At 47.0% G+C, this 144,179-nt stretch overlaps 1 protein-coding gene across 2 annotated transcripts; it reads right to left on the bottom strand.

Moving 5' to 3' along the window:
- Nucleotides 1–28,509: 28,509 nt before the first annotated feature.
- Nucleotides 28,510–117,054, bottom strand: SS18L2 (SS18 like 2). Of its 2 annotated transcripts, none has more exons than XM_085637879.1 (5): nt 116,835–117,054; nt 92,857–93,019; nt 63,055–63,131; nt 55,993–56,106; nt 28,510–28,644 (listed from the first exon to the last, which is right to left on the bottom strand). In XM_085637879.1, exons 2-4 carry the CDS (start codon nt 92,923–92,925, stop codon nt 56,013–56,015), a joined length of 240 nt encoding a protein of 79 aa, XP_085494005.1. In that variant the 5' UTR covers nt 92,926–93,019; nt 116,835–117,054; the 3' UTR covers nt 28,510–28,644; nt 55,993–56,012. The 2 variants fall into 2 exon arrangements, with proteins under 2 accessions (XP_085494005.1, XP_085494006.1); XM_085637880.1 differs by having other exon boundaries at nt 116,589–116,935.
- Between the last annotated feature and the right edge of the window lie 27,125 nt (nt 117,055–144,179).

The following is a 144,179-nucleotide window of genomic DNA, read 5'->3' as shown; positions in this document are numbered from 1 at the left end:
GGTATTGGTGGTGCGGGTAGTGGTGGTAGTGGTGGTGGTGGTACTGGTGGCAGTGGTGGTACTAATGGTACTGTAGTGGTACTGGTGGTGGCAGTGATACTGGTAGTGGTACTGGTAGTGGTAGTGGTGGTGGTGGTGATGCTACTGGTTGTACTGGTGGTAGTATTGGTGGTGGTATTTCTGGGACTGGGACTGGTGGTGGTAATGCTGGTACTGGAGGTGGTGGTACTGGTGGTGATAATGGAGGTGGTGGTGGTACTGGTGGTGGAATTGGGGGGTGGTACTGGTCGTGGTCATGGTTGTGCTGGTGGTAGTGGTGGTACTGGTGGTGGTGGCACTGCTGGTGGTAATGGCACTGGTGGTGCTGTTGGTGGTGGTACTGGTGATGGTACTGGTGATATTGGTTGTACTGGTGGTAGCAGTGGTGATAGTTGTGGTACTGGTGGTGGGACTAGTGAGACTTTTGGTGAAGGTACTAGTGGTGGTATTGGTGGTACGGGTAGTGGTGGTAATGGTGGTGGTATTGGGGGTGGTGGTACTGGTAGTGGTGGTACTGTTGGTAGTTGTGGTGGTACTGTGGTATTGGTGGTGATGGTACTGGTGGTGGTGATACTGGTGGTGGTACTGGTGGTGGTGGTATGTGGTACTGTTAGTACTGGTGATGGTACTGGTGGTGGTACTGGTGATACTCGTACTGGTGGTGGTAGTGGTGATGGTGGTGGTACTGGTGATGGGACTAGTTGGACTGGTGGTGGAGCTACTGGTGGTGGTATTGGTGCGGGTAGTGGTGGTACTGTGGCAGTGGTGGTATTAGAGGTGGTTGTACTGGTGGTGGTATGGTGTCAGTGGTGGTACTGGTAGTAGTAGTGGTGGTACTGGTAGAGGTGGTGGTACTGTGGTATTGGTGGTCGTGGTACAGGTGGTAGTGGTACTGGTGGTGGTGGTATGAGTGGTGGTGGTACTGGTGGAGGTGATACTGGTGGTGGTGGTGGTACTGGTGGTGGTTGTGGTACTGGTTATACTGGTGGTATTGGTGATGGAGGTACTGGTAGTGGTACTGGTGGTGGTAATGGTGGTGGTAGTGGTTGTACTTCTGGTGGTGGTGGTACTGGTGGTGGTGGTTTAGGTGGTGGTACTGGTGGTATGCGTGGTGGAGGTACTGGTGGTGGTGGTACTGGTGGTGGTTTGGGTGGTGGTAGTGGTGTTGGTGGTGCTACTGGTACTGGTGGTGGTGGTGGTACTGGTACTGATGGTGGTACTGGTAGTGGTGATGGTACTGGTGGTACTGCTGGTGGTACTGGTGGTGGTGGCAGTGGTACTGGTGGTGGTAATGGTGTTGGTATTGGTGGTGATACTGGAGGTGGTGGTGGTACTGGTGGTGGTATTGGGGGGGTGGTACTGGTCGTGGTCATGGTTGTACTGGTGGTGGTGGCACTGCTGGAGGTAATGGTACTGGTGGTGCTGTTGGTGGTGGTACTGGTGATACTGGTTGTACTGGTGGTGGTAGTGGTGATGGTTGTGGTACTGGTGGTGGGACTAGTGGGACTGGTGGTGAAGGTACTAGTGGTGGTATTGGTGGTACGGGTAGTGGTGGTAATGGTAGTGGCACTGGGGGTGGTGGTACTGGTACTGGTGGTAGTGGTAGTTGTGGTGGTACTGTGGTATTGGTGGTGATGGTGGTGGTGATACTGGTTGTCAGGGTTTGAGGGCCAGGGCGCCTACATTGTTCCGAGTATCTTTTTCCGGCGGAACTACAAGTCCCAGCAACGCCAGATGAGGGGAGGGGCTAATGACTTTACAGACACGAACAACACGTCAGGGCGTGGTTCGTGATTCTGGAACCAGGAAGCAGCAGAGGACTTTCGAGCTGCTGCGGCTCAACTATTTAATCCTCCAGCGAAGGAGGAGAGTTTCGTGAAACCATTTAGGAACCAGCCGTGGGTTATCGGCAGGGGTTCCCAGGACTCTTCAACGGAGCAATTCAGGTTAACGGCGTGATTCGCTGCAAGGCGCCTTTGATGCTCAACAGACGGGGAGTTTCTCCCTCTCTCTCCGCTTCTCCGGAGCACGCCAGGAAGCCAGCACACAGTGTCAGGTAAGCCGTGGATTAGCGCACGGCGGACAAAACCGTTGCTGGAGCCAAGACGACCGTTTTGGATGGAGTTCCTTGTTATAGCTGTATTCTTTGTTAGGGGCCATCTGGCAGCCATGTGGGTGGAGCCGGCCCATCGCTTTCTTTTGTTTGACTGATATTCGGAGCCTGCAGTAAAACCACGGAGTGGGAGCTGGGTTCGATTTTGAAGGATTCGAGACCTATTGGTGGGAGAGAGAAGCCCTGACTAAAAGGGTTCTTGAAGCCGCTGTTCTGTTATCATTTCTTCGGTTCCTAAGCACCAGGAGTGTGGGGAGGGGTTGTTTGGTACGTATGAGGACGAAGGAGTGTGGAAGGGGTAGAGGAACGAATCGTCAGGGATTCCTGTGTTAAAGTGTTTGTCTTTTTTTTGTTTTGCAGTATATATAATTACCCTGCCATTTCTGAGAGAAGACTGGTACTCAGGGAGATACATTGGCAGGTATGAGAATTCACTAGTGAGACCTTATGAGAGTAGGGAACTGTGAGTAGATATTAATCACATGTTCTTTGTTTTGCAGGTGTCCCTTCCCACGCAGATCCTACCCTATCCTTTCCCTCGCCTGATCGCCTCAACACTCTGGAGCATTTTTCAATCAGAGTTTGGGGATGTCTGGAGGTGGAACCCTTTAAGCATCGCCCAGATCCTGAGGAGACTTGGGGAGCCGTGACACTGGTGGTGGTACTGGTGGTGGTATGTGGTACTGTTAGTACTGGTGATGGTATGGGTGGTGGTACTGGTGATACTCGTACTGGTGGTGGTAGTGGTGATGGTGGTGGTACTGGTGGTGGGACTAGTTGGACTGGTGGTGGAGCTACTGGTGGTGGTATTGGTGGTGCGGGTAGTGGTGATAGTGGTGGTGGTGGTACTGGTGGCACTACTGGTAGTGGTACTGGTGGTGGCAGTGGTATTGGTGGTGGTGGTGCTACTGGTGGTGGAACTGGCTATACTGGTGGTACTGGTGGTGGTGGTAATGGTGGTAGTGGTAGTTGTGGTGGTACTGTGGTATTGGTGGTGATGATGGTGGTGATACTGGTGGTGGTATGTGGTACTGTTAGTACTGGTGATGGTATGGGTGGTGGTACTGGTAATACTCGTACTGGTGGTGGTAGTGGTGATGGTGGTGGTACTGGTGGTGGGACTAGTTCGACTGCTGGTGGAGCTACTGGTGGTGGTATTGGTGGTACGGGTAGTGGTGGTAATGGTAGTGGCACTGGGGGTGGTGGTACTGGTAGTGGTGGCACTGGTGGTAGTGGTAGTTGTGGTGGTACTGTGGTATTGGTGGTGATACTGGTGGTGGTACTGGTGGTGGTATGTGGTACTGTTAGTACTGGTGATGGTATGGGTGGTGGTACTGGTGATACTCGTACTGGTGGTGTTAGTGGAGATGGTGGTGGTACTAGTGGTGGGACTAGTTGGACTGGTGGTGGAGCTACTGGTGGTGGTATTGGTGGTGCGGGTAGTGGTGATAGTGGTGGTGGTGGTGGTACTGGTGGCAGTGGTGGTACTACTGGTACTGGTGGTGGTACTGGTACTGGTAGTGGTGGTGCTACTGGTTGTGGAACTGGCTATACTGGTGGTGGTGGTACTGGTGGTGGTGTGTATGGTGTTGGTGGTGGTGGTAGTACTGCTGGTGGTGGTATTGGTACTGGTGGTGCTGGTACTGCTACTGGTGGTACTGGTGGTGGTGGTGATGCTACTGGTTGTACTGGTGGTAGTACTGGTGGTGGTACTTCTGGGACTGGTACTGGTGGTGGTAATGCTGGTACTGGAGGTGGTGGTGGTACTGGTGGTGATACTGGAGGTGGTGGTGGTGGTACTGGTGGTGGAATTGGGGGTGGTACTGGTCGTGGTCATGGTTTTGGTGGTACTGGTGGTGGTGGTACTGCTGGTGGTAATGGTACTGGTGGTGGTGCTGTTGGTGGTGGTGGTACTGGTGATTGTACTAGTGGTACTGGTGATACTGGTTGTACTGGTGGTGATGGTTGTGGTACTGGTGGTGGGACTAGTGGGACTGGTGATGAAGGTTCTAGTGGTGGTATTGGTGGTATGGGTAGTGGTGGTAATGGTGGTGGTACTGGGGTGGTGGTACTGGTAGTGGTGGTACTGGTGGTAGTGGTGGTGATGGTACTGGTGGTGGTGATACTGGTGGTGGTACTGGTATGTGGTACTGTTAGTACTGGTGATGGTACTGATGATACTCGTACTGGTGGTGGTACTGGTGAGGGGACTAGTTGGACTAGTGGTGGAGCTACTGGTGGTGGTATTGGTGTTGCGGGTAGTGGTTGTGGTACTGGTTATACTGGTGGTATTGGTGATGGAGGTACTGGTAGTGGGACTGGTGGTGGTAATGGCGTGGTAGTGGTGGTACTGCTGGTGGCGGTTTAGGTGGTGGTACTGGTGGTATGGGTGGTGGAGGTACTGGTGGTGGTGGTACTGGTGGTGGTGGTAGTGGTGTTGGTGGTGCTACTGGTACTGGTGGTGGTGGTACTGGTACTGATGGTGGTACTGCTGGTGGTACTGGTGGTGGTGGTACTGGTGGTGGTAATGGTGTTGGTGGTATTGGTGATACTGGAGGTGGAGGTGGTGATATTGGGGGGTGGTACTGGTCGTGGTCATGGTTGTACTGGTGGTGGTGGCACTGCTGGTGGTAATGGTACTGGTGGTGCTGGTGGGGGTGGTACTGGTTATACTGGTGGTGGTGGTGATGCTACTGGTTGTACTGGTGGTGGTATTGGTGGTGGTATTTCTGGGACTGGGACTGGTGGTGGTAATGCTGGTACTGGAGGTGGTGGTGGTACTGGTGGTGGTGGTGGTACTGGTGGTGGTGGTGGTACTGGTGGTGGAATTGGGGGGTGGTACTGGTCGTGGTCATGGTTGTGCTGGTGGTGGTGGTACTGGTGGTGGTGGCACTGCTGGTGGTAATGGCACTGGTGGTGCTGTTGGTGGTGGTACTGGTGATGGTACTGGTGATACTGGTTGTACTGGTGGTGGTAGTGGTGATAGTTGTGGTACTGGTGGTGGAACTAGTGGGACTTTTGGTGAAGGTACTAGTGGTGGTATTGGTGGTACGGGTAGTGGTGGTAATGGTGGTGGTACTGGGGGTGGTGGTACTGGTAGTGGTAGTACTGTTGGTAGTTGTGGTGGTACTGTGGTATTGGTGGTGATGGTACTGGTGGTGGTGATACTGGTGGGTGTACTGGTGGTGGTGGTGGTGATACTCGTACTGGTGGTGGTAGTGGTGATCGTGGTGGTACTGGTGATGGGACTAGTTGGACTGGTGGTGGAGCTACTGGTGGTGGTATTGGTGCGGGTAGTGGTGGTGGTGGTACTGGTGGCAGTGGTGGTTGTACTGGTGGTGGTATGGTGTTGGTGGTGGTACTGGTGGTAGTAGTGGTGGTACTGGTAGTGGTGGTGGTACTGTGGTATTGGTGGTCGTGGTACTGGTGGTGGTGGTATGAGTGGTGGTGGTGGTACTGGTTATACTGGTGGTATTGGTGATGGAGGTACTGGTAGTGGTACTGGTGGTGGTAATGGTGGTGGTAGTACTGCTGGTGGTGGTGGTACTGGTGGTGGTTGTGGTACTTGTTATACTGGTGGTATTGGTGATGGAGGTACTGGTAGTGGTACTGGTGGTGGTAATGGTGGTGGTAGTACTGCTGGTGGTGGTGGTACTGGTGGGGGTGGTTTAAGTGGTGGTACTGGTGGTATGCGTGGTGGAGGTACTGGTGGTGGTGGTACTGGTGGTGGTTTGGGTGGTGGTAGTGGTGTTGGTGGTGCTACTGGTACTGGTGGTGGTGGTACTGGTACTGATGGTGGTACTGGTAGTGGTGGTGGTACTGCTGGTGGTGGTGGCAGTGGTACTGGTGGTGGTAATGGTGTTGGTGGTGGTGGTATTGGTGGTGATACTGGAGGTGGTGGTACTGGTGGTGGTATTGGGGGTGGTACTGGTCGTGGTCATGGTTGTACTGGTGGTGGTGGCACTGCTGGAGGTAATGGTACTGGTGGTGCTGTTGGTGGTGGTACTGGTGGTAGTGGTAGTTGTGGTGGTACTGTGATATTGGTGGTGATGGTACTGCTGGTGGTGATACTGGTGGTGGTGGTGGTGGTATGTGGTACTGTTAGTACTGGTGATGGTATGGGTGGTGGTACTGGTGATACTCGTACTGGTGGCGGTAGTGGTGATGGTGGTGGTACTGATGGTGGGACTAGTTGGACTGGTGGTGGAGCTACTGGTGGTGGTATTGGTGGTGCGGGTAGTGGTGGTAGTGGTACTGGTGGCAGTGGTGGTACTACTGGTACTGTAGTGGTACTGGTAGTGGTAGTGGTGGTGGTGGCGGCGATGCTACTGGTTGTACTGGTGGTAGTACTGGTGGTGGTATTGGTGGTGGTATTTCTGGGACTGGGACTGGTGGTGGTAATGCTGGTACTGGAGGTGGTGGTACTGGTGGTGATAATGGAGGTGGTGGTGGAATTGGGGGGTGGTACTGGTCGTGGTCATGGTTGTGCTGGTGGTAGTGGTGGCACTGCTGGTGGTAATGGCACTGGTGGTGGTACTGGTGATACTGGTTGTACTGGTGGTGGTAGTGGTGATAGTTGTGGTACTGGTGGTGGGACTAGTGGGACTTTTGGTGAAGGTACTAGTGGTGGAATTGGTGGTACGGGTAGTGGTGGTAATGGTGGTGGTACTGGGGGTGGTGGTACTGGTAGTGGTGGTACTGTTGGTAGTTGTGGTGGTACTGTGGTATTGGTGGTGATGGTACTGGTGGTGGTGATACTGGTGGTGGTACTGGTGGTGGTGGTATGTGGTACTGTTAGTACTGGTGATGGTACTGGTGGTGGTACTGGTGATACTCGTACTGGTGGTGGTACTGGTGATACTCGTACTGGTGGTGGTAGTGGTGATGGTGGTGGTACTGGTGATGGGACTAGTTGGACTGGTGGTGGAGCTACTGGTGGTGGTATTGGTGCGGGTAGTGGTGGTACTGTGGCAGTGGTGGTACTAGAGGTGGTTGTACTGGTGGTGGTATGGTGTCGGTGGTGGTACTGGTACTGGTGGTGGTGGTACTGGTACTGATGGTGGTACTGGTAGTGGTGATGGTACTGGTGGTACTGCTGGTGGTAGTGGTACTGGTGGTGGTAATGGTGTTGGTGGTGGTGGTATTGGTGGTGATACTGGAGGTGGTGGTGGTACTGGTGGTGGTATTGGGGGGGTGGTACTGGTCGTGGTCATGGTTGTACTGGTGGTGGTGGCACTGCTGGAGGTAATGGTACTGGTGGTGCTGTTGGTGGTGGTACTGGTTGTACTGGTGGTGGTAGTGGTGATGGTGGTGGTACTGGTGATGGGACTAGTTGGACTGGTGGTGGAGCTACTGGTGGTGGTATTGGTGCGGGTAGTGGTGGTACTGTGGCAGTGGTGGTACTAGAGGTGGTTGTACTGGTGGTGGTATGGTGTCGGTGGTGGTACTGGTACTGGTGGTGGTGGTGGTACTGGTACTGATGGTGGTACTGGTAGTGGTGATGGTACTGGTGGTACTGCTGGTGGTAGTGGTACTGGTGGTGGTAATGGTGTTGGTGGTGGTGGTATTGGTGGTGATACTGGAGGTGGTGGTGGTACTGGTGGTGGTATTGGGGGGTGGTACTGGTCGTGGTCATGGTTGTACTGGTGGTGGTGGCACTGCTGGAGGTAATGGTACTGGTGGTGCTGTTGGTGGTGGTACTGGTTGTACTGGTGGTGGTAGTGGTGATGGTTGTGGTACTGGTGGTGGGACTAGTGGGACTGGTGGTGAAGGTACTAGTGGTGGTATTGGTGGTACGGGTAGTGGTGGTAATGGTAGTGGCACTGGGGGTGGTGGTACTGGTACTGGTGGTAGTGGTAGTGGTACTGTGGTATTGGTGGTGATGGTGATACTGGTGGTGGTACTGGTGGTGGTATGTGGTACTGTTAGTACTGGTGATGGTATGGGTGGTGGTACTGGTGATACTCGTAGTGGTAGTGGTGATGGTGGTGGTACTGGTGGTGGGACTAGTTGGACTGGTGGTGGAGCTACTGGTGGTGGTATTGGTGGTGCGGGTAGTGGTGATAGTGGTGGTGGTGGTACTGGTGGCAGTGGTGGTACTACTGGTACTGGTGGTGGTACTGGTGGTGGCAGTGGTAGTGGTGGTGGTGGTGGTGGTGGAACTGGCTATACTGGTGGTACTGGTGGTGGTGGTACTGGTGGTGGTGGCACTGGTGGTGGTACTGGTGGTAGTGGTACTGTGGTATTGGTGGTGATGGTGGTGGTGATACTGGTGGTGGTATGTGGTACTGTTAGTACTGGTGATGGTATGGGTGGTGGTACTGGTAATACTCGTACTGGTGGTGGTAGTGGTGATGGTGGTGGTACTGGTGGTGGGACTAATTGGACTGCTGGTGGAGCTACTGGTGGTGGTATTGGTGGTACGGGTAGTGGTGGTAATGGTAGTGGCACTGGGGGTGGTGGTACTGGTAGTGGTGGCACTGGTGGTGGTACTGGTGGTAGTGGTAGTTGTGGTGGTACTGTGGTATTGGTGGTGATACTGGTGGTGGTATGTGGTACTGTTAGTACTGGTGATGGTATGGGTGGTGGTACTGGTGATACTCGTACTGGTGGTGTTAGTGGAGATGGTGGTGGTACTAGTGGTGGGACTAGTTGGACTGGTGGTGGAGCTACTGGTGGTGGTATTGGTGGTGCGGGTAGTGGTGATAGTGGTGGTGGTGGTACTGGTGGCAGTGGTGGCACTACTGGTAGTGGTACTGGTGGTGGCAGTGATACTGGTAGTGGTACTGGTAGTGGTGGTGCTACTGGTTGTGGAACTGGCTATACTGGTGGTACTGGTGGTGGTGGTACTGGTGGTGGTGTGTATGGTGTTGGTGGTACTGGTGGTAGTACTGGTGGTGGTGGTATTGGCACTGGTGGTGGTGGTACTGGTAGTGGTACTGGTGGTGATGCTACTGGTTGTACTGGTGGTAGTACTGGTGGTGGTATTGGTGGTGGTACTTCTGGGACTGGTACTGGTGGTGGTAATGCTGGTACTGGAGGTGGTGGTGGTACTGGAGGTGGTGGTGGTACTGGTGGTGGAATTGGGGGTGGTACTGGTCGTGGTCATGGTTTTGGTGGTGGTGGTGGCACTGCTGGTGGTAATGGTACTGGTGGTGGTGTTGGTGGTGGTACTGGTGATTGTACTAGTGGTACTGGTGATACTGGTTGTACTGGTGGTGATGGTTGTGGTACTGGTGGTGGGACTAGTGGGACTGGTGATGAAGGTACTATTGGTGGTATGGGTAGTGGTGGTAATGGTGGTGGTACTGGTAGTGGTGGTACTGGTGGTAGTGGTGGTGATACTGGTGGTGGTACTGGTATGTGGTACTGTTAGTACTGGTGATGGTACTGGTGGTGGTACTGATGATACTGGTACTGGTGGTGGTACTGGTGAGGGGACTAGTTGGACTGGTGGTGGAGCTACTGGTGGTGGTATTGGTGTTGCGGGTAGTGGTTGTGGTACTGGTTATACTGGTGGTATTGGTGATGGAGGTACTGGTAGTGGTACTGGTGGTGGTAATGGTGTGGTAGTGGTGGTACTGCTGGTGGTGGTGGTACTGGTGGTGGTGGTTTAGGTGGTGGTACTGGTGGTATGGGTGGTGGAGGTACTGGTGGTGGTGGTACTGGTGGTGGTTTTGGTGGTGGTAGTGGTGGTGGTAGTGGTGTTGGTGGTGCTACTGGTGGTACTGGTACTGATGGTGGTACTGGTAGTGGTGATGGTACTGGTAGTGGTGGTACTGCTGGTGGTACTGGTGGTGGTGGCGGTGGTACTAGTGGTGGTATTGGTGTTGGTGGTATTGGTGGTGGTACTGGTGGTGATATTGGGGGTGGTACTGGTCGTGGTCATGGTTGTACTGGTGGTGGTGGCACTGCTGGTGGTAATGGTACTGGTGGTGCTGTTGGTGGTGGTACTAGTGGTACTGGTGATACTGGTTGTACTGGTGGTGGTAGTGGTGATGGTTGTGGTACTGGTGGTGGGACTAGTGGGACTTGAGATGAAGGTACTAGTGGTGGTACGGGTAGTGGTGGTACTGGGGGTGGTGGTATTGGTAGTGGTGGTACTGGTGGTAGTGGTGGTAGTGGTAGATGTGGTGGTATTGGTGGTGTTGGTACTGGTGGTGGTGATACTGGTGGTGGTACTGGTGGTGGTATGTGGCACTGTTAGTACTGGTGATGGTATGGGTGGTGGTACTGGTGATACTCGTACTGGTGGTGGTACTGGTGATACTCGTACTGGTGGTGGTAGTGGTGATGGTGGTGGGACTGGTGGTGGGACTAGTTGGACTGGTGGTGGAGCTACTGGTGGTGGTATTGGTGCGGGTAGTGCTGGTGGTGGTACTGGTGGCAGTGGTGGTATTACTGGTACTGGTGGTGGCAGTGATACTGGTAGTTGTACTGGTAGTGGTGGTGCTACTGGTGGTGGAACAGGCTATACTGGTGGTACTGGTGGTGGTATGTGTGGTGTTGGTGGTACTGGTGGTGGTGGTAGTACTGCTGGTACTGGTGGTGGTACTGGTGGTGGAACTGGCGGTGCTGGTGGTACTGCTACTGGTGGTGGTGGTACTGGTTATACTGGTGGTGGTACTGGTGGTGATGCTACTGGTTTTACTGGTGGTAGTACTGGTGGTGGTATTGGTGGTGGTACTTCTGGGACTGTTACTGGTGGTGGTAATGCTGGTACTGGAGGTGGTGGTGGTACTGGTACTGGTGGTGATACTGGAGGTGGTGGTGGTACTGGTGGTGGAATTGGGGGTGGTACTGGTCGTAGTCATGGTTGTACTGGTGGTGGTGGTGGTACTGGCACTGCTGGTGGTAATGGTACTGGTGGTGCAGTTGGTGGCAGTACTGGTGATGGTACTAGTGGTACTGGTGATACTGGTTGTACTGGTGGTGGTAGTGGTGATGGTACTGGAGATACTGGTTGTACTGGTGGTGGTAGTGATACTGGTAGTGGTACTGGTAGTGGTGGTGGTGGTGGTATGTGTGGTGTTGGTGGTGGTGGTGGTACTGGTGGTGGTGGTAATACTGGTGGTGGTACTGGTGGTACCAGTGGTGGTGGTACTGGTAGTGGTACTGGTGGTGCTGCTGCTACTGGTGGTGGTGGTACTGGTTATACTGGTGGTGGTGGTGATGCTACTGGTTGTACTGGTGGTGGTATTTCTGGGACTGGGACTGGTGGTGGTAATGCTGGTACTGGAGGTGGTGGTGGTACTGGTGGTGGTGGTGATACTGGAGGTGGTGGTGGTACTGGTGGTGGAATTGGGGGGTGGTACTGGTCGTGGTCATGGTTGTGCTGGTGGTGGTGGTGGTACTGGTGGTGGTGGCACTGCTGGTGGTAATGGCACTGGTGGTGCTGTTGGTGGTGATACTGGTGATGGTACTGGTGATACTGGTTGTACTGGTGGTGGTAGTGGTGATAGTTGTGGTACTGGTGGTGGGACTAGTATGACATTTGGTGAAGGTACTAGTGGTGGTATTGGTGGTACGGGTAGTGGTGGTAATGGTGGTGGTACTGGGGGTGGTGGTACTGGTAGTGGTAGTACTGTTGGTAGTTGTGGTGGTACTGTGGTATTGGTGGTGATGGTACTGGTGGTGGTGATACTGGTGGGTGTACTGGTGGTGGTGGTGGTGGTGGTATGTGGTACTGTTAGTACTGGTGATGGTACTGGTGGTGGTACTGGCGATACTCGTACTGGTGGTGGTAGTGGTGATGGTGGTGGTACTGGTGATGGGACTAGTTGGACTGGTGGTGGAGCTACTGGTGGTGGTATTGGTGCGGGTGGTGGTGGTGGTACTGGTGGCAGTGGTGGTTGTACTGGTAGTGGTACTGTGGTATTGGTGGTCGTGGTACTGGTGGTGGTATGAGTGGTGGTGGTGGTGGTGGTACTGGTGGAGGTGATACTGGTGGTGGTACTGGTGGTGGTTGTGGTACTGGTTATACTGGTGGTATTGGTGATGGAGGTACTGGTAGTGGTACTGGTGGTGGTAATGGTGGTGGTAGTGGTTGTACTGCTGGTGGTGGTGGTACTGGTGGTGGTGGTTTAGGTGGTGGTACTGGTGGTATGCGTGGTGGAGGTGGTGGTTTGGGTGGTGGTAGTGGTGGTACTGGTGGTGGTGGTACTGGTACTGATGGTGGTACTGGTAGTGGTGATGGTACTGGTGGTACTGCTGGTGGTACTGGTGGTGGTGGTGGCAGCGGTACTGGTGGTGGTAATGGTGTTGGTGGTGGTGGTATTGGTGGTGATACTGGAGGTGGTGGTGGTGGGTGGTACTGGTCGTGGTCATGGTTGTACTGGTGGTGGTGGCGGCACTGCTGGAGGTAATGGTACTGGTGGTGCTGTTGGTGGTGGTACTGGTGGTAGTGGTAGTTGTGGTAGTACTGTGGTATTGGTGGTGATGGTACTGCTGGTGGTGATACTGGTGGTGGTATGTGGTACTGTTAGTACTGGTGATGGTATGGGTGGTGGTATTGGTGGTGTCACTGGTGGTGGTGGCACTGGTGGTAATAGTGTTAGTGGTAGTACTGGTGGTGGTTCTGGTAGTGGAGGTGGTACTGGTAGTGGAGGTGGTAGTGGTACTGGTGGTGGTGGTACTGGTGGTTGTACGGGTGGTATTGGTACTGGTGGTGGTGGTACTGGCAGTGGTACTGGTGGGGGTGGTGGTACTGGTGATGGTGGTAGTACTACTGGTACTGGTGGTGGTACTGGTGGTGGCAGTGGTACTGGTAGTGGTGGTGGTGGTGCTACTAGTGGTGGAACTGGCTATACTGGTGGTGGTGGTACTGGTTGTGGTATGTGTGGTGTTGGTGGTAGTACTGCTGGTACTGGTGGTACCGGTGGTGGTGGTATTGGTGGTACTGGTGGCAGTAGTGGTGGTACTGGTGGTAATGGTGGTGGTACTGGTGGCAGTAGTGGTGGTACTGGTGGTGATACTGGTGGTTTTACTGGTGGTGGTACCGGTGGGGGTGGTATGTGTGGTGGTGTTGGTGGTGGTACTGCTGGTACTACTGGTGGTGGTTCTGGTGGAGGTGATTGTGGTGGGGTACTAGTGGTGGAGGTGGTGGTACTGGTGGTACTTGTGGTGGTAATGGTACTGGTGGTGGTGGTACTGGTGGTGGTAGTGGTATTGATGGTGGGGGTGGTACTGATACTAGTGGTGGTACTGCTGGTGGTGTACAGGCAGTGGTGGCACTGGTGGTGGTGTTGGTATGTGTGGTGTTGGTGGTAGTACTGCTGGTACTAGTGGTGGTACTGGTGGTAGTACTGGTGATGGTACTGGTGTTACGACTGGTGATACTGGTGGTGGTAGTATTACTGGTGGTGGTACTGGTTGAACTGGTGGTGGTACAGGTGGTGGTACTGGTAGTGGTGGTGCTACTGGTGGTAGAACTGGCTATACCGGTGGTGGTGGTACTGGTGGTGGTATGTGTGGTGGTGGTGGTACTGGTGGTAGTACTGGTGGTGGTACTGGTGGTGGTAATGCTGGTACTGGAGGTGGTGGTGGTACTGGTGGTGGTGGTACTGGAGGTAGTGGTGGAATTGGGGGGTGGTACTGGTCGTAGTCATGGTTGTACTGGTGGTGGTGGTACTGGTGGTGCTGGCACTGCTGGTGGTAATGGTACTGGTGGTGTTCTTGGTGGTGGTACTGGTGATGGTACTAGTGGTACTGATGATACTGGTGGTGGTAGTGGTGATGGTTGTGGTACTGGTGGTGGGACTAGTGGGACTGGTGATGAAGGTACTAGTGGTGGTACGGGTAGTGGTGGTAATGGTGGTGGTACTGGTGGTAGTGGTAGTTGTGGTGGTACTGTGGTATTGGTGGTGATGGTACTGGTGGTGGTGATACTGGTGGTGGTAGTGGTGGTATGTGGTACTGTTAGTACTGGTGATGGTACTGGTGGTGGTAGTGGTGATGGTGGTGGTACTGGTGATGGGACTAGTTGGACTGGTGGTGGAGCTACTGGTGGTGGTATTGGTGGTGCGGGTAGTGGTGGTAGTGGTGGTGGTGGTACTAGTGGCAGTGGTGGTACTAGGGGTGGTTGTACTGGTGGTGGTATGGTGGTGGTGGTACTGGTACTGGTGGTAGTAGTGGTGGTACTGGTAGTGGTGTTGGTACTGTGGTATTGGTGGTCGTGGTACTGGTGGTAGTGGTACTGGTGGTGGTGGTGGTATGAGTGGTGGTGGTGGTACTGGTGGAGGTGGTGGTGGTACTGGTTATACTGGGGGTACTGGTGGTATTGGTGATGGAGGTACTGGTAGTGGTAATGGTGGTGGTGGTACTGGTGGCAGTGGTGGTTGTACTGGTGGTGGTATGGTGTTGGTACTGGTGGTGGTACTGTGGTATTGGTGATCGTGGTACTGGTGGTAGTGGTACTGGTGATGGTGGTGGTATGAGTGGTGGTGGTGGTATGAGTGGTGGTACTGGTTATACTGGTGGTATTGGTGATGGAGGTACTGGTAGTGGTACTGGTGGTGGTAATGGTGGTGGTAGTGGTGGTACTGCTAGTGGTGGTGGTACTGGTGGTGGTGGTGGTACTGGTAATGATGGTGGTACTGGTGATGGTACTGGTGGTGGTGGTACTGCTGGTGGTGGTACTGGTAGTGGTGGTACTGGTGGTCGTTCTGGTGGTGGTGGTAGTACTGGTGGTGGTGGCATTGGTGGTACTGGTGGCGGTGGTAGTACGGGTGGTGGTACTGGTGGTGGTAATGGGGGTTTTTTTTTTTTTTTTTTGAAACCTTTATTACAGAATTCAAACGATATACAAAGATGGGCCTACAACCTTCGGGACGGCCGCTAGTAAACAGTATGAACATAGAATACAGTCAGTAAACAGTCGCTGCAGCGTGAGAGAGGTCACAGGAGTTGAAAGAAGCGTTGGCGGCCACACCGTCCGGACCCCCCACATGGCGGTTCCATTTTTATATAAGAAACGACAAACAAATCCACAAGGCAGCCAAAAGTCAAAGCAACAGTATGAGCTCCCCTGGGGAGGACCCTACCGATCCACAGGAATAGCGGGGGGGATAGGAGACAAAGTGGACTCAAAGCCCAGAACCAAGGCGACAAGCAGACTAAGGAGACGGGGCCAGTGCCAGATCAGGCGTCAGCGGCGGGGTACAAATTCCGCCACGGTAGGTGTTCCAGGGGTAATGGGGGTGTTAATGGTCTTGGTGGTGGTGGTATTGGTGGTGGTACTGGTGGGGGTGGTATGTGTGGTGGTGTTGGTTCTGTTGGTGGTGGTACTGCTGGTACTACTGGTGGTGGTTCTGGTGGAGGTGATAGTGGTGGTGGTACTAGTGGTGGAGGTGGTGATGGTGCTATTGGTGGTACTGGTGGTGGTGGTACTGGTGGTGGTAGTGGTACTGATGGTGGTTGTGGTACTGATACTAGTGGTGGTACTGCTGGTGGTGTACAGGCAGTGGTGTTGGTGGTAGCACTGCTGGTACTAGTGGTGGTACTGGTGGTAGTACTGGTGTTACGACTGGTGATACTGGTTGTACTGGTGGTGGTAGTGGTACCGGTGGTGGTACTGGTGGTGGTGGTACTGGTTGTACTGGTGGTGGTACAGGTGGTGCTACTGGTAGTGATGGTGCTACTGGTGGTGGAACTGGCTATACTGGTGGTGGTGGTACTGGTGGTGGTATGTGTGGTGTTGGTGGTACTGGTGGTGGTACTGGTGGTACTTGTGGTACCAGTGGTGGTATTGGTACTGGTGGTACTGGTAGTGGCACTGGTGGTGCAGGTGGTGGCACTGGTGGTGATACTGCTACTGGTGGTGGTACTGGTTATACTGGTGGTGGTGGTGGTACTGGTGGTGGTGCTACTGGTGGTGGCATTGGTGGTGGTACTGCTGGGGGTAATGCTGGTACTGGTGGTGGTGGTACTGGAGGTGGTGGTGGTGGTACTGGGGATGGTGGTGGTGGTGGTACTGGTGGTGGTGGCACTGCTGGTGGTAGTGGTACTGGTGGTGATGGTACTGGTGGTACTGGTTCTACTGGTGGTGGTAGTGGTAATGGTACTGGTGGTGGGACTAGTGGGACTGGTGAAGGTACTAGTAGTGGTATTGGTGGTGGCACTGGTGGTATGTGTGGTGGTACTGGTGGTGGTGCTACTGGTGGTGTTGGTATGTGATACTGTTAGTACTGGTGATGGTACTGGTGGTGGTACTGGTGATACTCGTACTGGTGGTCGTGGTGAAGGTGGTGGTACTGGTGGTGGGACTAGTTGGACTGGTGGTGGAGCAACTGGTGGTGGTATTGGTGGTGCGGGTAGTGGTGGTGGTGGTGGTACTGGTGGCAGTGGTGGTACTAGGGGTGGTTGTACTGGTGGCGGTACTGGTGATGGTACTAGTGGTACTGGTGATACTGGTTGTACTGGTGGTGGTAGTGGTGATGGTATTGGAGATACTGGTTGTACTGGTGGTGGTGGTGGTGGTACTGGTGGTGGTATGTGTGGTGGTGGTGGTGGTGGTGGTGGTGGTAGTACTGGTGGTGGTACTGGTGGTACCGGTGGTGGTACTGGTAGTGGTGCTGGTGGTGGTACTGGTGGTGGTGGTGATGCTACTGGTTGTACTGGTGGTGGTATTGGTGGTGGTATTTCTGGGACTGGTGGTGGTGATGCTGGTACTGGAGGTGGTGGTGGTGGTACTGGTGGTGATACTGGAGGTGGTGGAATTGGGGGGTGGTACTGGTCGTGGTCATGGTTGTGCTGGTGGTGGTGGTACTGGTGGTGGTGGCACTGCTGGTGGTAATGGCACTGGTGGTGCTGTTGGTGGTGGTACTGGTGATGGTACTGGTGATACTGGTTGTACTGGTGGTGGTAGTGGTGATGGTACTAGTGGTACTGGTTGTACTGGTGGTGGTAGTGGTGATGGTACTGGAGATACTGGTTGTACTGGTGGTGGTAGTGGTGGTGGTGGTACTGGTGGTGGTATGTGTGGTGTTGGTGGTGGTGGTGGTGGGACTAGTGGGACTTTTGGTGAAGGTACTAGTGGTGGTATTGGTGGTACGGGTAGTGGTGGTAATGGTGGTGGTACTGGGGGTGGTGGTACTGGTAGTGGTAGTACTGTTGGTAGTTGTGGTGGTACTGTGGTATTGGTGGTGATGGTACTGGTGGTGGTGATACTGGTGGGTGTACTGGTGGTGGTACTGTTAGTACTGGTGATGGTACTGGTGGTGGTACTGGTGATACTCATACTGGTGGTGGTAGTGGTGATGGGACTAGTTGGACTGGTGGTGGAGCTACTGGTGGTGGTATTGGTGCGGGTAGTGGTGGTGGTGGTACTGGTGGCAGTGGTGGTTGTACTGGTGGTGGTATGGTGTTGGTGGTGGTACTGGTGGTAGTAGTGGTGGTAGTGGTAGTGGTGGTGGTACTGTGGTATTGGTGGTCGTGGTACTGGTGGTAGTGGTACTGGTGGTGGTGGTGGTATGAGTGGTGGTGGTGGTACTGGTGGAGGTGATACTGGTGGTGGTGGTACTGGTGGTGGTTGTGGTACTGGTTATACTGGTGGTATTGGTGATGGAGGTACTGGTAGTGGTACTGGTGGTGGTAATGGTTTTACTGCTGGTGGTGGTGGTACTGGTGGCGGTGGTTTAGGTGGTGGTACTGGTGGTATGCGTGGTGGAGGTACTGGTGGTGGTGGTACTGGTGGTGGTTTGGGTGGTGGTAGTGGTGTTGGTGGTGCTACTGGTACTGGTGGTACTGGTACTGATGGTGGTACTGCTGGTGGTACTGGTGGTGGCAGCGGTACTTGTGGTGGTAATGGTGTTGGTGGTGGTGGTATTGGTGGTGATACTGGAGGTGGTGGTGGTACTGGTAGTGGTATTGGGGGTGGTACTGGTCATGGTCATGGTTGTACTGGTGGTGGTGGCACTGCTGGAGATAATGGTACTGGTGGTGCTGTTGGTGGTGGTACTGGTAATTGTGGTGGTACTGTGGTATTGGTGGTGGTGATACTGGTGGGTGTACTGGTGGTGGTGGTGGGACTAGTGGTGGAGCTACTGGTGGTGGTATTGGTGGTGCGGATAGTGGTGGTGGTGATAGTGGTGGTGGTGGTACTGGTGGCAGTGGTGGTACTAGGTGTGGTTGTACTGGTGGTGGTAATGGTGGTGGTACTGTGGTATTGGTGGTAGTACTGGGCGTAGTGGTACTGGTGGTGGTACTGGTGGAGGTGATACTGGTGGTGGTGGTATTGGTGGTGGAGGTACTGATAGTGGTACTGGTGGTGGTAGTGGTGGTACTGCTGGTGGTGGTGGTGGTACTGGTGGTGGTAGTGGTAGTGCTACTTGTGGTGGAAATGGCTATACTGGTGGCACTGGTATGTGTGGTGTTGGTACTGGTGGTGGTTGTGGTACTGGTGTTACCGGTGGTGGTGGTATTGGTACTGGTGGTGGTGGTAGTGGTACTGGTGGTGGTGGTGGTAGTGGTAGTGGTACTGGTGGTGGTGGTGGTGGTACTGGTTATACTGTTGGTGGTGGTACTACTGGTTGTATTGGTGGTAGTACTGGTGGTGGTATTGGTGGTGGTACTGCTGGGACTGGTACTGGTGGTGGTAATGCTGGTACTGGTGGTGGTGGTACTGGAGGAGGTGGTGGTACTGGTGATGGTACTGGTGATACTGGTTGTACTGGTGATGGTTGTGGTACTGGTGGTGGGACTACTGGGACTGATGGTGAAGGTACTAGTGTTGGTCTTGGTGGTACAGGTAGTGGTGGTAATGGTGGTGGTACTGGGGTGGTGGTAGTGGTGGTACCGGTGGTGGTAGTGGTAGTTGTGGTGGTACTGGTGGTGATGGTACTGCTGGTGGTGGTGGTATGTGGTACTGTTAGTACTGGTGATGGTATGGGTAGTGGTGGTGTCACTGGTGGTGGTGGCACTGGTGATAATAGTGTTGGTGGTAGTACTGGTGGTGGTACTGGTAGTGGAGGTGGTAGTGGTGGTGGTACTGGTGGTGGTATGTGTGGTGGTGGTACTGGTGGTTGTACGGGTGGTATTGGTACTGGTGGTATGTGTTGTGGTGGTGGTACTGGTGATGGTGGTAGTACTACTGGTACTGGTGGTGGTACTGGTGGTGGCAGTGGTACTGGTAGTGGTGGTGCTACTAGTGGTGGAACTGGCTATACTGGTGGTGGTGGTACTGATTGTGGTATGTGTGGTGTTGGTGGTACTGGTGTTGGTGGTAGTACTGCTGGTACCGGTGGTGGTGGTATTGTTGGTGGTGGTACTGGTGGTGGTACTGGTGGTGGTACTGCTACTGGTGGTACTGGTTATACTGGTGGTGCTGCTACTGGTTGTACTGGTGGTAGTACTGGTGGTGGTAGTACTGCTGGGACTGGTACTGGTGGTGGTAATGTTGGTACTGGAGGTGGTGGTGGTACTGGTGGTGGTGGTACTGGTGGTGGTGGTGGTACTGGTGGTGGTATTGGGGGGTGGTACTGGTCGTGGTCATGGTTGTACTGGTGGTGGTGGCACTGCTGGTGGTAATGGTACTGGTGGTGCTGTTGGTGGTACTGGTGATACTGGTTGTACTGGTGGTGGAAGTGGTGATGGTTGTGGTACTGGTGGTGGGTCTAGTGGGACTGGTGGTGAAGGTACTAGTGGTGGTATTGGTGGTACGAGTAGTGGTGGTACTGGTGGTAGTGTGGTATTGGTGGTGATGGTACTGGTGGTGGTGATATAGGTGGTGGTATGTGGTACTGTTAGTACTGGTGATGGTATGGGTTGTGGTACTGGCGATACTCTTACTGGTGGTGATGGTGGTGGTGGTACTGGTGGAGAGACTAGTTGGACTGGTGGAGCCATTGGTGGTGGTATTGGTGGTGTGGGTAGTGGTGGTGGTGGTGGTACTGGTGGCAGTGGTGGTACTACTGGTACTGGTGGTGGAACTGGCTATACTGGTGGTGGTATGTGTGGTGTTGGTGGTACTGGTGGTGGTGGTAGTACTGCTGGTACTGGTGGTGGTACCGGTGGTGGTGGCATTGGTACTGGTGGTGGTGGTGGTACTGGTAGTGGTACTGGTGGTAGTGGTACTGGTGGTGGTGGTACTGGTGGTGATGCTACTGGTTGTACTGATGGTGGTATTGGTGGTGGTAATGCTGGTACTGGAGGTGGTGGTGGTACTGGTGGTGGTATTGGGTCGTGGTACTGGTCGTGGTCATGGTTGTACTGGTGGTGGTGCTACTGGTGGTGTTGGTATGTGATACTGTTAGTACTGGTGATGGTACTGGTGGTGGTACTGGTGATACTCGTACTGGTGGTCATGGTGAAGGTGGTGGTACTGGTGGTGGGACTAGTTGGACTGGTGGTGGAGTTACTGGTGGTGGTATTGGTGGTGCGGGTGGTGGTGGTACTGGTGGCAGTGGTGGTACTAGGGGTGGTTGTACTGGTGGTGGTAGTGGTACTGGTGGTAGTAGTGGTGGTACTGTGGTATTGGTGGTAGTGGTACTGGTGTTGGTACTGGTGGAGGTGATACTGGTGGTGGTGGTATTGGTGGTGGAGGTACTGATAGTGGTACTGGTGGTGGTAGTGGTGGTACTGCTGGTGGTGGTGGTGGTACTACTGGTACTGGTGGTGCTACTGGTGGTGGAAATGGCTATACTGGTGGCACTGGTGGTGGTGGTATGTGTGGTATTGGTACTGGTGGTGGTGGTAGTACTGCTGGTACTGGTGTTACCGGTGGTGGTGGTATTGGTACTGGTGGTGGTGCTGCTACTGGTGGTGGTGGTACTGGTTATACTGGTGGTGGTGGTACTACTGGTTGTACTGGTGGTAGTACTGGTGGTGGTGGTACTGCTGGGACTGGTACTGGTGGTGGTAATGCTGGTACTGGTGGTGGTGGTACTGGAGGAGGTGGTGGTACTGGTGATGGTACTGGTGATGGTTGTGGTACTCGTGGTGGGACTACTGGGACTGATGGTGAAGGTACTAGTGTTGGTATTGGTGGTACAGGTAGTGGTGGTAATGGTGGTGGTACTGGGGGTGGTGGTAGTGGTGGTACCGGTGGTGGTACTGGTGGTAGTACTGTGGTATTGGTGGTGATTGTACTGCTGGTGGTGGTGGTATGTGGTACTGTTAGTACTGGTGATGGTATGGGTGGTGGTATTGGTGGTGGTGTCACTGGTGGTGGTGGCACTGGTGATAATAGTGTTGGTGGTAGTACTGGTGGTGGTACTGGTAGTGGTGGTGGTACTGGTGGTGGTATGTGTGGTGGTGGTACTGGTACTGGCAGTGGTACTGGTGGGGGTGGTATGTGTTGTGGTGGTGGTGGTACTGGTGATGGTGGTAGTACTACTGGTACCGGTGGTGGTACTGGTGGTGGCAGTGGTACTGGTAGTGGTGGTGCTACTAGTGGTGGAACTGGCTATACTGGTGATGGTGGTACTGGTTATACTGGTGGTGGTGGCGGCACTGGTGGTGGTGGTGCTGCTACTGGTTGTACTGGTGGTAGTACTGCTGGGACTGGTACTGGTGGTGGTAATGTTGGTACTGGAGGTGGTGGTGGTACTGGTGGTGGTGGTGGTGATACTGGAGGTGGTGGTGGTACTGGTGGTGGTATTAGGGGGTGGTACTGGTCGTGGTCATGGTTGTACTGGTGGTGGTGGCACTGCTGGTGGTAATGGTACTGGTGGTGCTGTTGGTGGTACTGGTGATGGTACTGGTGATACTGGTTGTACTGGTGGTGGAAGTGGTGATGGTTGTGGTACTGGTGGTGGGTCTAGTGGGACTGGTGGTGAAGGTACTAGTGGAGGTATTGGTGGTACGAGTAGTGGTGGTAATGGTGATGGTACTGGTGGTGGTGATATTGGTGGTGGTATGTGGTACTGTTAGTACTGGTGATGGTATGGGTGGTGGTACTGGTGATACTCTTACTGGTGGTGATGGTGGTACTGGTGGAGGGACTAGTTGGACTGGTGGAGCTATTGGTGGTATTGGTGGTGTGGGTAGTGGTGGTAGTGGTGGTGGCAGTGGTACTGGTAGTGGTGATGCTACTGGTGGTGGAACTGGCTATACTGGTGGTACTGGTCGTGTTGGTACTGGTGGTGGTATGTGTGGTGTTGGTGGTAGTACTGCTGGTACTGATGGTACCGGTGGTGGTGGTATTGGTACTGGTAGTGGTACTGGTGGTGGTAGTACTGGTTATACTGGTGGTGGTACTGGGTGATGCTACTGGTTGTACTGGTGGTGGTATTGGTGGTGGTAATGCTGGTACTGGAGGTGGTGGTGGTACTGGTGGTGGTGGTGGTACTGGTGGTGATACTGGAGGTGGTGGTGGTACTGGTGGTGGTATTGGGGCGTGGTACTGGTCGTGGTTGTACTGGTGGTGCACTGCTGGTGGTGATGGTACTGGTGGGGCTGTTGGTGATGGTACTGGTTGTACTGGTGGTGGTAGTGGTGATGGTTGTGGTACTGGGACTAGTGGGACTGATGGTGAAGGCACTAGTGGTGATATTGGTGGTACGGGTAGTGGTGGTAAAGGTGGTGGTACTGGGGTGGTGGTATTGGTAGTGGTGGTGGTGGTATGTGGTACTGTTAGTACTGGTGAAGGTACTGGTGATACTCGTACTGGTGGTGGTAGTGGTGATGGTGGTACTGGTAATGGGACTAGTTGGACTGGTGGTGGTATTGGTGGTGCAGGTAGTGGTGGTAGTGGTACTGGTGGCAGTGGTGGTACTAGGGGTGGTTGTACTGGTGGTGGTAATGGTGTTGGTGGTGGTACTGGTGGTAGTAGTGGTGGTACTGGTACTGTGGTATTGGTGGTCGTGGTACTGGTGGTAGTGGTACTGGTGGTGGTTGTACTGGTGATGGAGGTACTGGTAGTGGTACTGCTGGTGGTACTGCTGGTGGTATGGGTGGTGGAGGTACTGGTGGTGGTGGTACTGGTGGTGGTTTTGGTAATGGTGTTGGTGGTGGTACTGATGGTGGTACTGGTAGTGGTGATGGTACTAGGGGAGGTGGTACTGCTGGTGGCGGTAATACTGGTGGCGGTAATGGTATTGGTGGTGGTCGCACTGGTGGTGGTACTGGCAGTGGTGATACTGGTAGTTGTGGGGGTACTGGCAGTGGTGATACGGGTGGTGGTACTGGTAGTCGTTCTGGTGGTGGTGGTAGTACTGGTGGTGGTGGCATTGGTGGTACTGGTGGCGGTTGTAGTACGGGTGGTGGTGGTAATGGGGGTGGTAATGGTCTTGGTGGTGGTATTGGTGGTACTGGTGGTACGGGTAGTGTTGGTATTGCTGTTGGTGGTACTGGTAGTGGTGGTACTGGTGGCAGTAGTGGTGGTACTGGTAGTGGTACTGGTGGTGCTACTGGTGGTGGAACTGGCTATACTGGTGGTGGTGGTATGTGTGGTGTTGGTGGTACTGGTGGTGGTGGTAGTACTGCTGGTACTGGTGGTACCGGTGGTGGTATTGGTACTGGTGGTGGTGGTACTGGTGGTGGTACTGCTACTGGTGGTGGTAGTACTGATTATACTGGTGGTGGTACTGGTGGTGATGCTACTGGTTGTACTGGTGGTAGTACTGGTGGTGGTATTGGTGGTGGTAATGCTGGTACTGGAAGTGGTGGTGGTACTGGTGGTGGTGGTACTGGTGGTGATACTGGAGGTGGTGGTGGTGGTATTGGGGGGTGGTACTGGTCGTGGTCATGGTTGTACTGGTGGTGGTGCACTGCTGGTGGTAATGGTACTGGTGGTGCTGTTGGTGGTGGTACTGGTTGTACTGGTGATGGTAGTGATGATGGTTGTGGTACTGGTGGTGGACTGATGGTGAAGGCACTAGTGGTGGTATTGGTGGTACGGGTAGTGGTGGTAAAGGTGGTGGTACTGGGGTGGTGGTAGTGGTGGTAATGGTGGTAGTAGTGGTGGTACTGTGGTATTGGTGGTCGTGGTACTGGTGGTGGTGGTGGTACTGGTTATACTGGTGGTATTGGTGATGGAGGTACTGGTAGTGGTACTGGTGGTACTGCTGGAGGTGGTGGTACTGGTGGTGGTACTGGTACTGATGGTGGTACTGGTAGTGGTGATGGTACTAGGGGAGGTGGTACTGCTGGTGGCGGCAATACTGGTGGCGGTAATGGTATTGATGGTGGTGATGGTCGCACTGGTGGTGGTACTGGCAGTGGTGATACGGGTGGTGGTGGTGGTAGTGGTGGTACTGGTAGTTGTGGGGGAACTGGCAGTGGTGATACGGGTGGTGGTAGTGGTGGTACTGGTAGTCGTTCTGGTGGTGGTGGTAGTACTGGTGGTGGTGGCATTGGTGGTACTGGTGGCGGTTGTAGTACGGGTGGTGGTGGTACTGGTGATACTCGTACTGGTGGTGGTAGTGGTGATGGTGGTACTGGTAATGGGACTAGTTGGACTGGTGGTGGAGCTACTGGTGGTGGTATTGGTGGTGCGGGTAGTGGTGGTGGTGGTCAATATATGTACATAGAGGGCACCTTATAGGTGTCCCCTGAAAACCTACCAGCCTCTGATGTCCTTGCTGACTGGTTTCAGCCAGCCTGCCACCCGGGACACTGTTCTGAACTCCTAGGGCGAGACCTACTGATAAGCCTCCCTGGGCCAGCAAGCTTCAATCAGCTGCTGACTCGAGAACCTTGGGAGGACTGCCTGCCTTCGATTAAGAGTCCAAGACCTCCCAAAGGACAGTGGAACGGTTCCCTGCGTCCTGCAGGAACTCCAAAAGCAAAGTCTGAGGCCTCAGGAACTGCCGAAACCCAACACCTGAAGCCACAACTGCACCGGTTGCCTCCCACTGGAGTTGAAGTGGGCCGCCAGTGTCAAAGAGGTCTGCCAGCCCTCCAGAACTAGAGTCTATCATGCTCTCACCCCTCGTGGACTCCCAAACGTTACCTGCAGCCCCTGAATGCAAGCCCCATTGACCACAACTGCTCCTGCTAAGAAACCCCAATGCCTAAAGACACCTCTGCATCCACCCCCCCCCCCAGGCCATGGAGAAGAGGACCCTAGGTGTCCCCATGTCCCCGAGCATCGCAAGCCTTGAACCCCCATGTTGGTTCACCTTGACTGGCCTTACAGCCAGAGCCTGCAGCCTCTTTCCACAGTGATCAATGTCCATAGAAACCTATTGAGCTAACAATGCTGTTTTGCACCCTGCAGCCCTCGTGCCGCTGGTGGTGTTCTGTTGGTGCTACCTTGCACCTTGCCCAACACTCACCTTAACTGTTGGAAATTGGTCCTGTAAGTCTCTGTACTATACCGGTTTGCAGAACTTGTTCTTCCTTCCATAGGATAACAATGCGGAACTCAGAAATTGCACTGTGTCCACTTTTTAAAGTGAAAATAATTTATATTTAAATACTTACTTACCTGAATGATTTTTCTCTGATGCCTAAACATATATAAAGATACTAGCTATTTATTTTAATTGGTGTGGATCTCCTTCTTGACTCGTTTATCCTTTAGTGATCATTGTGTGTATTTGTAAATGTATGGCACTCCTCTGTGTTAAGCCTAAGGCTTCTCGACCACATTACCCCCAATAGAGCACTTTGGGATTGCATAGCAAGCCCCTGTCCACTCATAAGGGGATCCCTGGTCTCTTTACACTGTATATTAGGTTCTTGATACATCACATAGAGACAGCTTCCTACAATTATAATACAGGCATGTACAGCCAATGGGCCTCTTGGTCTCAAGGGCAATTTCAATAAAACCTTTGTCTAACTTGGCCCCTTGGCTAGGATAACTTATATAATTATCTGGCAGAGAGGGGTACAGGGTAGAGGGACAGGAGCACAGTTTCCTTATACTCAAACTGAGGAAGAATACAAAACTGTATTGATTATACAAACCTATTGCTCTGATGAAAGCAGATGCAAAAAAAATCTCCACAAAAATATTAGTAACCAGATTACAAGTACTTGTACCTCAACTGGTCTACCCTAACAATCGGGCTTTTTTGTGGGGAGACTGGTGAGGATCAAGTCAAAAAAGTGCAAAGGAAATCTATCCTCTGCATTTTGATATCCTGTGACACATAAAATGCCTTCAACTCGGTTGACCAGCACTTCCACTCAATTATAGATAGAATTAGCCTGGAACTGAAGTTAATATTGATGGCTATTATAATCCCCCTTCCAGGATAAGACTGAATGGCCATGTATCTGAAGTTAATATTGATGGCTATTATAATCCCCCTTCCAGGATAAGACTGAATGGCCATGTATCCGTTTTTTTAGTCACAGTGGAAAGAGAAAGGGGTGCCTTCTCTCGCCACTTCCATTTGTATCAAGCCATTAGCTATTTGTAAGAAAGCAGGCAGAAATCAGAGGGATCCCTTTTGGCCTAGATCCACAATTAACTTTTGAACAGTTCCTTGTTGTTAACGTTGCTTCCCACTTTGATGACCCATCTTACGCTATATGAGAAAGTGGGCATCTAAAAAAAGTCAATCTCAAACTGAATTTTTTAAATCTGAGGATACAACAGGCCTCACATTTCAAACATCTCTTTCTGCAAGCAAATCTGTATTCTTAGATAAAAAGTTACCTTAATCAGGATCTCATAGGCTTAGTCATTCTCCAAATATCACAACCTGGCATTAAATTCCACACTCCATCCAGAATGACTGACTTTTGAAAAAGAGAATGGCCTAGTACCAATTATTTGGCAACAATCCTTTGGAGTTCTGTACATCCCAAAACCACTTCTTCCTCTATCAACAGAATGCCGCAAGAGTGCTGATCATATCTCAGGGCCTGCTCTGGCCATCAAAGGGAACAGATTTCAAAGTCTGTGAAATGAGGAGAATGCAGAGAGCCGCGAAGGTGACCAGAACTGACCTCCCTTCATCCCTAACAGATGAGTCTGTCTGACTCTTTTACTTAAACGCCCAAGAAAAGCAAATGGCCATGGACTGCAAATTTTACCCACCGGCCCAGATTATTAGAGACAGAAGCGCGTCAGAAAGCAGCAAGTATCCAGAGAGATGTTGGAGTTTTAATGTGAATGTGGGACAGTGGTGGATAGAGTGTGAGGGCTGTGGCAACTGTTGTAGGATTGGAAAGGAGAGCCATGGCTTTAAAGCTTTTGATTGCACATGCCAGAATGTAGCAATGTTGACTTATTTTAACTAATACTATACATATGCTATTCTGCCTAATGTACACTTGTAGTTTTCTAGTTTGTTTAGGATCCTATTAGTCCACAATTCTAAATCCACAAATAGTGTGAGAGTAGGCCAGGAAATTCAGGAAAAGCTAGTAAGTTTGATGTAGAACAACTATACATCAGAAGGTCAAAGAAATATGCTTCTCCATACGGCCCCTCAAATACAATAGGTAGACTAACATAGTAACCAGTGCTTGGTTTGTATAAAAAAAAAAAAATAAATAAAAAAAAAAAAAAGAAGAGCCAATGCCCTTGCCAGGAGGCCACTGCCACTTGCACTGCCAATGTCGCTGTCAGCACTGCCAATTACAGTATCAACACTCCTACAAGTGTGACAATTCTGACTATTCCAGGCCCCCAAATATATAAGAATGGCTTTGGCAGCAGCTATTAGTATTTTTGTAATGTATATTTAATTATCAAACAACTGTTGTGCTCCTCAATAAATTGGACAAAAAGCCCCACGTGGCAGATTGTCGTGAGTGCCGGCGTTGACAAATGAGTGACGCGCTGAGCACCGGAAACCATTGGCTTAATTAAGCACTGATGGTAACCCAGAACCTGAAATGTTACAGACCTGCGACAGTTAAGACAAAAACTCTTGTCCATTTTAGTTCTGTAAATTTTATATATAATACATCGCATATATTTTCTGCTTAACGGATATTAAAAGGAAGATGTTAAATTATTGATTCACACTTTATATAAAATAAAGAAAAGACTGTAACCTAAGTGTCTTACATAAATGAGACACAGAACAGAAAATCAACTGTTGACATCAGGATATGGCTACTGAAAAAACTTCAGCAATGTGATTTGCCATCAGTCATGGTTGTCTTAAGGTTGTAGCCTCCTTCCAGGTTCATAAAAAGCTGAAAGACAAGCGGTGAGGGCTCCAAGTCTGAAGATGCTACACAGTTGTTTGTCCTGTCCGAGGTCCAAGTTGGTATACACTGACTGTACCTAAATTTATGAGTAAAAAAGTCTAGCAAAGAGGGAGCTCCTCAAACTACCATCTTAATGCCTTTTCCTTAAGCTGCCCCAGGCAACAGATCGGTTTTGACTGTGGGAATTCAACCAAATGGGCTTTAAGAATGGTTAAATAATGAAAGATTAGGTCATAGTTATAGGTGTTATAACAAACAAAAAAGGTTACAGAAATAAACTGAAATAACGCGTAAATGCGAAGTGAAAACTGAAAAAAATATTTTTATTGTCATTTACAAATATTCATCCACATTGGTTCGAAGAGAGATTTCAGAGTATTTTGAGCATATGAATTTTGCGTTCTGCCATATTAGTTCCCAACTGTTTTTTCAGGACCCTGCAAGAGATGAAAATAAAATAGGATGAAAGATAAAAAGTATAACGTATAAGACAGTGATATTCTAAATCTATTTGCTTCCTATACCTAGGAAAAAATGATCAATGGTGACCATTTAATGCAGTCCTTCCAGTGCGCAATACTACAGTGATATTTTAGTTTCTTTTACATGCATGATTTCGGGCATAAAGCAGGTTGCTTCAATCACCCATTTCATGAAATACAAAGATGCTTATCTCCCTTGTTCATGTCCACTTCACCTCAATGTGGCTTAATTTGTTTCTTCACTGTTTAAGTTCTGTCTCATATACCTTTCCCATAAAGTGATGTTAAGCTCTTGCTTTGCATTTTATTATCTGGACTAAGTACACACTAACTTCATAGAAGAAAGCTATATTTCGGTTGCAACAGTTTAGTTCAAGACCACATAGTAGAGTTAAGAAGTGTGAACATTTGCAACTATTAAATATTGACAAAATATGCTTTGCAGGTACAAGTCTTAAGTTTGCAATGAAAAGTAAAATAACATGACTTGATCTGCTCATTTGGGGTGTAAGAAATTTCCACAGAAACCCAGGATCTCTCTGGTGCGCGAGAATTACTTTTAGGGGTGTGATTTCCTTGAAAGAATTTTGATACACCTTTTTTGTAGATACTTTCTGGAATATATGTGCGTAGTTAAGGATGAATTGCTTCATAGCAAACTACCAGTGTAATTGAAAACTAAAAAAATAAAAAAAATCGCAGGATGAGGGTCATGTGGTTGGAGAATCTGGTGCCAGAGGGAATTTATCAGTCCATATAACAGGGCTTTCCCAGAAACAATGTCTGCAGTACAAATGTACTACAGTACCATTAGAGATAAATATCAATGAATTGGTTATGCAAGTCGGTTAATATTAGATTTTATGGTACTTCTATTTGAGCGGAGACAGGTAGTTACAAGCAGAGAGTAAAGTCAAGAGATGATCAACGGGGGAAGTGAGGATTGTTGTTTAAGGACAAGTGGTAAGCGGGACAGATGTAGGCAGGAATATTGTAGTTCTTAGTTCAACAAAAAAGCATATCTTACACCAGTGGCACAGAAACACCAGTTATGTTAAGTTAAAAGGACATAGAGGAATCATTCTCTATCCCATCCCAGGTACATGTGCAATTCACCCACTAGACTTTGTAGTTGTTTGGAAGAATAACGGAACATTTCACAAAGCAAGCAGGTAGTGGGCAGTAGAGGCATTTTATATAGATGGTTGCTGTTTCTGTGAGAGAGACCCAATAATGACCAAGTAATCATCAGGTTTTGGCGAGTTTAAGTATATGCTTTTTTCTGTTAAAACGTTTCAGTGCGTGTACTACTAGTTTGTGAGTATCAGGGTAAAGATCACTGGGCTAGAATTTATCAGATGATAAAGAGCCATAGTATACAAAGTTAGTTATATAACAATTTTACCACGGTTGAGAGGATAACATTACTTGAGTAGCTGGTTGCCTTAAATGATTTCTGAAAATTCATAGAAACAAGCTAAAAAGTAAGTATTACGTTACTCTCATGTACAGTGCTACCAGTACGGATTTATTTTATTTAAAGAAGCTATTTAGGTTCATTTCTACTTTCAGTGAAGGACTAATACGTGAAAGAGAAACCTAAAGATTGATGGTCTGACAGAATGCTACAAAGAGACTTTAAGGGATTATTTGCTTGGTTAATTTGAGATGAGCTTGGGTGGTTTGCAGTGGATGACAGGTGAGGATATGTGATCTGTAAGATGTAGGTCTCCATTTTATCAATAGGCATAGGATCTATATATACTGGTTTGTACAATGGAGTTGACCAACAATACAGGGATGCTTTCAGTGAATTAAATATCTTACATAAACTACCTAAGGCCCTACCTTTTGTAGTCTTTTCTAGCTGACACGTTTCTAGCTGTGCATGCCGGCAATGTTACAGTCAAAGATATTCAAATGTGTGCATGCAAGCTTTTCAGGTGCACGAGGTTGTTCTTGCACAAGAAGTAGGAGACTAAGAACCAAAATTGGAAAATCCCTCAATAAAAACGTACTTTTTTTTTTTTTTTTTAAATACAAAAATAGAAAAGGCAAGTACATCGAGTTAACTGGCTGGGTAAAGTGAGAAGACCCTGGATGGGGACTGTAATTATAAATTAACAGGCCGCACAGGGGAGGAAGGATATTAGTCTCCATCAAGCGCCCCCGTTTAAATGGCCTCAGTATTTTTATTCTGGCACTACCATGGGCTTTTTCTACAAATTATCGGTTGATATTTCCAAGCAGGATCAATGGCAAATTCCGAGCCGGCATGCTCCGACTGGGGCCGGTCTGATCTTGGACCCTCCAGAACTGGCTTTTTCTAACAGATTTGCAAGTTTATCTTCATTGGATGCATGCGATTGACTGGGGAGCCACAGCTGAACACTCAACAGGCGGAAGTGGGGAGGGTCCCCTTTCCCCAGCTAAACAAAGGCGTGATAGTTCGCAGTAATGGGAAAGACTAAAGAGTTGTTTCAGGCGAATACCCTGAAATGTAACTCAAAATTCTGGGGTATTATTAATTGTCCTCTTTTTGGCTCAGAGAAGGCTGCGTCCCTAGAGGCCCATATTACTGAAGAATAATGGGTGGCCTACTTTGATGATATCTAGAATGCAGTCCCTAACGAATCTAGATAAGGGGAGGGAGAGCTGGAAGGAATCTCCTCTCTAACGTTTGATTGCGAAGAAGTGGAAGAAATATGTTACTTACCCTGTAAGCATCTGTTCTTGGAATGTAGTGCTTTAGATTCACATGCTTTGCATAAGTCAGCCATCTAGTGTTGGGCTCGGATGATTACAAGTTGTTTTTGTTCGAAGAAGTTTGAGTCACAAGGCTGTGTGATACTGCGCATGGTCCACTGTTAGACTGTTTTGATGCAGGCGGGTGAGAATGGAGTGAGTATTAGTAATGTGATGTCCATGCTAATAATGTGATGTAAGGTAAAATAAAACAGTAAACTGCGACCTACACAGGCATCCAGGAAGGAGGGTGGGAACATGTGAATCTACAGCACTACATTCCAAGAGCAGATGCTTACAGGGAAACAATCTGTTCAAGGCATGTGTGGCTGTAGATACACATGCTTTGCATACACTGTAAAGCAGTCCCTCTCCCAAAGCAGTGGTTAGCCTGTGGGGGTTGCAGTTTATAAAAAAAAAAAAAAAAAAAAAAGTACAAAGTATTGCTTGTACAACATTAGTTTGTTGGTGTGCTCAGACATCCACACGGTAATATTTTGTGAAGGTGTGGACCATGTTACTGCTTTTTAAATGGAAGCAATTGGAATGTTCCCCAAGAATGCCAGAGGCTCCTATTTTGCCAGTTGAGTCTGCCCTAGGGGGAACTGGTAAAAGTCTTTTAGCTTCAGCATAACAAGTTTGAATATCCACCTGGAAATTAATTTTTGGGGAAATTGGGTTTCCAGCATGAGGAAGTGAGAAAGCAACAAATGATTGCTTAATCTTCCTAAATGTTTTTGTTCTGGCAATATAATAAATTAAGAGGTCTTTTAAATTCAGAAGTATGGAGAGCTCTTTTCGCAACCGATCAGGTTGCAGAAAGAAAACCGGTAATTTGATTGATAGATTAATATGGAAAGGAGAGATTACTTTGGGGAAAAAACTTGGGGTTTGTTCTGAGCACTACCTTGTCTCGGTGGAGTTGGAAGAATTGCTCTTCTACGGTTAGTGCCTGGAGCTCACTGACAAATCTGAGTGAAGTGATGGCTATTAAAAATGCTACCTTCCATGATAGGTATTTAAGTTGGCAGGAATGCAGTGGCTCAAATGGAGGCCCCATGAGACTTGTTAGTACAGTGTTGAAATTCCAGGCTGGCATTGGTGGAAGTGTAGGGGGAATTACCATTCTAAGTCCCTCCATGAATGCTTTAATGACTGGTATCTTAAATAAAGATATATGTTACCTATTTTGGACATAGACTGCAACGGTAGGCGTGTTGAAGCGTATGCTAAACCCGAAGTTTGAAGATGCAGCAGGTAGCAAATGATTGTACTTGTGCATCTAAGGGGGTTTCATTTTTGATACTGGCAGTATAGCACAAATCGTTTCCATTTGACAGCGTAACATTTACGAGTTGTAGGCATAAGTGCTTCTTTAAGAATATCCATACATTGTTGTGGTAGGTTTAGGTATCCATATTCTATGACTTCAGGAGCCATATGGCAAGGTTCATGTGATTCGGATGTCGGATTTCGCCATGGCTCTGTTCGGTAAGGTCCAGGTTAAGGGGGAAGTTTCTCCTGGGGAACTTGTGAGAGTTCCAGTAGTGTGGTGACCCATGGCTGTTGAGCCCAAGCAGGAGCTATGAGAATTAGGGTGAGGGAGGTCTGCCTCAGCTTTTTGACCACAGATGGAAGTAGTGAGAGAGGGAGAAAAGCGTAGGCAAATATCCCTGACCAGTTTATCCAGAGAGTATTGCCTTGGATAATGGGTGTGGGAACCTGGATGCAAAGTTTGGGCATTTTGCATTTTCTGGATTTGGGAACAGGTATATTGAATATGCTACTTACCAGTATGCATCTGTTCTTGGCATGTAGGGCTGCTGACATTCATATCTGTGCATAGATCGCCGCCTAGTGTTGGGTCCGGATGTTTGCACGTTGTTGTCCTGGAAGAGTCTTCGAAGTATCCTGAGATAGGTGACTCCTCACCTGGACCACAGTGCGCATGGGCATCCTCTCCATCCTCAGATTGTTTTTCGCCATTGTGGCCGTGATGGAGTAGATACAGAAAGTGATGACCATGCTATACAGTAATTCTGAGAGCTGCAGCTGCTACAGGCGCCGGGGAGGAGGGTGGGCGATATGAATTTCAGCAGCCCTACATGCCAAGAACAGATGCATACTGGTAAGTAGCATATTCAGTTCGAGGCATGTGGGCTGCTGAATTCATATCTGTGCATAGAATACATAGCAGTACCTCCTATTAGCGGCGGCTACCAGTGCCAGCTGCAGCGGTCTGAAAAAGAGTTTTGAGAACAGCCTGTCCTACAGCTGCCTGCTGTTTTGAGTGTACATCTACACAGTAGTGTTTGGTAAATGTATGTATAGTGGACCATGTGGCTGCTCTACATATATCTTGTAAAGGAATGTTTCCCAGGAAAGCCATGGATGCCCCTAACTTACGTGTTGAGTGGGCTCGTGGGGGAATCGTTAATGTGCGTTTAGCCTTTTGATAGCAAATTTGAATACATTTAACGATCCATCTGGCTATACCTGCTTTGGAGATGGCGTTGCCTTTGTGTTGTGGAGAAAAGGCAACGAAAAGTTGTTTTGTCTTCCTAAAGTGTTTAGTTCTGTCTATATAGTACATGAGGGCTCTTTTGACATCTAGTGTATGGAGCATTCTTTCAGCGACATTTTGTGGATTCTGAAAGAAAACAGGCAGTTCAATAGTTTGATTTATGTGGAACTGCGATATAACTTTAGGCATGAATTTGGGGTTGGTACGTAGTACGACCCTGTTTGCGTGAACCTGTATGAATGGCTCTTGAATGGTTAGTGCCTGGAGTTCACCAACTCTTCTTAACGAAGTGATTGCCACTAGGAAGGCTACTTTCCAGGTGAGGAATTGAATCTCACATGAGTGTAGAGGTTCGAAGGGTGGGCCCATTAGTCGGGTGAGGACCAAGTTGAGGTTCCACACCGGTGCTGGCGGGTGTCTTGGGGGAATTACTCGTTTAAGTCCCTCCAAGAAAGCTTTGATGGCAGGCACTCTGAATAAAGAGAGGTGCTGCCTGTTCTGGAGATAGGCTGCTATTGCGGTCAAATGGATACGTATTGAGGTGTATGCCAGATTGCATCGGTAGAGGTGTAAGAGGTAACAGATTATATTTTGAATGGATGTGTCTAGCGGGTTAATGTCGTTGTTGTTGCAGTAAATGACAAACCTCTTCCATTTAGCTGCATAGCAAGCTCTGGTAGTGGGTCTCCTGGCTTCTTTAATGATCTCCATACAGTCAGGTGGCAGGTTCAGGTAGCCAAACTCAGACTTCAGGAGCCAGATTGCCAGGTTCAGCTGTTGCGGATCTGGGTGCTGAATTTCTCCATGGTTCTGCGTCAGAAGCACGGGTTTGATCCGCAGCCTTTGATGCGGCACCACGGAAAGTTCCAGAAAGGTGGTGTACCATGGCTGGCGCGCCCATGTGGGAGCAACTAGGATGAGTGTCAGTGAGTGCTGTCGCAGTTTGCGTGCTACCAGCGGTATCAATGGCGCTGGTGGAAAAGCGTACGCAAATCTGCCGGACCAGTTCATCCATATCGCATTGCCCTGCGACTGTGGATGTGGGAACCTGGCGGCAAAGCTTTGGCATTTTGCGTTTTCGTTTGTGGCGAATAGGTCTATCTCTGGATGACCCCACTGTTGGAAGTACGGCTGGAGTACTGATGGATGTAGCTCCCACTCGTGCATCTGGTGGCTGTGTCTGCTGAGCAGATCCGCCATCTGGTTGTCCTTGCCCGGGAGGTGTTCTGCCATGAGGAATATGTTCCTCTGAATGGCCCACTTCCACATGCTCTGAGCCAGATGAGACAACTGTGGAGAGTGTGTTCCTCCCTGCTTCTGTATGTAGTACATGGCCGTCATGTTGTCCGTCCGGATCAACACGACCTTGTTGCACAGGTGTATTTTGAATGCTTTCATTGCCAGGAAGATTGCCATCAGTTCTAGAAGGTTGATGTGCATCTTCTTTTGCTGTATTGTCCATAGTCCCTGCACTGTGTAATTGAGTACATGAGCTCCCCATCCTTGGAGAGACGCGTCCGCCGTCAGTATTATTTGTGGAACAGGCTCTTGGAACGGTCGGCCCTTGCAAAGGTTTTGTGGATTCCACCAATGCAGAGAGTTGTATGCCCGACCGCTCACCAACACTAGGTCTTTTAGTTGCCCGTGAGCCTGATTCCATTGACGTGCTAAGCACTCCTGAAGCGGGCGCATATGTAGTCTCGCGTGCGGGACTATGAAAATGCAGGAGGCCATCATGCCTATCAACTGCATGAACACTCGCGCAGGAAGGGAGTGTTGAGGTTTGAACTTTGAGATCAGCAGTTGCATGCTATTGATCCTTACTAAATTTGGCTGAGCTGTGGCTGCCAGAGTGTCTATGGTCGCACCTAGGTACTGTTGTACGTGTGCGGGTTGGAGATGTGATTTTGGGTAATTTAGTGAGAATCCCAGACTGTGAAGAAGGTGGATGGTGAGGGACATGTGGCTGGCACATTGTTGGGCTGACTTTGCTTGAACAAGCCAGTCGTCCAGGTAAGGGTAGACGTGGATGTGTTGTTTCCGTAGATGTGCAGCTACTGTAGCTAGGCACTTGGTGAAAACTCTGGGTGCTGTTGTCACACCGAAGGGGAGGACTTTGAATTGGTAGTGCTGCCCCTGAATAGTGAACCTGAGATATTTTCGGTGGGACGGGTGTATGGGTATGTGGAAATACGCATCTTTGAGGTCTAGTGTGGCTAGGAAGTCTCCCTGTTTGAGCAGTGGGAGAACCTGCTGTAGGGTGAGCATATGGAAATGCTCTGAGAGAATGTAGTGGTTGAGGGGTCTCAGGTCTAGTATAGGTCTGAGTGACCCGTCCTTCTTTGGTATTGAGAAGTACAGAGAGTACACCCCTGTCCCTTGTTGGTGGACGGGCACGACCTCTATTGCGCTTTTTTGCAGCATACTTAGCACTTCCTGCTGTAATAATGCTAAGTGCTCTGAGGACATAGGACGGTGCCTTGGCGGTATTGTGGGTGGAGTGGAGGTTAATTCGAGGCAGTAACCGTGTTGGATAACATCTCTGACCCACCTGTCCGTGGTGATGGTATTCCACGTGGACAGGAACCGCTGGAGTCTTCCCCCGACAGGTGTTATGTGGTCGGGGGGAAGGGAGAGGGCGTCACTGTTTGTTCTTGGGTGAGGTCCTGGTGTTGCCGTAACCGCGTCCTCTGCCCTTGGTGCTGGAGCCACGATATCCACCTCGGGTGTTTTTATCGTAGGTACTTTGTGTGCCCCCTTTATTGTAGGTTTGCTGTGACCCCTGTCCTCTAGCCGCTCCCCTATTTCCGGTGCGACGAAAGGAGCCACTACGAAATGTCTGCGTTTGCAGAGCCCCCATTGACTTTGCAGTGTCTGAGTCTTTTTTGATCTTTTCTAGGGTGGTGTCAACTTCTGGTCCGAATAAGTAGTCGGGGTTGACAGGCTGATTGAGGATGTTATTTTGAATCTCAGGTTTGAATCCGGAGATTCGTAACCAGGCGTGTCGTCGTAGCATGACGCTGGTGTTTATTGCCCTCGCAGCTGTGTCGGCGGCATCCAGTGCACACTTAATGGATGCGTTTGTGAGAAGTTGTCCCTCCCTGATGAGGAGCTCCGCCGCCTCTTTGTACTCGTCAGGTAGATGTTGGAGTAGGGTCTCTAACGTGTCATAGTGTGAGCGATCGTAGCGAGCTAGGAGCGCCTGTGTATTGGCAATGCGGCATATGTTTGCCGCCTGGGCTGCAATCCTTTTGCCGGAGGTCTCGAGCACCTTGGACTCTTTGTCCGGGGGAGGAGCATCACCAGTTGTCTGCGAGTGTGCCCGTTTGCGAGCATTAGCCACTACGATGGAGTCCAGAGGCAACTGGCCTCTAATGTACGTAGGGTCCCCAGGTGCTGGCTTGTATTTTTTCCTCGATCCTGGGGTTTATTACCTGTGCCCTGGTGGTTTCTTTGAAAATGTCCCTTGCTGGCTTGAGGACACCTTTCAACATGGGTAGAGTCTTTACAGTCCTCTGAGGATGCGAAAGTGTCCACCAAGAAATCGTCCTCGATTGTGTCTGAGTGGAGTTGCACTCCAGGATTGGCTGCGGCACGTTCAATGAGGGCGTTGAATGCAGCAGTGTCCTCTGTGGGAGACGTTTTTGCGCCATAAAGCTGCGTGTCCTGTGTATCCATAGCGGCACTTGGGTCTACAGGGTCATCCCAAGCGTGATCAGGGTCCTGCGGGCCTTCGGGGTCCATATCCCTGGGGTAGGTGGTGTCGTCACCCATGTAGTCCTTTATTGCGTCCGTGTCGGAGTGCGTCGGAGAGAAGGACTGTGGATCTGGGTAAGAGGTGTGGAGGCGTTCATAAAGAACTGGTTCCGATTCCGCCGGCAGTTTTTGCTTTAGCGGGATCCTGTAAGAGTCTAAAGCCTGCTCGGAAGTGATCTTCCGCTTTCGGAGCATGAGCCTGCCGGTGTCGGCGTCGATGAAGTGGGACGGTGATGTGTGCAGTAGATGGGGACCTTGTCTGGGTGACACGTGTTCTGATCTCGAATAGTTTCGGCGCCGTGGATGGCGGCAAACCAAAGGTGATGTTGGTTGGTGCCGAAGGTGCCTTTTGAGCCTTTTTCGGCTCGGAGCCCAACGTGGCCTGGAGGGCTGTCTTTTCTCTGATGCGTTGCAAGGACGCTGCAACTTGTCGCACCTGGAACGCTGATGGTTCTTTGGCGCCGAGGGGTTCTGTAGAGGCAGGTGTGGACTTCTTTGGAGCCACAGGGTCATCTAGTCGAGGAGAGGTAGTAGCTGTCGACGGCGTCGATGATTGGACCGTAGTCGCTGCTTTCGAGGTGGATTGCGATGCAGCGGCCATTTTAACCTTGGTGGTCGGTGCCGATGGTGTCGGTGCCGGGGGCCGAGGCACTTTGGCGGTACCGATGGCCTTTCTCTTTGGGTCGGAGCCGACATCGGCTGCGAGTTCAGCACCGAAGTCCCTTTTGGTGCGGTCGGAGCCGACGGTTTTGGCTGGCGTCGAAGGCGTGGTGGTCTTCGATCCGACAAGGGTTAGTTTCACTTTTGGTTTCTGTTGAACCGGTGCGACGATTGGTTTCGGTTTCGTGGAAGGGAAACCAGTCTTTTTAGGTAATAACGGCTCTCGCTGGATGTCCGAGGCCAGGCCAGAGGGCGGGGCCGAAGAACTGCGGGATTGATCTTGGGTAAGGCCCGAAGGCGATCCCTCGACCAGAGCCGTAGACTGACGCACTGGGATATCCTCTGTTTGGACGGGTAGGCCCTGCTCGTCACCAGAGCTACCTTCTTCGGCCCCTAAGGCCTCATCGTAGTCTCCTACCTCATCGTCGGCTTCTTCCCTGTGAAAAAGCTCTTCATCTACGTCTTCCGATCTGGAACCGTGTTCGGAAGCGGGGCTGGAGGGTACATTTTCCACGCTTTCAACATCTTCATCCTCAGTGCTGAAGATGTTGGTCGGGGCCGGTGCCGCTTGCTGCGCTTCAAGTCTCGCGGCACGACGATTCCGGAGAGTCTTCTTGGATCGGAATCGGGCACAGGCCATACATTTCGATTCGTCGTGATCCGGTGAGAGGCATTTGTTGCACACCGGGTGGACGTCGATATGTGGATATTTCGCGTGGCAAACAGGACACCGCTTGAATGGGGTTCTCGATTCCATCGTCGATGTAGGGTCGATGGTCGGATATAATGGATCCGAAAAAGTTGTTAAAGTCGCTAAACTAGCAAGTAAACTGTCGATACCGATCGGGAACAGTACCGACGAAAACTAAAGGCCTTTTGGCCTGAAACTAAATTTTCCTAACTTGAGTCAAGATAAGCACATCCGAACCCAATGGCGGAAAAAAACAATCTGAGGATGGAGAGGATGCCCATGCGCACTGTGGTCCAGGGGAGGAGTCACCTATCTCAGGATACTTCGAAGACTCTTCCAGGACAACAACGTGCAAACATCCGGACCCAACACTAGGCGGCGATCTATGCACAGATATGAATTCAGCAGCCCACATGCCTCGAACATGTAGAAATCCCCACGTATGAATGTATGGTAGGAGGACTCTGGGGTGGAGTTCCCATTTGTGAACTTGTTGCTGCGTCTTGCTGAGAAGGTCCGCAACTTGATTGCTTGTCCCTGGGACATGTTCTGCTAGGAGATGAACGTTGAGATGTATTGCTAAGCGCCATATGATCTGAGCTACGCGCATTAATTGTAGAGAGTGAGCCCCCCCCCTATATCGGTTGATAGTACATGGTTGCCATATTGTCTGTCCAGATTATGACAACCTTGTTTTTCAAGTGAGGTAGGAACTCTTTCAATGACAGATGAACAGTATAAAGCTCTAGCTAATTTATATGGAAACCCTGGTATTTGAAATCTCATATAACTTCATTGTTAGATGTTGAAGGTAAACTCCCCATCCTTTCAGAAAATCAACCAAGGTAAGAATGGCTTGGGGAACTGGGTTTTGAAACGGCTGCCCCTTGGATAGGTTTTGTGAGTTCCACCATTTCAGAGAGTGATGTGTCTACTAACACTAGATCATGTTGTTGACCCTGTGACTGTCAATTGACGTGAGAGACATTCTTGCAGCAGTCTCATATGTAAACATGCATGAGGGACTATTGTGATGCAAGATGCCATCATGCCTAAAAGGTGCCTTAGTGTTCTGATTGTAACCAGAAGGCCAATTTAAAACTGTTGGACTAGAGGTAGAATGTTTTGTATTCTGGCAGTTTCTGGGTAAGCTAACCCCAACTGTGCATGGAGTATTGTCCCTAAATACGGCTGTATTTGGAATGGTGGTGGGTAGGATTTGTGAGGGTTGATGGCGAGCCCTAGTTGATATAATAGGGTGAGGGTTTTCTGGATATATTGGCTGCAAAGGTGAGAGCTGTTTGCATGTATAAGGCAATTGATGAGTTAAGGAAATACATGAATGTTTTGTCTGCGCAGATGTGCTGCCCCTACTGCTAACCATTTTGTGAATACCCGTAGAGCGTTGGGGATTCCGAATGGAAGAACTTTGAATTGATAGTGCCTGCCTTGGAAGACAAACCACAGGTACTTGAGGTGCGAGGGATGGATGGGTATATGAAAGTAGGCGTCTTTTAGGTCTAATGCAGACATGAAGTCTCCCCTCTGCAGCAATGATATCACTTCTTGAAGGGTCACCAAGTGGAAATGTTCTGATAGGATGTAGTGATTTAGAGGCCTGATGTCAAGAATGGGTCTTAGTGACCAGTGTTTTTTGGGAATGAGAAAGTATAGTGAATATACTCCTATTCCCTGATGCTGAAGTTGGACTGGCATTATGGCTCCTTTGAGTAAGAGGGCTGAAACCTAGTTTTAGGAGAGCTTGGTATGGACATTTTGTGCTTGCGATGTGGTATATTTGGAGGTGTGGTAATGAGCTCCAGACAATAACCACTTTGGATAATATCCAACACCAATTGATCTGTTGAAATGTTTGTCCATTTTGTGTAAAGGTTTTGAAGACTTCACGCAACATGTATTTGATGGTTGGGGGAAAGGATGAGCAAGTCACTGTTTAGTGTTTGTATTTGTGATACTGGTAGCATTTCCACAATTGCGGCCTCTGTAATTGTAGCCTCTATATGAACCCCTGTAGTAGGTTTTAGAGGTGAATGACTGTCCTTGGTTTTTGTGGGAGGACCACGTGGTGTCTGTAGATGCAGATCTGGCACCCTATTTGAATGTTTGTTGACGTAAGGTACCGCTAAATGCAGGAGTTTGCAGGGCCCCTAGAGATTGCTACCTCTTTCTTTTTTCATTTTTGCAAGGGCCGTGTCTATTTGTGGGCCAAACAAGGTCTTCCTTGACAAAGGGAAGGTTCAGTATTGCTTGCAGTGTGCTAAACCTCAGGTTTAAAATCTGAGACATGCAGCCAAGCATGTCTACGGAGGAGAAGGCTGGTAGTAATGCCTCTTGCTGCAGTGTCTGCAGAATCTAGTGATTAACTTCCCCACTTTGACTATTTCATAGCCCCTTTTATTGTACTGCTCTGGAAGGTGTTGGAGAAGTTCCTCCATTTTATCCCAGTGGGCCCTGTCATGCCGAAATGGCTTGGCTGTTGGCGGGGAGGAACGAACCATTCCATTTGCTGCGGTACGTAATTTCAATGTTTAATGGCACAAAGAGACATTTCGACCGCTCTCGGGGTATTGGAGAGATTATATATATATATATGTTTTAATTCGTAATTTAACAGCGTCTTTAAAAACGTTGTCAGCATGACGCAACACCCCTTTGAGCATTGGCAAGTACTGAGATCCTCGCCGAGCAGTAGTGAGGGTCTCAAAGAGGAAGTCATACTCTATAGGGCCCCTATGTAGGGGCACACAGTGGTATGCTGCTGCCCTGGCTATTAAATCCTGATAAGCAGAAGCTTCATCTGCAGGGGATGGGCATGCAGGATAGAGGTCTGGATCTGTATCCCTTGGTGCACCTGTCTCATAAGCGTCCCAGGGGACCCCAGGCTGTGTGTCCTCTCCTGTATTATCATCAATTATGGGTGAATGTGGTGATAAACCGCCTTCATCAGATTGGTGTGGTGAAGGTGTTGGAGTGGGGACTGTTGGTGGAATTGGAGAGCCAGGAGTAGGAATGTGTAAAGGGCTTGTGGCAATGTCTGTTTTCTTCTTTTTGGGAGGTGGTTGTGGAGCATCAATAGCCTCTTCGAAAGACAGCCTTCTTTGTTCCAGGTTGTATTTGCAAAGTCTTTTGTTTCAGGTCGAGCCGTTGGTGCATGGTTTCGAGAATCGGCTACGGTGGAGTTTTTGGACTGAAGGTGTAGCATTTCGGTGCCAGAAGAGATTTTGGTTTTGGTGCTGGAATGGTCCGAGCTGAAGCGCTGTGTCTCTTGTCCTTCAGTACTGAACTGAATGTCTTATGCATCGGTGCAGATCTGATTCGGTGGATGCCCCTGCTGTAGGATGAGGTTTCTGCACTGAGCCCGAGGGCGGAGCATCAGTGATCTGTTATTCTGTGCGTGCCATGGCGGTTTGGAATGTGGCAGCCCACAAGCAGTTTTATCAAATCAGTGCTGATTTTTGGGGCTCTGGATCGGGGGCAGGTGTGCTTAGGGTCCGACACTTCTCTGAATGCTCCAGAATGACTGAATCTTGCACAACCATCTGACTAAGAATCTGTTTTGTGGATGAAGAAGGATTCCTCTTGAGCTGATGAGGCTTCCTCTTTTTCCTCTTCCCGTCGACCAAATAGGTTAGGTGTGTTGTCCAATTGTCTGCGCTGCATCTCTAGCCGCCTTGTGCGTCAGTCCCAAAGTGTTTTCTTACATCGGAATGATCTGCAGGTCTCACAGGTATCTACTCGATCGGGCAAGAGACATAAATTACAGACTGAATGCTGGTCAGTGTGCGGGTATTTGGAATAACATTTCAGGCAAACAGAACGGAATGTGTTCCATCAACATTTTCCAGTTACATTTGTTAAAGTGGAAAGGGCCCAGCTGGGTGTGGTTCGTAGGTCAGCGATATGAGTTAAAGAGCCAGACACAATAAATTGTTCGGAAGATTAACTAGACAATACCGTCGAGAAAAGTATCTACTGATGAACAAAAATGATCTCGAACTGGAGCATGAGAGAGTACATACAAACCAGTCAGTGGAAAGCAAAAATCCAACACTGGAGTCGATGCCAATGCGCAGTATCACCAAAAGAAGGAGTCACAACGGCTTGACTCCAAAAACTTCTTTGAACAAAAACAACTTGTAATCATACAAGCCCAACACTAGATGGGGGACGTATGCAAAGCATGTGCATCTATAGCCACACATGCCTCGAACAAGGGCATTCTGGGCCTTTCAAAAAACAGAGCCCCTGGCCCGGATGGAATACCACTTGACCTCTATGTAAATGACGAGAGAGTTGGGGCCTCTATTTGGACTGCTCTTTTTAACGCAGCGGTGAGGGCAGGTCCACCACAGTCATAGGCTTTATCAATATTTGTGCCCATCTTTAAAAAAGGGGGATAGAGATAGCCCTCATTGCTACAGGCCTATCTCCCTACATGACTCGGCACTAAAGATCGTGGGGCAAATTCTTCTGGATAGGCTTTCTGCATGAGCTGAGGAAAGAGAATATTATCTGAAGTTCAGTATGGCTTTCGGACAGGCAGGTCAACTGTTGATCAGTATTTGAATTTGTACCTGGTCCTAGGTAAATATACACTTGCACGCCCCTGTTCCATACATTTAAGATTTATGAACTCTCAGCCACATTTGACCGGGTCAATCGGTCAAAATTGTGTTGGGCCATGTTGAATATGTGGACATTGATTGCTTCTTAGAGACCTTCTCAGAGATACTGAGGCCTCAGTTCGATTTTCTAAATATCTACATCGCACACATCACTTTGGTATTAAAAGAGGGGTTTGGCAGGGTTGCATTTTGGCCCCTTTTCTGTTTAACTTGTACGTTAACAGTTTTAGAGAAAGCCCTGGTTGATGCAAAATTTGATTGTCTGCAAATGGGGTCACGCAGCCTAACAATGTTACTATACGCGGATGACGTAGTTCTTATTGCTAAAACAGCGAAGGGTCTGAAGTCCCTGTTTGGTCAAGAAAAGAAATCCTTTGTGATGGTTGTTGGTTCACACCCCTAATAAATCAATAAAGTTTAACATAGGACCCTGGACCCTTCCCAAGAGCAAGGTATTCACTTACTTGGGCATGCTGTTTTTTCTGCATTTTTCTGGCACCCTCTAATTAACACAAAAAAAGGAAGACTTTAACCGTGTGAACGCTGCAGTCTTTAGTTTTGCCTCAAGACTGAACAATAGACCAACAAGTGCCCTCCTGCAAGTATATAGTGCCAAAAGCATCTTGAACGTTATCTATGAGAGCGTAATCTGGGGATCTTTAACCGGGCTGAGCTGCAGATAGTGGAAAATAAGTTGAGGCAGCTCCTATGAGCCCCTCAAAGTACCCCTACCTTCTCAGTGCACGAGGAACTAGGAGCAGGATACTTAATGGACACAGTGGCCTTCTGTCCTCTCGCACTTCGGAAATACATTTGGTTAAGGCCTGACATCAAGCTTAGCAGGGAGATCTTAAAAGACTAACTCTTGATCACGCATTATATATTCCCTGGCTTAAGTACATTAGGGCATCCTTTCACAATTTGAGGAGGGGAGACCTATTTAACATGCCAGACGGGATACACAAAGCAGATTTTAAAAGGACAAAAGAGCACGTTTTAAAGCAGAGGCTCATTGATAGAGAAGGACTTGCTTTAGCTAAGCCCTGAGAACAACGTCAATTTATGTCAAAGATAGTGTCAACTGCAGAGCCATATCTTCTTGCTCTCAAAAGTAGGCATGACCGTTTTTTGCTAACTAGATTCTGTTTTGACTTACAGCACTTCTTGTTAGCTTATCCTCGGGGCAGAAATAGGTGCTATAAACTTACATCCTCCGGTTGAGACAATAGGTCCCCGCAAGATACTCTGCATTGCACTATATTTCGCAGTTTTCAAGAAATGCCAAGGAAAGTGTGAATCATCCCCATCCTGAAAAAAGCAAACTTCTCCCAAATCAGACGGGCCCTTAAGTTTTTACAAATGCTTTCGAGGGATACCATTTTTATTGTACTTTATTTTTTGAAAGTTGCTCCAAGACTGAAGAACAGCAGTGACAAGGAATTATATGAGGCGACTACCCCCTGTCAATACACACTATATTAGTTGTGTTTTTATCTGTATTTTATCTGATGTATTGTATATTTTATGTGCTTTTAGGTTTTTTTCTTCACTTAAAATCGAATGAAGCGAACGTTGATTGACTTTATAAATCACTACTAATCCCAGAGGGGTGACAATGTGCTTTATAAATCAGAAATATTTGCAAGACTCTAATCTTAAGAAATACACTTAAAAGAAAAGCAGCAAGAAAGCATGTAATCTTTTCAAGTATCAAAAACATGAAAGGGAAATAAAAATGATGAAAAGTCCTACTTTTAGGCTGACCGCTTTCATCTTGGTGGTCCTTCATATCTTTAGTAGGAATTGTGGTTGAGGATTCCATTATTCGACAAATTACTATGGCAGTGGCTTCATGTTTCTTCTACCTTTGGATTTTGCGAAAAGGTTATGGACTGCTGCAAAATTGTAATTTAGTCCTCAATTCCTTTAAGGATGGACTGCTGTGAATGCTCTTTATTTGGGTCTTCCAGCCCATTTACTGCAATGGTTTCAAACTACCCAAAATACAATAGCCAGACTTGTTCTGGTTCTGCTCATTTGCGCAGTAATATCAAATAATTTGATCTCCTTACACTGGCTACCCATAGCAAACATTCAATCCTTAAGGCCTTCTTTAATTCAAGAGTTACTTCTGTCAATCAGTCCAGATTTATAGAGCACGGCTAATCACCCGCGAGGGTATTCAAGGCACTATGAGCTCCGTCAAAAAGCCAGGTCTTGAGTCCCTTTCTGAATTCCGGGAGAGAAGATGATGTTCATGGGTGCAGGGGAAGGTCGTTCCAGGACTTGACGGCAATGTAGGAGAAGGACCATCTTCCACTGTAGTTTCTGTGAATGCATGGAGTGTGTGTCAGGAAGGCGGAGCATAGGTGTTTGGAGGGTTGGTGGAAGATCAGAGAGTGGTTGATGTATCGTGGTCCTTGGTCGTGGAGGGCGTGTCAGTATCTTGAATTGGAATCTTTTCTGGATGTGATACTTTCTACCTTGATCACTGTGTTCCACTTCTGCCAATCCATTTGTATTTCCATGTTCAACAAATCTACACTAGGAGGCTGACCATTTGACTTTTTGGGAGGCCAAACACTGGAACTTTCTTCCTCAAGGCCTACAGGGAGTTTAACATTCTCGTAAATGCCAAAATGTAAAGCTTTTATTTTCATAAAGGTCCACTGTTCTCCTAGTATCGTGGGTCATTGTAGAGATCAAGGAGACAGTAGAGCCCCAGAAAAAGACATTTAATGTCTGAGTTGTATTTGAATCTGCTGTTTGAGCCGAAGAGCCTCTATGCTTCTGAGGCTTTTGGCCCCTCCAGAATTGTTTGACGAAGAAACAATAGGATGAGGTCTTGAGCCTTGACAGTGAGGCAGGCAAGCTTGAAAAAGTTATTGACCATCTGTAAATAGACAAGTGACTGGATGCCATGGATCTGACTCAGGTGACCCTGCTTTCCTCACACAGCATCTCATGCCTGAGAGCCTATTCCAGGCCTATACCAGTAGGATGAGCCAGAACTTAATCCCTAAGACGACTCGTGAAAGAGAAGCGAAACGCATTGATTCTTGCCTCAATATGTAGACAGTGAAAGTACTAGAGTTATGTAGTCAAGCTTTCTGCAGCCAGCTATCAAACTCCCAGCTGCCTGCAGCAGAACTTTCATGAGGTCACACAGGTTTTTAGGAACTCTGATGACGCCGTTGTCCACAGGTGGTTCGTGACTAACTGCAGCAAGCGTGCCTTCAACAGCTAGTCATCAAGGTAGGGGAAAACTGGTGCACTCAACCTCCAAAAGGTGTGCAGAGACCAGTAATCACTTTCGCGAACACCCCTGGGGCACTGATTAGGCCAAAGGGGAGCATGGAAAAGTGAAAATGCTCTTGACCCACCTTGAACCACAGATAACATTTGTGGGACTACAGGACTGTTTATGAAAATAGACATCTGATAGAGTGTTCTAGCTGCAAATGCCTTACATTAGAATTACCCCCAGGCATCAAGATAGACCTGGAAAATGTTTTTGTTTGTACCCCTGCGCACCGGTAGGAGCCATCGATCAGCTCTGCGTGACACCGTCAGTGGCGTCCACGCTGGAAGTGACATGACCAGTGCCTATATAGGTGTCACCCCAGCGTGCAGATGTCAGTTCTTTTCTTTCTGTGCCAGTCAGCGCAGATCCGGAGAAGAGCTACCCTTTAGTCAATTTTTTACTAACTTTTTTGGACTTTGTCAAGTTTTTTTAGGTTTTCCTCCCGGTGTGGAAGGGATATCCTCTCGGAAGGCCAGCTCCAAGCCCTGCGGCACTTGTCACCGCTCAATGTCAGAACTGTATATCGTTTTCCTTTAGTGCCTTGAGGGCGACCCAGATCCGAAGGCCTACTCCAATTGCCGCGCCATGAAGTGAGGGCCTTGAGGGGACAAATCTCAAGCTCCTGGCAGCTCGACGCTGCAACAATCCAGATCCCAGTCGAGATGAAGGTCCTAGGAGTGGTGGCAGAGTCAGAGATCCTCGTCGCACTCAAAGTTTTATGGTCATTTGGGTAATTCCCGCCACAAGAAGAAGTCATCAAAGAGGTCTTCGGCTTCTCCTCGTCTATCAGCCAATAAGACATGGGTGCATCGACATTCAAGGCCTGGCTCCACGGTTAAGGCAGCGCCTGGGCCATCTACGCGCCCCTCATAGTTTACTGGAGCGACTCCCGCCAAATTGAGGGAGTTTTAGGAGGCTATGCACCTCATATTTGGGCGACCCATTCCCTCTGGCATGCCTTTGGGCCCTGCGTGTTTGGAAGGGACCCCTACGAGATGCACCCCGGCGGCTCCGGCCCAGTCGGGCCCCTTGGATCCACAGATGGATCTTGACCGGTGTCAATCATGCCACCTCGACCTTCCCCCAATCCTGTCCCCTATGCAGATGCTCCTGGTGCCGCCAGCACTCACCAGCGGCACCATCCCCATTATGATCCCAGACTCCAACACGGAGCCAGATGGGCAATGATCGATGCGGACTCCAGCACCAACTGGAGTCATGCCTTCAAGGCCTAAACCTGGTACCTATTCTTATGGGCGTGGACTTGGGGAGGAGTGGATACCTCTCCAGATACAGGGATGCTCTCTTCCCCCTACCGTGGCAGGGGCTCACATGAAGAGGATTGTGGTTCGCTGCCACCACCCAGTCCAGGGGACCCAACTTCCTCACGCAACACCCTACCCCAAAGAACTTGGTGGTCCAAGCCTCCATTTCCCATGTAAATGTTGCATTCTCAACCGCACCACTTGATTGAGAATCCAAGAAGCTGGACAACTTAGGCAAGATGAGGTTTTCTTCCATCACCCCGACACTGGTCCGTGAACAGAGGAGGATTGGGTCATACTCTCCCAGGCAGTTGCTGATAGAAGAGACGCAGTTAAGTTCACGATCCATTGTGGACTGGACTCCACCGGCTCGTGGGGGAGAGCGGTTTTGCCGATAGTGGCCTTATGGCTCTTAGTCTAGTTTAGATCGACTGACCTTTCTGCAGATGTACAAGCGTCGCTTATTGACATGCCCTTGGATGCCTCCCGTCTCTTCGGAGACCAGGCACATTCGGCACTGGAGCGTTTTAAGGACAGCAGGGCTATGGCCAAGTCATTTGGCCTTTTCACTGCCACTAGTCACCCACAATCTACATTTTGCTCCTTTTGGGGTCACAGAAGGGATTTCTGCCAGGTCTATAACCGCCCAGCCACTGTGGCGCGCAACCTTCACAGCCGCTGCGTGGCCGAGGACACTGTTCCCTCAGACCACGTGGGGCGAGCAGCAGGTGGTCGGGCCAGTCCACCACCCTTCCAGCAGCTGCAGCCTCCAAGCCCTTATAGTCTGCCCCTTTATCATGGGCGTCCAAAGGGTGGCAGGATCCACCTTCACCTGCACCACTAGTGGTCTACAACATCAAACCAATGGGTTCTGCAGATTGTGCAGAGGGGCTATTCCCTCTCTTTTGAGGCTACCCCATCACCCCTCCACCCATGCTACCTGCTTGCTGATGGAGGGCCATCTTCCTTTGCTACACTAGGAAGGGGCTACTCTCTTGGCCAAGGGAGCCATAGAGCGGGTGCGGATGCTAGAAGTAGACCGTGGTTGCTATTCCTGGTACTTTCTGGTGCGCAAAAAGGATGGAGGCCTTCATCCCACCCTAGACCTGCACCCACTCAATTTCTTCCTCAGAACGGAGAAGTTCAAGATGCACACACTTGCTCAGGTCGTTTGCCCTGGACCCGGGAGGCTGTATCATAGCGCTGGACTTGCAGGACGCTTACTTTCACATTCCTGTCCTGCCTGCCCACAGACGTTGGCTGCAGTTCACGGTAAACCACAGCACTTTCAGTGTAACGTGGCCCCTTTTGGCCTCACCAGCGCCCCTCGGTGTACACTAAGGTGATGGTGGTGGTTGCAGCTCATCTGCGGGGATTGGGTGCCAGTCTTTCCCCATCTCGATGGCTGGCTGTCAAAAACCAGCTGGCCCCAGGCTGCCCACCGGCTGCCCACCAGTGGATGCAGCATCCGGGGAATCTCTCCAACATGATCCAGATCTCGGAGGAATTACACAAGAGGAACTACACAAGATCCGCTGTGGTGCTTAACAAACCACGATTGGGTCAGCGGCAGACCACTCTCCCTTCACCAGCCAGATCTGACAGTAGTGACAAGTGTGTCACTCCTGGGATGGGGAGGCCATCTGAGAGAGGTGGAGATCAGAGGCATCTAGTCACCGGCGGAGTTTGGACTCTACATCAACCTTCTGGAGCTCCAGGCCATCTGGCTGGCATTTAAAGCCTTTCTGCTCGCTATCAAAGAAAGGCTAGTGCAGGTGTTCATGTATAACACCAGTGCCATGTGGTACTGCAACAAACAGGGTGGGTCGGGTTCTGAATCCTTAGTTAAGAGACTCTGTGGCTCTGGATATCAATGGAACATCAGGGCATTTACCTGGTGGTTCAAAACCTGGCAGGATCTTTGAACGCCAGGGTGAACAAACTCAGCTGCAGATGTCTAGCGGATCACAAATGGTGTCGCCATCCGGAGGTGGTGCAAGGTCTCTTTCAGCAGTGGGGATAGCCTTGGTTAGATCTTTTCACCACTGCCAAGAATGTGCAACAACAGCAGTTCTGCATGCAAGAGTTTCCAAGGCGACTCACTCCGAGGCACTTTGTCTTGAGAAGAGCTCAGGATTTCCACTCATACTACTCCTGCCCAGAGTACTCAAAAAGGTCAGGAACAACTGGGCCCAAGTTATCCTTGTGGCTCAGGACTGGGCTCTGAGACTTTGGTATTCTTAGCCGTCGAGCATGGCCATCAGTCTGCCGATCAGGCTGCCCCTTCGGGAGGACCTGCTGTTGCAGCAGCAGCAGGGAAGGGATCTCCACCCGACAGTTGACAGTCTTCGACCTTCCGCCCACAGTCGATGATGTTATTCTGGAAGCCAAACGTCCCTCCACCAAAAACAGTATATGCCTGCCATTGGGGAAAGTTTGTGGCATGGTGTGCAGGAAAGCAGGTTGAGCCCTTCTCTGCTCCCCTTACTCAGGTTAGTCTTGGTATGCTTTCTCTTGCCCAGCAGGGCTCTGCTAAGGGCACCTTAAAGGGTTATGTTTCTGCTATCTCAGCCTTTCTGCGGTTGCCTAACCAGCGATCCTTCTTCAAATCTCCTATTGTACATAGATTCTTGAAAGGTTTGCAACAGGTTTCATCCTTCTCACTTTATCATGCCTCACTGGGACCTTAATCTCATCTTGACATTCCTGGTGTGAACTCCCTTTGAACCCTTGCAAATGTATCCTCTCATGCTCCTTACCATAAATACTGCGTTTATGGTGTCAATGACATCTGCCCAGAGGGTCAGTAATCTTCAGGCTGTGTCATCCAAGCCTCCATTCTTGAAAATCTATCCAGAAAAGCTGGTTTTGTGAACTAGAACTTCTTTTCTGTCGAAAGTCGCCACTCCTTTTCATGTAAGCCAGTCCATCAGTGTGCCTACTTTTTATGCTCCACCACATCCCTCTAAGGAAGAGGAGCAACTTCACCGACTGGATCCAAAAAGAGCATTGTCATTCTACCTTGACCACACAAAATAGTTCCTGGTGGACGACCAACTCTTCGTGGAGTATATCAGAGGGCAGAAGGGAAAGGCTGTGCATAAGCAAAGCATCAACTGATGGAACGTGCTCTGCATTAAAATCTGCTAGGCACTGGCCAGAAGCAACCCTCTGAGGATTTGCGTGCTCATTTCACCAGAGACTCGGCTGCAACCACTGAGTTAGCAGGCGGAGTCCTGGTCCTGGACATCTGCCAGGTAGCAACATTGGCTTCCTTGCACACGTTCACAAAACACCACTGCCTGGACGAGTCCGGTCCATTGAGATGGGCACTCTGTCCGTTCAGTCCTGCAGAACCTTTTGATATGACATTGTTTCGCAGACCCGCCTCAGGGGAGTTATTGCTTGGGTCTCTTTTCTAAGCTAAGGAATCTGCGGATAAAATTCCATCATATGGACAAGTAACTTGCCTTCGGTAACGCCTTATCTGGTAGAGATTCTACCTAAAAGTAGATTCCTTACCGACCCAACCATCCTCCACGATCTGCAGATTAATTTTTAGGGACAGGGCTTCCCTTTCAAGGGCCTAGTTTTTCACACCAGTGGTCAGTGTTCATCATGGCTCCGCTCTCCTGACGTGGAAAGTTGTGAAAAGTAACTGATGTCAGTGTGCTGGGGTGGCACCTATATAGGTACCGTGCACGTTATTTATGACGTGGACGACTCCACACCGGGCCGATCGACCCCACCTGCTGGCACGAAGGGGTAATTCTCACAAGAATTTCTCCAGATCCAGTCTGACGCCAGAGGATAATTCTAAGGTAAGGAACCTGCGGCTAGATCAAGTCTCTACCAGATAAGGCGTTACCGAAAGTAAGTAACTTGTCCGTCTTGAAGGTCCAGCTTGCAATTCAGTCTCCTGGATCCAGGGCTGATAGAACCTAAGCCAATGTGAGCATCTTGAATTTGCCCCCCTTTTTTTTTTTTTTTTAGGAAGTTAAGAGTTCTCAAAAAGGATGAAGGACTCCGCCCTTCTTTGGCACCAAGAAATAACAAAAGTAATATCCTGTCCCTCTTTTAGATGCCAAAACTCGCTCTATGGCAACTTTGTCTATGAGCCTGGATTTCTCGTTGCAGATTGGACAAATGGTTCTCCGAAAGCTGCTCTGATGTGGGTGGAATATGGAGCGGCTAGGACAGCAATGGTATCCTTGAGAAACAATTTGGGGGACCCAGAACTCTGATGCAATGCTGAGCCGGCCATGGAAGTAATAACTTATCCTGGAGCCAACCTGGTGGTCATGTGTAGCTGAGGGCAAGTTGCTAAGCATCTTGGAAGCTGCAGCGGTGGGGGGTAGGGTTATAGGACTGAGCAGTACGCTGCCCAAGAGGGACTGGACGTTGTTAGCTGGCTCAAAGGCCTCAAAAGGACTAGGGCTCTTTTGCTGGAGTGCAGGGCTTCAGTGTTGTCTTTGTGTCAAACACCTTTCAAAGCACGGAAATATACAAAATTGCTGAGGACAGTGCTGCACGGTTGCAGAAAGGCTGCAGGAATTCCCTGTGGCCCTGCTTGCTTTGAAGCGTTCCAGGGCAGAGTATGATTTGACTCAGAAGAGCCAGGTGCCATCAAATGGCATACCCATTAATGAAGCTTAAGACGTCCCATCAACGCATGGTGCCAAAGCACTACACTGGTACTGACTGCCCTTCCTAAGCAGTCAGTAGTTTACAGCCCAGAGGGAGCCAGGAGAGTGCCATAGATCCGCAGCATGGCAACTTTGAAAGCCTCTAGCTTTCAATGACTGACCCAGGAACTCCGATTGGATTGGGATCAGTTGTGAAATCGGGTCCTCAGTAGGACATCAGGACAGAAATGCACTTTGACGTCCCCCACAACTTCACATAGTAAGAACAGCATGACGAAGAAAAATTCTGTTTCATCTTCTTAGACGCACCTGAGGATTTCGAATGCAAGGAGGATCTTTCGCAGGAACCACCTCAAGAGAGGGTGCAGGTGTGCAATATCAATTTAGATTGGAAGCGGGTCTTGCGCACCGTTCTTCGGTGTTCACCAATGTAGAGTTTCCTAGTTCGCCTTGGAGTTTATTGGGCATAGTCAGAGGCCTTTCAGTCATGCGACATCCTTAGACACTAGAGGAATACCTTATGGGGGTCAGTAGCATACATCTGTGTAGCACCAGCGCCTTGAAACCCTCACAGGTGAGTAGGTGCACTTTATAACACACTTATTGATTGATCTGTGACCGTTCATATCCCTCTGTAGTTGTTGGTGGGGAAATGTCCCTAGCACACTGAAAATTCATTTTGGAACAAAAAGCTCATCAGAGAAGAGGTAAAAGTTTGTGGACAAGTTCTGGATCTGTGCCCAAAAGCGTGGAAAGAAAGGAACAGACGTTATTGCACAGTGGTAGCTCTTATAAGTGCTCCAATGTCACATTTGGGGCAGATTGAAGCAGACACAGAACATGCCACCACCTGCTGGTGAGTGGGAGTAGTGCTGAGAAAGATCTTCTGATTGTTCTACATTCTGTCCATCAATAGTTCTTTTTAGGTCTCGCCTGACCCAGCGCATGCGCTGGACTGGCAAGACATTTTGTGAGGGCTCCAAAAAGTGCTACCAGGCCAGCCTAGAGCTACAGTGCATGTGCGCGGGCTTTACCGCGATTATTTTCACTTGCGCGGCCGCTTTGATGTTTGATCGCGATCACTTTCGCGGCCGCTTTGATGTTCTCCGTGAGGCTTCAATAGATTGCAGCAGTTAAAACAAGCATTGGCATAGCCAATAGGTCTCGCTTTTGGGACCTTTATAAGTGTTTAGTTATGCAACTGTTGCATGGCTAAACACTTATATGGTCCCAAAGGCGAGACCTATTGGCTATGCCAATGCTTGTTGCATTTGTCACCCCGAGTGGGACGGGTATGCTCAGACGTGAGTCCCGTGCTCTCCATGCCACTGGAATCAAGCTATCTTGGCTGAAGAGGGGTGAAACCTCGAAACCAGTCCTAGGATGCTTGTTTCCAGTCCAGGGAGGACCTGGCCTGGCAGTTCGGGCTGGACTGTTCCCATTGGGCACAGGGTCAAGACTGATTTGCATATGGCTGGGTCCAAACTGGAATGGCATGGTGAGCAAAAAAACGATGGATTTAGGCCCAGATCTCTGTACTGGGGTGAATGTATGACAGTGTTCTGCATTCTGTCCATGAATAGTTCTTTTTGTTCTTTGTGCTGAGAAAGATCTCCAGGTCGAGTGTCATCGGGGAGTATTCACAAGGTGAGGAATTTGTGATCAGAAGTATCCATCTGAAGAGCATGCCCATAAGAATGAGACAAAGTATTTTAAAAGCTAAGTGAAAGATGAAAATATTTATAAACATGCCCCTTTAAAAAGAGGTGAAACAAAATCGAATGGCATCCAGCAAAAAAGTGCAGGGAAGGTGAGCTAAAGAATAAGCTATCTAGTTGTAGAACATGGTAATAAATCTAAAGACTCGTTGGCATTTGATATAACCTTGAAGACACGTTTGTATTGTGAAATGGCACTTGTTCAGAATCAGCATAGGGACAATTATAATAATTGTTTTGTCTGAGTCATAAATCGCTTAGAAGGAACATTACAAGAAAGTATGTATGGAACATATCTGGCTACGGCTTGGATGGAGGTATGTGTGACGGTCCAGAACTGGCAGAGGAATATCCTTTAATTGCAAAGGCAAATTTTCAAACAACTGTTGAAGAAAGCATTTTTTATCTGTGATATGTTTTGCCAACACAGCTAAGTGATCAAGTACCTCTATTATTACCTCAATAAATAATAGGCATAGTTTAAGCCAGAGTTGTTCCGACTGCTTCTTTGACATTGATCAGAAACAGCTTTTTGATGATTTCGGATGAATCCCATTTCCCCCAAAAAAGTTTCAAGAACTCTGACAGACACACAGGGTTGTCCCTGAAACAATTTAGGGTGATCCTGGTCTCCAGTCAGGGGTGCGATCCCTGTAAAGAAAGGCTTTAACAACTGCCAGTCAATGGGACACATGATTAAATTATAGCTAGGGCTCCCAGTTTTATGGTATTTATTTTGCCATTTCCACCTGTATTTGTCCATATTTATTTTTGGCCATCCTATTGGTATTTATCCAGATTTGTTTTGAGGTTTCATAATAAATGGAGTCAAAAGTTGTATATTTCTACATTGATTTAACTGATAAACATGGACTCATACTTTGATGCCTGTCGCATTTTTAGCCAATTCTGGAGCCAAATATAGAAAAACCATATTCCCACAGATAAATATTAGCGATATACTACAAATATATTCAACAAAATGTATGTATTTAAGGAACTCTTAACCTGTTTTTTTAAATCCCTATGCGGATTATCTGCTCAGCTGTTGTCCTGGAATTCACAAAAAAGCATGGAGAGTCACTCACAAGAAGCACAATATTAAGTATTTTTTCCTCTTTTAAAAATAGACAGGAAACGCATTGTTTTCTGTGTGTATATATCTGAAAAATGAGTAAAAACGGAAAACTGGGAGGCGTAATTATAGCTTGTAAGTTAGATAGGCAGTTGCCTGACTCCAATTTCGTTTACTATGGAGTTAAACCATTTCCCAGTATGATATATACCTTCCCTAACCACACGTATAGTCAAAAATGCATAATGGAACGGACACAAAATAAAAACTTACTGTGCCAAGTATTTTCTGTATTAATCCCCGGAGACACTTTTTGGTAGCGTACCCGGACTAGTATCTGCTATCGTAGCCAAATAAACAAGGTTTCTGTGCAGAATCTGCTGGTACCTACAAAAATAGAAACAAAGTTATGTAACAATCCAAACTAAAGAATTGTGTTTTTTCCATTATATAAAGAGCAAAGAATATGCGAGAACGATACGCAAAAATGTTTTATTTTTCATGCAACGTTACCATGGTTAACAACGACCCTACTGGTCTATGATGGCACAAACAGGGTAGAAAATAATGGGATGGTATATATCCCAAGTTGTTTTGAAGTAAATTCCCCTTAATAATCATTTGAGAATGTTCTACCCTCACCATTGTGTTAAGAGCTGGTGCCCTAACACCCGAGTTGATCTCTTACCCCTAAAGTATTTTCTATTGTACATTACTCAAGGTTTCCCACGGCATTCTAGCTGTAGAGAAGGCCTCTGCTGCAGACTCGTATGGTAGTCTACCAAATTAAATATTCTTTAATCTTTTTTAATATGGACCTTACTTGTAAATTACCATTTGGTACATTATAAAGTCTTATAAGGGAAAAAGCTAAATTTTCACAAAGATAATGTAGGTGGAAAGAGGATGCATTGGAAAACATGGAGTCCTCCAACATTTAGTGATGCAGCGCTACTGTATACTGAAGTACTGCATTTTATTATTCATTTTAAAGCACTGCTGAGGAAGGCAGGCTGTTTCAAATCAGTGCTTGATTTTGTTTTCTCATTAGATCTCTACAGCAGCACACAAAACAATTGGCTATAGCAGACAGTTTTTAGGTGTAGTGTTAGTCAGGACCTTCTGATTTCACTAACTTTTTTATGTCGTATGCTAATTTACAGTAGCTTCCATCCTGCCCTCTTCATCCACTGGTCTGTTGTGTCATTCACATTTTTAGTCCGACCAATGGAGCACACCGCATGGGGCAATGGTCAGCCAAACTTCAGCCATTGGCTAACTTTACTCTGAGTGACAGCATTCTGCTCTTTCACAAAAAACTCCTCTGCACACAATGCAGTTCCATTCAGTACCAGGGATTGCTACAATGCATGCTTTTTTAGACCCAATTATTATTTTATTTTTTTGTAGTTTTAGCCAATGTTTTTATTTTTTTAAACAACAACGACCCAGCAGTTGGCACAATAATAAAGTTTTAAAAATATTTAAAAAAAAAACAGTGCAAAAAATAACTGACAGGCAGAAGGCTTGCACCCAATGCCAGATCTGGCTTTGCCAATGCTGTTTTTTAGGTCTCGCCTGACCTAGCACTTGCGCTGTCTGGCCAGACCTTAAGTAAGAATGGCTTCAAAAAATGCTACCGCCGGCTACAGCATGCAGTGCATGTGCGCGGGCTTGAGCAGAGGCGCCATATGGCGGGATTACTGCTGCGTGCACACCACTCGCGCACATGCGCTGCAAGCTGTGGCTGGCGGTAGCATTTCCCCCTCCCCCCCCATGTAAATTGGAACGCAACAAATCGGTTTGTGGCTCAACCGAATCAGACCACAGTGGGCAGAACCAGTCGCACTTCATTTGCCGATCGCTTTATTCAGGCACTAACCTGTGGGTATGAAACATTTGCCGGGACAGTAGTTGTGTTGCAATTGGAAAAAAGCTAAATGCTGCTGCAAAATATGCCGTAGTTCAATTAATCTCACTCACCCCATCACTGCGCAATGACAGTGGCACTGGTGGTTGCTTTGAAGCGGTCTTATTGGGCAGTGACTCTTCGAGTTCCTGTGAGTTGGAACCGCATTGGATTGTTAGAAGGGTGAACTTTCCGTAATGGTGGTTTATGTCCTCTGAAAGCCCCATGTACCGATAAGTAAATTTGTGTTTTTTAGTTCTAACCACTGCGTCAGAAGCGGTTTCAAGCATACACCCAATAATATATAGTGTATTGATGTCAGGGTGTTTGGGCAATCCTGTTTTTAGCCTTACAGATTACATACATTTTGACTGGTATCGACGGAAAAGTGACCAAGGGAAAGGAGTCCTGGGCAAGCAAAGCCTTTACTTTACGGTCTCGGAAATGGAAGCGCTGAAACTAGTTTGCTGCTTTTCCTGAAGCCCACACTGCAACTTGTCAAGTTTGATCCGATCAGAAACTCCGTTTGAAAGATACAGTTTGTGATGATACTTTTCACTCCACGAAGGTAGCTCATGTTTTTTTAATAGGCATATTAAGTATTACTGGGGGAGGGAAGAAGATGTATCCTTTAAACTTGCTCTGAATTAATTAGCATTTTTCATACATTTTGTTAATAATCTGCTGGCTAGCATTCTTCCATAACGTTTTTTTTTTACGTAGCTTATTCTTGGGAGAATGTATGCAGTTTTGGGGAGGGTGGGGTTTATTAAAAAGGTTTTACACTTCACATATTTGAAGAAAAAGGGCTTTGAGATCATCAGCTTTATTGTGGTCTGTGCAGAAGGTATCAGAATGCAAGCCTCTGTAACAGGTACTAAGCAGTCCATTTCTGCGGCTATGATTTGTGTATTTCTTACATAGTATTTTAGGAACTTGAGGTTGCAGAAGAAGAATTCTCCCTAAAAGAAAAAGTGTTGGTTTCTGTTGAAACCTTGCTTAATTTTGTGTTAATGATATTTCCTCCTTGACACTTGAAATAAGCAGGTTATCTGAGATGCATCCTAGGTGGAACTTTGGACTCGATCCTGTAGTACTTAGCAAGGTCTTGGTAATTGAGGTTGGTTGAGAAAATGGGGCGTTAATGTTTTCATTTGACCCATTGATTTCCCGTTTTGTAGACAATCGTACTTGCTGAGATGAATAATACCTGGGTTCATATAAAACCAGGTTACGGTGCGTATGTGTTCAGTATTCATTCAGCAGATTCACTTAAAACACTGGTTTGGACTGGTGTTTCAAAGTGTGTTTTTTTTTTTTTATTATCCAGTTAGGTACATGTATTATATGCTATAGACTGCTCGACAACTTGAAGCCATCTTGCGTCCACCTACTGTAAAGCTAATGTTGTCCCTGGGTGATATACAGTTAAATACTAAAGTTTAGGAGCCTGTGGAGTAGTTACTGGCTCTTGTAGTATTCTAATTTAGGTTGTTCGTTAGAGCTGTTGAGGCAGCTGAGCTAGTAGATGGGATCTTTCTAGTTGTCATTTTATATTGGTCTGTGCTCTAATTTTGCAACTGGAGTTTTTATTGAAGGGAACAAACACGTGCCTCCCCAGACCGGTCTCCGCCACATCTTTTGCGAGGTACTCCGAGCCTTGCCGCTTAAATGGAGTTTCTGGGCGTTTAGGCTTTTGGGGGCTCTGATTGGCTTGACTCTGTCCCGCACCGCACACAAACTACTTACACACACACACACACACACACATCCATACCCGACTTCTGTGCACTGACTGTACCTACAAACTACTTCCACAAACACACACAAATACATAACTGACTTCTGTACATTGACTGTGTCTACAAACTACTTACACACACACACACACACACACATCCATACCAGACTTCTGTGCACGGACTGTGTCTACAAACTACTTCCACACACATCCATACCTGCACACTCATCTATGCGGTACCAACATCGCTATACTCAAACAAGAGGGAATCACAGTAAAAGTGCCTTGAATACACAGATCACCACGCTACTAACCTCGCCCTGTCTACTGACCTCGCTATGTCACACCCACACTACAAACACCGGAGCTCCACGCACACTCTTCACGCCAGTACAACTCAAGCTACAGTGAAACTTCCCAGCACGCCACCCCTGGGTGTGGAGAGGAATCAGTGTTGCATAAAGATGAGCATAAGAGGCACTTGCGTCGCACTAGCAGCCCCAGAGGTTCACACTACAGAGCAGCAACAGTCACAAGTCCTAAAAATGCATAGTTGCACACCACAATTAACAGTATGTATTCAATTACGTGCAGGACCCACCTCACACAAACGCATTGGCTCAAAATACCAAACAACTCAAGAAGGGCCCACGTCCTTGGTCAGGAGCATATGTGTTCCGAACACTCACATATGTACAAGGCGTGCAGGACATTAGTGTCCTAATTCCTAAACACAAAATGGCACAGAATTGTTAAGATATGGTTGAGCCATTGACTACTTGAGACTGAAGTGTGACTCTGGCTCAGCTCGAAGTCCTGTTGGGGCCTTGAGCCGAGCTTTTATATGGCTTCTGCCTGCCTTCCTCCCTCTATCCCCGATGTGGCCTTGAGGCTAGGACTGGGGTCACAGGTTCGAGTCTCTCTACCCACCTCTCTCGATCTCTATACACACCTCTCTCTCTCTACCTCCAAGTGGCAGCCGAAGCACTGCTTGCCCTTTTTACATAAAAAAAAAAAAAAAACTTGGCATAGCCAATAGGTATCGCCTTTGGGGCCTTATAAGTGTTTAACCATGCAACAGTTAATGTTGTTGCACCAGGATATTGTGCTGCATAACTAAATACTTATAAGGTCCCAAAAGCGAGACCTATTGGCTATGCCAATGCTTGCTCTGTGTTATCATGGAGCTCCTATACGCATGCCAAGCTAGTCATTAGAATGCTGAATTACACTGGAGCAGGCCATGCTGCCTCCGAGAGCCTTCCTCTTCCTTTGAAATGTAGAAGGGACTTCTTTGTACAAACTCTATAGACCTTGAAGCACACTACACTCAAAATATACACTAAAGACTATGCAACCCATTTCCTGCATTTATAGCAGGCAGGGCAGCCAGCCACAGTGGGCACAGAGTATTAAAACATGAAAAATCTGTATATTCTGGAAAATAATTTAATTATGATGGTTTTGCTGAGTTTTTTCCCCCAAAAGAAAAGGAATTTTTATTGCTTTTAGAAGCTCAAAATATGCTTTGAAACCAGCACAATGGGGGGTTATTTCGGCCCAGCATCGGACTGCAAGGGATAATACTGCAATCTGTGAAACGAGTTATTGCCTACACACTGCTCCACTGATATTTAATAAAACAAACTTTTCATAAAATTCGTCACACATACATATAAATGCTCATTTTAGGTTTGTCATCAATTCTCAGTACATGCCAACGTGTACTCCGCCTTTCCGATAGGAATAGAATGGGACATAAAAACAGGAACAATCGGCTGACTTTTAGAGCCAATAATGTGTGCATTGCAATCCTAACGGAACCCCCCTTGTCTGTCCATCTTCCCATTTCTGAAAACGGAAATCCTTCCATGAACTAAATACATGGTGAAAAAAATAAGAGCAAGAGGCAGAAGGATGCCAGGCATGCCACAACAGCAATATTGTCAAGGAGGGATGGGCAATGCAAATGAGGCATTGAAGTTGGGCATCATAGGACCAGATGCTTTGTTCACAGAACTACTGAATCTACCCGGCAATTGACTACCTAGGAATGCTCTTCCTTTTGGAAAAAAGCTGCTTCCTTCAAAGATTTGATAACTTTTGGCAAGTAGATTCATACCTTCGGTCTCCAGACTGCGAAAACGACGGCTGGAAATTATTCGTAAGCTTTGTTTGCTAGAACAGGTTGTCTTCTTGTAGTGCTCTATATTTTTTTGTGACAACCTCAACTTTGTCACTCTACAGCTTTTCCACAAAATTAGTTATCTATAGACAATTAGAGTGGGAGGCGCACACAGCAAACATGGCCACTAATCAACTGTAAAAAAAAAAAAAAGAAAAGAAAAAAAGACTCGAAGAAATAACATTTAGGTTCTGCACCTTAGAGAAATGTCAGCTTTCACTCTCAAGACATTGTTAGGTCTCGCCTGACCCAGCGCATGCGCTGGTCTGGCGAGACTTATTGAGAGGGCTCCAAAAAGTGCTACCAGGCCAGCCTAGAGCCACAGTGCATGTGCGAGGGCGCGCGCGCCACGCTTTACCGCCATTACTTTCGGTTTCGCGGCCGCACGGCCGCTTTGATGTTTGATCGTGATCACTTTCACGGCCGCACTGCCGCTTTGCATAGCCAATAGGTCTTGCTTTTGGGACCTTATAAGTATTTAGTTATGCAACTGTTGCATGGCTAAACACTTATAAGGTCCCAAAGACGAGACCTATTGGCTATGCCAATGCTTTTTTTGTAGGTCTCGCCTGACCCAGGGCATGCGCTGGTCTGGCGAGACTTATTGAGAGGGCTCCAAAAAGTGCTACCAGGCCAGCCTAGAGCTACAGTGCATGTGCGCGGGCGCCACTTTTACCGCAATTACTTTCACTTTAGCGGCCGCTTTGATGTTTGATCGCGATCACTTTAACTTTTGCGGCCGCTTGGCATAGCCAATAGGTCTCGCTTTTGGGACCTTATAAGTGTTTAGGTATGCAACTGTTGCATGGCTAAACAAATATAAGGTCCCAAAGGCGAGACCTATTGGCTATGCCATTGCTTGTTTTATCTTGTTCGAATCCAGCCAGTTTTGAGACTAAGGAAGGGATTTGTGAAGCAGTAATAAGCACAAGTTAGTTCAAAGCTCTCAAGAATAAGCAAAAAAACATAAGTTTCTTACTAAATATTCAACCAGACGAGCCCGTTGCATTTTAACAAAAAGCTAGACTAGGACCAGAATTTCTTTACATTGAAACTTTTACAACTTTGGCAGGTTGAATGTGAATACCCCCAACAACACTGGTTAGGACTGTATACCTTTGTGGGCACGAACTAAAGCCTCACAGAAGTAACATCTGAACATCTTCACTGAATAAAGATGATAACCATTGGCTTTGTCGATGTTAATTTTTCATTTTGTCTGGTTGTACCAGAGAACAGTTTACTTTGGATACTCTCAGCCAGTTGTAACATATTAACATGTGAACTACACCAAAGTCATAAATGCTTCCTCAAAAACAAGTTGAGCATATTTTCGGCTCCAGGGGATACTTTAAATTTCCTCCCTACACTCCTTGACTTTTGAATGCAAGTTACCCATTTCAGAATGTTAAGAACCACGAAAAAAAGCTCAGTAGATGATAGATAAGACTTTAGATAAGAAGCAAAAGAAAAGCATTGAATTCTAAAGCAGTTACTTACTGAGCGCACTGGACTGCTCTTCCCTTATTTTGATATTCAACAATGCACCGTATCAGCTGATCATTTTCTTCGAGCAACTGAAAAAAGTAATTAGGCGTGTTATCATTTCAATTTGCAGAGTTCCTACATGTATGGATAAATTAGATTTTTTGTCAAGCTGCACCATACAGAATTACACAGAATCACTGCGATCTGCACAGAAGACTATTCTCCGATAGAAAGAACATGATGGTTGGATGTTTTGCTAATACAATGCAAATGTTATGCTTTACTTTCCCCATAAAGATCCCCGCTGTACCATTACCTTCTATTTTTTAAACTGCTTGAGGAAAGAATAAAAAATCTTTTTTTTTTACAAATAAACAAATACATTTAATTAGTGTTATGCTGGATTCTTTGTCATTCATTTGATCATTTTCTCTAAAGGCAGTGGGCTGTTTCTAAATGCCACATGCTAGATATATATATGAAATATAAGTATGTTTAAGGTTTTAGAGCCAGATTGCCCAAAAAATCTTATCCTTGTAAGCCTACATGTAGCTTGAACCTGGAGTAGGTTTTTCATATTTTTGGTATTCCTAAATAATTCCATAAGAACAACTCGAAAGTTACGGCTGTGCATTCCAGGAGTAGTCACATGTTAATATAGGTTATGTAACCAGGGATTACGACCAGGTGGGTTCCAGTTAGCGTGGGCCATAGCGGCACTGCACTTAACTTACTATTTTAGTTACTATACAATGCTTCAAGAATACGTTTTTATGGAATGTATGTGCTGGAGACTCAGAGCTTTGATGAACTAATCATGTGGCTGGGAGACACAGGTAATCACAGTAACATGTTCAGGCTGGTTTGGATGGGTTCCAAAAACAAAGTGATGGATGGAATACTTGAATTAATCTCAGCCACTGGCAATCACTCAGGCCGCATCCCAATTCATTGTTTTTCAACCATCATGCCAACTCAGTTTGACCTAGTCATATGCAAACCAGTCTGGACTCTGCTCCAATTGAAACAATCCAGCCCGATCTGCTAGGCCAGGTCCTCTCTGAAACGGAACACAAGCAACCCAGGACCGGTTTTGTCTTTATTAGGACTCATCAGCTAGGCATTCTTGGTTCCAGTGGCACAGTGAGCATGGACCCACATCTGGGCATACCCGTCATACTTAAGACAGGTGAAACTGGGTAGTTTGAGGGAGTAGCTGGGGAGAGGATGATGTTAGGACAGCTGTGCTGTCACAAGTTCCTTGATAGAGGACATTCGATCAGAAAACTAAGTCAATACTAGCAGTCATCTTAAAGCACTCCCCAGGGCCCCATTACACTTAATAAGGGAGAAATGCCGGGCGTCTTGCGAGACATGCCTCACCTGGGTGAGTCACCTGTTCGGTGGTAAGTTGCTGCTGGTGGGCAGAGGGCTCCAGAGGCTTGGGCTTCAGAGTGGGAATCCAGGATCAATAAACGCAGTACACTCAAAGAGGCTTGCTGCTACGTAGTGATAGCAGGTTGCAGATAGGATGGATGAATGAATGAATGAATGAATGAATGAATGAATGAATACAAAGTGTCACTATAGAAATCCAGCATACCATAGTACCAAAAAGGGCAAGAGGCCAAATCCGTCTGAGGAAGGTTGCCACCAAATTGTGATATACATCATCTCTCAATTGACACTCTAAAGAGAAAATCAAATGATCTAACTTAGCACAGAAATACTGCAGCAGGAGGGCGCAAGAACAAAAGGAGGAGAACCGTTCCATGGGAAGAGAAGTCGAGTGACAAATTAATTAAGCTTTGGGACCCCCAGGGACCCCTTTAGTTGTGGAAAGGTTTATACTAACTGGGACATGGTAAAAACTAGCTTAATAGGTGAAAATATTAGAAAACCTCCAGAAGTTGAATATGGCTACAGTTTAAACAAGCACTGGCAAAGCCACTAGGTCGCTCCTATGCGAGAGCTATTGACTTTGGCAATGTATTTTAGTCATGTTGTACACCAGTGTGGCTGCTGTTCAGCAAGGCTAAAAGTTAGTGGCGTGGGGTAGATTGGAGTAGGGTAGATTGGGGTAGAGTGAAATGGGGTGGATTGGGGTAGAGAGGAATGGGAGGGAGAGTGGGGTGGAGTCGGGTAGATTGGACTTGATCGGAGTAGGGTGGGGTAGACTGGAACGGGTAGATTAAATTGAGGTATATTGGGGTGGAGTGAGGTACATTAAGGTGGAGTAGCCTAGAGTGGAGTGAGGTAGATAGAGTAAAGTGGAGTGAAATATATTGGGGTAGATTGGGGAAGAGTAGGGTGGATTGGGGTAGACTGGAGTGGGGTTGAGGGACTGGATTATAGTAGGGTAGATTGGCATGGAGTGGGGGTAGACTAGGGTAGTTTGGAGTGGGGTAGATGGGAATGGGTTGAGCGGGGTAGGTACAGTGAAGTAGATAAGATTGGGTAGATTGGAAAAGGGTACACTGGAGTTGGATAGACTGAATTGGGGTGGAGTATATTGGGTGGAGAGGAGTACATTGAAGTGGACTGGACTGGGGTAGATTTGAGTGACGTGTGGTAGATTGGAGTAGAGTGGTGTAGTTTGAGGTAGTGAAGTGGTGTGGGTTGTAGTAGGGTAGATTAGGTTGGGGTAGATTCGGTGGATTAGAGTAGGTCTGACTAGGTGAATTAGAGCAGGGATGACTGGAGTGGGGTAAATTGGAATGGGATAGTTTGAAGTGGGGTGGGTTGGTGTGGGGTACATTGGAGTGGAATGGATAGGGGTAGATTGGAGTGAGGTAGATTAACGTGAGTTAAATTGGGGAGGGTAGATTGGGGCTGGGTGGGGTCGATTGGAGTGGGGTAGATTGGAGTAATTGGATTTGGGTACAGTGGAGTATGGAAGAATGGGGTAGACTGGGTGGATTGGAGTGGGGTGGATTGGAGTGGGGTAGATTGGAGTGGGGTTGGATAGATTACAGTGGAGCTTGGAGTGGGGTAAAGTGTACCGGGGTAAACTGGAGTGGAGTCCGGTAGATTGAAGTGGAGTGAGACTGGAGTGGAGTGGTTTGGACTGGGGGAGAGTGAAGTGGGGAATATTGGAGTAAAGTACACTGAAGTTGGATAGATTGGGGTGGGGTAGATTAGAGTGGAGAGGAGTTGGATAGAGTGGAGAGGAGTTGGATAGGTTGCAGTGGAGTTTGGAGTGGGGTAAATTGGAATGAAGTGGGGTAAACTGGACTGGGGTAGATTGGAGTGGGATAGACTGGAGTGGAGTTAGGTAGTGGTGCTGGGACCCTTGGCTGTGCCTGGCTTTACTGCTCCTACCTCTGTGGTTCAGAAACGTATTGGCTCCAAAGACCTCCGAAGTACCGGGGTTAACCTGCCAACCCAATCCAAGGTGCGTTGCTGCTGAGCTGAAGATTTATTTTTCCCATGCTCCGAGATGTTTCGCAATAGCAAATCCTCTGCGGCGAGACCTCACCGAGACGTGGAGCCCTCTTTGGCTACAGTCTTGCCATGTTGCAGGAATCCAAGCTCCAAAAATTTGACTGAGTGCAAACAAAGAAAACTTGACTGGGAGAAGGTGGCAAAAGTATTTGGCTGGCAAGGTACCTTCATTGGGTGCGAAAATCGAATTTCTTAGACTCTGAGCCTTCCCACCAACTGCATCATCCTGACCATGTCCAATAGCAATCCAACCTCGCCGAGCACTCCTAACCTACAAACAGCGCTCTTGCTCCACTGAAGTTTTTGGACTTCCATTTTTGAGACAAAGTACAAAGGTAAATCCTCTGCCCTGTCGAAGCTGGTCCTTGTATCCAACCTGTGCCTTCTTGCGATCGGCCTCAATTCACACCTAGGTCCCAGTTTATAGTGACCATTTGACTGTGGTTGGATCAGAATGGTTTTTGAAACCATTTTTATTTACAACTTTAAAAAGTCCCATCTGTGTTTCCCCTTACTGGATTGCCGTCGTTTTGGTATCATTTTATTTAATAAAATATACCCCTTTTTTTTTTTTATTTGGTTTGAAATTTTTATTGTGTTGTGACTCTTTAGACACTGCAGAAATGATCTACACATTGCTTCGAAGTGAAGTTTGTCTGGTCTGTGCCATAGCTACCAAGGGGGTGAACGCAGGTTAATTTAGTGACTTTAGTAGTTCACCTTGACAAGTGCTGTGTACGTTATTTAAGGGGAGTAGTCACCCTCTTATTTAATAACCCGATTTCTTATAACGTCTATGTACTTGACCAAAGTTAATTTCCAACCGCATCGAATGAGAGAACATGCTTGCAAAAAGCTTCTTAACAAGCACAAACTTGCATTTATGGTGAGAAGAATCACCTATTTAGGCAGAAATTCCCACCCAGCAACACCCATTACAGTAAACGGATTGGCTCATACATAAACATCACGCCAAACTTGTGTAATATTACATGTAAAACAGATTTTTAGAAGTGTAAATTCCCGTTTCACAACCACCAACCTGAGTTTACACTCCTAAAATAAAGATAAACTTATCAAAAGATAAACTCGGATCCGCAATCATCTTCGTGAATCGGGCCCAATTATTTAGCATAACCTGTTTGCATAAATGGGTTTACAGACTATGCAAAGAAACAAACCGTCCGGTCCATAGTACAAGTTACAAAGTTTTATTTGCCTTGGAATCGTGTGAAAGCCTAATTTCTGCTTGCTTGCCAATGTACGGGCCAAAAATATGAAGGAAGCAATGAGTGGGAACAGTAAGCAAAGCACCTCCGTAAAGCGTTGGTTTGTAGTATCAGGGACACACTTTTTGTGCACAACCAAGAAAAAGGCCCTTAGTAGGAATTCAGTCACTCAATAAATAGATGAATAATGGGTTCCCCATTGTACAGATCCAACATTTCACATTTCTTGCTTTACTAACTTCCAAAAACAGTAATTTGTATAAATGACATCTATAAAAATCTGTACTATGTGGGAATTATTGAAGCTGCAATATCAAAGAGGCAGTCTTTTTTATTTATCATTAATTAACACGGTACTGAAACGTCAAGTGCCCTTGTATATATGCATGTCAGGGCGGGGAACCTTAGATGTTTTGGGGAAAGACTCTTGAGAGGGGTGCATTCCCGAAAGAAGAATACAATGAAACATGGAAAACGGCCGCACCCAATGCTCTTTTCCGAGAAACAGGAATCAATAACGAGAGTAAGGTCCAGACTGAAATAGCAGACAAGAGCCTCGAACTTCAGGAATGAAATGCATACTAAGCAAAAACACAGATGACCTAGGTGTCAAAAAAGAACAATTTCAAGTATTAAATACAGTCTGACCCTACAAAACATGATAAGCCGACAAACAACTACACGAAAGAACAAAATTAACAAACTATAGCAGCACGAGGCTTGGCTAGACTGAAAGCTTCTTGTCTTAACTAAAAAGTGATTGCTATTTTCTAAGGTAGGACACCACGCTAGGACGCAAGTGCAAGAAGGAAATCACTGGAACACATTAGCGATCAGTTTGCACTTTTCTTGCTGCATGATAATCACTTTACTGAAACCCTTTCACGCCACATGAGCATTAAGAGAAGACTAGGAAGAAAGAGAAGGATTAGATTAACAATTACTACAGTGACATTTTGCATTTGTAATATTTATTTAGTATGACACTATGGATCCTGGAGGGGCTAATATTTTGGATAGTAAAGGAGCATTTCTTCGAACATTTTGGAAGTGACAGTTACTGTTGGTTGTATTTTTTTTCCTATGAACATGTTTAACCCCCGCCCCCCCAAAAACAAGCATTTGCAATGCAATAGGTCTCGCATTTGCGAGACTTTGAGCTACTGGCAATGTAAATGACAATGCCTTTTATTTATGTTTTCAAAACCAACACATAGATAAAAGGCGCAGTCATTTACAATGCCGGTAGCTCAAAGTGTTGGTTTTGAAAACATAAATAAAAGGCATTGTCATTTACAATGCAGGTAGCACAAAGTGTTGGTTTTGAAAACATAAATAAAAGGCATTGTCATTTACAATGCCAGTAGCTTAAACTCGCGTAAATGCGAGACCTATTGCATTGCAAATGCTTGTTTAATACAATGCACCCTGCCCTTTGAGTCTCTGGGACCTCTTAGGGGTGACCTACAACTAAGATAAAGGAAGGTTTAGGCCAGGCAAAACGTTTGTTTTGCCATGTCGAAGCTGCGCTACAGGCTATAGTGGCAGTCCTCAGGCATGTTTTAAAGGGCTACTTCAGTGGGTTGCACAAGGAGTGCTGCTGGTTCCCTAGTTGCATTTAATTTAAAGGCCTTGGCTACCTGTAATAGAATTTACTAAGGGCTTACAAGTAAATGAAATGTCCCAATAGGCTGTAGACCAATTTTACCATACTTGAAGGGGGGAGCACAGGCACTTTATCACTGTTTGGCAATGAAAAGGTGCACATAGTTCTAAAGCCAACAAAAGCAAATCCAGCAAAACAAGATGGGTGAAGGCAGATTTTGAGGGAATACCATGCCAAGCATGTAAAGTCTAACTGGTTTGCCATTTCTAGACTTTAATAGTTGCCTAACATGAGAGTTCCAGGGAATTTGCACCGGAAGCATTCTAGAATTTTGGTTTACATGCATTATACCATGGCTAAATATTATTGAAGCTCAAGGCTATATTATTAGTTCGTGATGTCTCAAAATTATGTGAATTATGGCAGTGTACTACATTTTTTCTCGGGCCTAATTTTTTTGTTTGTATAGCAGGAGATTATAAGGCAGGGTTTGTGGAGAAATGTGTTCAAGAGGTGCACTGCTATGAACCCAGCCATTCTGCTGTTTCCTATTCTCTCCCTCGAGTACATGGCATTTTCCCTTTCCCACGGTCGTGTAAACCTGTTCTGTAAGGTGTTTCGAGAGGAAAGAGTCTTTAATAAATGCATAATTATGCATATCAAAATCACTGCATAAACTTGAGATTACAAGTAATTGTGGTCAGTGGTTCTGCAAACAGGCTAACACGAAAAGAAGTGCGTGTGCCATTGTGAAGGGGTTTCTCGCGGTTTGGAACACGCACCAGATGTCATAGGAAGGAATCTAGCTTCTGAGACACATGGGAGGTAGCAGAAGAGCATGGATTCGAGGACAGCATATTGTGCGCTGCTCCATGCAGTTGTCAAGATAATCATGAGGAAGAAACAGAATGCGAAGGCACGAGGTCTTCAAATGAGCGACGTGCTCGGAAACCTCATACTTCGCGACACTATTCGGCACAAGGAAGGAGCAACGTTCCAGTCAGACAGATAATTGAGCTGGCACCGGGCTCCTCGGATGAGCAGCTAAGGCATGTGGCACTTGGGCTATTATTGTACAGGAAGGAAACAGATGCGTGCGAGAAGTACAAACACTGTGAAATTAGGGAGCTCAGTGAGCAAGAGACAGGTCTTTAATCTGGAAATTTTCCAGGAAGCCCAGGTGAAACGTTTAATTTGTAAAGCTGTGTTCGCTCTTAAGAGCAGGAAGATCATAAATAAATTAGAAGTGCTTGTTGTAGTCTTGCTCTAAGTAAAGGGCAAATGATCAAAGGCTCCTTCGATTTGTTGAGTTCTTCATTATATGGCAGCTGTGCCAGCCTCCGTTTAGACTCTACAGTTTTTTTTTTTGTACTTTAGGCGTGTAGAGTTGCACGGAGTATTAAAACATGCCCTCGCCATTGCGGGAAGGCAGCGCTGTTTATTTTTGCATCGCGCTTTCACTTTAAAGTGAAAGTGCGATGCAAAAATGAACACGCAGCATCCGGTCTCCTTTTGAGACGGCCTATCTGGACTGGATCTCAGAGGCTTGTTTACATAACACGCCTCTGAGATAAGAAATTGCTTCACGACAGCCGTGAAGCAGGAGACCCAGTCCTGATGGGCTATCCCAAAAGGAGAAAGGGCGGTAACACAGAAGCCTCATTTTCAATGGGAAGCCACCGTTTACCATAAATGGTGATGCTACCCAATGAAAAGGAGGGGCGGGGCTTCAAGCCCCCTTCTAAAATATACTCACCCACAATATGTCTCGCAGACGCAAGCAGCGCATGCGCGCTGCAACGCAGGTCTGCGAGACCTAAAAAGAATAAGTGTGTAGAGTAACATTTCTTGTTTACATTGGTTAACAGGCACTGAATACATTAGCCTGCCATAATTTTATATGAAAAGCTACAGAGTTTAATTGTAGCACACTCCTGGTCTTCGCCAATATGCTACTATTTACATATGGTGTTCTAAGAAACACTGACACAGGATGCTCTGTTTCTCCAGAATCAGGTATACAGGTAATTCGGGCTCAAGGCGTTGAAATCTGGGACTGCTCCCGAGAATCAGGGACGAATGAAGCTTACCCAAAAGTGTGACTGACTTGGATGAAGCGTTCTGAAGGAACCAAGATAGGGAATTATTTAGTTTTGAATGCAGAATGATTGCGGAAACGACAAACAAACTGGTGATTTGTGAAACAGTGATTATGGCTGTAGACACTAGATAACCAGTTAGGTGCTTCTCAATAATAAAGACACTTGCTGCCTTACACAGGTTTTTTTGATTACTTTTATTATTTATAGCTTTTGGAATCAAATTCCCAATAGTGACCAGAGCTCTGCGTGACCAGACACGCAAGTTCAAACAACCACCACCTATCCTTGTAGATAAACACCGTTTTTGGACATAATCAAAAAAAGAAATGCAAATGTATACCGAAAAAAAACAAGCCATGGCAAACCCAATAGGTCTCACCTTACAATTAGGTTACTCGACCTTTGGCCGATCCCTTTATACATCAGCTAAAAGTAGAAGCACTGGCAATGCCAATATGTCTAGCCTATGAAAGAGATAACGGCTTTGCCAATGTGTTTTAGCGATGCAGTACAACAGCGTGGCTGCCGTTTCATGACTACATAGCTAAAAGTTAGTAGTGTAGAGGAGAGTGGAGTGGCGCGGAGTATCGTAGAGTGGAGTGGCACTGAGTGGAGGGATGTAGAGTGGAGTGGTGTAGAATGGAATTTGCATGGTGTGGTAGTGCACTGCCACTGCAGACAACACAACTGAAATGACCATCACATTTGTACAGACATACAGTTTTACTGACAAAACTATACAGTGCACCAAGGATAATGTGTAGAATTGGCATCACCTAGTGTATTGATTTGTTGTGATCATATGAAAATATTTGTTTCCAGCACACTTCAGAATTACAAACAAAATGTGCTTCATTTGTGCTTTCCTAACTCCAATGTATTATGAAATATCTGCACAGTTAATGTAACGACATTTAAATGTTGTCTACTAGGGGGGAAAAAAATACTTTCCTTTCGCCCCCCCCATAGTCAGATAAATCCTCTTACTTTGAATCAAAAAAAGAAAAGTAAACATCAAGCTTCCTCTGAAGACAGCCAGACATTGACCTTGGTATTTGAATACACAGCTAATGTGACCAGAGAAGAACAAAATACAAAGGTCTGTTAACAGAAAGCAAGCACTCGTGGAAAAATACAGTAAACAGGCTATGCTCCATGGGAGGGACAAAGACATGCTGGACAGACTATAATAAATAAAGCCAGCAAATAGAAAGCAAGCAAAGGTAAGTTACAAACCACAAAGCCAATTGTAATCAATGGGCGGAATGCAAACTTAGGTCAGATTTCAAAATGTCCCCAAGAAATCTTTTGCAACCAGACAGATATGCTATCTGGTAGGCTTCAACCTAAAAATGTGAAAATGTCAAAACACCTGGTCTTGGCGGACAGTCTGCCTAAACACTAGAAAAGCATGAATAAAACTTAAGCTGAAAGGGGGCGGTCCTTAACCTCCTGCTCTCTATATTTTCTTATTGAATATTTAATTAAATGAGGCACAGCTGCCTACAACCAGACCTAAAAAAGTTCTCTTACTGAAAATTGACATTTTTAAAACCTCAGAAGGCGAACTTGTGAGTCCAAATTATCTGAGACAATTCAGACTGGATTAACACAAAATCCTCCTTAACAGGAAGCAGTGTTTACAGTGTCCAAACCAGATGGTGAATGTGTGGCTGAAATTGCATGATCTTTACCAGCATTAAAAGCTAGCCAACGCGGGCAGTGCTTTAGGAACATTAAATAAACATTCTCAACATAAGCTATGTTTCAGAAACCACATATTTTAAATGTCGAGGTATGTAAGAGCTGACACAGGAAACGGGCCTTGTTAGAATTATACCAGTGTTCTTGTACAATTATTTTATATTCTGGATGGAATAAATGGATTTGCCCTGCTGTTTGCCACTAGCACAAAGTTCTTGTAATACCTCCAAGTAGTAACACTGCTTCAGTTTTCAAGGCCCATGCAGGAGTAGCTCATCAAGTCCAGGTTCCTTCTTTGTATTCTAGAACCTGTGGTCCTGTTTATCTCATTATAAAAGTAAGACTACTAGTACCAAAATGCAACGGAACCTACAAGGCATGATAAGCTATTCACGTATGGAGCTCGTAAACTTAAGAGCTCTGCGTGCGCACTATAAAATTCCTTTCGAGAACTGCTCCAAAGTCCAATTATTCTGCCTTGTGCTAAAAGAATGTGTGGTTTATGCAGGCATAAACATGAGCTTAAAGGCTGCAAGGGTATATAAAGGGAAAAGTGATTTAGCAACACTTGCGATCAACAATAAGTCCGGGCTCTAGCTCCCAAGTGATTGGTTTACAGAAAGAATATGCACCAAACAGCTCAGAAGCAAAGTCACGAGAATCTGCCTTGTAATGAAACACAACTTGTTTGCCACTAGTGCATAAGTTCAGGCATGTTAGAGCAACTGGCTAATCAAAGCATATTTAAGGCAGTGAAACATGTTTTTTTCTGTTGCTAGGCTGCGTTTCAGGGCCAGACATCTATTTACAACACGCTGTTTCTCAAAATCTCATCAGGTTTTTTTTAGTAGCTTGGCTTCAGCTCACAGACCTTTGCTCATGTCATCTCACGGTACAGTTCCAAAGTTTATTTTCTGAACTCTACATGAGAACACACCAAGCTGGCCTGTAGGTACATGAAGATTCAAAACAGGCAGAGCTCAAACTGCACACAAATAAGAAATTAAACAAGAAAAAAATGCAGCGCTATGGAGAGAGCAGAAAAAAGCACAAGCGTTATGGAAGGATCACCAGGACAAGTGGAAGAGGGGAAGAAATAGTACAATCACATCAGTAGTAGCGGACAGGCACCGATCAAGTTTGGTTAACCTCGGCTTGGTCCCTTCGCCACTGAAAGGATCGGAAATTACGTTTGGCCAGTGGCGGACAATTAAGGTGGCTGCAAAGAAGAGGGAAGCTGCAGTCAATAAATTGCACGCAATGAGTGAGCTCCAAGCCCTTTTTAGCTCGAGCCTAGATAGCACTTGAGCTGTCTTTTCAAGACCTGTTGTATATACTTTATTGGCTTACAGCCTGCCCATTGCTTCTCATTTGTTTATTTCAGTGACCTTTAAAAATCCTTGCTTCCAAGTAGTTAATCTTTCCTATTTGTCCCTCCTGTTAGTCGGTTGTTCACTCACACAGAGCAGTGCCCCATTACTTGTAACCTGCCACCTGTGTGCATTTAGGCTTGTTTCTGTGCACTATTTTCTTCTTTTTTTTCTACATGTCTTTCAGGAAGGTAGTGTTTTCTACGTCGTCATGTTGTTCTGAGGTGTCTGGCAGCATGGGAAGGTTCTCCGTTCGCACAGTTGCTCCCCATGCCTTCCGATTTTGAGGGCGACTGAAAACAGGCCTGTAAATCTATAAACAACCGCAATGGACCGCACTCCACTAGCCTGTAAATCTAATTGCCTTTCTTTTATCAGCACAGCACCCACTTTCACGTTTCACCATCGCACGCCTTTTATTGGATCAGCATGGCGCCCCACAGCTGGTCATCAGCACTGCAAGGACTCCGGTATGTGTAGCCTCGGGCCCCAGGAGCCTACGCGCTTTTTTTTTCTTTCCCGGTCATCGGCGTCTTTGAGGTTTCCGGTCCTGTGCTTACTCTGTTTAGGTTTATTTATGGTGGGGGTACATTAGTGGTAGAGGGGGCCAAGAGGGAGTCTACACATCTTTGAGAGTGCTACTGCATTTTCCTGTAGTTTGGAGTAGTTGTGGTCTGCCTATGGTTGGGGCAGGTTGTAATCTCTCCCCTGGTGTGCCCAACCCCTGCCTCTGGGATGCTTTACGCTGCTTTTGCCGCAGGGCGGCTTGTTCTGAGGTGAGGGGCAGTCACACTGCATGTCTCTCAGCGGCCACTGCTCGAGTCACACTCTCTATGTTGAGGATCTTGAGGGGCAGGTCTTGATGAGCAGAGAGTGGATCAAGTGGTTTTTGGTGTGGATGGCACTGCAGATTCCTCGTGATCCCAGTGCAGGTATTCCGGTGTGTGCCCAGGAAGGAAGGGGTGGGCGAGCTCCTGGCTTCATCGCCTGTGCTCAGGAATGCCAGCAATGCCCGGAAAGACCTCGGCTCAGGTCAGTTCATCAGCCGAACAGGGGCTGCAGCAGGAATCCCCCAACACCCCCACTGGTCACTGGCCACTGGTGGAACACTCCCCTGTGTAGTTTGCCATCCCTTCTCCAACATTGTGCAATCATACACATGTATGTGGAGGGCGTGCAACTTATTACAAATCCACATTCTGCTCTTAAAAGTCTCTTCTGATTTACAGTTTCGCCACAAGGTTCAAGTGAGTCCACACTCAGCTTCCCTAGATGATGAAGTTGGTCTTGGCATCTCAGTACGAATCCCAGCTTTTGGTTGGCACAAGGGGCACGCATAAGAGCGAAGCGGTTCCTGCTAGGAGTTCTTCCATTTGCCCGGCTAGCACCCTTATACCCACCCAGGGAGCCGATGGGGCTTGCCCTGGCCTGCCCGGAAGCCAGTGCACTGATGCAGTGTGCGCACAAAGAGGTCATGACTGCTTTGTATACACTTTAGGGGGGGATACGCTGAGGGAACAGAGAAAGCAATGAGTAGGCAGAGATGGGGCAGATAGCACTGTGTGGTACTGCTAGTCGAGCTAGGCATTTACCCCCTCTATCCCTCCTAACACGTGAAACCAAGAACGGGACATAACCAGCCTAGTGCCTACCCCCAGAGACAGGTCCTCCTAAAACAAACAATCTGACCATGACACGCTGGCTTTACAGCACAAGCACAGCACAAATATTGCTTCTAGCTCTAAAGAATCAAAAGTTACTAAAAGCTTGGAAGGCGGCCTTTTGCAAAAGTTGCCTAATCTCCCTTCTGCTGCGTAATAGCTGTATTTGGGTGTTAAACTGATACTAAGGAGGTGAAACCTTTTCCCAGACAGTGTTTACACTGTATAAAAATGACAAAATAAGGAAGTAATACCATTAGTATATGTGCCACTTTACGCCGCATCGTTTGCTTTTTCTTGCTGCATAATTAAGTCAACCCTGCTGCATGATTTGGTCCTCCCATGCCACATAATTCCAGCAGCCCTTTTTACGAGTAAACATTCTATCGGAAGGGATCTCTCCAGAGGGCCAAACTCCTCCCAATACACCAGCAGCCAACAGCCTTTCCTTTACCCCGTGTGGTAGAGATTGGGCAGGGCAATAAGGGGACTTACTGAGAGTATGAAAGGAATTTTTTTTTTTTTTTTTTTTTTTTTTTTTTAAACAAAGGGCTCTATTGCCACCCTTCCAATCCTTTGAGCACAGGGCTTGAACATCCCCAACCACAGCCTCTGAAAGCCAGTCACATTCCCAGAAAAAAAACGAATCTTTGGGATTTCCCTCTCATCTTTACCTTAGCTGCCACAAACCGAGAAAGACCACTAAGCAACAGTGATACTGAATGAATGGAACGCATTCCTGTCATAGGGCCTCACTCTGCCCATTCAATGGAGGGGTGGGATAGAGGGTTACACATTAATCTGCGCAATCCCAATCAGCTCCACCACATGAAGGAGAAAGACCATCAGGCACAATGACTAAGTGTCCAGCCCTTCAGAGTAGAGCCCGATTTCCCTTTCTCTGAACACACAAGGGGCAAAAAGTGTTTTCCTCACCAGTAGAGGAATATCAGGGAGAGGGGGCGAGTGTAGGTGTGGAGTAATTTACCTTCCTTCTAAAGTGCTCTACAGGGGTCAGGAAACCCCAGTGGGCAGCAAGATTTTTAGCTGCCTTTATACACCTAAGAAAGTGACAAATACACAGCATCAAGGGCACTGAGACAGACCAAGGAGAAATGCAGAAAAGGGAAGGCTCTCTCGGTTTCAACAGCATTCCTGCCTGAAGGAATTCCTGCCCTCTGATCATCAGGGTCATATATGGTTGTGATCCATAAAAATAACAGTGGGGAGCCAGGCATTCTGACACAAGGGATGCCTATTTGGCATCTACCCTCCATCGCCATTTCAGCTTCAATGGAGAAGTAGATCATAGTTGTACCTCATTAGTCGCCTTCAGGAAATGTGAAATGGTCCTGGACAACATAGATCATTTAATGTTTACAAACTTGCAACCGTACCCTCACCAGAATACACAATGTGCAACAAGGTTCCTCCTGAGTAGGAACCGTGGATGGTAGTTAATGGGGGTGGGGGCTGTAGCTTCGTAGTCACGGGACGCTCACTGCAGACTCATGAAAGGTGGTCGCACAGCATGGCTGACCTACCCTCCATCATTCTGGAATCTTGTTCCAGATGGTGCATTCTGGTGAGGGTATGGTTGTAAGTTTGTACACATATATACTTACCATCCCTCGATGAGTAGCAAATAAGGTATCTAGGTTCTGACAAAATGCCACGATCTGCATGACATACAAGGCATGAAACATGTCGACCACTATCCTGACTCACAACGCTTGACGAGACCATTAACAATCTCTTTATGAAAGCATCACAGGCTTTTAATCTTAGCATGGAAACCGCTAAATAAAGGGAGTTCCTATAGTTATTTTCAACTATATTCACCCCATATTCTACTCATTCTTGTACGTGCACCACAGATCACACACACACACACCCCCTTCATCTACGGCAGAAACCACAGGGAAAAGATCTCCAGCAAAAAGCCTTCCTTTGGGGCCCGTTGGGGATTGCAGTGCCGGCCCAAAAAGGAACTGCCCGATGATGAAGCATGATAACTCCCGGGTGTGTGAGGGCCCTTTCTCCTTATAGGAGCTATACCCCCCTTCTTTTTAAATAAGATACCATAGTTCACTTTTATTTAAGAAAAAAAAGGAATAGAAACGGAGAACTAAGGACCCTGGAACAAGAGGTTCCTGCCTCTGTCCCCTACCACCCTGTGAATTTCTAATCTCCAGCAGAACACAGATGAAGAGGGCTTGCCTTCTTCCATCTTTGGCACGAGAAAACCTAGGGCCCATTTAATTTACTCCATGCCTTTGCTTTTTACATAGGGCATTTGCAACAACTGTCTGCCATGACCTATTGTCTGGTCCTCTCTATCCATCTTACATTCACTTAACTCTGTCAAAAAGAGATGCTTGTGGGGAGCCACACCAGCAATGGAGAACAGCAGACCAAAAAACTGCATATATGCTCAGAGCCATTTTCCAATGCATGTTTTGGCACCGAGATTTGACCATTTTATTTATTAATTTAAGAGTTTTTTATGTTCATGTCTTGGTAAATTATTCTAGGATAATCAAATCAATGCATTAAGTTAATCTACAAAGCTACCATCTCCAACTGCCTAGACAACATAAGCACCTTCTTGGGCAGAAATATATAGTCATTACTGATAAGACTACAATGGAATTAAAGAGTACTGAAATAGCTTCTATGAAGGAACATCTAAGGAAAACATTTGGAAACTACAAATCCTGACGAAGACTGAGTACAGGACAGGAAATTAAGTTCCAGCTCAATAACATATCAATCCTACGATCAGTGAATTATGTTGGCTTTCTGTCAAAAAGTGAATTCAATTCAAATTGCTCATGCTGACACAAGCAATGTATGGATCTCAGTCAGATCAACTATAAAAAGAAAAACTATCAATCAGCAAGATAATTTTGATTCAAGGACTAAATGCTCCTTACTCAACACAGGAGAAACTCCCCTAAAAGAGGGAAAAACCTTCCTCCACAGGTTGACTGCATTATGGAACAATCTTTGTTGCTCTCCAACTTTGAGGCAATGTCATCCTTACGGAAACTATTAAAATATATATTTTCTAATAGGGTGTTAATTAACTGGCTTGTACTTGGAAGATTTATGTTAGTAAGGTTTGTTACAAACATAATGAAAATTACGTTGTTACTGGTTAGCGATTTAAGAGAGCTCTGCAGAGGAAATTCACAATGTCAAATTGTATCAAGAGCTGACGAATCAGATCTTTCTAGACAGTCCTCCTGGCAATTTTAGAAGGGATGTTAGCTTCTCCGATAGATCCTTTTGATTGGAGGGGCCGGTCTTAACATAAGGAAGAGGGTAGGAAGTCCCACTGAGGCGTTGGTATGCAGAAGGGGTTTCTGAAAAGGTAAATGTTTAGGCCTTTCCTGAATTTAAGCTAGTTATAATTATTTTATTACGGTTGGGTGGAGGCAGTTCAAAAAGGTGAGGACATAGCACTTTGAGGGATTTTCCTCCATGCCTTAGTGGCTTGGGTTTACTTAATTGATGCAAGTTGCATTTTTGGGCCATAAGTTCCATGAGGATTGACAGTGTGAAGCGAGGTTTTGCAAGCAGAGGGGTCCTTTACCTAGGAAAACCTTGTGCTTGGAACACCGAAGTGGTTTCTTTGTTGAATTGGGAGACAGTGAGGGAATATCAATGCAGGGGTCACATACTCATGTGTTAGTATGTTTGAAAACAACCGGACACCCTTGTTCTGAATTCTTTAAATTTCTGTAATTGTGATGTTTGTATGCCAGCATATTTGGTGTTGGAGCAATTCAATTTAGAGAGTATTGCAGCCCAATGGCAAGCAAGGGTTTGCAGCTTTGTATTTTTCATTAGAAACTTAATCTATGGAACAAAAGGGCATTTCAGACTTAAATAGGATCCCCCAGATTTTTGCTTTGCTCGTTGGTGTTGGGGCTTGTCCAAATGCTGGCAGGCACTTCTAAGAATGAGGACACACATGACGCTAGATTTCATCCATGAAAAGGGTTTCTAAGCATTCCTTCTTATTCCTATGAACGAAAAAGCTCTTTAGGCATAGGAAGATCTGAGTGTTGTCCACTTTCCTCTGGAAACGGAGGTGGTACAGGTCAATGGCTTGGGGAAGAAGGTGCATGCATATATTAAACAGGTGCCCGGTATAGTGACGATTCCTGGAGAAGTGCACATATAACTGGCCAACAACTTGGAAGAATTGATCCCGATTTATTGTCTTCTGTTGAAAAGGAAAGATGTAATCCAGTCCATAAATGCGTCGGATACTTCGGCCCACTTCTTCAAGGGGGCAAGTAGAGTTTGGGGGATCAACCATGTCATAGGCAACCGCCTAGTCGAGCAGAATTAATGCCACTAGTTGGTTCTCATCTCTGTCTGATGAAGTTCCTCTCAGATGTTCATTAGTGGACTTTCTGTATCAATTCTTCGTCTGCAACCTGACAGAAATTTATGGAAGAGGTTTTCTATTTACGTTAGGTAATTGGTCTACTATATATGTATCCACTCCAAGGCTTATACTTATGAATGATAGACCTATGACTGGTCTGTAACTGGACACATACTGCAGCTTTAGGGGAGTTGGGAACGAGACCTGTGAAAGAAATTGGTTTATCAAGCATGGTACACCGTGGGCTAGTGACAGGAGAAAGTACTTGATGCAGTGTGCCGAACACAGGTCAGCTGGGTGGTATGATGCTTTGTTCTTTTCAGCAGTTATCTAGCATGTGATGCAAGTTCATAGGATTCAAAAGAGCTGAATTTCTTGCGTAAGGGAGAAGGAGAGAAAGTAGGGGTTCAACTGTCATAGAAGTAGTATAAAATAATCAAAGGTGGTGTGACTTGTGTACATTGTCAGGGGTCCCCTTTCCTTACCAAATAACCACTTGCAAACCTTAAACACAAACTTACAATTGCTGTAAGCACCAAAATTCACTGCCAAAAGTAAGTGTCCTACCAGCCTGCTTTCTCACATTTCCCCCTAGCTAAAATGATAAACCACATGCACAGACTGGCAAAGAGCACAACAAAGGAAAGGAGCAATAACTTGCGTATGTCAAATGCTTTTGGTGTGAGAAAGAAATCACATATCAGGAAAGCTATTAGCATTCCAACACGCGTTTCATCTAAAAATAGCAAGCAAGCATCAAAAATATTCTATGTGTAACCTAGCATTTCAACAGACCAGAGCTTTATCATCTGATCAGTTGGCCATGTAATACTAAATTCTATACATTCTAGTGCTACATTATACAATTTTTCTGAATGCAATGAGCTGAGGAAAACACGAGATCAAAGAAACTGTAGATACGAGAAGAGCTTGAGGAAAAGCTACAACAAGCTATGGTAAAAGAAGACTTCACTAAATCTGCAGCTTTCACTTCATTGTACCAACTGCAGAAAAAGGCTATGCTTACTTGAACAACATGGAATAACAAGATGGCAGAGCATTTAAGATATGTGGAAATGTGCAATAATGCAGAGGACTTAGAAACTTTAAGCAAGCATAAAATTAGATCCACAATTGTTAATGCAAACATCTAGGTATACAAAAAATTATGTTATTACAATTTTACTTAAATTTGATTTATGGTATGGGGGCACCAGAGAGCAGGGTGGCCACACTCGTGTGAGGTTCTTGACATTCAGGACCAGTATCTGCATGCAAATGAAGGTCACCGCAAGCCCCGTATGGCGCTGGGCTCCTGGGCACTTGGGGAGCCTGGATTTATTACTTGTGCGTGGTGACAGCTCCCATTTATTTCAATGGTAAACAGCTGCGAGGAGGTTGCGGCGGCCGAGCACACAAGATGGCGGCGCCAGTGATCACTGCAGCGGCGCTGGGTGGGCGTGCTGACACACTGGCTCAGGCATGCCGCTGGACAGGATTGTGGAGCTGCAGTGAGTTGTAAGGGTGCACCGTGCCTCGCTCTGTGCCAGTGGTGAGGGCTAGTGGAACTGGAGATGCCCGGGCCTGCTTGCCGAACCGCCGGGAGGGTGATGTCCCCCTTCCATTATTTCCTGATAGTGGCTACTTCGCCTGGGTGACCTGGTTTGAGTGACTGTGCATGGGCTCCATGCCCCTACTCCTTACTAGATGTGCCGCAGGAGCTCTGCTATTGGATGCAGAGTCTGCTCATGTCCCCTAATTACTAGGGGTGGGGTGAGACCACGCCCTAGTGCTGTTGGAGAAAGTACAGCACGTTGCTGGTTTGAGTGGGGGGCCCTCACTGTGGTGGACATAGTTTCCCCATTGCGCTGCTGCTCCTCTGCGAGTGTGGCAGTACTCTGTCTGGGGTGCGGCCTCTTCGGGTCAGGTGGCTGCACCAGCCTTGAGTGGGTGAGTTGTAACGGTGGCAAGATGGCCTTAATACACCCATGCAGAAGCTCGTAGGGGAAAAAGGCAAAATTCCAGTGTGAGGTGCGAAAGAGTGCACGCTCTGCCATGGCTGTGCCCACCCGGGATGAAGCTGCAGGCACGTCTCAGATGCAGGCGCTCCTGATGCAGAAACAAAACATCTCTTCCCAAGGCCATGCAGGAAAGCTTAGCCTTGATTGACAACAAAATGGATGCAATAACAGTGTGACTTGACGTCATTACCCCAAGACTGACAAACACAACTGTCAGCTAAAGGAGGCAGAGCAGAGGATTTCTAGAGCAGAAGCGGTCTTGGCAGTTAAGGGGGACAAGATGCTCAACATGGAGAAGGTACTCCGGGTGATTCCCATCAAGAATGAGGACTTACAGGCATGGTCGCACAATAACAACATTCGCTTTAGTGGTGTGCCGGAACCGACTCACGCTGGCCGACTAGAGGACTATGTTGCAAAATTGGTGGTGGCCCTATTCAGAGCAGCAGACTTCTCCAGCCTGCTGGTGGTGACGAGGGCCCACCACTCTTTGGGTGCTCGGCTGCAGCTAGGGGCACTGGCATGGCATATCGCAGCCCACCTGTTGAATTTCTGTGATAAAGACATTGCACTCAGGGTGGCAAATGAAATGGTCATCTTAACTTTGAATTTAACAAGGTCTCGCTGTACCCAGACTTTACCCTGGCGGTTCAGGAGGCACGAGCAAATTTGTCCGGGTAAAAAAGAAACTTACGCAGGTCAGAATACAATATGCCATGTTATACCCAGCGCACCTGAAAATTATGCATTAAGGAAATAAGCATATCGTCCAGACCCTGCAGCTGGAATGGAGTTTCTAAGCCGACTGTCGAAGGACCCCAGTCCGAGACAAGAACAGAGATCCCCGATGGGGTCAAATGCCCACAGTTTGACTCTGACCGATGGTAATTTAAGTTGGCTCCCTGAAACCCGGGAGGGAAGCTTGAAGTGTTGGGGGGGCCTCTTGTGTAATGCGGGATGCCCCACGTGAGAGTGGTGCCCAATTGAATATAGCCTTGGTGCATGGGCGCCGGGTGGTTGAAGCTCACTCCTGGCAAGGTGCGACGCCTAGGGGACAAGGATGGATTGTGACTGGTCTCAAGTATACTGGATGGTATGATATGCCCACATTTAGATGTCCCAGGCACCCTCGGCGACCGCGGAGGATGACACACGGTCTCTCATGGTAGCCCCGGAGGGTAGTCCCCCCTGTTCTACATATATAGGCACTTTGTGCGGTTTCTTTTTTGTTTCCGAGTTGTTGAGGGCAGTATTAATGCTTTATCAGGGATTCTTTGTTGGGTGGGTTAAAGTTCTAGGTGGAATTGGGCCACGAGAGTGGGAGGGCTGGGTACGGGGGTTATGTTCATTGCATACAAAGTGGAGCATGCCGAGCCTATATGTTACTGCTTGGAGACATTGCAGTAAGCGCAGACAGGAATTGCAGGCACGAGCGAATGTATACAAGACTGACTGATGACTGATGCAGGAGGGGGTGCTAGCTCTTGTTACAGTTTAACTTGTAATGTCAGAGGTCTCAATCATCGGAAAACCAGGCAGGTCTTCGCCTATCTAGATTGGCACAAGATGGGTATTGTGCTCCTGCAAGAGACCTACCCAATTACGTGCTCGGATGGGGGTCTGATGAGGTGTTTGGTCCTTCTGCCGCATCAGTTCCTCCTATTCTTTCTACGCAAGGGGGGTGGCCATATTAATAAAGAAGAGCCTCCCCTTAGTCAAGGATGGGTCACTGACAGATACGCAGGGCCAGTATGCCATACTTTGGGGAAGGCTGGGCCCCACACAGCTCACTATTGTTAACTACTAAGGGCCAAATATAGATGACCCTGCATTCTTTGCTCTCCCGTGGGATAAAGTATGGTCTGCTTATTCACAGGCTTTGATATGAAAGGGTTGGTGATTTTTTTTTTTTAATAACATTTTTATTGATAAAAATCAAAATGGAGACATAGCTTTCTTGTTGTTTCAGACACAGTACACAGAAAATCAGCACTGTAAGATAGGTCCAGCAAACCCTGGTGCCCCGTATCCACTGAATCACTCACCAGATCTAAACAACAGATGATACATTGCAGTTCAATGGAGCCCCCACCTAATACTTAATGTTAAATCTGAGGCCTAAACAGAGGGCACTTATGCCAGGTCCCACCTTCCAGTCAGCACCAAGTCACATAACCTGCAGCGTCCACACCTGCATTATGCTTCTGTAGAGTCGGTTCCATGCGTGCTTATTGTCTTAGTAGTCAAGTAAGCTTGGTAAAGCCCCCAGACGTTTTTAGGTCGATTGCGGGGAGGTAATAACTCGCTATAGTGCTCAGTTTGCGTACTGCCGTAAGTTATGCCATGAGTCCAACCAGATAGGGTGGGGGTCGGACCGCGGGACCAACAAATCGCCACTCTACGTCTTGCCATAAGAAGCCCCATATCTATCAGATGCTGGAGTCCCTTAGGTAAATGTTTGGAATAGCCCAACTGGGCAAGCGTAGGGTCCAGATCAATGGGAGTGTCGGGATGACTTAAAAATAAATACCCAGAAAGACGCTATCCTAGGGCATAACCAGGCCAGGTGGTAGAAATCTGCAGGGTTCGCTCCACAGCGTTTGCACGCAGCAGAGTCCCGCAACCCGTATCTGTGGAGTCTCTCTGGCGTGTAATATATTCTATTAAAAAACTTAAAGTGTATCAGTCTATGATGCCCATTTAATGATACTAGTTTTGTGTTTTCACAGCAATACTTCCAAGTTGAGTCATCCAGAACCCGGTTCAGGTCTGTCTGCCAGGCGAGTCGAACCTTAGTGTAGCGATTAGCCCTATAGCCCGGCGCAATGTTATATATTCTTGAGACTATGCGTACCGGCGATGCAGCTTTGATCACATATGTGAGCGCCGCCACCTCTGGCGCCTCCTCCAGCTCGGGACCCAATATTTCTCTTAGTGCATGTCTTACCCTGTGAAATTGAAATTGGGTTAGTGTAGTTGCCGTACAACCCTCCGGGATCGTGTCTTCCCACAATTTTGCTTTGCCGTCGTCAAACAGCTCCCCTATTGTGTGGATATTTATGGCTTTCATAGCCCGAACCACCCCTTTTTCCCTACATGGGGCAACCAGTAACACCAGTCTAGCGGTGTCATAGAGGAATAAAGTACGGCGCCAGCTTGTAATTTCAGAAGATTATACCAAGCATGCGTTGTCGCATTCATCGAGTCTAGTATCCCTGTTCTGCGGTCCTGAAGCCTGAACAGAAGCACCGGCAACGGAGTCGGGCCGCAACAACCTTTTCTAACTGGAAATGTGGGGCATCCGTGGGAACGTGTATCCAGTGATGAGCATGAGCACCCTGCGCAGTTTAATAATACAGCTCTCGATCCGGCGCACCCAGTCCGCCCATGCGGTATGGGAGTGTGAGTTTTTCCCACTTGACATGTTTCCCAGACCAAGCTAAACGAACCATCAGAGATGTCAGCACCCGAAAAAAGAAAAATCGGTAGGACAATAGGAATGTTAGTGAATAGGAATAAATACTGTGGTAGTACAACCATTTTCATAATAGAGATGCTACCCACAAGGGACATGGATAGCTGTATCCACCTGTCCACGTCATCATCCAGTTTGGAGATCGCTGTCCCGTAATTTTCTTTAAAAACCACCTAAGAATCAGTATGCACTTTGATGCCCAAGTACCTGGTGTGAATTGGACTGTCTCTGCCGTGAGTGGGAAAATAAGTGATTTATTCCAATTCACTTTGAGATCGGACCTGGTCCCAAACAGAAATACCTCAAGTAGCACCGTCGAAAGATTCTGATCGGGGTTTCTGACTTATAATAAAGTGTCTGCATAGGTGGATATAATCAAATTGAATGTCGGAAATCATATGCCCTTATAGCTATGATATTCCCTCATCTCACAGGCAAGGGGTTCGGCAACCAAGTCATATAACAGGGGGAGAGTGGGCACCCCTGGCTCGTACCTTTAGGGATATAAATAGGGTCAGTGACCAGATCCCCAATTTTGATTCTAGCTGTAGGCGAGTTATAAAGCACTCCCATCATTTGCAAAAAGATGCTCCCTAGTCCCATTCTGGTCAATACATGCTTAATAAATTTCCACTCCACTGAATCAAACGATTTCTCCAGGTCAAGGAAGACCGCCACGGCTTGGGTGTCCTGTCGAGTGTGCTGTATAGCCCCAAATCCGGTTCTTAGATTGTACGTGAGGTTTCTCCCAGGAACAAAGCCAGCTTGTTCTGGTGATCTCAGCAGCGGCACCAGGGGAGATAATCTGTTCGCTAAGACCTTTGCTTAAATGTTCGTATCGACACTGAGGAGCGATAGTGGCCTATAGGGGCTGCAAGCAGTCAAGGGTTTTTCAGGTTTTAGGATAGCAACGATCAGTGCTTTCCGCATAGTAGGAGGGAGCATGCCTGTTTCAATGATTTCCTTGAACAGGGTCTGCAGCTGCGGGATCAGCAGGTCCCTGAACTCTTTGTAGAACGAGACAGTAAGGCAATCTACCCCAGGTGCACTATTAGCTTTCATTCCAACTAGGGCTGCTGTTATTTCGTCTACTTCCAGCGTGCGCATAAGGTATTCCTATGCCCATTCAGTAGCCAAGGTAATTTAATATGCGTGAGGTAATCTAAGATAGCTTCATCATCACAACTGCCCTCCGTGCTAAACAGGGATGCATAGTATTGCTTAACTCTGTTGGCTATGTCGAGAGGATCTGTTAGTGGTACCCCCTCGGTGTCATGTAGTTGTAACATTGGACTTTTCTCTTCTGGTTTTTAACAGGGAAGCTAGTACCGACCCCGGATGGTCACCCTCCCCATATATGCGGGCTGTCGCATATTTGCCCAGGTGTCGTAGCTCAGTATCCGCAGTCGAATTATACTCTTCTAGAGTGCGGTGTAATTCTTGTGTGACACTTTAGTCTGCGCCCACTAGCAATTGTTACTCCAGGTTAGCTAAAGTGGATTCAAGGTCTGTGAGGCGCTGACTGATTGTGCGAAGGACTCCAGAGAGTTTGGCCATGGCCAGGCCACAAATGTACACCTTGAAAGTCTCCCACACTGTGACAAAAGGGTCGACTGAGCCTACATTAACATCAATAAAGGTCTCTATATTCTCAGCCAGTTTCGCCTTAAAGACGGGGTCTAATAAGGAATACGGGGGGAACCTCCAAGTAAAGGGAGGTGTAACTGTACGCTGGGTTTCCAAGTCAATCTGTATGGGGGCGTGATCCAACAGCGTGCGGAGCAGAACCTCGCAGTCACGGATCAGTGCGAGCCAATCCCTAGAAAGAAAGAAATAATCAATCCTAGTGTGGAGGTTATGATAGGATGAATAGTGCGTGTAGCCTCCCGGGCCCTGTGAGCGGGTACGTCACATCACATAAGTCTAATTGGGTCATGGCAGGCATAATATACCGGGCGGAGGGGCGTCTAAGTGGCCCACCTGATTTATCTAAAGTGGGGTCTAGCAAGCAATTAAAGTCTCCTCCCCAGAGTAAGGGACCTGTGCCATAGCGACTCATCCGCTCTAATAACTATGTAAAAAAAAGCAGGGTTGTCAAAATTGGGGCCATAAGCGTTACTTATAATCAGTCCAAACCCCTTCCCACAGCAGCGTGAAACCGCAAAACAACCCTACGGGTCAGTCTCCAGTGCTTCCAGGCAGAGATCAGATCTGGGAATTATCCATTTCAATACCTCCTCAGGCAGGAGATGTGAACCCTGCAGCGCATAGGTTGCCCCTTAACCCTCTATGTTGTAACAGTGCACTGTGCGGGGACAAGTGGGTTTCCTGCAGGAGTGCGAGGTCAATACCACGTCTAGTGAGAAAGGCTATATTTTTCCACAGCTTCCTATGGTCATTGAGACCCCGGACATTCCAAGTTAGGAATTTTAACCTACAAGACTGTGCATGCATCGAGATCTAAAGTACAAATCAAAGTAAAGTGCACCGAACTGTCTCTGTGCAGATCCTATAGGCAGAGGTTGCCCGTCCAGTAGGTTGGGGAAACCTAACTAGGGGAAACAAAGCGCTCCCGTAGCGTCTATCTACATGAAAAAACGGTGCATCATACAAGTATATAACTGTGTCTACTCCGTCCCATTGATATCTGGCTATAAGAGATGAAGAACATGCAATTCATGGCTGCTCTGTCTGCTTTTGGTACCGGGGCCTAAACCCCCCCCCCCCCCCCCCCCCAACTACAATTACCCGCTAACCGGTGCAATGCTAGTGAACCGCCAGGGCCGTGTCCCCAGCCAAAGTCCTGTGGCCTCCCCAATCGTGCACACCAAACACCATCTTATCTGTGTCACAATCGGCCAAATCCTCAATCCTGGTCGTCCAGACTGCCCCGGTCGTTCCCTCCAAGGTGCTCTGCCTCGTGTCCGTCTGCTTTTTACTGGACCACTCCTTCAGGGCTTTTTGTAACGTCTTGGGATCCGTAAAGATCCGCGATTTGCCTTGACGATTTACACGAAGACGTGCTGGGTATAACATGGCATAGTCTAGGTTTTGGTCCCGCAACAGTCGTTTCAATGGTGCGAATTGCTGGCGCGCCTCCTGCACGTGGGTCGTGAAGTCCGGAAATAAATAAATCATTGAGCACTCAAACAGCAAAATTTGTTTCTCTCGCGCCGCCTTTAATGCCGCATCCCAGTCTCTATAATTCATCAGTTTGGCGATGATGGGTCACGGGGGGAGCGCCGGGGGCAGGGCGTGGGCCCAGCGAGCGATGCGCTCTTTCCAACACAAACATGGGGGAGAAAGTCTCGCTTCCTAGCAGTGTCACCAGGAGTTTTTCAACGAAGAGTTCCATGTTTCAGACCGGAGTCGTCTCCGGCAGGCCCACGATACGAAGATTACTGCGGTGAGACCTCGCCTCCAGGTCCTCCGCCTTGTCATACAGAACTTGTAGCACCCTGCCCATTTGCTTCTGTTCGGCGTCTAGGTCCGTCTGTGCCTCCTCAACCTCAATGACCATGCGTTCGGACATATCTAGCCTTTCCACCTGCTTATCCATCCGTTCAGTCATTCGGTCCGTGCGATAGGACAGGGAATCCAGCTTAGTGCCAAGGATCGATAAGCTGCCCTGCAAGTTCTTTTCCATGGCCTCCAGTAGGCCACGAATATCACCATCAGCCACTACTTGCGGCGCGTCTTGATTTGCGTTGGTCGAAGGTGAGTTTGGGTTGGGATTTGTCCACACTTCCCAGTTCGGCTCAGCTACCGCGAACCACGGCACCCCCACTGTATCAGGCGGATTGTTTGTGCGTTTCCACATATGTGGCAAGCGGTGCGGCACTACAGCTCACAGGTGGTCAACCTCAGGATCTCCAGGGATGAGCCCGCCGCTCGTTCGAGGCACCACTGAGAGACCCTGCCCCCTCCGCACCACAGTAGCTCCAGTGGACCATAGGAGCGTCCTAGATATTTTCAAGTTATGCGATGAGCCGGGGAACTTACAGCACATGGACACCCTGGTTAGAGCTCAGGGCCATCTAGACTGTGTGAACGGTAGGGCCAACCAGGAATAAGGCCGCACGAGATGGGGTACAGCAACAGCGGAACACAACAGGACCAGAGCGCCAATACGGTCTCGCCCACAGGTCACCACCGCAAAGAAACCACACAGCGACACACGTCATAGTCAGGGTGCTCCAGAGCCTCCGATGCGCAACTCAAGGGTCATCTCAGGACGAGCAAGGCCTCACCAGTCTGGGCGCAGCAGAGTCCGATGGCAGTCGACCGTCGCAACAGGCCGATCCACCACCGGGCACAATCAAGCGGTGTGCCTCGCAGCTATCAGCCCACAGCGGCGGCAGGGCCCTCAATGCAGCAGCTTCAGGGATCCTGACAAGGCCTCAAACCGGTGTTTCCCACCACCTGGGACAGCAGCGGGGGGTTGTGGCGTTGAGCCCCGTGGGTGCAGGCAGCAACGGTGGACCAGCTCACGGCATAATCCCCAGTCTTCGGGCGGAGCGTGTAAGGCCTCTCGTCATCAGCGCCTGTAGCAGCTGTCTCACCGCACCAGCAACACTCCCAGGTCAACGATGGCGTGCCTCGCCCCCGCAGCAATCTTCAGTCTTCGGGGATGGGGCGGCATGGCAAGCGAAGCGCCAGCAGGCACAGTTGCGCGCTTCCTGGGCGCAGACACGCCTCACGGGCACCACCTCTGCTTCACTCGAGGCCGGGGCTTAAAGCCCAGCGCGGGAGCACCGCAATTCACCACAGCAGCAGGGCACAGCTGCAGGCGTAGAGCTCCGAAAGCGGCTCAGCTTGTGTACAGCACCTTCCGGGACGAGCACCTGCGGAATTTAGGATGAAATAGTAAGCTCCAATATGGGATTACTGGAGGAGATTACGACGGCTCCACGGAGCTATCGAGCTACGTGGCCATCTTGGGTGCAGGCAAGCTCCGCCTCCCCGTACTACAACCCAGGTTGGATAGCCAAGCTATCCAGTGGATCCAGAGTGGACAGAAGAGTCAGGGAAAACAGTGAGACAATATGATCAATAGGAACAAAGCCAATTCAAGACCTTAGTGGACAGTTAATGGACTTAAAAAAATCTTGGGGCAAACACCAAGTGTTGCAGCTCAGTAGACAGGGTTCAAAATGTAGGAGTATGTTCATATTCTTCTTGTGTGGAAGCTGAGCTACTGGTATCTTTCCTGCTTTATGATGGCCACTGAAGCTGAATTCTTATGTGAACAAGCTTTTGTCATCTTTTGGGTAGTCATGCAGACCTTACGAAGAGTGAAAATTGACCAAAGAGGATGATAAGCAGAGGGAAAAACCGCAGACCAAAACCACTCCCTCCCTCAACCCCCTATCATAGTCTTGCAATTACTGCTTTGGGTGCACGCTAGGTCAAATATTATATTCCTTAAAGTAGAAAAAAAAGTAGGCCAGCGTTACGGTCTCTGATGGACTGGGCATATGCAGTTCCTTTGCCAACTCTATTGGTTCACCTCTTCTTCCATGTGTCATTCATTTTTGCCTGCCACTGAATAACTCTTAGGTCAATGACCCCAGAAACGCAAAAGAACACAGGTAATGTCATTGAAAGAGTATGCTCTGCTGCTCTTGGAACTGGGGAGGGAGTACGGCTCATCTTCTATGAAAAATATGGTACACAACTCTGACGGGTTTAGAGACAGAGCAGGCTTACTGAAATTAGGTACAAACTAACAACTCTGAACCACAGGGAGCCACAGAGCATCAAGAAGTGATCGGGATAAAGGCAAAACCAGCCACAGAGTGGGCAGTTGGTGAATCTCACAGTCCCTCTACAGTCACTCCCCCTCGTCATCTACCTCAGTCTTCCACTCCACCTCTCCTGTCTTCAGGCGTAAAGACCTCAGTAGAGCCCTTTGTCGCCTAGTACTTTTCCAACGTCGTTGCTGGAGCCAAGTGCTAATGTCCCAGTGGGTCTAGAGGCTTTGCCGTTCAGGTATTCTCAGGTCTTCTTTAATTCTATGTACTTTTGGATGCTTTAACTGTGCTACTTCACAGGAGAAGCGGTGTAAAACATCAAATGTAGTGGCCGTTGTGGGAAGGCAGGGGATCATTTCGGAGGAGGCAATGGCACTTTAAACAGTTGTCCCTTCTTGTCTAGGATGACGACCATTTTTGGCTTTATTCATTGGATTATGGTACTATTAGTCTTGCTTTTCTAATTAGAAAAGCAAACCATCCCATCAGAAAATGAAAAGCACAAGCTTCTCACTTCCCTACACTGGACAACTTCAGATCTAAAGCAGTCTCGGGCACAGAAGCATATCTGATGATATTTTACTTCGCACCCATGTATTCTGAAATGCTAGGGATAACGAGAGGCATCCGGTCTCTCAGTTGTAGACAGTCAACAGCCAAGTTTAATATCTTAAATCTTAGTAAGTAGTTTATGCACTTTGAGTCGTATACACCGAGTATTTGGAATACAAACTAAAAGCAATCTTTAAAACATATGGATGGCTAAACAAAGCTATTTAACATGCTAATGAATGTTGACAGTGTTGGTTTTCAAATGGATTTCAAAATTTGCTAATGCTTTATGCAGCAGACTTACCCAACACCAGAGTGAGTGTCCTGCCTTTGCATGGCTGCAATGCACCCACCTGGGATCTAATGGAACCACTGGGCTATATGTTACAGTATTTAGACCTGCTTCAGAAGCATAGGAGTACATACACTCCAATTACCAGACACTCAAGTACCTTTTATCACCTGCCCTCTGACTTCGTAAAGCACATTACTCACCCGCTGGATGGTATCCTGGTTGATCTCAGCTTTCCCTCTGTACCTCTCCGGGACAAAAGTAACAGACATTCTAGCCTGAAATTATCTTATTACAGCAAATTGCCACCAATTCCTCCACCAGGCTCTCAGTCGTCACTCACTTTGAGCTGATGTTAAAGGTAACCTTGAAAAAATAATAAAAAGACAATCAGGTCTCAGAATATAATACAGCAGCCATAGTGGATAAAGTATAGGCCAAAATTAGTGAAAAAAGAAAATTTCGACCTCATTAAACACATTTAAAGCTTCGACTAAAGCCAACATCCCCTATGAAAAGGCAGTTAGCCATAAAATACAGTTTTGAGAGGCAAAGTCTGCTTTATAATTTATCATTTAAACAACGGAAAGGACTCTTCATTCCCATTAGGAGCACCCAGAGAAGATAAAGAAACAGTGGCGTGTATCGAAACAGAGGGTTGTATACTATGGAGCTTGTTTTTTAGGTCAATTTCTATGAAAGTTTTGCAGACGAAATTTTACATATACATCTCTGTGATCAAGGCGGACAAACGCTGAAACGTGTTGGGTTTTCGACTGGGAACCTGAAATATAACATCCCCTGCGCTATAGGGACTGAGCCTGTTAATTGCGGAAGGAGTGTGCGTACTGTAGCGTTGCTGCGTGGTGGACCGTAAAATATATATATATCTAAGGCAACAGGCTTCTAATAAATAGCCATATGAAATGACAGAACATAGCAGAGCCTACACACCAGTAAGTGGTGAAATATAAAAGTGCAAGACCACCCGCTATGTAGTTGAACACATTGTTGCAATCTTACTGTCAATACAATTTGCATGTTCAAGGTATTTTGTTATAGATTTTTGAAAAGTTGATGTATTCAGTCAAGCATCAACCGAGTCACTGCTTTGCAGTGTCTCGGCTGAGAGTAACTATCTACGAGGGGGTGGTAGTCTGCTTTTCTTGGTTTTAGAACACTAGGTGCACGGTGTGCTTATTGTATTTCAGTCGTTTTCTGCATGATCACTGGTTCATCTTGGGGCCATTTAAAGATAGTTACATCTACTTCTCCTTCACGGAACAGCTATTGGAGGGGCCACATGCAAGTGGACAGATCACAGATTCTATGCTTATTCTAATAAGGTTCGGGTGGCAACACTCTGGTCTGTATTTTGTATTATTTTATTAATTTTGCACTTTCTCTGAGGTTATTCCGATGCAGTTTATTCTGTAGTACAAGCAGAAGAGTCCAATACACAAGCTTATAATAGTTTTGCCATGGGTGTTCACAACATACAAATAAGGTGTGAAACTCGCAGCTTCTGTTTTACTGACTTGGGGTGCATGGGGTTCACAATTATGCGAGGAGTTTCATTTGTGTTTACATGGGTTATCTTGCTTTAAGGTGACCGTGAGCACAAACTGTGGGGAGAGTTAAGCATCAAGTGTTTCTTGAATGTACTCTGTACACGTATGATTTGATATCATGGTGGCACTATGGATTTCTGCTAGATAAACAATGCTAATTGGTGTGCAGATAGGATTCTTTCCATATCGTGTATTGCAGTCACCCCTGAAGAAGGGTATCTTCCCAAAATGCACTGGGTATATGCCATAATGGATGTACACGTTGTTGAAACAAGCCGGAAGTTGGTCTGTGTAAGATTTTTTTTAATATAGTCATCTGCAAATAAAATATGGAAAATCCAGATATCTTCGCTTCATTTGGGTTATTTTTGAAGACTATGACAAACTGTGACCAAAATGTCAAAAATTGTTGGAGTGATGTAATTGCGGTTGTGCATCCTGGGCCTGATGCACCATTTGGGCACCAGCTGTTTTGTAAAGGTCACTGAAAATGCCGTGGAATAAAACTGGTGGGAGCAACCGCCACCAACTCGGATCCGCACTGATACATAGAGCAGAAATGTTTTTGTCACTTTAGGACTAGAGTGTGGTGCATCCTCATCTCCCAGATGTGTTGAAAGCTGGCAATAGAGACTGGTAACTCCACTGATGTTTTTGAAAGCGGAGCTGGCTGACTTACGGAAGGGTGCGCTCCCCTAAACCGTCTCCATCCTCACAAACTGCAATAGGCATGCCTCCTCCTATTTCCCAGATGTAGTGACTGCGCAGCAATCTTAAACAAGGACACTCAGTCAGCGAAGTGCGGGCAGTGAAAAATGACACAAAGAAGTGGTGATGGAGCAGGTTGCATTTTGCTATAGGACTCCTTGGTATCACTTTTTCCAGGAGGTGCTCCTAGTCTTCAATGGTCATATGGTGCTGGCTACTAGTGTCTGTTGTCACCACAGTCTGTGGATTTCTGCACTAATGAGGTTGTGGCAGGCCAGTTCTTTTTCCAGAACCCATCACTGAGCATACTATTCTGTATACTGTTTCACAACTTTCCTTATTGAGATTCTCTTGTTGCAACAATGGGTACAACAAGCGGCTGCAACCATAGTATGCACCAAGTCTGCTAAGATGATCTAGTCACATGCATAGCTTTAAAGCAGGCCTCTGAAGATCCACAGACTAGGGTGTGGGGTGACACAGATAGAGAATATGATACAGGAAAGCCATCCTCAGACCACAGGGATACAGCCGCAGATAAAAGATCTCAAAGACAGAGTACACTTCCCGCAGGAGAGGGTTGAGGGCAGGTCCAGACGTAGTAATATTTGCATAGTGGGCATGGCAGAGGGCACAGAAGGTGAAAATGTACCTGCCTTTAGAGAAAAGTGGCTCCGACATGGTGGCCCCACATGGCCTTTCTCGGTTCCCCTTGATTGAAAGAGCGCATAGAGCACTAGCATGACACCCTCTACCCAGAGCTAACCTCAGCGCTTTAGTGGTAAAAGAGCTCCAACATAAAGACTTCGATTATTTTGTAAGCAGCAAGGAGAGCTTGACATTATGAGGTAAAGAGAAAAAAAAATGAGATTTTTACTGCGTATACCCTAACAGTGAGCATATCAGGTCCTCGTTCCCAGTAGTGAAGTAAACATTTCGAGGTATGGGACTGCAATATGCATGGCTTCTTCCTGCCAGGCTGAAGATTGTAAGGGGGCAAAAGGCACTCTTCTTCACTGAAGCCAAGGCAGACTGGTCATTGATTGAACAACAGTCCAGCTGGGTGCCTAATAGTCCCTCAACAATGGAAGCAGCAGAAAAAGAAAAGGAAGAAGTGGTGACAATCAAAGCCCTGGGGCAATGGCTTATCTAAGCTGACCTCAACACCCATGAGCACTGGAAGAGAAAGAAGACAAATTGGTTACACTGCACTAGAACATGCTGAAGGTGATAGATCGCGTAGCCTTCTACCCAGTTTGCTTAGTGCCGATGCTCAGTATACAGCCATTAATGCTGTCATCTTAAGGGACATACTCTCTAGAGTCTAGGACAACTCAGACATCAATAAGGTTTTCACGGTCTATTATAGACAGCTTTATTCACTGTGGCAGGTTGTAGATTCCCCGCAGTAGGAAGTATATCTTCATTCAGTGGGGTTACTAAAACTGATGCCAGAACTTTGGCTCTGGATGGGATCAACCTGGATGTTGATCAACTGACTACAGGTCAAACACGGGGTAGCAATTGTCTTCTTCTGAAGTTATAAAATATCTTCCAGAACGAAACTAACAAAGCGACTTTTTGTATTGTACTTATCAGCCCGAAATAAGACTAAGCTTCCATCGACAACAAAGAAACCAACTATTACCGTGCTCCTGAAGCAGATTGTGAACATCTGGACCTGACCTCTTATTGTCCCCTTTCAATCCTAAACTTAAATTACAAAATGCTTGACAAGGTTTTTGCAAACAAATTATGTAGGGTAGTACACTCAGACCAAAGCACATTTGTGCCTGAAAGGAGCATGGTCTTCAACAAGTGCAGATTTTTTCATGTGATAGGCACTCTGCCAGCAGACTGTATGCGCATGTCACTGCGGCATCTACTGATCAGGAGAAAGCAAAAACACATGGAAAACCTGGGGCAGGTTCTACAATGTATGGGTTTTGACTCCAATCTCTGGGCATGGGTATGACTCTTATACACAGACCCACAGCGTAAATCAAGATGAGTAGGTTGATATCCTCTCATGGGTCTCATGTGAGGACCGAGACTTGGCTGCCTTCCGCCCCCTTTTGTTTTCTATCACCATAGAGTCCCTGATGTGACATATGTGGAAGACAGCAGGGCAGCATAAGCGAATGATAAATGATTAAACTTACATAATTTCTTTATAAGCGGATGATGTCCTGCTGTACATACAGGACGTGAGCTCTGCGTGGAGTGTGAACGTGTTCAGAGCGGTCTCGGGACCCAGACTGAATGATACCAAGTCTAGTTTATTTCCTCTGAGATCTCAGAGCTGGTACAATTACCATGCAACCTGTACATGGCTTAGACCCCATGCATTACACCTTTAAATATCTCAGTGTCAATATATTTAGAATGCAGGAAGACCGGATTGCTGGGAACCTGCGAAGAAACATGGCAGCCTACAGTGACGTTGCAGAGTTTTGGCAGAGGCTACCCTTCTTGTGCTAGGAAGGATGTCACTTACTAAGATGGTGCTGTTACTGTGCATGCTTTGTTATTTCTCTGCCATAACAGCGGTAGTCCTTGCGACTTTCTTTTGAGTTTTAAATTCCCTGTTGACAAAATTATGATGGAATTCGGGCAAACGCAAGTGGCAGTGACCAGGCTGCACCTATCACTAGCAGAGGGAGGCATTGGAGTTTCCACCTTTGAATTATATCTTAGCTGCACTTCAATGGAAGGTAAGCTGGTTGAGCCTATCCAACTCTTCAGAAGCGAAATATATCTCCGGGGCCATAGGCGGAAACTCATTGTTGACTTCTTGGGAGGTAGGCGCTGTTTGAGTGTAAACACACTTGTGATGGCAGCTCACTGCTAGTACAAGTATTTCCAGAAAGGTATGCATCTCATATGCCCGACCACTCTCTGGTCATTACCAGAGTCCGCTCAGGTTAACGAAATGCAAAAACAACAGTTGATGGACAGAATGCAGAACAATGTCATACATTCACCCCAGTACAGAGATCTGGGCTAAATCCATCGTTTTGTTGCTCACCATGCCACCCCAGTTTAGACCTGGCTAAATGCAAATCAGTCTTGACCCTGTGCCTCATGGGAACAGTCCAGCCCGATTTGCCAAGCCAGGTCCTCCCTGGGCCGAAAATAAGCATCCTAGAACCGGTTTCGGGGTTTCACCCCTCTTCAGCCTGGATAGCTTGATTCCGGTGGCATGGAGAGCACGGGACTCACGTCTGAGCATACCCGTCCCACTCGGGGTGACAAATGCAAAAACAACAGTTGATGGACAGAATGCAGAACAATGTCATACTTTCAACCCAGTACACCAGTGGTGAGTCTTCCAGTGCAGACCTGCTGGCGGGCATACAGGGCTCCAGAACGGCATTGGAGCACCAGATTGAAACAGTTTTGATAGATGTCAATGTGCTGCAAGCCAACTGGCTAAAGGTAGCAGATAAAGTAACAACTGCGGAAGGAGACATTGTGGAGCTGAAGGGCGAGGTGGCTACTCTCAAACAGATGGCCACGACCACAAAGGATCTGAAGTGTTGAGTAGAGGATGCGGAAGGCCATGGCCGAGCCAGACGCAGCAATATCCGTGTCTTAGGATTCCCGGATCAGGTGGAGGAGGGGTCCGCAGAACAGTCCCTGGAGAAATGGATCCGCACTCAACTGCATACACAGGGCCTATCAGATTTCTATGCTGTGTAAAAAGCACACAGGGCACTTGATTATCGCAATAAAAACTGTATACTACGCACAGCTTGTGAGCAGCAGACCCCAAACTTTGGTAACATTAAGTACACCATATACCCAGACTACCCACGCAGGTGCACAACCTGCGTAAGTCATTTCTTGGGGTCAAGCAGACGTTGCGAGTGCCAATACATGCTCCTGTATCTTGCTAAGCTGAAAGTACTGGCACAAGGAGAGCACACTTTTTTGAAACCTCAGAGGAAGTGTGGAATGGTTTGAGATCAGGGAAGATGCACTTCCCCCCCACGAGGCACGCAGCCAGCGTCGAGGCTGGGGCTCCTGTGCCCTGAGGGTGACTCGTCGCAGCAGTCTATCTGTAGAAAATACAAACCCGGCCCGCTGGGGGAGCAGAGGGTTACGGTCAGAGAAGATAACACTATGCAGCTTGGGACTGTGGAAACACAGGGGTCTGAACAGGATGCAACTTCACCACTGGCAGTAACTGGGGACACATCAACTACTTCGAGCCTGATTTCAGACACTTTGGTTGCTCCAGTACCTGAAACGATGATATGCGAGAATGTCACAAAAGTGGACTTTGTTAATCTTATGATGTTGTGCCTGTGTGGCAGGGACACTGAAACTGAATGATAATATTAATACTCCTGCTGTGAAACTGGGGGGGGCTGGTATGACATGTGCTTAGCATTTGTGGTGTATGACTCTACTGTGTTTGATACTGAACTGTTTCATGAGCGGACTTGACTGGTTTATGTGATGATCAGGTCTGTTTAGGGTGCCGGCTGGTGCTGGGGGGGGGGGGGGTTACTCGGTCCCTGTTGGGCTGATGGGGAAGGGGCTGATGGGGAAGCTGTGATGTCCTGATACAAGCGTGGGGTGGGCATTGATAGCTGCACTGTTGCACTACATCTGTTCATGGGGTGGCTGGTAATGTATTATTTGTTGGAGACCCGTAGTTTTTTTGTTTTTTTTTAACTTTCTTTATTCGTTTTTAGTAACATAGACATGTACAATGTGAACATGAGGTAATATCATAAATGATAACCAATATCTCAGAGCATAATACGAGTTGACAGACCCTCGAAATCCACCCATTAGTCCAGCCGGAGCCCAGAACAAGACATATTACACTGTTTCTAAATCGCTGGGTATGAAAGGGAACAATCATAAGTGTGCAAGACCCATTTAGTGCAAATCAGCAACAGCCACCTCCCCGCAGGCTTGCCACAGTACCAACCCCCGTACATCCATTAGCATTGTATTGCATCGCATGTAATAGCATCAACCGTGACGTCATTGCGGTCAGTGGGATGTGACAGAAGATAGCTCTTAAGGGGACCCCAGATATCCATCGGCTTAGAGGCAGAGGGTAGAAGCTCCGCGTATCAGAGCAGAGTGTCCTGACAATGTACCATGTCTTGTATCCATTCTTTAAATTTAGGGGCTCTGCCCCGTCCCCACCGGCAAGCCACTCGTCTCTTTGCCAACAACAGAGCAACAGTTATGAATCTGCGTTTCGGTTTCTTAATAGTTTTGGTGTACCCCAGGAGCGCCTGCGTCGGAGCCGGGATTAGGGGGGTGATAATCATCTCAGAGAGGGACGAATACACCTGCTGCCAGTATCTAGTGATGGCAGGGCATCCCCATGCTAGATGTAGGAAGTCCGCTGTCGGTGCATGACAGCGCCCACACCGGTCATCCTCTCGGAGGCCGTATCTGCACATCTGAACGGGAGAGCAATAAAGCCTATGCAAGAATTTGTAGTGAATAATCCTAAACCTACTGCTGGAGGAGTTCTGTTCAGTTTGTAGGCAACAAAAGCGCCAGAGTTCGTCCTCCAGGGGCATGCCTAGTTCCTCCTCCCATCTAGTGCGTGCCCTACCAGGTCCAGAGTCAAATGAGTTGTGGATTGTGTGATACAATTTAGAGACTGAGTGTGTAGGGGAATCGGCTTGAAGCAGCTGGTGCAGTGGCTCCAAAGTGGGTGGTTCATTAGGGTATGCTTCAGTTATCGCCTGAATTCCACTGCGTAACCAGATATACAGAAATGTGTCCATGGGTGTAGGTGTCGGATCCCCAAACATATGAGTTATTGAGCGAAAAAGGCCCCCATGGTAAAGATCTCCCCATGTCCCGAGTTTAAGTTTGGTCATCATGTTTTTGAACAATTGTTCCTGTAGTAGAGGTATTGAAGGACGGTATGCAAGTGGAAGCAGTGGGGAATAGATTAGCGAAGTGTGAACTTTACGCGCTATGTGCCTCCAAGCAAGAATGGAGCTAGAGATGGGAGTCCGATATTTCGACTGTGTCTCAGGTTTACTAAATAAAGCCCCCTCAAGCGGGATGGGAGCAGCAAGCCAATGTTCAACGGCCACCTGAGGCATAAAAGGTGGTGGATGGATCCAATAGTATACGAATTGTGCCTGTGCGCTGTGATAGTATAGCTCAAAATCTGGTATATCAAAACCTCCCTGCGCAAAAGGGCGAATCAACGTTTCCCAACTTACTCGAGGTCGCTTACCTCCCCACACCAGCCTAATGAGTTCAGAACGCAAAAATTTTAAAAAGGACCGCCCCGGGTAATAAGGGATGTTGAGAAATAAATAGAGGAGTTTTGGAAGAATGACCATCTTAATGAGGGACGCTCAGCCTGCCATGGAGAGAGGGAGCGTAATCAATCTGGTTACGTACGTCTGAATAAGGTCTATTGTACAGCCATAATTCAGCCGCATTAGTTCCTCTCGATCCCGAGAGATCAGTATTCCCAGGTATCTGACTTCACCGTCACACCATTGTAAAGGGTAATCGAGCGGGAATGGCTGCGCCGCCTCCGAGTGGGAAAATAGTAGATTTTCCCCAATTAATGTGAATTCCCGACAGTACAGCGAAGCGTATGAATTCTCTCAAAATTGGATTAAGATTGGTCGCTGGATCTCTTATGTAGAGCGTAATGTCATCCGCGTAGAGGGATATTAAGACCTGTCTCTGAAAGCATCGCAATGCCTTATCATGATGGTGTTGCCGAAGCCGGGCCGCCAAGGGTTCAAGGGCCAGCGCAAATAAAAGGGGAGACAAGGGGCACCCCCGTCGAGTGCCCCTCGAGATCCTGAAGGCCTCGGATATACGGCCATTAATGCCGCCTGATCGGATAATACCAGGCCCTCCATCAATAGCTTCAAGCGATTAGCTAGTACCTTAGTTAATATCTTAGCATCACAGTTGATCAGGGAAAGGGGGCGGTAAGAATCGCAGAATTGAGGTGGCTTCCCGGGTTTAAGCAAGGAGGTAATCAATGCCTCCTGCATCGAAGGCGGAAGTGAACCAGACTCGTGTGCCTCCTGGAAGACCTCTCGAAGCACCGGCGCCAGTGTGTCCACATAGGCCTTGTATAAGTCAACACGCAGACCATCTAACCCCGGCGCTTTTCCCGATGCCATCTGCCCTATTGCCTCTCTGATTTCATCCAGCCCTATTGGGGCCGCTAAGAACTCCCTTTGACGATCCGATAACCACCCCAACGTGAGCTCATGTAATCATCCATTTCCAAGGTACCCACCCTGGTAGAGGTGTAGAGCGCTGCATAGTGTGTAGTGAAGGCGGCCATGATCGATTGTATCTCGGAGGGGTTCACCTCCATCACCCTCCAACTCCATGATAAAATTCGACCGCCGTGCAGGCCTAACAACTCCCGCCAGAAACTTCCCAGGGCGCTCTCCCTCTCCATACGCCCTAGCCTAGTATTTACTGCGAAAGTTAGCCTCCATGTCAGCAGTGGCTTTATACTCAGTCAATGCTATTCTGTATTGAACTTGTGCTTCTACATTGGTAGCGAAGTCCATACGAGACTCCAACTTGTGCAGTGTGCATTCCAATTTATGTAGCGTATTACGTAGCGCTCGCAGTACCCCAGAACTCTTGGAGATGCCGACCCCCCTAATGGTAACTTTTAGCGCCTCCCACATTGTTGCCCTACATTCTACCGAGCCCCTGTTATGTGCGAGGAAGTCCTCCAGGTCCTGTCCCAATTCCGTACGAAAAAGGTCATCAAGTAGGATATTGGGCTGTAATCTCCATGGAGGCGGGTTCCCCACTACATCCAGTAACCGAAACTCGGCCAGTACTGGGGTATGGTCTGAGAAGGTGTGACCCACATGCCGAACTGCAGACAAAGCAGGAGCCAGACCTCGAGATATTAAGATGTAGTCCAATCTAGCCCAGTGTGCCGTGTTCCAGTGTGTGCCTTCTGTCAAATTCGGGTGTTGGTGCCGCCACGCGTCTATGACGTCTTGGTTGTAGCATATATCACGCAGGTTCCTATACGTGTTAGTATAGTGCTGTGCAGAGGGGTTGGATCTATCCATGACAGGATTAGGGGTGGGCGAAATTTGTGTAATCGCGTTACGCAAATCTCCGCGAAACGGTAAAAAATCTCCGCGAACACGCAGAATTGCTTGTTCGCGATACTTTTTTCCTGTTCGCGATCGCTGTTTGCGTGTTCGGGGTGAAATATCTCGCGAACACGCATATTGAGAACGCGAACAAGCAAAAAATTTCGCGAAGTCGCGGAACACAGATTTTTGGGCAATTTCGCGTTCTCCGCGGAACGCGAAATTACCCAAATTCCGCAAATTCCGCGAACGGAATTTACCACCCAGGCCTAGACAGGATTAAGAACTGCATTAAAGTCTCCTCCCCACATCATGTGTGTTGATCCTATGACTCTTATCTTATTCCAGAGGGCAATAAAACTGCTAGGGTCATCGTGGTTGGAGCCATAAGAGCAGGCTAAGGTGATGGTTTCATTGCCAAGTCTGCCCCACATCAAACAGTACCTCTCCTCCCGGTCAACAGCATCACCCAAAGGAGTGTAGGGGATATTTTTGTTTATCAGTATAGCCGTACCTCTCGCGTATGAAGAATATGGTGCAAATACAGAGTGCGCCGCCCATCTAGAAGCGAAACTACTTCGGCGTTGTGGGTCCATGTGAGTTTCCTGTAAAAATACAATGTGTACTTTCAGTCTGTCCAACGCATGCACTATATTTCTGCGCTTCCTGGGGTCACCCAATCCCCCCCAACGTTCCAAGTGATGGTGGAGATCAGACCCCCCGAATTAGTATCGGTGTGGCTGACTCGGCTCTCTCCCCCCTATATGATGACGTCTGGTCAGCTCGGTTTCCGAAACATATATGACCTAGTGCTGCCTCTGGCCGGACCTCGTCCGGGATCCATGCAACTCCATGCTCTGCATCACTGTCCAGTATATTTTTACCCAAAACATAAACAATTCCCCGCAAACATCCCCCACCCACCCACGCCGGCATCCCAATCATGCCGGGTATTGTTCCCCCCCTAACATCCCCAACCATCCACATCATAACCCTAAGGGGGCACACCCGTAATGGGGGACACACGGGGTCCAGACCCGCCTTACTTTCCCCCCTGATATTACACCCACAGCACGCCCATCACAACGCCTAGCGGCAATTGCGGGAAGGGGAAAAAAAAAAGAGTGCCAGGGCGAATGTCCTCTGGACCAAAACGGAAACCCTGAGAGTGCCGCAACTTTACGGCTGTTAGGTGAGCATTGCAACCAATGTGTAAAAACCGACATTACCAAGCAAGAACCATACATATCTTAAGGTGGAACTAGCATCATTGCAATATATGTAGAATAGTCCCCGGAGACCACCTCCGCCGATCAGTCCAGGGCAGATGTAGGCGAGCGGGAGCGTGCCTGCTCCGAGGGGGACAGAGTAGTGTCATGGGATCGCTGATTGTCTTTCAGAAAGTTCTCCACTTGAGCAGGATCTTGAAATAGATGCTGTTTGCCCCGGTGAACAACACGTAGCTTAGCTGGGTAGATCATGGAGTATTGGATCCCCCTCTGAAGAAGCCTTTTTTTAACCGCCACAAATTTACGTCTCGCATCCTGTACTGATTGCGTGAAGTCCGGATAGAAGGATAGCGTGACGTTGTCAACCTGAACTGGTTGTTTCTCCCGGGCAAGACGGAGCAGGGTGTCCCGGTTTCGGTAGTTCAAGAATCGGATAATGATGGGTCTCGGGGGGGGGGGGGGGGGGGGGGGGGGGGGGGCACCCGGTATGGGCCGCGGGCCCTGGTGGGCCCGCTCCACCACCAGGTGTTGGGAGAAGGCCTCCGACACTCCCGCACAGAAACGCAGCGCACGAGGAGCGGAGGAGGAGGTGTGCCACCAGGTGTTGGGAGAAGGCCTCCGAACCGAACAGGTCAGTCAGGAGCTTCTCAATGAAGACCTCCGTTTTTCCCCCCCATGTTGGTGGATTCTGCAAGTCCGATAAGGCGCACATTGTTTCGGCGCGAGCGCGCTTCTAAACCCTCGCTCTTATCAGCGATCACCTTTAGGAGTCTCTCCAACTGCGAAACCTTGGTAGCATTGGCCGCCGCCCCATCCCCCAGCCCAGAAACACACTGCTCCGCTTCCTTCACTCTTTCCTCCTGTTAGTCCAAGCGATGCACCACCGAGTCCAGGCGTTTGGCCATGTTGTCTAGCTTAGAGTCTATAGAGGTGAGACTAGTTTGCATACTGAGCAGGAGCGCCTTCCAATCCACCTCCGTGCCATCTCCCTCATCAGAATCGCCATCCTCCGGTGGTGGTGGTAGTGGCTGTTTTTTCTTTTTGTGGGACTCAAAGGGGAGCTTAGATTGTTTAATGTCTGTTTTCCCCATGTTGACGAAGCAGGAAAAAGGGGGGGGGGGGGGGGGAAAACTCACCACACGGTAGCAGGCTCGGAGTGCCCCCTCCGCCTCCCCGCCCAGCAAAATCAGCAGTCGCCCAATTCTAGGGTAGTAACACTTGGCCCTGCAAGAGCTTCGAACCACCCCTCAAGCTGATATTGAAACAGTCCCAATCCCGGCGAGGCCCTGAGGCGATCCCCCTCTCAAAATGTTCCCAGACTGCAAAGCTTTCCTCTGTTGTGGGCCTTGTTATATTGGTGGGCCAGGAGATGGTCAGCCAGCATGGGGCACCACGGAAGGCCCCCGGTTGTCTCCGAGTATCGAGGAGAGCTATGGGCTGGAGGGAGCAAGTCGGTCAGGGGCAATGAAGGCACACCCCCTCCTCCGCTCCTCGTGCGCTGCGTTTCTGTGCGGGAGTGTCGGAGCCCTTCTAAACACCCCCGCGGGTCACCGAAGCACGATCCCGAGCATGCCTCCCAAGCCTGCCTCCACCTCTCCTCAACGTACAACCAGGTCGCTGGTGGCGTCTCGAAATCCCTGAGGCCCCCGGCCGCCCTCTCGCGGCCTACGGCAGCTTCGCCCGGTTCTTGCGACCTTGTGTCCTCGGCGAATCCTCAGACTCGCGTGCACCCACACGCCCCACCTTTCAACCAGGCAGCGCCATCGCAGCGCCCACGGGCAGGAAGACCGCCCAGAACTCCGGATATCGAAGTCCGTTCAGCTCCAGACTTTCAGCGAGCGTGCTTTCAAGTGTGCAGCCCCGGTATTTCAACTTGGAAGCGGGTTTCCGTTCTTGCGGATGAGCTGAAGGATGGATTATTCGCCCGGCTGGCGAGAGCCTCACGAAGGTGCGGCCATCTTGGTCTGGCGCCCTCTAGTGCCCCCCTTGGAGACCCGTAGTTTGCAGCAATTGCAAGACAAGAGGGAGAGGCAGCAGAATGAGCAACATCTAATACATGCACCATACAATGATGGGGACTGACCATAAGCTCCTGTCCTGGAATGTCAGAGGGTTGGAAATGTACACCAAGAGATACATTGTACTCATCTTTTTAAAGACATCACATCTCTACAGCATACCTGCAGGAAATGTGCCTTGACGATGCAGGAGCCACAAGATTAGCTAAGAAATGGCAGGGATAGATGTTTCAATCCTCCTTCTTGACCTACGCCAGGGTCACATTAGTATGGGAGTCACCTGGAGTACCCTTCTCCTTAACATATCTGGAGCCTGACGTGGTTGGCTGCTTTGTACTACTCAGGGGAACCCTGGATGGGTGTATATTAACTATATTGAATTCCTACTCCACAAATAATGACGACCCTATGTTTTATCAGAACATACAGGATTTGATAACACAAGATATAGATGTGTCCCTACTGTGGTTGGGAGACTAACTGCATATTGGACAGGCTCCCACCCAGAACTGGCACTAAACCCTAGATGATAAACTCCATAAGGCCAATCGAGACATAGGCATACAAGATGTAGGACGACTGGGCCATTTAGCAACAACGAATATACCCCTGCTATTCATCTACACACACCACTCACAGTAGGCTGGACAGGATACTGGTGGCAGAGCTACCCAGAGTAGAGGACATCGTAGTGACACACTTAGCACATTTCTTGCCTGAACCCTTCCCAGTCAGCTGTGTGGTGAAATGGGGTTGGCCTGAGCAAGAGGCTACAGCCTGGAGGATGTCCGCCAATATCCTGGAAGACCCGGTTGAAAGGAAAGCATTGTCCCAAGTGTTATCCGAGTATATGACCTTCAACTGGGAAGTAGCGACTAGTAGGGATACGGAATGAGAGCCTCTGAATGTAGTCTTAAGGGGTACATGCATGGGATTGACATGCGGAGTTCATAGGCAGGTCCAGCGGGAAGTCTGTGGGGATGAAAAACCCTTGGCCATGATACAGGCGTAGGGACAGTCGCACCCGGATATTGATGACCGGGAGTAGGCAGTGCGAATTCACATCAATGATATCTGGGACAGACAAAGCCTGCATAGAGAGGGGGATAAGACCGGCCGCCTAGTAGCATGGATATTACGAAGGGAGCAGGCCCCGCCCCTAGACTATGCATCTGATCACGCCTAAAGGTACTGCAGTTACCACTAGGTCTGGCATAGTAGAGGTTTTTAAGCAACACCTCCAACAAGTGTATGCGGCGGATCGCTATATACAGCTTCTGGAGGGCCGGTCTCTATCGCAGCAGGAGCCATTGAATGTGGTGGCACTAGGCACCCAGTTAACCTTAGAAGAATTACGCAGGTACTGAAACAGTTCCTAAGGGAAAAGGCACCAGGGAAGATGGATTCCAGCTGGAGTTTTACCAAGAGTTCCCAGCAACAGTGATGCAAAGCCTCCAGCAGGTGTTAATGGAGGCACACGAAAAAGGCATATTGCCACCATCCATTAGGGAGGGAAAATATGAAGGTTTCTGAAACCAGGTGGTAATAATTCGGACCCAGCAGCATACCAACCGCTTACCATGATTAATACGGATATAAAGGGGGTTTGTAAATTGTTGGCTAATCGCCTGGCGCCCCATATGCGTCAATTGATGCACAAGGATCCATGCGGTTTCATTCCCGGCTGACACACTTGCATCAATCTGTGGCACTTAGCCCATATACTGAATTAACGGAGGTGGAGGGATGAGGAAGTGGCCCTGGTATCGATTGATCTGGAAAAGGCCTTCGATACTGTAGATTGGAGCTACTTATTGGAGCAACTGAGAGCTGTGGGCGTAGGGCCACAGCTCCGGGGCTGGGTTCAACTGCTCTATACGAGTCCCAGCACCAGGGTACTTGTGGGCCAAAGTAATTCGGTGGCGAGGACGTTGCGGCAGTGAACGTTGCAGGAGTACCCAATGAGGCCACGTATTCGCTTTGGCGATAAACCACTGGCGGTCTAGTTGAGAAAGGAGCTCGCAAACTGGGGCATCCTCCTGGGTGGTCTTACACACGTGACCTCATTATTCACGGATTATGCTCTATTATATAGCCTCGCCTTGTGAGGCACTGCCTAAATTGTAAGGACTCCTAGATGATTTTTGGGAACTCTCTGGCCTGTGCCTTAATCGCGCCATGTCTCGAATTTCTCCCCGGTGAACATAGTAGCCAAGCCATTAGACCACCTCCCGTATCTTGGTCTGCGGTGGGAACTGTCACACCTCCGCTATTTGGGCATACATGTGGCGCACACAAACTCTCAACTACTACACCTTAACATTGACAGAGTCATTACTGTACTGTGGTAGTTGGTGGCCTTCTGGAACAAGCTTCCTCTCTTGCTGATAGGCAGTCTGGCGGTGTCTAAGATGTTGGTGTTGCCCTGCTGCCTCTACATACTGCACAACTCGCTATGCCCTATTCCCAAACATCGGAACTCTGCAATTACCTCCTTACTGGGCCGGTCGCCGCAACAGAGTGGCTCTGCACACTGTCTCAGCGGTACGAGGAGGGAGGGCTGGAGGTATCAAGATTGGACTTTTATTAATACACGGCACACCTACAACATGCGGCTCAGTGACTTGACGAAGGGGACAGTTGGGTGAAACGCTTGTTGACGGGACTAATGGCCACGGAACAATAATCTGTGGCCTTGATGGAGGGAGTGGGGGTTACGGAGGACAGTCCCTGCAATAAGTGGTATATGTCCTGAAACATGCACCATTCCACCAGGAGCTTCCCATATGGATACTGGCGCCGGTACAGCAGATGATGGCCCATACGCCTTTTCAGGCATGGATGGAAGGTGGTTGTGAGGTGATTTATACCCTGATGAAACTTATCACATACCAACAGGCTTGTGGGGATTTTTTTGCATTGGGACAGGGGCACTACTTACACTACACTGGTATCACTGAAATAATTAAAATAACATGGTCTGAATACCCTGCTATCCTGCAGACCACAAACACTAGACGTATTATTGTCCTGTGGCTCAGAACGACATTTGATAACCCGGTTGTATAGAGCAATGAGGCCGTAGACAACTGACCCCTGCTTAAGAACGAGCAGCATGGAACGTAGACCTGGGCACTCAGAGGACACTACATGGACCACTGTCAGTGGACTCACACACACACACACCATATTCTGCAATGCCCGCTTCAAGCTGATGCATTATAATTTTTTACAAACATATGACATTGAGAGACTCTGCTGCATCTCCCCTCCAAGGTCCAATGAATGCACACGATGTAGTGAGCAGATTTCTTGCACTTGGCTTGGAGGTGCCAGATGGGGCAATCTTTCTGGACTCAATGGTGAGAGAGGTACTGAGGGGGTACGGGCTTTCACATAGACAGCCCACCATTACACTATTTGCTGGGTCATGTTAAACAATTATTGGCATAGCCAATAGGTCTCGCCTTTGGGACCTTATAAGTGTTTAGCTTCGACTAGAATTTATTTTTGCATTTTTCATGTAGCGCAAACTCAACCCGAAGCTATTGCAGCGCTTTACATGAGCACCAGTTACATTACACAAAGTCACATACACACAGGAATGGGGCGAGTAAGTGATTTGCCCAGGATCACAGGATGTTGAGCCGATGCAGAGACTGGAACCTCGTTCCCCAGGTCAAAAGTGCCAGCTCTTGAGAGTTTTTTCCCACACACACATATGCACACGGGGAAACCTGATCACGTGGTTACAAGGAGTGCCAGGACAGAGACCTATAACCACAAAGCATACCAGACCTACGAGCGGGTCAGCACAAATCCTCTAAGCGCTAGACGGATTCAGCTCTGTTTTATACAGAGGGTTGCGCTGATGAGATCTAGTCGAAGTGCTAAGCACACACAAGGCACCCCCGCCTCTTATCTTTCCATTATGTAGAAAACGTGAGTGAATGAGTACAATGCAGGGAACAGATACCTTCGGGTCGAGTTTGCGCTATATAAATGTGCCACAAAAACCAAAAAACACAGTCAACCCTTGAATTACACGCACTATTTGCAGCCAAAGCAGACTTCCAGCGCTTTGTTAATTAATGTTCGTGTAGGAGGAGTGCTATGTCTGGCTTCTGTCACAGTGGTGGCGAAAGTAACCCGATACTGGAATCGGGGGCGCAGGTGTGGGAAGGGGGCTGACTCTTCCAGCAATATGCAGAGTGGATATGCAGGAGCTCTAAGAAGGGGTGAAAAACAACAAAGCCTCATTATCAAGCAAATGGTCTTTTTAAAGGCCTGTGAAGTACTCAGTTGCGGCTGTGTGTGTGCCCAGGAAGCTGTCTCAGCCCGGGCTGACACACACGACTGGGGGAGGGGGGGGGGGGAAGGGGGTTGGGGTTGGTCTGAAGCGCTTTGAGCCCAATGGGCGTTGCGCACTTGACTGGAATGCAGCCTGCCGTGTAGCTGGCACATTGCACGCCGCTAATTACTGCGCTCGCTCCAGAGACACTTAGGCTATGGGAGGGGACATTTAAAGATAAGGCGGGACATACCCGAACCTTTGGCCATTTGCATGCTTTATTTTGTGAAAGCCTTAAGCAATGGCCAATCAAATGCATGGCTGTGAAAAAAAACAACACGAGGGACAGTTCTGCGAGTTGGAAGTCCTTACAATAAGCCTCGCAGAGCAACGAATGCGCGCTGGCTCAGGCGAGACCTAAACATTAAGATCTGATGACGGGTTTTTGACTTCACACAACCCCCTATGTAAGGGACAGGCATGCACTGTAAGAATACAAGATGTATCCGTGTGTATGAGTAATTACACAAATACTAATTTAAATGGCACCTACTATTTTTTTAGGTCTCGCCTGGAGTTAGCATCACGCATGCACTGCTCTCACCATGCGAGGGCTTCTTGGAATCAATGCGGTTCCAGAAGTCGTGTCTCTGCTACGGCTGCATTTTTGATTGGTGCGTGTCATTTTTTGTCACGGATTATGCAGAACGTAGTGTGATAATTGCACCTTAGGTTTTTTTAGTCCCTCCTGGTTGCCACCCTGTCCTATTTTGGCCCCGCCCACCGGGATTGGATCTTTTACTTGCGGCAGGAGACAGTCTCCTAATTAGCCGCTAAGCACTTTTTTTCGTATTACCGCGTTTGCCTTCAACAATGAATGACGCGCCTTTCATTTCTCTGGGGCGGCTTGAGATTCACAATCAAGACCCCCACGTCTCCTCCCTCTTTCGCAGCACGCCAACACAAGCCTGGCAGGCCCTCCAAAGGCCCCGGAGCGGGCACCGGCCCATGCGCCTTTCATTTCTCTGGCGCCGCTTGTTGCGGCTTGAGCTTCACAATCAAGATCCCCCCCCCCCCCCCCATCTCCCCCTCCCTCGTCCGCAGCACCCCAACACAAGCCTGGCAGGCCCTTCAAAGGCTCCGGAGCGGGCATCGGCCCATGGGGGCCCCGACGCCATGTGCTGAAACAGCTACTCAGAGGCAGCCGGGAAGACACAGGCCAAGGAATGTGACCCAAACAAAGGGAAGAAAGACGGTGAAAACAACACACACACACGGCCCCCTCCTAGGCCGAGCTGTAGTGCACCCCTGTCCAGGGGCACCTCGACACCCTTCATTGTAAACTCAAACTAGCCCCCCAAACAAAACAGGCCAGCGCAGTTATGTTGTTTCAGTGCACTATAGATAAGGGATGTTGCTGTTATACGATGTAACGACGCCAGAGGGATGGACGCTTGCTGCGATTCCAACCCATGACCCAGGGACAGCACCGCATGCGTCAGAGGCAATCGTTTAACTCACCGCAAGTTTACCGCACTTACTTACTGCTTGCGTCACTTGGTACCCTGGTAGCAGGGCGGCTTTACTTTCTTTATTTTGGGTCCAGTTGCTGTTAGAAAGCTTTGCAGATTATTTTATTGGGGGGCTAAGGCAGCGCTATCCTCCAAGACGTGGCCTAGGAGCGCTTTGAAGGAAGGGTCAGGGGAGTAGAAATGACAATTGGGTCCCAGTGCGTTTGCCTTCAACAATGGCGGACGCGCCTTTCACTTCTCTGGCGCAGCTTGAGCTTCACAATCAAGACCCCCACGTCTCCCCCTCCCTCATCCACAGCACCCCAACACAAGCCTGGCAGGCCCTTCAAAGGCTCCGGAGCGGGCACCGCCCATGGGGGCCCCAACGCCATGTGCTGAAACATCTGCTCCGAGGCAGCTGGGCAGACGCAGGCCGAGGAATGTGCCCCAAACAAAGGGAGGAAAGAGGGTGAAAACAACACACACACGGCCCCCTCCCAGGCTGAGCTGCTGTGCACCCCTGTCCAGGGGCACCTCGACGCCCTTCATTGGAAACTCAAAACTAGCCCCCCAAACAAAACAGGCCAGTGCAGTTATGTTGTTTCAGTGCACTATAGATAAGGGATGTTGCTGTTATACGATGTAACAACGCCAGAGGGATGGACGCTTGCTGCGATTCCAAACCGTGACCAGGGGACAGCACCGCATGCGTCAGCAGCAATCGTTTAACTCACCGCATGTTTACCGCACGCACTTACTGCTTGCGTCACTTGGTACCCTGGTAGCAGGCCGGCTTTACTTTGTTTATTTTGGGTAGAGTTGCTGTTAGAAAGCTTTGCAGACTCTTTTATTGGGAGGCTAAGGCAGCGCTATCCTCCAAGACTCTGCCTCGGAGCACTTTGAAGGAGGGGTCAGGGGAGTAGAAATGACAGTTCAGTCCCAGTGCTAAAAGGGAGGGTGGCAGCGATCGTCAACCTACAGCGATGCATGTGTCTGCCAACAAACGTGAACCCCTGAAGGAGAAATGTCAAAATCCAGGTAAGGCGGGCATCCGGGTCTCAGACACCCACCCTGAGGGATGCAGGAGACACCTGGCCTGGGTGCCAGCTGTGGGCGATCTCCCAAAAGCCAAAGTGAAAAGAGGAGCTTTTACGGATTTTCTGAAGTTTTAGGCAGTCATTTTCAAGTTTTAGGGGAAAAAATAGCGCGTGTTTGATGTAGAAGGGCCGACCCCCTGCTGTAGGGTCAGTTGACAGGATGCCCTTCTGTGGGTCTGCTGAACAATAAATGAATTACTAGTTACTAAAGACTACAAGGGTGACATTCAGGTCTCCGGGTCACATCGGACACATACAGAACCAAATGTTTCCAACTGATGGAAACCTTTACATCTTTTAGAAGCTAAGGATTCATCTCCGGTCTCCATTGACCAACAGAAAGTACCCGCACTGCAGAATGGTACAGTCCTGAAAAACATAAATCCATAAAAACACAACAAGCTGCCCTTATAGTGACCCATAGAGGTAGTGTAGTACCCGCTCGGGTGCAGAATGGTATAGTCCTGAAAAACATGGATCAATAAAACACCAAAAGAACAATTGATGGACAGAATGCAGAACAATGTCATACATTCACCCCAGTACAGAGATCTGGGCCTAAATCCATTGTTTCTTTGATCGCCATTCCAGTTTCGAACCAGCCATATGCAAATCAGTCTTGATCCTGTGCCCAATGGGAACAGTCCAGCCCGAACTGCCAGGCCAGGTACTCCCTGGACTGGAAACAAGCATCCCAGGACTGGTTTCAGAGTTTCACCCCTGTTCAGCCAGGATAGCTTGATTCCAGTGGCAAGGAGAGCACGGGACCCACGTCTGAGCATACCCGTCCCACTCGGGGTGACAAATGCAAAAAGAACAATTGATGGACAGAATGCAGAACAATGTCATACATTCACCCCAGTACAGGGCTATGGGCCTAAGTCCATCGTTTTTTTGTTCACCATGCAATTCCAATTTGGACCCAGCCATATGCAAATCAGTCTTGATCCTGTGCCCCATGGAAACAGTCCAGCCCGAACTGCCAGGCCAGGTCCTCCCTGGACTGAAAACAAGCATCCCAGGACCGGTAAAATACAAACAACTGGCTCTTAATGACCGAGAGACACTAAAATGGAGGCGCGTTTGTACTTATGAAGGAATGTAGGCCAGAAAGTCGCCCTCCTAACCCAGACCAACTTATAACACCCATAACGTAACTTCCTGATACTTATAGACCAACAAGGATTAAAAGGGAGCCATTACCAGCCAATAGAGACAAACAGGTGCTCTCTGGCCCCTTGCCCACACATACGGACCAAATGCCTTCTGTTGACACAGACATTGACATGTAAGCTCCTGTCTTTGTTGAGTGAGAGGCCAAAATTTTATTACGGGGACCACCAAAGACTTTATATATGGTTATTTATCTATTTATTTGTTTGTTTATTTAATGCATGCATGTATCTGGAGAGTGACGTGTCACCCCCCGCTCCTTCCTGAGTGAAAAAGAGTCCCTTGTGGTCCTCCTAGTCAGAGACACCCATGCCTCCACCGGACCCCCAGACACCCCAGATCCACTGACGCCTGCAGCAGGCATTAATATTAAAACCCGTTTTTGTGGTCCCCCACATTCTGCACATTTCTCCCTGCTCACAGAAGGTGCTTTCCCAAAGCCACGGTCTCCTCTTTCGTAAAAATCCCAGATTCCAACCAGGGCCATGGCGGAAATACAAAAATGTCACAATTTGTGATTTCTAAAAGTGAGCTTTGCGCCCCGTAGGTCTCGCCTTTGATTAAGTTAAAGCCATTTGCTTTGCTAATGGTACTGTATAGCAAAGCAAATGGCTTTAACTTAATGAAAGGCGAGACCTATTGCATTTTTAATGCTTGTTTTTCTTTAATTCCTTTATACTATAGTGCTACTAATCCAAGTGTAGGGTGTCATAATACATTATATTACATACAAACGCACAATAACTCATGCAAGTGTGTAAATCAATGTACAACAACTGTTACACAAGACGACAGTAATAACATGCAGAAAACATATCGCCCATACTTATAAACATTATATGTTAACAGTGAATGGTCAGAATAAACACAGAGTCAGGATATAAAATGTAATACAGTACTTGGAGTTGCACAGACTAACAAGAATGTAGTACTTCTCAAAGCAACCCTTATCTGAAATCTTATAACAATAGATTGATAAAAAGCAATAATGATTTCAACCTTTACCTTACAGTTTACATGCAGTTCCCCAATGCCGGTAAATTGATCAGTGTGCTATATTAGGAGGGCTGCAACTTATGAACTGGATGTAACATGTTGATCTCGGTGTCAAACGCAGTAACCCACTTACTTTTAAACACAAAATACAAACCTGCAAACTATGTTACACAGTGTGCTATGCAGTAGGCACAGTAACTCTCTATGCTACTTTATGAGTCAAACCTGTGACTGCACAAAACAAAGAACTGCATTAAACTGTTTACAATTCCAGCGCTAGTGGTAGGGAGAAAGAATGGACAATAATAGTGTAGCAACGGAGGGTAGTGAAGGAACAAAGAAGGGCTGCAAAGTGACGAGGTAGAGACACAGGACAAATCGAAGGGACCACTGGGAGAGCCTTGTCTTGACAGAAGTATAACTATAACACTAAATGATGGAGGGCCCGCAGCAGAATGTGAAGAGAGGCCCCTTAGTTTTCTATATCTCACAGGTATTAATTGGTATTAGGCTAAATGGGGCCGTCTGAAGGGTCGTGGTGCCCCTTGCACCACAAGGGCTGCAGGGGAGTGCATAATGCCCCTGTGCCATGCACAATGGTGGGCTCTTTAAGAAAGGTATTGACACATCCCAACATATGAAATTAGGGCAATGGTTAGGGTTGCATTGGAGACGCGTTGTTCACCTGTCAGCTGAGAAAGTTGGATGGAAGTCAGGGTTCCGTTCTGTGCTTCGCTTTCCTATTCTGCAGGACTGTATAAAAATTAAGCGAACCTATTGGGCTAACAGTTACCATGTGTGAGGAGAGTGGTCTTTCCTGTCCCACTGGATGGAAGCTGCCCCAGAAATGCGTTCTGGTACCTCGAGAAGAGGTAGAAATTCAGGAAGACGTCAAGCAAGTCAGGGATAAACTTGGGCCTCGTGGTGGTCCTGGGAGATGTACGAGGGCTCACTGCGAAAATCAGACGTGGGTCGGACTGGGGCAGAAAGCAGGCATGGGCACCAAAAGAAATGTGCCCCCAATTATAACTGGAACATTTTTCCCATGTTTGCAAATTGGCGCAGCTTTGAACTTGTAAAGACGCTGTAAATTTGTTTTGCACGACATGGAAGACTGCATGCATCTGTGCTTGATGCAAGCATTGTTTGTATAAATGTCAAGGAAATCCGCAGCACACTAAACCCTAAAGCAGACCACAACCACAAACAGACAACAAAAACGGCCCTCTGACCTCTCACACCAACCTTCGAGCACTGTCCGATTGTACTCTAGGTCGGTCCGACTCTGGAGCAGGGGTACTTGAAAAGGCCTGTCTGGTGTTGCACAGGTTACTGGGAAGCCTGTTTGGGGTTTACAGGGCATGCATGCCCAAGCATCACACTGGCATAAGGAAGTTACAGTGGGGGAGAGGAGACAGTGGAGAAACGTCCCAAAGGGCCACTTGACTTATCCTCGGCACCTAACGGTGCAAGTCTAACCCTAGCGTTTACCATCATCGCTGCAGGCGCTCCGGCGGGAGTTCACGATACAAGAGTTTAAAACTCCACTGGTCCAGCCTCCCCTCCGCGCTGAAGATTTCCCCAAAGTGAAGGCAGTCAGAGGCTCAGAGCCAATATAGGAACGCTAGTCGCTAGGTCATACTGAGTGACAAGTAAGGGCGGGACTAGGAGGCGATATAGTGCGTACTGCCCAATCAAAGTTACGAAGTTCTAAAGGAAAGAGCCCGCCCCGGAAAAGAAGGTCTGAATCCCGGAAGTGGCTTTCCAGCCGCACCGGAAGTGATTGCACCAGTTGTCGTATGTGTTTTTTCATTTTCCTCTGGTGCTCTCCCAGCTCTGGTACAACTGAATTAATGATGAATGTGTACTTGTATTACGGAACTGGTGCTCCAATTCCTTCGGGTCGAGTTCGCGCTATATACATCTGTGCTGGCGGGGGCTTGCCAGGCTCGTAGGCTGTTGCTGTAAGGAGATAAAACTTGATTTTGGGACCTCGGGTTAAAGCAAGGGGGTGGCCATTCTGTGTCTTGCTACTTGCTGGTAGCGGCTCTGGGCGTCTACGAGAGGGCTATAGTCAAACCTGGGTTAGAAGTACCGATGGCTCAATGTCGGATGGGAGGGTGTTGTGATTACATTAGTGTGTCCCTGCGCGGACACCTGTAAAGAACAAAGTGGATGTAGAATGTGTAGAAGTAAGTTCTTTATTTATTTAACCAACATAGCTCCGAACATGGAGCGCAAGTCGCTGCAGCTGCTCCGGATCGCCAGCTGTCAACTGTCATCAGTAACTGACAGCTGGTGAGGTGGCAGCAGTACGGTGTACTCGCAGGGACATGAACATGCGATAAGTACTACGGTGTCCATGGGGGGACACAAGACAGAACATAACAACACCCTCTTTTAACACGCTATCTGTTGTCCCTGCTGGGACTCCGTACCTGCTGTGAGGTCATCAGCTGACAACTGTCCGTTGACAGCTGATCACCCAGCTGTTGGACGTACGCTTCGCTCCAGACCTTCCTGAAATCCGTGTTGGTGTTTGATGAAATAAAGTACATACATATTTTGCTTTGGCGTTCATGAGTACTTTACAAAGTGGCGACGAGCGCCAACACGGGAACCCACGTTGAATTCAAGAGGAAAATTTATGAAGTTACACATTTTTAAAATATGAAGAAAATAATTGCAAGGCAGTGATCCTCAGAAAAGTACGTACAAGTCCTATGTTGAAGCGTGTTAAGGAATGAAAGGCAGTGTAGTAGACTAGTATTGTAGGTCTTGCTGCTCAGCCAGAGTGGAATGTTGGTGCATGGTTAGAATGCAGTGTGGAATGCCTGAGTGGTAATCAGTTGAGGACGGGCTGAGCAGCAAGTGAGCTGCTCCTGGTGGGGCCTCCCCTTGATACTTATCATCTGAACAATAAAGCATCATTCCTATGCTACACCTCGTCTACTTCCATTTATTCCAGCTTATTACATCTGGCGACGATCTGGAAGAACCTGCCTGTGCTGCCTTAACTGACGGAAACTGAAAACTGAAATTACCTGAGGTAAAGCACCTATCTTGAAACGGAAATCTACTTAAAAGCCTGACACCAGGGGGGCCCCACCAGTGACCAACATCGGTCGCCCGCTGAAATGTGTCAGGACTCGTGACTCCTTCCTGCAACCATCTCACCTGCACTGCGCCAGTTTGGCAGTTCCTGGGTTGTCAGTCATTCCCCGTCAAGCCAAAGGCGGTGTGAGAGCTGTCTGAGGAGAATTCAGCAATTTCAGCACATTTAGAAAATCGGAGCTCTACTGGTACAGAGAGAACGGGCGGACGACCTCTGCGTTTAGACAGGTCTGAGGGCTTTGGATTTAATTTGTCACTGACAGGAAGGAATAGATGGATGCTGCCACCTACTGGTTTTGAAAATAACTTTGATTCGCCTGAAAGTGTGTCTCCGTACTTCTTTTTACAAGTACTGTTTGATCGATCTGAGGAGTGAAACTGACTAATTTAAGTGGCTGTGGTTAACGACCCGGGTGAGCAGTTCGTCTACGTATGCTGTTTGGGCATTTTTGGAGTCATTGTTCGTGAGTACTTTGGTCAGCTGTGTTATTTTTATTCATCGCTGTGGAGCACCTTAGGGCTGTTAAACCACCACCTCTGTTTGAATTTACCACGAGCTATGCTCCGTGCGCTCGAGCTCACCTGCGTGTCATCGCGGGGCGTTTCTTCTTCCTTGATGGTCAGAGCTGCTCCTGGACGCCTGTGTGCACTGACACACCGCGAGCCACCCGGGGCAGCGTCAAGAAGCGTGCCGCCATATTGTATTTTCACCGCAGCTCTGCATTTCTACTATGCTTTCTTTCAATGTTCATCCTGTAGTGCTGCTGTTGCCAACCACGATTGTTTTCCGTTTTGGGGGACAATAAAGTTTTATTTCAGTGCAGCAATAGGACATTGTACTCGGGTTTTTCAAAGACCTGCCTGCTCCAATGCTCTGGTGAGTTTCGTTTTTTATGCCAAGACTTATTTGTGTCACAGCATGGAGGTGAAGCGTGTTATAAATCACATAGGATATCCAGTGACAACTTCAGGATGCGGACAGTCTGGCTTATTTTCTGCAAGCAACTACATACATCTGTAGCAACGTTACGCACCCTCAGAAGAACGCCTAATTCGTACTTCTGTGGTGAATTAATCTTCATGATTACATTGATGTATTGGTCATCGGCTAATCTCTAAAGGAAAATGTTATTCTTTCTAGTACTGGGGTTGTTATAATCGGTAGTTCTCAGGCCGATCTAAAAAGTTAATTCAACCATTCATTCATTTGTGTGACATATTTATTTTATTTAAAAAAGAAAAAGGAATAGAAGTTATTTATTTTAAATTTACTGCAATATGTTCTATTTGATTGGCATAGCAGTTTTGATGTTTCATAGAGATATTGATCCGTTACAGGTTTCATTAAGGGAACTTTTTATTAGTTTAGGTATATGAGTGAATAACCTGCGGTCCGTAACAAAATGTTTCATTATTTGAGGTATGCATTGCCATCAAAGTTTGTTGGTTCACAATGTGTAATTTATTTTCACTTAGGTGATTTATCTGTTACAAGTTCCAGATGGGAATGCTCATTAGTTTAGGTTTATATTTAGCCTACTACAGCCAGTAACAGAATTTCATGGTGCGCATACATTGCCGTGTCGTTTCACTTGTACGTGGATACGTCACATACGTTATTACGGTATAGAGTTTTACTCATCCGCACTGAAATAATTTTCATTATTGAAGTATGCACTTTTTCATAGCTAATTAATCTGTTACAAGTTTCCTAATGGGAATTTTCATTAGTTTAGTACAGCTAGCCTGCTAAATTCAGCCAGTAACAAGATTTTCATTGTACGCATACATTGCCCGTGTCATTTCACTTGTACGTGGAAATGTCACATAAATTATTTCTGTACGTTATTTTATTGAACTGCTTAGTTATAATTTTCATTTATGATGGTACACACTGTAATAGCCTTCGGCTATGTGGTTCTCCACCGGTACGTGGATTTCTCACCTATTATTGTGTATCGCTCATAGTGTTATCTTGGCATGTTTGGTTAAGGGGTTGCCATTTAGTCAAGTATTCAGTGATTTCCACTTTTGCGTGGATAGGTCACTTGCAGGTATACATTTTGTAAGCCTATTGGCTTTGTGATACTCACTTGTACGTGCAGATATCACCGGCTGTGTTTCTACTTCTCTACTTTACTGGATTTATTCATCCACTGTGTGTAGAATCTACGGCTTCTTTAATTTTGTGGCAGTGTGTGGTTTTCACTTCTTCTTTTGATTGGTTCTGGTACATGTTTCCACACCTTTTCTGTCACGTTGGACTTATTTTATAGTTCAACGGGGTGCTGTTTTCACCCTTCTTAATATATTTTTCTTCACAGTCTTCCTTTATATTCTTATGAATTGCTTGATCTTTCCTTGCTTTTTTCTGCCATTTGCTACTTCTATCCTTCATTTGCTCCGTTAATGGGGATGAGGCATGCCATGTGTTTGCTCTTGATTAATGCAATGTATTTTCTTGTATGAATTATTGCATGGTTTTTTTTTTCATTTAGATGCATTATTAACAATTTTACCCCTATGTTGATTCATATTGTACTGTATTTACAAAATTCTTTTGTTTCTGTTAAAAGGGGGAAGGTGATGTAGTAGACTAGTATTGTAGGTCTTGCTGCTCAGCCAGAGTGGAATGTTGGTGCATGGTTAGAATGCAGTGTGGAATGCCTGAGTGGGAATCAGTTGAGGACGGGCTGAGCAGCAAGTGAGCTGCTCCTGGTGGGGCCTCCCCTTGATACTTATCATCTGAACAATAAAGCATCATTCCTATGCTACACCTCGTCTACTTCCATTTATTCCAGCTTATTACAGGCAGAAATTGTTGAATGAAAATCCACATCAAAAGAAAAAGAATTTCAGTAATAACATCTTGAGAGAATCGGAAGATGCAGCGGATCTGAAGGTCTACCGACAGAGCAAGTTTTCTGTTAAACGCTCACGAAAATTGATGGTAACGTACAAAAAGAAATATTTATAAAACTTTGATTATCAAACAAAATCAATTGTACGAGTTATTCATCGATCTACTGCAAATGTATTTGACAGCGCTTTGAACTCTGCCGAAGAAAATGTGAGTACCAATCAACTGCAAATGTAACTATCAGCGTTTAGAACTCTGCTTAAAAAAAAATAGTGTGCAAACGTCTGAAGTATTCTGAGACATAATAGTTGGGTGAAGCAACCGTCATTGTTGACCTGACAACGGAATCATCAAACAGCTGTTCAGAGCGTCATCCACACGCTCACTTCTGACGTAAGCGACGTAAGGGACTTTGCAGCGTAACGCAGCCATCTTCAGTAACAAAGGTTAGCACTCCAGCTACGTCCTCCACACGTCAGGGCCATTTTGTGATACTGACGAAACTGACAGTGCGTGATCGCAGCCCGGACTTCACAACGCGATCAATCCTACGGAACCTGTCAGTCAAAACGAGTGAACGGATTGAAGTTCTACGCATGGTTGCACGAGGTAAAATAAAAAAAGAAAAATACATTAATAAGTTAATGAACAACGTGTCCCACTGAGCTTGCACAACGATGTACACAGTGACACTGAAAGTTTGAACGGTCCCGTTCTTTGTAGAAAAAAAAAACTACAATTTGTAATAGCTGTTCCTTGGTACTAAATATTATCTCTAGCTTATTAATATAATATAATTTTACCTCCAAGTCGATTTCAGCTAAAATTAGGTTCTAGGGTGTAGCTTGCTGATTGTAGTCAGTTTATCATTCTCCACTCTCTTCACAACAGTTATACCATCAGTGTGAGACCATTCCTCACTCTTCCATTACAGCAAAATGGCATCAGGGTGCATTTGGAACCTGTCTCCCCCGGAAACGTTTTTAAGGGGTGGAGGTGAACCAACCCTTAAATGGGAAGAATGGAAGGAGTATTTTTTAAACTACATCTCAAAGTTGGAGGAGGATGATGAAGTTAAACCTGAGAAGAAATACAAAATGCTGATGCACTGTTTAGGCGCAGGAGGCATTAAAGTGTACAATTCAATTAATAAAAAAGTGAGAGCTGAAAATGAAGGCGACATATTTTTAAATGCTATTGACGATCTAAACACTTAATATAAACCTACGGTTTGCGTTGGAGTGGATCGATACAAATGTTTTCATCGCAAACAAGGGAAAGATGAATCAATAGATGACTATGTCTCTGCATTAAAAAATCTTGCAATAAATTGTCGATTCGGCGCACTTCACGACGAATTTATAAGAGATCAAATTGTAATGCAAGGCTCTAATGAAAACATTCAGGACAACTTATGGGCCAAAGAGGAGTACCGCCATCGAACATAATTGACATAGCACGCAAAGCAGAACTTACTGGGCGCTGCGCCAAAGCAGTACTTTCTGGAAAAGAAGAAAAGAAGGAAGGTGAAAATATAAGTAAAGTGAGTGATCAGAAACCTAATACTAAACAAAATTGGAAATCTAAAGGTTTTAAACCTCAATACAATAAGTATGAAACAAAAAGTTGGGGACGATGCTACAGATGTGGAAGTTCTTCACACCTAGTGAACGATTTAAAATGTCCTGCACGTGAAGTTAAATGTACAAATTGTGGCGTCAAGGGACATTTTTATAAGGCATGCAATAAAAGAAAGACTAAACAAGTTAAAATAGTAGATGAATCGGATGAACACAATCTAGACATGTCAGATGATGAAAATATTAACATGTTCGTCCTAAATATAGTTGAAGAACATATTGGTGAATCCACAGAGGAAAATTTCACAAAAACAAAGAAACCAGTTTGTAACATGACAATAGGAGGAGTGAATATAAGCATCGTAGCAGACTCTGGTTCACCTTATACCATAGTAAACGAAAAGGTTTGGTCAACAAAATTCAAGGATTGCATTGGTGAACATTTGAAAAAACCGGACATAACTATAAAATCATTCACAGGTGAGCCTATTGATGTTTGTGGTTACAGAGAGTTAAAGTTCACGTACAAAGGCAGGGAATCCACAGGGAAATTGTATGTGTCTAAGGTTGGTCCATCGGTTCTGTGATGGATGGATCAAGGGAACCTGGGAATAATTTTGGATCCAAGAAAAGCAGATCCGGTATTAAGCGTGACAGAACACAAGGATTTTGCAAAAGACGTGCTTGAAAAATTTCCAAAAGTTTTCAGTGGTAGGGTGGGCGCATTGAAAGGGTACCAACATAAAATAAAACTAAAGCCCATCACGACCCCAGTGGTGCACAAAGTAAGGAATATTCCATTTGCAGTGAAAAAAGAGGTCAAGGAACAACTAGACAAACTCCTCGAAGGAGGCATAATCGAAAGAGTAGAAGCATCAGAGTGGGTCGCACCATTAGTTGTTGTTAAACGGCCCAATGGCAAACTGAGACTCTGTGTAGACCCCTGCGAACTAAACAAGAATATAGTTGTGGAGCAGTACTCACTCCCAAGAATAAATGAAATGTTGGCCACGACTAAGGGTAGAAGGTGGTTCTCTACTATTGATTTGAAGTCGGCCTATCACCAGGTGCCTCTTCATCGTGACAGCAAGATTCTTACAACATTCATAACGCCCTTTGGTTCTTTCAGATTCACACGTGTACCCTTTGGTCTCGCAACAGCGGCGGCCATGTTCCAAGGACTTATGCATAATGTATTTGACGGAGTTTCTGACATCCTAATCTTTCAGGACGACATCCTTGTAATGGGTAAAACCCAGGAGGAGCATGACAGGAGAGTCAAACAGGTACTTGGAATCCTGCAAGAAAAAGGATTAACAGCGGAGTATACAAAATGCAAATTTGCAAGTAACTCTGTCAATTATCTGGGACACCAAATAACAGGTGACGGAATAAGCCCAAAGAAAGAGCTGTTACAAGCTATAAAGGATGCACCTGACCCCACCAACAAGGATGAACTGCGGTCATTCTTGGGAATGGTGGAGTTCTATGCGAAATTCATCAAACATTTCTCTCAAAAAACATTTGAATTAAGACAACTCCTAAAAATGAGAAATAAGTTTGAATGGTCTGATGAGTGCATTACAAAATTTGAAAGTATTAAAAAGGATTTGTGCACAGCACTTCCCCTACAAGGGTTTGACACTTCCTTAAACAATTGTGTGACAACAGACGCAAGTAATAAGGGGTTAGGGGCTGTTCTGACTCAAAAGGATGTGAAGGGGGTGGAGTACACTGTAGCCTTTGCGTCACGCTCACTCACTCCAGCAGAGGAGAATTTTTCAGTGATTGAGCGTGAAGCCCTTGCTTGCGTTTGGGCTTTGGAACATTTTAGGCACTTCGTATGGGGAAGAAAAGTAACCATATGCACAGATCCCAAACCCCTGACAAAAGTATTCACAACCAAAGGATTATTCACAGCCTCCCCCAGATTGGCCAGACTCTCTGTACGTCTATTTGACTTCATGTACAATATCGAATACGTACCAGGAATAAAGAACATTGTAGCTGATTTCCTTAGTAGAATGCCAGTAGGAAAAGCAAGCGAAGGAGAAGACATTCTTATGGAGGAGAATGCTGTCGCAAGTGTGTTAGAACAAACATGCGGAATAACAAAGGAAGAGTGGCATAAGGAACAGGAAAATGACAGCACCATGCAGGACGTGATACGCATGTTAAACAAGCATTTGCAATGCAATAGGTCTCGCAGTTACACGATTTAAAGCTATTGGCATTGTAAATGACAATGCCAATAGGCATTGTTATTTGCAATGTCAATAACTCAAACTCGCGTAAATGCGAGACCTAATGCATTGCAAATGCTTGTTTTATTTTGTCCTCATTTCCAGCCTCTTCTTTGCTAATGGTAAGCGTTCATCATTATATTGTGTATTGCCACAACGAAATGCCCTTCGATGGCTGTCTTGCAATTACCTGTACCACTTCAGGAAGCACCGGCTGCTTAGGAGAAGGAGAAATCGTTGCGCTTTCGCGCTCCTTCTCAGTCTGACAATACAAATCGCGAACGACTCCTGTGTGTGGCATACGTCATCTTTTCACCTTTAGGTCGAACCGTTGCCTCCGATTAATTAGAGTTTGAGGTGACAGGATTTCTATGGCTCCCATCTGTTTCGTTCAACAATCAAGGCGCCGTGACACTTTTAGTGACACACAGCAAGTCGCCCATAACCGACCTCGGTTTCATGTCAGTTCAGTAAATAAACCCACTCCTCCCCCCACCCAATCTCTGTTCAGTTTTTAAATTAATCTCCACCAAAGTTTCACACTCGCTTGTCATCACAGACTTGTACACGCCTTGAATTTCCTTTCATTCGGAAAGGGGGGGAGGGGGGGTGGAAGCACGGCGAGACGAAGGGGGAGGAGGCTGGAGGGAGGGAGCGGCCCAGGCTGACACAGAGAGAAAGCGAGCCCAGGGAGGACACACTCGCTTGTCATCACAGACTTGTACACGCCTTGAATTTCCTTTCATTCGGAAAGGGGGGGAGGGGGGGTGGAAGCACGGCGAGACGAAGGGGGAGGAGGCTGGAGTGAGGGAGCGGCCCAGGCTGACACAGAGAGAAAGCGAGCCCAGGGAGGACGCGAACCACTGGCTGGAGGTGGAGTGAGTGACCCCCGGCAGGCTCCTCAGTTGCTAGAGCATTCTCCACTGGAAATTAAAGCTAGGCAGGCCGGCGAAAGGGGCGGAATGAAAGTTATGTGGGAGGTTTGGAAGTAAAGGTGAGCTTGCGAGGCCAATGGGGAGGGAGAGGAGAAAACCGAAAATAGGAAGTGGAGAATGGAAGGGCAGGTATGGAAGACAAGCGCGCACTGAAGTTGACGAGGAGGGAGAGGAAGGGGGGAGTGGGGACGGGCACAGTGGTGCGGCCGCAGTTGTAAAAGGCAGGGAGAGGGTGAGATTGAGAAAGGGAAAGATAGGGATCAAAGGAAACAAGCAAGAAGGGGGTGGCAAATGGTGTGCACTTTGATGTCCTCAGTGGCCCTGCGGCTCACTGAGGACATCAAAGGGGCCGCGAAAGTGAAAGCAAACGAGTGCTTTCAGGCCTCCAAATGGTGCGCGCGCCCGGACGGCGCACATGCACTGTATTTGGAGGCCTGAAAAGCCACTGTTTGTACCTCCAAAACTCGCTTACTATAAGTCTCGCCAGAGCAGCGCTAAAGCGCTGTCTCAGGCGAGACCTAAAAAGGGCTGGATCAACAAAAACAAAATAGATGGAGAAATTAAAGCTTACTGGGAAGTAAGGAATGATTTATCATATGAGGACGGACTCCTCCTAAGAAGTGGAAAATTTGTCCCACCGAGCAATATTCGGAACAAAATACTCAAACTTTGTCACGAAGGACATTTGGGTATTGTAAAAACAAAAGGGAGAGTAAAGAACTTGTACTGGTGGCCAAGTATTAACCTAGAAATCGAAAGAATTGTAAGGGAATGTGCCCTGTGCATGAACTCAGATAAAGCACAGGTAACATTCAGACCACCTCTTCAGCCCTTACCCAGCCCGGGTATGCCGTGTGAAAGAATCGGAATAACTCAAAAAAGGGGATTTGACAACCTGCACTCCTAATGTAATCCTATATTTTAGTTATCTAGAGACAATGAAAATTGAAAAAGTGTTCTTTCAGTGATCTGAGGTGCTGCCTTTGTGTGACCTGTTCAACCCCTGGACAGGCTACAAAATATGACCACAGAGTTATTCAAACAACAGTTTGAACAAAGGCGCACTATCCACCTGCCCTATAAGGTGCACTGTAATGGTGTGATTAAATTCCAAAAAAAGTGAACTGCACATGACATTGACTAATAAACATTGATTAATAAACACACATTAGTTGTCATAAAGGAAACAAAACACTTAACAGCAGTGTAAAATGCAAAACAGTTTCTGATAATAGCCAAAGAAGTAATCCAAAGTGAAACTCAAAAGAGTTGCTGTATCGTGAAACAGTTCATAATTGCTTATTGCTTGTTAATATTCTTCAACCAAAACATCAACGATGACTGTGAGGCAGAAAACAAATTCTTCTTTATTTTCTTAAGCAGAAAGCATTAGTATTTTCAGAGCATCATCATGGTATCCCAATGCATTTCGGTTTCAGAACCTTCATATCTATTGTATTCTATGTATTTACATTGTTCCAATGTTAACATCCAACGTGGAGAGGTTTAAGATATAGATGTTTTCCTTACAGCGGTTGAGTAAGTAGAACTTTTTGCTTTTTTGGAAGTCTTAGACTTTTGACTTACTGGCAAACTAATACGCCTGGTCACAATTGATAACAGGTCTTTTACCGTGTTTGTTGTAGTACGGTCAACTCACTCGTATTGGACATCCTTTAGCACGCAGAAACTCTTGGAGGTGAGTCCTCCCAACACTATTGTTCACCATTTGTTAAAGAAGCACAGGGAACATTGGTCTTTACTATGGCGATCACTTTCCCTTCGGGTGTTTACTTCATTCATTATTCATTGTTTCATTTTTCCGTTCACTCGGGTTTCGGTGATACTTTACATATGCACCTCTATTTTTGAGAACATGAATTAGTACATTTGTCGCTACATCTAATGCTCTGTTTTGTATTGTTGTTCACTTTGATGTTATTAGTTGATACGTCATTGGCAGGGTAGCATTCTGGATGTTAACATTGGAACAATGTAAATACATAGAATACAATAGATATTCTGTTCATGCAGTCGCGTTTATTTAATTGGTTCTGCAACGTTTAAGATGATATCTGTACAAACAATCATACATATATGTATATATACTTTCACAGCATTCCCCTGATGAAGGTACTGAAACCGAAATGCATTGGGATACCATGATGATGCTCTGAAAATACTAATGCTTTCTGCTTAAGAAAATAAAGAAGAATTTGTTTTCTGCCTCACAGTCATCGTTGATGTTTTGGTTGAAGAATATTAACAAGCAATAAGCAATTATGAACTGTTTCACGATACAGCAACTCTTTTGAGTTTCACTTTGGATTACTTCTTTGGCTTTTATCAGAAGCTGTTTTGCATTTTACACTGCTGTTAAGTGTTTTGTTTCCTTTATGACAACTAATGTGTGTTTATTAATCAATGTTTATTAGTCAATGTCATGTGCAGTTCACTTTTTTGGGAATTTAATCACACCATTCCAGTGCACCTTATAGGGCAGGTGGATAGTGCGCCTTTGTTCAAACTGTTGTTTGAATAACTCTGTGGTCAAAGAATCGGAATAGACATAATGGGACCTGTATCCGAAGGTCTGGAAAAATGGTATGTGATTGTTATAATTGACCATTTAACCAAGTGGCCAGAGGTAAAATTCACTATCAACCCTGACACAGTAAACATCGTAAAATGTATGGATGAAACATTCACACGCGAAGGTTTACCAAAACAAATAGTGATAACGGAACACAATTCACGTCAGAAATATTCAAAAATTACATTAAAAAAATAGTATTGTTCACAAAACGACGTCTGTTTATCACCCTGCAGGGAATGGAGCAGTGGAAAGATTTAACAGAGTCATAAAAGGAATTATTCAGATAGCAATAAGCAACAAGTTAAATTGGAAACAAGAAACATTAAAGACTGTATGGGCATACAGAGTGACACCATGTGAATCAACCGGACACAGTCCTTTTGAACTGATGCGAGGAAGAACTCCATTATCAAAGGACAATGTGGGTTGGATCAAGGCTGCAAAGAGAGTTGATTGGTCAAATCAGCACATAATGAGGAAACTTCAAAAAGCTCAGACAGTAGCAAAGGATAATTTTGACAAAAAACACGGAAGTAAACCTGTGATACTCAAGGAAGGGGATGTAGTCAAGGTTAAGAGAAGTGGCCACATTGCTAAAGGTCAAGACAAGTTCACACCACCATTGACAGTTCGTGAAGTTTTCTGCAATTCCGCACACCTTAGCGATGGAAAGGTATGGCATTTCTCTAACCTCTCATCATATAGACACCCTCTCTGTGACACCAAGAAGGACACGTCCCTGGAACAAGCAAAGGATAAGGTTCATGGAGAAAGGAACAAACATGCACGATCCTGTAGATACGATGAAGATTCGGAATGCGAACTCCCCACAGAGAACAATCAAATCTGTAGTCAAGGTGCAGACGCACTCTCCGATAATAGTGAAAGACCACCCATCTTTACTACTACGGAAAGAGTCAGACGGATGTTACCAACGCCACCTGCTCATGACTATGTTGAACCTGTAGCTACTAGTAGGTCTGGAAGACTGTTAGGCCCACCTACAAAGTCTAAAGACTACATATGCAATTAAGTTTTTCCTCTCCTATGTTTTCTCCCTCTTTTTTCCCTCCCCCTTCTTCACACAAGGGCGAAGATGTGTTGTGATTACATTAGTGTGTCCCTGCGCGGACACCCTCTTTTAACACGCTCTCTGTTGTCCCTGCTGGGACTCCGTACCTGCTGTGAGGTCATCAGCTGACAACTGTCCGTTGACAGTTGACAGCTGATCACGCAGCCGTTGGACGTACGCTTTGCTCCAGACCTTCCTGGAGTCCGTGTTGGTGTTTGATGAAATAAAGTACATACATATTTTACTTTGGCGTTCATGAGTACTTTTCAGAGGGTTTCCGCCTCCATGGGCTTTCAGGTGGAGGGCACATGGTGTGCGGGTCCTCCTGTGTGGGAGGCTCCGGGCGGGCAGTGGCCGTGAGCTCCCAAGAGAGTGCACACGGTCTTGGAATCGTTACAGGTTAAAGTGCAGATAGTGCCTGTTAGAAGTCAGGAGAGAGTACAGTATTGACAATGTGTCAGACTTTCTGTGCTGGAGAGAACTACAGGTGCATGGTAGGTTTCCGTTTTTAAAATAAAGTTGTGGGCCCACGATCAGCCTGATCATCAGACTGTCGGCAACTGTCGAAAGCAGAACGCTGTAGGGAGGGAGGCTCCCGGACCTGGATCCCAGAACGTGAAATGAGATGCGCAAGCCAAGCCAACGAGAGCACTGAAAGACAGGTGCGGCCCGCGATCTACAGCGTTTACCTTACGGGAGCGGACTCACGGACCTGGATTCGAGAACGTGGAATGAGATGCGCAAGCCAAGCAAACAAGCGCTGAAAGACAAGCTCCGCCGCGTGTTGTGTTTGCATATTGTCCCTGCGCGGACACCGTAGTCCTGCCACTCGTTGTCCCAGCTGATACGCCGTATCAGCTGTGACGTGATCAGCTGCCATCTGTCGTTGACAGTTGACAGCTGACCACTCAACCCTTCAGATGTTTTGCCTGCTCCGCTCTCGGAGCATTGTGTTGGCTTATGCTGAATAAAGTAACTTACTACATGACAACTTCGTTTGATTATTGTACAATTTGGTGACGAGCGCCAACACAAGAACCCACGGATGTAACCAATTTTTGAAGGACTTAAAAAAAAAAAAGAAAATAAATTCAAGATAATTAAGACAACTTATACATATTTACGAGGCATCACTCTGAAAGCATAATTCCATTGAAAACTGACGGCAAGGTTTTCTTTCAAGATATTCTAAGGTCAGTGTCTATTAATTCTGTTGGAAGGATGATTAACGATCTACTTAACATTATTTGACAAACAATTAAAAAACTATACGTCAAGAACATTTGGAAGAAGTAATTAAGTTCCTGACGGCAAGCACATCAAGCAAGTAGTTTCGGCGTATGTATTAATTTTATGGAGCTTCGTTTTACTAAACGTTTCACAAGACGAAACAGCGAGAGTGAGCCGTTTTAATTTAATCCTATCGTCAAAATATATTTTGCCGTCAATATTGCTACAGCGCCTTCGTGGATGTTGGGAAAAACATAACGTGATTGTGAAGCTACAAACTGAGGAAGTTCCAGTGTAACGGCATTAACTGCCAGTCTTCAACGAACTAACAGATGATCAACTGACATTTCTCAACCTTCCAGTGCGCATGCGCAGCACACAAGCAACGTGCTCGACGTCAATACACCGTCATTGTTTCAGGGTCAGCAGTCTGGTTTACGTGCATCTACGTGGATGCCATTTTGAATAATCAACTTTCACCGTACGCGCATTTCAGTCGCACTCTGTTCCCTTGCTGGCATTACAGGCACTGCGCACTGGATCTCTTGAGGTAAAATCTATTAGCGCGCCAAACTATATTTAATACCGTGCTTGCTTCTAGGGAAAGACAATCTATTGCGCGCATAAGAGCACAGTGAAGCTCACCTTCTTCCATATCCAAAACGGAATTGTAATGGAAGCAAATAATTCAGGAATAAAATGAACATTACTGTTTGATCTGATTCATACTGCTGGGAACTCACAACTTTTCCCAATTTTTTTTTTTCACATTTACCTATTGTAAGCAACCTTGGCAGACCATACTACTCCACTATTCTCACATTGTTGGTTTTATTATTTTGAGTACATTTTCAACACATCAGTCTTGCAAAGTTTCGGCATGACATCTGGATGTATTTGGAATCTATCTCCACATGAAACATTTTTACGTGGTGGGGGCGAACCAACACTAAAGTGGGAGGAATGGAGGGAGTATTTTCTTAATTACATTTCAACATTAGAGGAGGATGATGAGGTCAAACCAGAAAAAAATACAAGATGCTAATGCATTGCCTTGGTGCTAGGGGTATAAAAGTATAGAACTCCATTAACAAAAAAATAAGAGCAGAAAATGAGGGTGATGGTTTTCAAAATGCCATAGATGATTTGAATACATATTACAAACCAACTGTTTGCGTAGGTGTGGATCGCTACAAATTCTTTCACAGGAAGCAAGGCAAGGATGAATCTATTGATGATTATGTCTCAGTGTTAAAGAATCTTGCTATAAATTGTCGGTTTGGTGCACTCCATGATGAGTTCATCAGGGACCACATTGTTATGCAGGGTTCCAATGAGAACATCCAAGACAACTTGTGGGCCAAAGGCGAATACCCTTTGCAAAACATTATCGACATAGCTCGCAAGGCTGAACTGACTGGGCGCTGTGCCAAAGCAGTCCTATCTGATGAAAAAGAGAAAAAAAACAGTGAAAGTGTGAATAAAGTAAGTGATCAGAAAACCAATATAAAACAGAGCTGGAATAAAAGTGGTCAAAAAACGCTAAACCAAAAGCATGAAACAAAAAGCTGGGGGCGCTGTTATAGATGTGGAAGTGCGTCCCATTTGGCAAATGACTTAAAATGCCCAGCACGTGAGGTGAAATGTACAAATTGTGGATTGAAAGGTCATTTTTCAAAAGCGTGCAACAGACGTAAAACCAAACAAGTAAAAAATAGTTACAGAGGCCAATGAATTCAAACACGATATGTCTGAAGATGATGATATGAACATGTTTGTCCTCAATATTGAAGATGGAATAAACGAAAATTGTGCACATTAGAGCTTTACCAAAACGAAAAAACCTATATGCAACATGACCATTGGTGGTATTGACATAAGTATAGTGGCAGATTCAGGCTCACCCTATACCATTGTAAATGAAAAGGTGTGGTCGGAAAAGTTCAAGAGAAAAATTGGAGATAACCTAAATAAACCTGTATTTGTAAGCTTTATGTAGCGAAGGTTGGTCAGTCTGTCCTGGGATGGATGGACCAGGGCAATCTCGGAATTATCCTGGATCCTAGGAAGCAGGACCCCGTGCTGATCATAGCAGAGCAGGGAGATTTTAGTAAAAGCCTAATTGATGAGTTCCCGCATGTCTTCAGCAAGAAAATTGGTGCATTAAAAGGGTACCTGCACAAAATTAAACTTAAACCGATCACCACTCCAGTGGTAAATAAGGTCAGAAATATTCCTTTTGCCATAAAAAAAGAAGTCAAAGAACAACTCGACAATCTCCTAGAGGAAGGAATAATTGAGAGAGTGGAGGCTTCAGAGTGGGTCGCGCCTATAGTAGTCGCGAAACGGCCCAATGGCAAATTAAGACTGTGTGTGGACCTACGTGATCTAAATAAAAACATTGTGGTCGAACAATACCCTCTGCCTAAGATTAATGAGATGCTGGCCACAACAAAGGGGGTAAAATGGTCTTCTACGATCGATTTGAAGTCGGCATACCACCAAGTGCCACTCCATAAAGACAGTAAAAAACTCACAACGTTCATTACACCGTTTGGATGTTACAGATTCACACGTGTCCCGTTTGGCTTGGCCTCTGCAGCCGCAGTATTTCAAAGATTAATGCATAATATGTTTGATGGTATCCCAGACATCTTAATTTTTCAAGATGATATTCTAGTCATGGGTAGAACAACAAGCATTTACAATGCAACGGTCTCGGCATTGTAAAAGTTAGAGCTATTGGCATTGCTCATGACAATGCCATTTCTTTAAATGTTTTAAAAACAAAAACATAAGCAAAAATAATGTCATGAGCAATGCCAATAGCTCTAACTTTACCAATGCCGAGACCATTGCATTGTAAATGCTTGTTTAATTCGTCTCGTGGACGCTGTTTGACATGAAGAGAGGGTGTGGCGTTACTGGCGACCTAGGAACTGGGCAACCAAGTTCTAACCCCAGCGTCGGCTCAACATTCTATGATTCAGGGCACATCAATTACTTTGCCTAAAAAAAAAAATCCCCGTGTGTGATGTAACTAGGCTCACGTAAAGCGCCCACCGCCCCTAGTCCGAGACCTAAAAATGAATCAAAATGAGACACAAACCAGTGATTTTCCCACCATAAGTGATCTAATGAATATTTCAACAGAGTGAATTGAGAACCACCAAGCGGACTCCTCAGAGAATGGCTCTTACTTAACAACACCAGGGCCTCTTGAATTAATGTTCTCTAGTCATTTCTAAATAGTTCGTAGTCTTCCCAAAAAAGCCGTCCTCATGCTATAAAACAATGAAATGTAAACATATGTAAACAGAAATCTGTTCATCTGCCACAAATCTGTGAGATAACAGTCAGTCTTAAAAGAGTATCTTAGAAGAAAATCATGCAACTTACATGAATCGCCCTGTCTCGAGAGTCACTGTTATCCCAAAAATAATTAGAAACTGCCCAGGACAAAACCTTTCATCATGTCACTGAACGCTCATCAAGCGAAGCCTGTCAGATATTTTCAGCAATCGGCACCTGTGAAAACAGCGTGCACTGTGAGCAACTCATCACTACAAGTTACTTCAACAACAAACACCACTAATATCAAAGATAAACATGGAATCACTCCGAATTCTCACCTCACTTGAAGCCTGTGACTCGAATATCTCTCGTCTCAAGGATTCTGGACGCGGTAATAGTTCAGTTAGCTACCATTGTATTTAAAGAGACGACATTCCCGCGCGTCTGACGTATCCTATTAGGAAATGAAGCAACATAGAGAGTGGACTAACCGTCTATGATACCAGTCTTGTTTCACGGCAAGTCGATCATCGCGTAGTAGACGGACTAATAACAATAGCTCTGCTCAACTTTCATGTCAACTTTCATGTCAACGCTCTGATGTCTGCGTAAACGGCCCAAAATTAATGTGCCTCATAGGAAAATAATCTAATTCTTCTGCACTCACCAAAATGTATGTTGCTCTGTGCATATAAACAGAGCAATGTTTCTGTTAAAGAAAAATCACTTATGAGTGTTAGAAATTACGTGCACAAAACCTATCACTTTCTGGGGTCTCACTTATGTGTAGATCTCTGAAATAAACCTTGGAATATAACTCTCGAAGGACAATAAAAAACACCCTCCAACGAAAATGAGCACACTCCGATTGTAATCACTTGCAGCCCAATATCGCTATCTGAAGTGGGAGTGAATTGTTAGTACGTGTGTTGGAACTGCTAGTAGTGGAGGGGCGCGTCCACTCGGCGTTATCTGGAGGGGGTAGGGTTATAATTACTCGCAAGTGAGATTGGACAGTGTGTGGGTGAGACGACCACACGTCACCAGAACAGGGAGCTGTTTGAACGCGACACGACCCACTATAGGGGGCGACGCGCGTGACGGCGGGTGGGGGTCTCTTGTGTGGGGGAGGGGGAGCTCTAGAACTGTTGAACCTCGTCGGGGGCAGCGCCTGGAAGAATGGGGCGCTTTGCACAGCTGAAGGGAGTGGAGAGTGCTGTGTGTTCTGCAGGGGGAGCGTTGGGGCGAGCTGGGATGCTCGCAACGCGTGGGTTTGTTGTCTGGTCCGTCGCCCTCGCCTGCCTCACAGCACGTCATTTGCAAATAAATCACCCAAAACGAATATGTTTTTGATAAAAACGGCCGAGATGTGTATTGCAAGTCCGAGCAGGTGTACCTGTGGAGTGTGGTCGGGGTCCAGCAAGCAGTAACCCGGAGGGAAGATCGGAGGAGCAGTCAAGCACACCACCGCCTTTCTCCGAGGCAGAGTAGAAATGCCTCGGAGAAACGCAGCGTCCTTTTCGGATTCGGGGGCGTGTTTTGCTGTTGTCTCCTCCTTGAGACTTCTCGCAAAAAACACGCCCCCCGATCCGAAAAGGACGGGGCCTAATCAGAGTGACTGACCTCTTCTCCAGTGGCTGGCCAGCATTTACGAGGCCAGCCAATGGAGAACAGGGGAGAAGAGGGGCTGGTTCAAGCCCCTCTTCTCCAAGTCATTAAATCTCCGACTTCCGGTTCTGCCTTTCGGCAGACCGGTAGTCCTCGACCTAAAAAGTGAACATGACAAAGTGAGACAGGTTCTTGAAATATTAAATGAAAAAGGATTAACTGCTGAATATCATAAATGCAAATTTGGTGGCAACTCAGTTAACTACCTTGGACATCAGATTACTGGGAATGGTATTAGCCCAAAAAAAGAATTGATGGATGCCATCATGGACTCGCCGGTTCCCACCAACAAAGATGAACTGAGATCATTTTTGGGAATGGTGGAATTCTATGCGAGGTTTATTAGAAATTTCTCACACAAAACTTATGATTTGAGGCAACTCCTCAAATTGAAGAATAAATTTGCATGGTCAGATGACTGCGACAGGAGTTTCAAAAATATAAAAAAAAATATGTGCGCAGCACTACCCCTAAAGGATTTTGATACTTCTCTTAGAAGCTTTGTGACAACCGATGCAAGCAACAAGGGGTTAGGTGCTGTGCTTTCACAAAAAGACTCCAAGGGTGTAGAATACACCATAGCTTTCGCATCGCGCTCCCTCACTCCCTCTGAAGAGAATTTTTCAGTGATTGAGCGGGAAGCCCTGGCCTGTGTGTGGGCATTGGAACACTTCAGGCATTTTGTGTGGGGCCGCAAAGTCACATTATGTACAGACCACAAACCGTTAACTAAAGTTTTTACCACCAAGGGTTTGTACACGGCATCCCCAAGATTAGCCAGTCTTTCTGTTCGCCTTTTCGACTTCATGTATGAAATCGAATATGTTCCAGGAATCAAGAACGTTGTCGCAGATTTCCTAAGCAGGATGCCTGTTGATCATCCTACTAAGGAAACATTTTCTGAGGTGGAAGAGAATGCAATAGCAGCAGTCTTGGAACAGAACAGCGGCATATCCAGGGATGAATGGTTCGAGGAGCAGGAACACGATTGCACCATTGAGCAAGTGATAACATTTCTAAAAGACGGCTGGTGCACTAAGAATAAGCTCAATGAGCAACTTAAAGCATTTTGGGAGGTTAAAAATGAATTGTCGTATGAGGATGGTTTCCTACTCAGGAGCGGTAAATTCGTACCTCCCCATAAGATCAGAGGTAAACTTTTAAAACTGTGTCACGAAGGGCATTTAGGCATAGTCAAAACGAAAGAGAGGGTTAAAAACATGTACTGGTGGCCAGGAGTCAGTCTGGACATTGAACATACAGTGAGGGAGTGTGCCCTCTGTATGTCATCAGACAAAACACAGGTAACGTTCAGACCGCCTCTCCAACCATTAACCAGCCCAAGCATGCCTTGGGAAAGAATAGGCATAGACATTATGGGTCCAATATCGGAAGGTCATGAAAAATGGTATGTTTGTGTCATGATAGATCATTTCTCTAAATGGCCAGAAGTATTGTTCACAAAAAATCCGGAGGCATTAAACATTGTAAAATTCATGGATAGTGTTTTCTGTCGCGAAGGACTACCGAAACAAATTGTAAGTGATAATGGTACCCACTCACTTCAGACATTTTCAAGGAGTATATTCGGAAAAACAATATTAGTCATAAGACGACCTCTGTCTACCACCCAGCAGGTAACGGTGCAGTTGAGCGATTCAACAGAGTAATTAAAGGCTTAGTACAAATTGCAAATAGCAACGGGTTGCAGTGGAGGTGTGAAACACTGAAGACTGTTTGGGCTTATACAATCACCCCATGTGAAACAACGGGACACAGCCCTTTTGAACTGATGCGTGGGAGAACACCGTTGTCTAAGGACAATGTTGGTTGGATCAAGGCAGCCAGGAAAGTTGACTGGTCATCCAAACTGGTTCATGATAAGCTTGCGGAGTCACAAGCTAAAGCAAAAGCATATTATGACAAAACCCATGGAAGCAAACCTGTGGTGCTAAAAGAAGGAGACTATGTGAAAGTAAAAAAAAGTGGGCATATCGCAAAAGGTCAAGAAAAATACACCCCACCTTTGCAAGTCCGTGAGGTGTATTGTAATTCTGCACTTCTTAGTGATGGTAGGGTGTGGCACTTTCCCAATCTATCAGCATTCAGACATCCTTGGGAAGATTTAGATGCCCACACTTCAAAAGAACCAGTCAGTGGATGAGGCCTGGAACCCAGGAACACAGCCCTGCGCAAGCGGGCGCTTAACTGTGACTCTGAGTGCGATATGCCAATGGAACCTACATCCAGTGCCGACCAGGGTGTGGTGGCTCCTTCTGGTCAGGTCGAGATGCCCAGTCCAAAGGAAGACAACATCAGACGCAGGCTGCCACTACCACCGGTTTTGGACAATGATATACCGGTAACGACCAGCAGGGTGGGTAGACTTCTGGGTCCACCTGCTAGTTTAAGAGACTATATTTGTGAGTGAACTCTTACATCCGTTTTCCAGCTTCCCCTTATTCTCTGTTCCCTAGGGGGAAGGATGTGTTGTGTTTGCATATTGTCCCTGCGCGGACACCGTAGTCCTGCCACTCGTTGTCCAAGCTGATACGCCGTATCAGCTGTGAAGTGATCAGCTGCTATCTGTCGTTGACAGTTGACAGCTGACCACTCAACCCTTCGGATGTTTTGCCTGCTCCGCTCTCGGAGCATTGTGTTGGCTTATGCTGAATAAAGTAACTTACTACGTGACAACTTCGTTTGATTATTCTACACCGCGATCGACATCGTTTAGATAACTTCCTTACGCAATGGTTGAGAGCCCTACTGCCAGAAGACTCCTTATCCTCCTGTTTCGCAGTGGAGAGAGCTAACAGGGTATTGACCAAGAAAGCCACCGCCCCAATGCCCGAGAATTGTGATCGCCAAGCTACTGAATTATTCAGATAGTGATACCAACCTTCAGTACGCAAGAAACCACAGGAATAAACCGCTTTTTCATTCACAGCCTATAATGACCTCGGATTACACCCGCCTAGTATAACAACAGTGCCAGTCATTTACGGCCGCAAAACACAGACTCAGAGAGCTGTAATATACTGTATACATGTTTTTGTTTGCTTTCTCACGTGCTCACATTCTGTAGATGAGCTTGTGTTGTTTTAACATTCTGTAACTTGCATGCGCGTGGTTCATGTTACGCGCGCATGCTGGGTGATTATCATTTGAAATAAGCATTTCTTGAAGATGCATCCCTGTGCGTACAACCTCCTTTCTGAACTATGAACGGTATCAGTAGACAGTTGCTGTTCATACTTCAGAGAGGAAGGACGCACTCCATTGGTGTGTTTGCTGTAACTTGAATAAACCTACGACATCAACTTTGTTCCTGTTTACGTTGGATTATTCATTATTATTCATAAGGAATTACACTTTTCATTTGGCGACGAGTTATTTATCTTCAAATTGTCAACACCACAACGATTTGTGCCTCCTACCGGCATCCATTCAGAGGATTAATCCTGCCTTTGTTCATGCATTTCCTTTCGTTTTGTTTCGTACCGCTAAGGAAACTCTCGTACAAATCCAGTATCGGAAAACAAAGACGAGTTTCCGGATTAGCGAAGGACCATCCCCTGAAGTGACGCATCTTTGTCACGGTGAGCTCCGCATTTCCCTACTTAATAAGAGGAGCTGGCTGATTGGTCCGCATAGCAACTTCTCCTTGTTACTCTAAACGCGCACCGTAATTGGCTCCAAGCGCGTATGCTTATTTTATACACGTACGTAAAACATAATTGAACTTTGCTCATTTTAAACGCGCACCGCTATTGTTCTCGCGCGCGTGTGTTGTGTTCATCCAGTAACAGAGAAAATTAAGGAGAGCTCACCAAGGAGTCGCTTCAAGTAAAAGTAAGTTTTTTTTTTTTTTATACACTCCACACGTGTACAACTTTATTTTTGCATGTGAACAAGGCAAAAGTTAGATGAGCGCTGTATTACATCTCTAATTGAAACAACATTTTGACCATCACTATTTATGTACATTTTAAATGGCCTCTCAGCAAATATGTCAGTTGGATCAGTTTCTCCCAAGTCAAGGAAAGCCAAAAGAGCCTTGGAAACTCTGGTTTAAATCCTTTGAAAATTATCTGGTGGCAATAGATGCTGAGGAATATTCACCCAAACGCAAACTTGCAATTCTTTACAGTTTTCTGGGCAGTGCTGGGCGTGAAACTTTTGACAATTTACCTGTCACCATCCCACCACCAGGTGAAGGAGATGGATGGAACGTTTACTCTGATGCTGTCAACAGATTGAACAAAATGTTTTTAGAGCAACCAAGTGTGATGCTTGAGAGATTTAACTTTATGAAAAGAAAACAGAATTCAGATGAATCCATGAAGATTACATATCAGTTTTAAGAAACTTGGCTGCAAATTGTAACTTTGGGGCTGAATTAGATTCTCACATAAGGGATCAGTTTGTTTACAGCTGTTTTCACAAAAAAATTCAGGAACGTCTTCTCAGCTGCAGAGATCCTTCTCTAGCTGAGGTTATTGACATTGCAAAAGGAATTGAGAGATCTATTATAACGTCAAAATGTTTAAGCAATGACAATGTTTCACCTGTTAACATGATTCAAAATGATCCTCACATTAACAATATTTCTTTCAGGCCAAAATTTGTAAAACCTTTTTCACAAAAGCAGGTCAAAACTAACTCCTTTTGTTTTAGGTGTGGTTCGGAATCACATTTAGGTGATAGTCCTATTTGTATGGCACTAGGTAAGAAATGTGGGAAAATGGGTCATTTTTATACGGTTTGTAGAAGCAAGAAAATGGTCAGGGTCAGTAATCTAAACACTGATGAGACTTTTAGAAATGTTAATGTTGAATCTATTCAGTCACTTGATGATAATCTTGAAAGACTTATGCTTTCTATTGATTCTCTAGATTTGACTTCTTCCGTTCAGAAAGTTAAGGAACCATTATGTGAGGTCATTATTGGAAATGTTAAGGTTGATATGATGGCTGACTCTGGAGCACCAGTCACTATTGTTTCGGACACTCTTTTGGAAGAGTGTTGGCCTTTTAAGAAACCCATACTAGCTTTAGACATTACTCCAAAAGCATATGGTGGTCATATAATCGACATGCTTGGGTATTTCATGGAATTCATTACTTGTTTAGATCGCAACATTTTTACCAAAGTATATGTAGCTCCTAAAGGGAAGAATATTATTGGATGGCAGGATTTGGCTAGGATGGGCTTGAAATGTTGCCTCGAAGATTCCTCGGGAGCGGATCGATGCCAAAAGGGGTCCACCTCTCGACAGCCCCAACCCTGAATGCTGTTAAAGCACAGGAGAGCGGGATGGTCAAGCGGGGGAAGGAAAGGATGGGAACAGCAGGGAGGGATATCTGAAAAGAAAAAGACACTAAAACATTAGCCTCCTGGCCCTCAATGGAGGTGACTCCAGCCTGTTGGAATATCGTAACTAACACACCTGTAAATCAATAAAACTCTTGTTCTCCAGGTGTAATCATCCTGGACTTCACACAATCAATAATAGGTTCTGTATGCCACTATGGTTTCTATGGAGAAAAGGAGACCTGGTAAGTACTTGCACCCTTCACAACTCCACCATGCACCAACTCCCAGCCTCTCCCGGTAACCATACACACCAGAGTCAATGCCGTGCTTCTCGTCACAGGGGAAGAGCAGACTGCCGCCTCTTAAACCCCCTGTTAAAGCATACAAGGAAAGGTGAGTTAAAATACGTCTTTCAACTCCATGAATGATGCTCTGGTCACAGGGTTACAATGCCTCAACAGGGGTACTGGTTTCCTAATCACCTAACCCCCTCAAGACTTGCATTGGTATTTCAAGTTAGTTTACAATGTTTCCGGTACTCAGCACACAGGAATACGAACAACGCCTGTAGCGTATGACTTTGCCAAGAGCAACGCGTTCTCCGCGTTAATGTCACGAGAGCCTGTCGGCTCACAAGGTTTTCGATGGTGCAGGTGCACCCTTACCCTACACGGGTGGTCTGTAGATCTGGGACTCGAATAGCTGCTTAGAAGTTCTCGGCTGCATCCAGGAATAACCAGCAGCGAAGGAAACGCCAAGCGGCGTTATGAACAGGAGCCGCTTCCGGGTTACGCCCACGTGATCGGCGTCAGTAACGGCGAGCTGGGTAACCTGGGAACTGTAGTCCTGCTGCCTGGCGCATGTTCTGTCCGGGCTGTCCGTCTCTGTTATTTTCCTCGAGTCGCCCCCACCACTCGGTCAGCCACCCCCAAAGGGCCTTTGTTTTGATTTCCTGTCGTATGCCCCCACCACCTCTCCGCGAGGTCAGAGGTGTACACGGTACGCTCGATGTTCGGGGGGGGAGGAGCATAACAGCACATCCTTCTTTCGGGGCTCCTTTCCGAGGACCGGGTTTACTCGGATGGTTCTTATGGAAAAGAGCGACTAGACGAGGAGCGTGTATATTAGCCGCTGGCTCCCATGAATTTTCTTCGGGTCCATAGTTTTTCCATGCCAAAAGGTACCACAAGGACTTGCGTCTCCATTTGGAATCAAGGATTCTTTTCACCTCGTACTCGGGTTCCCCGTCTATTAATACCGGGTTCTGTGGTGGTTGTTTTGGTCTGGTTGAAGGTTTCAGAAGGGAAACATGAAAAACCGGATGAATTTTCATGTGTGAGGGCAAGGCAAGTTTGAATGCCACTGGGTTGACTCTTTTTAATATGCGGTATGGCCCAATGTACCGTGGATTAAAAATACTGTATTTGCGAAATCGTAAATTTTTTGTAGAAAGCCACACGAAATCGCCTTTCTTATAGTCTGGACCCGCCCTACGATGTTTATCAGCCCGTCGTTTGTATAGGTCCTTAGTTTTTTGTAAGTTCTTCCTAGCGTTCTTCAAGTTCTCTTGTATGAGCGTGATTCGTTCGTGTACTTCAGGTATCCTTTCATTGCCGTGAGGTTTTGCCATGGGGAGGAAGCAAGGATGAAATCCATAAATACAGTAGAAGGGTGTGAGATTACTAGAACTATGCAGGGCATCGTTATAAGCAATCTCGGCCAACCATAGTAGATCCACCCATTCCTCTGTTGATTGGTCGACATAGCATCGTAAGTATTGTTTTAAAGTTTGATTAAGACGCTCTGTCTGTCCGTCTGTTTGGGGGTGGAACGCCGTGGATGTATTGTTTGAAATATGCAGGGTTGCGCACCAGGTTTTCCAAAACCTGCTAGTGAATTGAGGGCCCCTATCTGTGATGATGACCTTGGGTAGGCCGTGAAAACGAACGATGTTTGTAAGCAATATTGTTGCCAACTGAGATGACGAAGGGAGACCTGTACATGCAATAAAGTGACCCAACTTTGTAAGGCTATCCACTACCACCAGGATGACTGTGTAACCTTTGTCCTTAGGTAACCCTACAATGAAGTCCATAGATACAGTTTCCCAAGGTTTTTCAGGAGTGGGTAACGGTTGCAGCAATCCTGAGGGTTTCCTGTGGTCTGCCTTGGCCTGGCTGCACACTGTGCACCGTTGGATTCTTCCAGTAACGTCTTGTCTGAGTTTGGGCCACCAAAAGTTCCGTGATATTTTCTCCATGGTTTTCTCAATCCCTGCGTGTCCTGCACAGGGATTCTCATGGCACCAGTTGAAGACAGTTTTCCTTAAACTAGCGGTTGGTATTAACAACTGACTTTTCCTCATAGGAAGGCCATCTTTTACTTGCCATTCGGTATTTTTTTCCATCCATTTCTTCCATGCTACACCTTTCATGGCTTGTTTCACTTGGTCCAGGAATTTATCTGTTTGTATTACACAGATAACTTTATCGGAGGAAATGATGGCGTGCAGTTCAGGTTGTTCTACAGCAAGGGAATTGTCACGGCGAGATAGGGCATCTGCCTTCCGGTTCTCTGCCCCTGGTCTATACGTCACTATGAAGTCAAACTCAGCGAAGAACAACATCCATCGTAGTTGACGCGGTGTAAGCAAGCGGGCTGACTTCATGAATTGCAGGTTTCTATGGTCCGTATAAACCGTGACCGTATGTCTGGCTCCCATTAGATGATGCCTCCACTCCATAAAGGCGTCTTTGATGGCTAGGAGTTCTTTCTCCGCTATCGTATAGTGGGTTTCTGCCGTGTTCAACTTACGGGACATATAAGCCACCGGATGTAGTTGCCCGTTTTCCTTATTTCTTTGGGATAAGATGGCCCCTACCGCCACATCCGATGCATCTGCCTCTACTATATAGGGCACGTCAG

Source organism: Triturus cristatus, chromosome 12 (genome assembly GCF_964204655.1).
Source record: "Triturus cristatus chromosome 12, aTriCri1.1, whole genome shotgun sequence".
NCBI lineage: Eukaryota > Metazoa > Chordata > Amphibia > Caudata > Salamandridae > Triturus > Triturus cristatus.
This window is presented reverse-complemented; position numbering and strand designations above follow the sequence as displayed.

What these genes read in the sequence shown, in the direction of transcription:
- SS18L2 (XM_085637879.1), bottom strand. Translation starts at nt 92,925, where the DNA reads ATGTCTGTTACTTTTGTCCCGGAGAGGTACAGAGGGAAAGCTGAGATC. An exon ending in ACCAGGATACCATCCAGCGG is followed by an intron (nt 63,132 to 92,856) that starts GTGAGTAATGTG and finishes TACTTTTTTCAG; the next exon opens with TTGCTCGAAGAAAATGATCA. An exon ending in AGAGCAGTCCAGTGCGCTCA is followed by an intron (nt 56,107 to 63,054) that starts GTAAGTAACTGC and finishes CTATTTTTGTAG; the next exon opens with GTACCAGCAGATTCTGCACA.